The sequence below is a fragment of the Crinia signifera genome, chromosome 5 (assembly GCF_055691185.1).
Source record: "Crinia signifera chromosome 5, ASM5569118v1, whole genome shotgun sequence".
Taxonomy (NCBI): domain Eukaryota; kingdom Metazoa; phylum Chordata; class Amphibia; order Anura; family Myobatrachidae; genus Crinia; species Crinia signifera.
The window spans coordinates 8,776,862-8,921,040 of NC_139221.1; the positions used below are offsets into that span (position 1 = coordinate 8,776,862).

The 144,179-nt window shown below is 47.2% G+C and overlaps 1 protein-coding gene across 1 annotated transcript; it reads right to left on the reverse strand.

Annotated features, from left to right (window-relative positions):
* Positions 1–19,912: 19,912 nt before the first annotated feature.
* On the reverse strand, positions 19,913–98,669 carry LOC146079932 (uncharacterized). Its single transcript, XM_083186662.1, has 5 exons — positions 98,633–98,669; positions 66,194–66,300; positions 48,868–49,205; positions 41,596–41,658; positions 19,913–20,115 (listed from the first exon to the last, which is right to left on the reverse strand). The coding sequence occupies exons 3-5, from the start codon at positions 49,186–49,188 to the stop codon at positions 20,041–20,043; spliced, it is 459 nt and encodes a 152-aa protein (XP_083042788.1). The 5' UTR covers positions 49,189–49,205; positions 66,194–66,300; positions 98,633–98,669; the 3' UTR covers positions 19,913–20,040.
* Between the last annotated feature and the right edge of the window lie 45,510 nt (positions 98,670–144,179).

Here is a 144,179-nt window from a genome sequence, read left to right on the forward strand (position 1 = left end):
GTTATGCCCCATCCCCCACTGTGTGCCTCAGTAACCTCCCTATCCCCCACTGTGTACCTCAGTTATCCCCCACTGTGGACCTCAGTAATCCCCCTCCCCCACTGTGGACCTCAGTAATCCCCCTCCCCCACTGTGTACCTCAGTAATCCTCCATCCCCCACTGTGTACCTCAGTTATGCCCCATCCCCCACTGTGTACCTCAGTAACCTCCCTATCCCCCACTGTGTACCTCAGTTATGCCCCATCCCCCACTGTGTACCTCAGTAACCTCCCTATCCCCCACTGTGTACCTCAGTTATCCCCCATCCCCCACTGTGTACCTCAGTAATCCCCCTCCCCCACTGTGAACCTCAGTAATCCCCCTACCCCACTGTGTACCTCAGTAATCCCCCTCCCCCACTGTGTACCTCAGTAATCCTCCCTCCCCCACTGTGTACCTCAGTAATCCTCCCTCCCCCACTGTGTACCTCAGTAATCCCCCTCCCCCACTGTGTACCTCAGTAATCCTCCCTCCCCCACTGTGTACCTCAGTTATCCCCCATCCCCCACTGTGTACCTCAGTAACCCCCCTACCCCACTGTGTACCTCAGTAATCCTCCCTCCCCCACTGTGTACCTCAGTAATCCTCCCTCCGCCACTGTATACCTCAGTAAGATTAAGCAAGGGCTGTATAGGCATGAGGGCATATAATAGCCTTGCAATTTTGTGATTGGTATAATAAAGTTAGTTGAAATGTTTCTTACGCCATAGAGTCCAGTGTTGTAGGTGTAGCCAATCAGGTGTAGAAGGGGTGGTAGCTTATGCATGGGGTATTTAAGGAGTAGTCAGGTGATCCTTCTTCCTCTTTGAGTCTGGATTCCCACCCTCCCTCCCTTGCTTTCTTCAATCACCACCCGGCCATTCGACCTTCACACAATTTGGCTTCACAAATATCAATTTATAATTGGCGGGAGGGCGCTCTCGATCAGCGGTCAAGTTTGAGGTGCAGGAGGTCACTGTGCAGTATTGCCACCCTCTGTTGGGACGGCTGGTGAGTCCTGCCCCCGAGGGGGGACGATGGCCACTTCCTTGAACTGTCCTCACCATGCAATAGGAGGGGCGGTAAGACCGTCACAGTGTGGGCTGTGCCTTGAATTCAATGGGAGCGGTTCATCGCCCTGGTTACAAGTTGAGGCGTTGTAGTCAACGTCATTGTCAATGTTTGTGACTTAGCTTGTCTCCTGGCCATCCCTTTCAATAGGGTCATACCAACAATAAATACTGTTGACCTTTTAAACTTATGCAGTGGTTGTCCGTGTGGTTATTTCAGGTTAACGTGTCCGAGTGATTTATTTCTAGGGGTAATAAATGTTAAGTCAAGGTAAAGGTCAGTCACAATAATTCAATAGGTGCTTTATCCCCCTATCCCCCACTGTGTTCCTCATTAATCCCCTATCCCCCACTGTGTACCTCAGTAATCCCCCTATCCCCCACTGTGTACCTCAGTAATCCCCCTATCCCCCACTATGTACCTCAGTAACCCCCTATCCCCCTCTCCCACTGTGTACCTCAGAAATTACCCTATGCCCCTATTCCCCACTGTGTACCTCAGTAATCCACTTATCCCCCACTGTGTACCTCATTAATCCCCTATCCCCCACTGTGTACCTCAGTAATCCCCCTATCCCCCACTATGTACCTCAGTAACCCCCTATCCCCCTCTCCCACTGTGTACCTCAGAAATTACCCTATGCCCCCATTCCCCACTGTGTACCTCAGTAATCCATTTATCCCCCACTGTGTACCTCAATAATCCCCCTATCCCCCACTGTGTACCTCAGTAACCCCCCTTTCCCCCACTGTGTACCTCAGTAATCCCTCTATCCCCCACTGTGAACCCCAGTAACCCCCCTCCCACTGTGTACTTAAATAACCCCCTATCCCGCACTGTGTACCTCAGTAATCCCCCTATCCCCCACTGTGTACCTCAGTAACCCCCCTATACCCCTCTCCCACTGTATACCTCAGTATTCCCCCTATCCCCCACTTTGTACCTCAGTAACCCCCCTATCCCCCACTGTGTACCTCAGTAATAACCCATCCCCCTCTCCCACTGTGTACCTCAGTAATCCCCCTATCCCCCATTGTGTACCCTAGTAATCCCCCAATCCCCCAGTGTGTACCTCAGTAACCCATCTATCCCTTACTGTGTACCTCAGTAATCCCCCTACCCCCATTGTGTACCTCAGTAACCCCCCTATCCCTCACTGTGTACCTCAGGAATCCCCCTATCCCCCTCTGTGTACCTCAGAAATCCCCCTATCCCCCACTGTGCACCTCAGTAACCACCCTATCCCCCACTGTATACCTCAGTGATCCCCCTATCCCCACTGTGTACCTTAGTATTCCCCCTATCCCCCACTGTGTACCTTAGTAATCCCCCTATCCCCCACTATGTACCTTAGTAATCCCCCTATCCCCCACTCTGCACCTCAGTAACCCCCCTATCCCCAACTGTGTACCTCAGTAAATCCCTACCCCCCATTGTGTACCCCAGTACCCCCCTATCCCCCACTGTGCACCTCAGAAATCCCCCTCTCCCACTGCGTACCTCAATAACGCCCTATCCCCCACTGTGTACCTCAGAAATCCCCCTATACCCCACTGTGTACCTCAGTAACCCCCTATCCCCCACTGTGTACCTCAGTAATCCCCCTATCCCCCTATCGCCCTATCCCCCACTGTGTACCTCAGTAGTCCCCCTATCCCCCACTGTGTACCTTAGTAACCCCCCTATCCCCCTCTCCCACTGTGTACTTCAGTTACCCCCCTATCCCCCACTGTGTACCTCAGTAACCCCTCTTTCCCCAACTGTGTACCTCAGTAATCCCCCTAACCCCCCCTGTGTACCTCAGTAACCCCCCTATCCCCCACTGTGTACCTCAGGAATCCCCCTATCCTCCTCTGTGTACCTCAGTAAACCCCATTTCCTCCTATCCCCCACTGTGTACCTCAGTAATCCCCCTACCCCACTGTGTACCTCCATAATCCCCCTATCCCCCACTGTGTACCTCAGTAACCACCCTATCCCCCTCTCCCAATGTGTACCTCATTAATCCCCCTATCCCCCACTGTGTACCTCAGTAACCCCCCTATCCCCCTCTGTGTACCTCAGGAATCCCCCTTTCCTGCTATCCCCCCACTGTTTACCTCAGTAATCCCCCTATCCCCCACTATGTACCTCAATAATCCCCCTATCCCCCACTGTGTACCTCAGTAACCCCACTATCCCCCACTGTATACCTCAATAATCCCTCTATCTCCACTGTGTACCTTAGTATTCCCCCTATCCCCCACTGTGTACCTCAGTAATCCCCCTATCCTCCACTGTGTACCTCAGTAATCCCCCTATCCCCCACTCTGCACCTCAGTAACCCCCCTATCCCCCACTGTGTACCTCAGTAATTCCCCTCTCCCCCTCTCCCACTGTGTACCTCAGTAATCCTCCTATCCCCCACTGTGTACCTCAGTAATCCCCCTATCCCCCACTATGTACCTCAATAATCCCCCTATCCCCCACTGTGTACCTCAGTAACCACCCTATCCCCCTCTCCCAATGTGTACCTCAGTAATCCCCCTATCCCCCACTGTGTACCTCAGTAATCCCCCTATCCCCCACTGTGCACCTCAGTAACCCCCCTCTCACTGTGTACTTAACTAACCCCCTATCCCCCCCTGTGTACCTCAGTAACCCCCCTATCCCCCACTGTGTACCTCAGGAATCCCCCTATCCCCCTCTGTGTACCTCAGTAAACCCCCTTTCCTCCTATCCCCCCACTGTGTACCTCAGTAATCCCCCTACCCCACTGTGTACCTCCATAATCCCCCTATCCCCCACTGTGTACCTCAGTAACCACCCTATCCCCCTCTCCCAATGTGTACCTCATTAATCCCCCTATCCCCCACTGTGTACCTCAGTAACCCCCCTATCCCCCTCTGTGTACCTCAGGAATCCCCCTTTCCTGCTATCCCCCCACTGTTTACCTCAGTAATCCCCCTATCCCCCACTATGTACCTCAATAATCCCCCTATCCCCCACTGTGTACCTCAGTAACCCCCCTATCCCCCACTGTATACCTCAATAATCCCTCTATCTCCACTGTGTACCTTAGTATTCCCCCTATCCCCCACTGTGTACCTCAGTAATCCCCCTATCCTCCACTGTGTACCTCAGTAATCCCCCTATCCCCCACTCTGCACCTCAGTAACCCCCCTATCCCCCACTGTGTACCTCAGTAATTCCCCTCTCCCCCTCTCCCACTGTGTACCTCAGTAATCCTCCTATCCCCCACTGTGTACCTCAGTAATCCCCCTATCCCCCACTATGTACCTCAATAATCCCCCTATCCCCCACTGTGTACCTCAGTAACCACCCTCTCCCCCTCTCCCAATGTGTACCTCAGTAATCCCCCTATCCCCCACTGTGTACCTCAGTAATCCCCCTATCCCCCACTGTGCACCTCAGTAACCCCCCTCTCACTGTGTACTTAAATAACCCCCTATCCCGCACTGTGTACCTCAGTAATCCCCCTATCCCCCACTGTGTACCTCAGTAACCCCCCTATACCCCTCTCCCACTGTATACCTCAGTATTCCCCCTATCCCCCACTTTGTACCTCAGTAACCCCCCTATCCCCCACTGTGTACCTCAGTAGTCCCCCTATCCCCCACTGTGTACCTCAGTAACCCCCCTATCCCCCTCTCCCACTGTGTACCTCAGTTACCCCCCTATCTCCCACTGTGTACCTCAGTAACCCCTCTATCCCCAACTGTGTACCTCAGTAATCCCCCTATCCCCCACTGTGTACCTAAGTAACCCCCCTATCCCCCACTGTGTACCTCAGGAATCCCCCTCTGTGTACCTCAGTAATCCCCCTTTCCTCCTATCCCCCCACTGTGTACCTCAGTAATCCCCCTACCCCCACTGTGTACCTCCGTAATCCCCCTATCCCCCACTGTGTACCTCAGTAACCACCCTATCCCCCTCTCCCAATGTGTACCTCAGTAATCCCCCTATCCCCCACTGTGTACCTCAGTAACCCCCCTATCCCCCACTGTGTACCTCAGTAATCCCCCTTTCCTCCTATCCCCCACTGTGTACCTCAGTAATCCCCCTATCCCCCACTATGTACCTCAATAATCCCCCTATCCCCCACTGTGTACCTCAGTAACCACCCTATCCCCCTCTCCCAATGTGTACCTCAGTAATCCCCTATCCCCCACTGTGTACCTCAGTAATCCCCCTATCCCCCACTGTGCACTTCAGTAACCCCCCTCCCACTGTGTACCTAAATAACCCCCTATACCGCACTGTGTACCTCAGTAATCCCCCTATCCCCCCCTGTGTACCTCAGTAACCCCCCTATACCCCTCTTCCACTGTATACCTCAGTATTCCCCCTATCCCCCACTTTGTACCTCAGTAACCCCCCTATCCCCCACTGTGTACCTCAGTAATCCCCCATCCCCCTCTCCCACTGTGTACCTCAGTAATCCCCCTATCCCCCACCGTGTACTATAGTAATCCCCCTATCCCCCAGTGTGTACCTCAGTAACCCCTCTATCCCTTACTGTGTACCTCAGTAATCCCCCTACCCCCCATTGTGTACCTTAGTAACCCCCCTATCCCTCACTGTGTACCTCAGGAATCCCCCTATCCCCCTCTGTGTACATCAGTAATCCCCCTCTCCCAATGTGTACATCAGTAATCCCCCTATCCCCCACTGTGTACCTCAGTAATCCCCCTATCCCCCACTGTGTACCTCAGTAATCCCCCTATCCCCCAATGTGTTCCTCAGTAATTCCCCATACCCACTGTGTACCTCAGTAATACCCCTATCCCCCACTGTGTACCTCAGTAATCTCCCTATCCCCCACTGTATACCTCAGTAACCCCCCTATCCCCCTCTCCCACTGTGTACCTCAGTAATCCCCCTCTCCCACTGTGTACCTCCGTAATCCCACTGTCCCCCACTGTGTACCTCAGTAACCACCCTATTCCTAACTGTGTACCTCAGTAATCCCCTATCCCCAACTGTGTACCTCAGTTATTCCCCTATCCCCCACTGTATACCTCAGTAACCCCCCTATCCCACACTGTGTACCTCAGTAATCCCCCTATCCCACACGGTGTACCTCAGTAATCCCCATATCCCCCCCTGTGTACCTCAGTAACCCCCATCTCCCCCACTGTGTACCTCAGTAACCCCCTATCCCCCACTGTGTACCTTAGAAATCCCCCTCCCACTGTGTACTTAAATAACCCCCTATCCCGCACTGTGTACCTCAGTAATCCCCCTATCCCCCACCGTGTACCTCAGAACCCCCCTATACCCCTCTCCCACTGTATACCTCAGTATTCCCCCTATTCCCCACTTTGTACCTCAGTAATCCCCCTATTCCCCACTGTGTACCTCAGTAATCCCCCATCCCCCTCTCCCACTGTGTACCTCAGTAATCCCCCTATCCCCCACTGTGTACCTCAGTAACCCCCTATCCCCCACTGTGTACCTCAGTAATCCCCATCTTCCTCTCCCACTGTGTACCTCAGTAATCCCCCTATCCCCCACTGTGTACCTCAGTAACCCCCCTATCCCCCACTGTGTACCTCAGTAATCCCTCTATCCCCCACTGTGTACCTCAGTAACCCAATATCCCCACTGTGTACCTCAGAAATCACCCTCTCCCACTGTGTACCACAGTAACCCCCCTATCCCCCACTGTGTACCTCAGAAATCCCGCTCTCCCACTTTGTACCTCAGTAACCCCCTATCCCCCACTGTGTTCCTCAGTAATCCCCCTATCCCCAACTGTGTACCTCAATAACCCCCCTATCCCTCAATGTGTACCTCAGTAACCCCCCTATCCCCCACTTTGTACCTCAGATATCCCTCCTCTCCCACTGTGTTCCTCAGTAGCTCCCCTATCCACTGCCATGTACCCCAGATATCCCTCCTCTTCCACTGTGTACCTCAGGAATCCCCCTGTACCCCACTATGTACCTCAGTAGCCCCCTATCCCCCACTCTGTACCTCAGTAACCCCCCTATCCCCCACTGTGTTTCTCAGTAGCTCCCCTTAGCCCCCAACATGTACCTCAGATATCCCTCCTCTTCCACTGTGTACCTCAGTTGCCACCCCTATCCTCCACTGTGTACCTCAGAAATTCCTCCTCTCCCACTGTGTACCTCAGTAGCCCCCCTATCCCCCACTGTGTACGTCAGAAATCCCTCCTCTCCCACTGTGTACCTCAGTAGCTCCCCCTATACCCCACTGTGTACCTCAGTAACCCTCTGCTATGCCCCACTGTGTACCTCATATTCTCCCTCCATGCCGTAGTGGATGGTAGGATATGAAATATCGCCTGTCGGCACATGTCGGCTCAAAATTTTGTAAAAAAATGCAAGTTGACCTTTTCCATTTGACCTTTTGGCTGTTGACCTTTGGACCCTGTCCACCAATAGTTGTCAATCTACCATGATACCAGCATGAATGGCATAACACTATGCAAAATGGCAAGCAGTATAAAAGTATGAAATAAATGGTTCGATAAGAAATATCGGCTGACATTTAATAGAATGCGATTTTATCACACTTTTTTAAAATCGCTTTTTTGCCGAACTATGAGCACCGTGGCTGGTCAGCCTTGGACGGGGTACCTGGAAGAGTGGGGACCCCTCCAATAAAAGGGTCCCCCCTGCCAGGCTTCACCCGTCCAGGACTGAAGCCCGTGGCTGTCACCGCGTCCGTGGCCAGTGGACGCCGGCCTCACATACCTAACATTGCTTTATGCAGGAGAACTATAAGTACCAGCAGACCTCCCCCGCATGCTGGGACTTGGAGAACCATAGGTCCCAGGCTGACCAGCCACGGTGCTCATGGTTCAGCCGGGGGACCTTATATAAAAAGTGTCCCCTGGCTGTGGCATGACACTGCAGGCTGTTGGAGCCCGGTGCTGGTTTCAAAATACGGGGGGACCCCCAGATTTTTTGTCCCCCGTATTTTTGGAACCAGGACCGGTCCAAGAGTCCGGGGCTGGTTTCAGAAATACGGGGGACCCCTACACTTTTTGTCCCCAGTATTTTTGGAACCAGGTCCGGCTCATTGATTATGCTCAGGAGGGGGGACCTCACGCCAATTATAAAAAAACAAAAAACACTTTAGCACATTTTTTAACACAGGACCATGCCCAGATCTCAATGATCTGTGCAGGGTTCTGGCCAATTCGCATATCAGAACCTGATCTAAATGTTTGGCTATTTTTAGACACATTTTCCTCGAATTTGCATCTCATTAAATATGCGAATTGTATACTTTTCAATGGGAAAACATCTGGATGCAACCCTGTCTATCACACTGACCTAATCCCTCACCATGCAGCATGAGTATTATCACACTGACGCGCTCCCTTACCCCTCAGCCTGCACTCTATCACACTGATGCTCTCTATTACCCCTCAGCCTGCGCTCTATCACACTGACGCTCTCCCTTACCCCTCAGCCTGCACTCTATCACACTGACGCTCTCCATTACCCCTCAGCCTGCACTCCATCACACTGACGCTCTCCCTTACCCCTCAGCCTGCACTCTATTACACTGATGCGCTCCCTTACCCCTCAGCCTGCACTCTATGGTGGCGGCGTGGGTTTTCTCCTCTCAGCCTCATGCACTCACAGTGTCATTCACCCTGAACCCTCTCTCCTTTTCTCCTCCTTTGAGTCTCACTCTATCCGTCTATACTACCCCTACCACCTCCGTGTTGCTGCAATCTACCGCCCCCCTGGCCCTATCTCCCAATTTCTTGACAACTTCGCCGCCTGGCGACTTCGTCGCCGCCGCCTGGCTCCCACACTTCCTCTCCTCTGACCTGCCATCTGTCATTCTTGGTGACTTTAACATCCCCTTGGATAACCCCGCTGATCCTGGCACCTCCAAACTCCTCTCTCTCTGCTCCTCTCTTGGCCTATCTCAGTGGACTACCTCTCCCACCCACATCCAAGGACACTCCCTTGATCTCGTCTTCTCTCGCTCTTGTTCCCTTACTGACTACACTATCTCGGCTTTTCCTCTTTCTGACCATCACCTCATCTCCTTCTCCCTCACTGCTTCCCCCTCTCCCACTCCCCCTCCCAAGCGGATTGTCTCACGGCATAACGTCAACACACTTGATCTTGCTGCCTTCTCAAACACGCTGTGTCCTCTTCTCGCCCCAATCACCGCCATGTCCTGCCCGAACCTCGCCGCCTCCCTCTATAATGACACCCTATCTTCGGCATTGAACTCTGCCTGCCCTACATCCTCTATCCCCCTTCGATGCTCCAACCCCCAACCGTGGCACTCGCCTATCACCCGATTCCTTAAAATGTGCTCTTGCACTGCTGAGCGCTTCTGGAAGAAATCACGCTCCCTCGCGGATTATCTCCATTTCAAATTCATTCTTTCCTCCTTCAGCTCTGCCCTTGCTCTGGCCAAGGAATCCTACTTTAAGTCCCTCATCCTTTCCCAATCATCCAATCCCCGCAGGCTCTTCGCCACCTTCAACTCCTTGCTCTCCACCCCTCCTCCAGCTCTTCCGTCCTCCATCGTAGCCGCTGATTTTGCTATCTACTTTTCAACCAAAATCTCCTCTCTCAGGACTGCCATCACTGCTGCCATGACCTCACCCTCTCCCTCCTCCCCTCCTACATCCCCACTCCCCTCCTTCCAACCCCTGTCCTCATTTTACCCCACCACTGCTGCTGAAGTCCACTCTATCCTTCAATCCGCTTCTCCCTCCACCTGCCCGCTCGATCCTATCCCCTCCAATATTATCCGTCGTCTCAGTCCGTCAGTCTGCTCTCACCTGGCTCACCTCTTTAATCTTTCCCTATCCTCTGGGATCTTCCCTTCCTCCTTCAAACACGCTCTTGTCTCCCCAATTCTCAAAAAAACAAATCTGGACCCCAACTCTCCATCCAACTACAGGCCCATCTCCCTCCTCCCTTTTGCCTCCAAGCTCCTAGAACGTCTGACCTATAATCGTCTCCTAAGCCACCTTACTGCTAACTCCATTCTCGACGCCCTCTAATCCGGGTTCCGCCCTTTACATTTCACTGAAACTGCACTGACCAAAGTCACTAACGATCTAATATCGGCTAAATCCAAAGGCCTCTTCTCTATCCTCATCCAGCTTGATCTGTCGGCTGCCTTTGACACTGTTGACCACCCTCTCCTGCTCAACACCCTCCGCTCCTTTGGCATCACTGGCACGGTATTCTCCTGGTTCACCTCATACCTCTCCGATCGCTCCTTCTCCGTCTCCACTCCGAGCTCCTCCTCTCCTACTACCCCGCAGCCAGTCGTTGTTCCCCAAGAGTCTGTCCTTGGCCCTCTCCTCTTCTCTCTCTACACCACCTCTCTGGGCACTCTCATCAGCTCCTATGGTTTTCATTACCACCTTTATGCTGATGATACCCTAATCTATCTCTCTTCCCCCGACCTATCCCCATCACTCCTGTCCAAGGTCTCTGAATGCCTCACGGCCATCTCAGCCTGGATGACCCAACGGTTCCTGAAGCTAAACATGGCTAAAACTGAACTTCTAATCTTCCATCCCCCGAACATCCCCTCTTCTCCCACTATCTCCATCAGTATTGGTGAAACCGAGATCACCTCCACCGACCAAACGCGCTGCCTCGGTGTCATCATTGACTCCTCAATCTCTTTCACCCCCCACATTCGTGCTCTCTCACAGTCTTGCCGCTTTCACCTACGCAACATCTCACGCATCAGACCATTCCTCTCCACTGACGCGACCAAAATTCTCATTCACTCTCTTGTCATCTCCCGCCTTGACTACTGCAACATCCTTCTCTCTGGGCTACCTCTCACCCGCCTCGCACCTCTCCAATCCATTCTTAACGCTGCTGCTAGGCTCATCTTCCTCTCCCGCCGCTCTACCTCCGCCTCCCCCCTCTGTCTATCTCTTCACTGGCTCCCCATTCCTTTCCGAGTTCTCTTTAAACTCCTCACCACCACCTACAAGGCTCTCTCCTCCTCCACCGCTCCTTACCTCTCTTCACTGATCTCTATCCACACTCCCTCCCGTCCTCTTCGCTCCATCACTGACCGCCGACTGACCTCTCACCTAATCACCTCCTCCCACTCCCGTGTCCAAGACTTCTCTCGCGCTGCCCCCCTGCACTGGAACAACCTCCCGCCACCCATCATGCTTTCTGATTCCCTTACCTCCTTCAAGCGCTCCCTCAAAACCCACTTTTTTCGACTAGCCTATCCCTCCTCCTAACCTCTTTTGATCCTCTTATCCTGCCTCCGTTCCCCTCCGTTCCTACTTATCCTATTGTTTTTCGTTCGTCCACCCACCTATTTTTAGTATGTTAACTCTTATGAGTAGGGCCCTCCTTCCTCACGTACTCACCCTACCTCTTTACCTCACCTGTGCTCCTGTCCTGTTCTTCTCTTCCTCTACTTCATCTTCAGTCTCCTCGACAATTTTGACACCTACTTCTGAACTGATGCTGATTTTAGTTCTACCAGCTATACCCCTATTTATACTGTATTTTTCAACACACCCTGTACGTTACCTCGTCATTTTTTTTGTTTGCTATGTACGGCGCTGCGGACACTTTGCGGCGCTATATAAATAAACGTACTACTACTACTACTACTATCACACTGACACTCTCCCATACCCCTCAACCTGCACTCTATCACACTGACACTCTCCCTTACCCCTCAGCATGCGCTCTATCACACTGACGAGCTCCATTACCCCTCAGCCTGCACTCCATCACACTGACGCTCTCCCATACCCCTCAACCTGCACTCTATCACACTGACACTCTCCCATACCCCTCAAGCTGCACTCTATCACACTGACACTCTCCCTTACCCCTCAGCCTGCGCTCTATCACACTGACGCGCTCCCTTACCCCTCAGCCTGCGCTCTATCACACTGACGCTCTCCTTTACCCCTCAGCCTGCACTCCATCACACTGACGCTCTCCCTTAACCCTCAGCCTGCACTCTATTGCACTGATGCGCTCCCTTACCCCTCAGCCTGCGCTCTATCACACTGACGCTCTCCCTTACCCCTCGCCTGCACTCTATTACACTGACGTGCTCCCTTACCCCTCAGCCTGTGCTCTATCACAGTGACGCTCTCCCTTACCCCTCAGCCTGCACTCTATCACACTGACACTCTCCCTTACCCCTCAGCATGCGCTCTATCACACTGACGCGCTCCCTTACCCCTCAGCCTGCACTCCATCACACTGACGCTCTCCCATACCACTCAACCTGCACTCTATCACACTGACACTCTCCCTTACCCCTCAGCCTGCACTCTATTACACTGATGCGCTCCCTTACCCCTCAGCCTGCACTCTATCACACTGACACTCTCCCTTACCCCTCAGCCTGCACTCTATCACACTGACACTCTCCCATACCCCTCAACCTGCACTCTATCACACTGATGCTCTCCCTTACCCCTCAGCCTGCGCTCTATCACACTGACGCGCTCCCTTACCCCTCAGCCTGCGCTCTATCACACTGACGCTCTCCTTTACCCATCAGCCTGCACTCCATCACACTGATGCTCTCCCTTACCCCTCAGCCTGCACTCTATCACACTGATGCACTCCCTTACCCCTCAGCCTGCGCTCTATCACACTGACGCTCTCCATTACCCCTCAGCCTGCACTCTATTACACTGACACTCTCCCTTACCCCTCAGCCTGCGCTCTATCACACTGACGCGCTCCCTTACCCCTCAGCCTGCACTCTATTACACTGATGCGCTCCCTTACCCCTCAGCCTGCGCTCTATTACACTGACGCTCTCCCTTACCCCTCAGCATGCGCTCTATCACACTGACGCGCTCCCTTACCCCTCAGCCTGCACTCTATTACACTGATGCGCTCCCTTACCCCTCAGCCTGCGCTCTATCACACTGATGCTCTCCCTTACCCCTCAGCCTGCACTCTATCACACTGACACTCTCCCTTACCCCTCAGCATGCGCTCTATCACACTGACACGCTCCCTTACCCCTCAGCCTGCACTCCATCACACTGACACTCTCCCATACCCCTCAACCTGCACTCTATCACACTGACACTCTCCCTTACCCCTCAGCCTGCACTCTATCACACTGACGCTCTCCCTTACCCCTCAGCATGCACTCTATCACACTGACACTCTCCCTTACCCCTCAGCATGCGCTGTATCACACTGACGCGCTCCTTTACCCCTCAGCCTGCAAACCATCCCACTGACGCTCTCCCATACCCCTCAACCTGCACTCTATCACACTGACACTCTCCCATACCCCTCAACCTGCACTCTATCACACTGATGCTCTCCCTTACCCCTCAGCCTGCGCTCTATCACACTGACGCGCTCCCTTACCCCTCAGCATGCGCTCTATCACACTGATGCTCTCCTTTACCCCTCAGCCTGCACTCCATCACACTGACGCTCTCCCTTACCCCTTAGCCTGCACTCTATCACACTGATGCACTCCCTTACCCCTCAGCCTGCGCTCTATCACACTGACGCTCTCCCTTACCCCTCGCCTGCACTCTATTACACTGACACGCTCCCTTACCCATCAGCCTGCGCTCTATCACACTGACGCTCTCCCTTACCCCTCAGCCTGCACTCTATTACACTGATGCGCTCCCTTACCCTTCAGCCTGCACTCTATCACACTGACACTCTCCCTTACCCCTCAGCCTGCTCTCTATCACACTGACACTCTCCCTTAACCCTCAGCATGCGCTTTATCACACTGACGCGCTCCCTTACCACGCAGCCTGCGCTCTATCACACTGACACTCTCCCTTACCCCTCAGCCTGCACTCTATTACACTGATGCGCTCCCTTACCCTTCAGCCTGCACTCTATCACACTGACACTCTCCCTTACCCTTCAGCCTGCACTCTATCACACTGACACTCTCCCTTACCCCTCAGCCTGCGCTCTATCACACTGACGCGCTCCCTTACCCTTCAGCCTGCACTCTATCACACTGACGCTCTCCCATACCCCTCAACCTGCACTCTATCACACTGACACTCTCCCTTACCCCTCAGCCTGCACTCTATTACACTGATGCGCTCCCTTACCCTTCAGCCTGCACTCTATCACACTGACACTCTCCCTTACCCCTCAGCCTGCGCTCTATCACACTGACACGCTCCCTTACCCCTCAGCCTGCACTCTATCACACTGACACTCTCCCTTACCCCTCAGCCTGCGCTCTATCACACTGACGCTCTCCTTTACCCCTCAGCCTGCACTCCATCACACTGACGCTCTCCCTTACCCCTCAGCCTGCAATCTATTACACTGATGCGCTCCCTTACCCCTCAGCCTGCACTCTATCACACTGATGCTCTCCCTTACCCCTCAGCCTGCACTCTATTACACTGATGCGCTCCCTTACCCCTCAGCCTGCACTCTATCACACTGACGCTCTCCCTTACCCCTCGCCTGCACTCTATTACACTGACGCACTCCCTTACCCCTCAGCCTGCACTCTATCACACTGACACTCTCCCTTACCCCTCAGCATGCACTTTATCACACTGACGCTCTCCCTTACCCCTCGCCTGCACTCTATTACACTGACGCGCTCCCTTACCCCTCAGCCTGCGCTCTATCACACTGACGCTCTCCCTTACCCCTCAGCCTGCACTCTATCACACTGACACTCTCCCTTACCCCTCAGCATGCGCTCTATCACACTGACGCGCTCCCTTACCCCTCAGCCTGCACACCATCACACTGACGCTCTCCCATACCCCTCAACCTGCACTCTATCACACTGACACTCTCCCTTACCCCTCAGCCTGCACTCTATTACACTGATGCGCTCCCTTACCCCTCAGCCTGCACTCTATCACACTGACACTCTCCCTTACCCCTCAGCCTGCACTCTATCACACTGACACTCTCCCATACCCCTCAACCTGCACTCTATCACACTGATGCTCTCCCTTACCCCTCAGCCTGCGCTCTATCACACTGACGCGCTCCCTTACCCCTCAGCCTGCGCTCTATCACACTGACGCTCTCCTTTACCCATCAGCCTGCACTCCATCACACTGATGCTCTCCCTTACCCCTCAGCCTGCACTCTATCACACTGATGCACTCCCTTACCCCTCAGCCTGCGCTCTATCACACTGACGCTCTCCATTACCCCATCAGCCTGCACTCTATTACACTGACACTCTCCCTTACCCCTCAGCATGCGCTCTATCACACTGACGCGCTCCCTTACCCCTCAGCCTGCACTCTATTACACTGATGCGCTCCCTTACCCCTCAGCCTGCGCTCTATTACACTGACGCTCTCCCTTACCCCTCAGCATGCGCTCTATCACACTGACGCGCTCCCTTACCCCTCAGCCTGCACTCTATTACACTGATGCGCTCCCTTACCCTTCAGCCTGCACTCTATCACACTGACACTCTCCCTTACCCCTCAGCCTGCGCTCTATCACACTGACGCGCTCCCTTACCCTTCAGCCTGCACTCTATCACACTGACGCTCTCCCATACCCCTCAACCTGCACTCTATCACACTGACACTCTCCCTTACCCCTCAGCCTGCACTCTATTACACTGATGCGCTCCCTTACCCTTCAGCCTGCACTCTATCACACTGACACTCTCCCTTACCCCTCAGCCTGCGCTCTATCACACTGACACGCTCCCTTACCCCTCAGCCTGCACTCTATCACACTGACACTCTCCCTTACCCCTCAGCCTGCGCTCTATCACACTGACGCTCTCCTTTACCCCTCAGCCTGCACTCCATCACACTGACGCTCTCCCTTACCCCTCAGCCTGCAATCTATTACACTGATGCGCTCCCTTACCCCTCAGCCTGCACTCTATCACACTGATGCTCTCCCTTACCCCTCAGCCTGCACTCTATTACACTGATGCGCTCCCTTACCCCTCAGCCTGCACTCTATCACACAGATGCTCTCCCTCACCCCTCGCCTGCACTCTATTACACTGACGCACTCCCTTACCCCTCAGCCTGCGCTCTATCACACTGACGCTCTCCCTTACCCCTCAGCCTGCACTCTATCACACTGACACTCTCCCTTACCCCTCAGCATGCACTTTATCACACTGACACGCTCCCTTACCCCTCAGCCTGCACTCCATCACACTGACGCTCTCCCATACCCCTCAACCTGCACTCTATCACACTGACGCTCTCCCTTACCCCTCAGCCTGCACTCTATCACACTGACACTCTCCCATACCCCTCAGCCTGCGCTCTATCACACTGACGCTCTCCTTTACCCCTCAGCCTGCACTCCATCACACTGACGCTCTCCCTTACCCCTCAGCCTGCGCTCTATCGCACTGACACTCTCCCTTACCCCTCAGCCTGCGCTCTATCACACTGACGCTCTCCCTCACCCCTCAGCCGGCACTCTATCACACTGACACTCTCCCTCACCCCTCAGCCTGTGCTCTATCACACTGATGCTCTCCCTTATCCCTCAGCCTGCGCTCTATCACAATGACGCTCTCCCTTACCCCTCAGCCTGCGCTCTATCACACTGACCTAATCCCTCACCATGCAGCCTGAGCATTATCACACTGATGCAATCCCTCACCGTGTAGCCTGCACTCTATTACACTGACGCGCTCCCTTACCCCTCAGCCTGCGCTCTATCACACTGACGTGCTTCCTTATCCCTCAGCCTGCGCTCTGTCACACTGATGCTTTTCCTTACCCCTCAGCCTGTGCTCTATCACACTGACGCACTCCCTCACCATGTAGCCTGTGCTCTGCTTTGGGCAACATCAGATCGGCAGGCACTAGGAATGCAACCCCCCCCTTCCTCCTACTACATTGACCCGATAACCAGCCTTCTCCCCCCTGCCACCAGCTGATTACACTCACATCTGCCCGCCCAGTGATCTGTCCTAAGTACATAGGGTACTTGTGTAATATCTGGGCGACCAATTTTTGATTGGGTCGGAAAAATTCACGTTCATCGCATCGCAACCAAATTGCATGCAATGTGATTGACGCAATTTTTCATAGGATTCAATTGTAAAATGGTCCTGTTCATTTCCCCACTATCCAAGTGGGCATAGATCTGATTTTATATAGTGGAATACATTTTAAGTAATCCGCGTCCCCTCTCGGGGTTCGCTGCGCTCACCACGCTTTGGGTTCGGTGGTTCACTGCGCTCGCCACGCTATATAAAATCAACTCTATGCCCACTTGGATAGTGGGGAAATGAACAGGACCATTTTAACATTGAATCCTATGGAAAATCGCGGTCAATCACATCTGATTGTATGCCTTAAGTTAAGGCATACAATCAATCGCATTGGGTGCCCAGATATTACACAATACCGTACATCGCATCCAGCCCACACAATACACAGACTGGCTCTCCACTGAAAATTATGTGGCTGGCTGCCAGCAGGATGCTTCATTAGTCCTGACAGCCGCGGCTCCCCTGTGACCCAGGGAGCCGCGGCGCACAGTTTGGGAACCACTGCCGTAACCATTAAAAGAAGACAAGGACACAAGTGCTGGTGATTCAAAATAATGTCAAATTTAATGACTGACAAGTTGACTATTTGATCTGACTATAATTTGTGGAGGCACTAAAGAACAGTCAGGGGTAACATAACCACACACACATAGCAAACAGTCACTGGTGATCAACACCAACTGGCAACCTACCCGCGCAGGTGGTGTAACCCATCTCCCATCCAGGACGATGGGTTTAATGCCATATAACAATGGCCCTTATTCTGGTTGGTGCGGCCGGAGCCGCACACGGTGCTCCGGCCGCACAAACCAAGCCCCGCCCACGAGACGGATCGCCACGGCCGTCCGTACACGGACGGCTGGCGATCCGCATAAAAATGGTGGAGGCGTACGCCTCCACCATGGTGGGAGCTGCCCCCTGCATTCGATGGTCGTCGACCATCGAAGGCAGGTCCGCACGCCCCAGCAGCTCCCGCAAGCTGAGACCACACGGACAATTGTCCGTGTGGTAGCTTGTATGGGGGCTGAGAGCTGACATCCGGCGACGTCAGCTTTCCGCCCCCATGAGTTGCGTCATGCCCTCATTACCATGCATACGCCCCGCGTTTGCATGGGAACGCCCATGAAACGCGGGGCGTACACATAGGGAAATGAGGGTATGAAGCCCCTCACGCCCCTATACGCCCCCTTTGCGGCGGACGAAATACGTCTGCGGCGAAGGGGGCTGCACATGCGCAGATTGACCTCTGCGCATGTGCAGAGTAAAAACATCGGCGGTACGGCCGCACGCGGGCCGTACCGTCCGAATCTGAATAAGGGCCAATGTCGGGAGAGCGCACCCAGTAGCTACTGTACTTAACTAAATATATATATATATATAAACAAGTGACCATTCACAGGAGCGAGCAAAGACTGTAGCTGTTGGAATTGGAACTTACCAGCAGCCATTACAAGTGCAATATCCTCCCTCAGCTTGTCCAGTCTCTCACAAGGCAAATGACAGCAACACACCCCGGTGTCTATTTCGGTATCTCTTAGAAGGAGCCAAGTTTCCCCGTGCCGATCTATACTGATCATAAAAACCTTATGTATCTCCAGTCCGCACGGTGTTTAAATCCTCTCCAGGCTCGATGCATTCTTGTTGCTTGGGTGCCGCCATGACACCTGTTCACCTTATCTCTGGACCAAGGTGCTTGTCTCCAGTGTCAGAGTTCCTAGGCTCCAGGCTATCCTGTATTCCAGTGTAATCACCACCGGTTACCTGCTGCTGCGGCTCCAGTATTGCTGCTGATTAACCCACCACCTGCTAGTTCGTCTCCTGCTTATTTCATCCCAGCATTTGTGTCGCATCCAGCCATCACTAGCAGAGGTCACTGCTGGCTCCCAGGCCAACTACTTGCTACTGTGATAAGTCAATGACTGCCACCGTCTGTGTCCTGATAGTCAACAATCAACACGCCTCCTAAGCCATCGACAATCATCACCAGCTCCTAAACCATTGACTAGCATCTCCAGCTCCCAGGCCGTCGATATCCCTCTCCAGCTCCCAGGCTGGCCACACTCATCTCCAGCTCCCAGGCCTCCATCAACCAATCCCGGCTTTCAGGTCGATGCCTCCTGTCATCATCGGCTTACAGGCCAATGACCACTAACCCTCTCAGTTTCCAGAATAACAATCATTGATCTCTAAGACTTTCTCAAGACTTCCAGTATACATTCCCCAGAGTTCTGTGTCACCAGTCAGCTAGTACCAGAGGACCCGGGAAGTTGTGCCGCGACCTGACCGTAAGGTACAACTAAGTCCAAAGCTCCTTGTGGGCCTCCCTGGTGAAAACCCCTGTTCCTGGTCTCCGCCAACCCTCAGGTTCAGCTGTCCCCTAGTGTCCCAGTGCATGTGCTCACGATACATCAAACGACCTTGTTTCCTATTCCACCAAGGTCAAAGCCGGAAACACAGAAAACCGCGGTGATGATTGAAGCCTAGGAACAGAGTATTGTGTTTTCCCATGTTTTTGGTGTCAATATCGGGACCTGCGAAGGTGGACCCCCAATAAGTGTAGGAAAAATATGAAAGAGCTTCAAAAGTGAAGAAATAAAAATCATGAGAAACTCGACCTTTTCATGTTGACATTTTGCTTGTGTCGATGTTGACCTAGCGAATATAAACCTTTTTCAGTGTTGACCGAGGGTATGTCAACCTTTTGTGGTCACCCTATTAACTACCGGACACCTTACCGCCCCCGCAGCGCCCTCTGCTGTCAGCAGTAAACAGAATGATCACTGATAGGAACGGCAAGGTCCCACCACCTCATATACAGAAATACAAGTCATAGAAGGCGGAATCATTTTATTGCTGTAGGCATCATGTTATCTCAGTAATCCAAGCGTTATTATGGAATATATCGCAGTATAGGGCGCAATGGTGGAGCTGCGGCATCTCCCGACACTTCTGTGACATCACTAGCGCTTGTCTACGTTGGGATGATGACTAATGTGGCCTCCGAAGCCAGGAGACCCTCCATCTGCATCAGAGATCTATAAGAGGAAACAGGTTATCAGCTGCGTTATACCCCCACAGTCAGCCTGATACACATAGCGGCGTGCACAATACAGAGACACCGCTACTACTGTGATCACACACACACACTGTCAGTCTGATACACATAGAGGAGTACGCCATACAGAAACACCGCTACTACTGTGATCACACACACACACTATCAGCCTGATACACATAGCGGAGTGCGCCATACAGAGACACCGCTACTACTGTGATCACACACACACACTGTCAGCCTGATACACATAGCGGAGTGCGCCATACAGAAACACCGCTACTACTGTGATCACACACACACTGTCAGCCTTATACACATAGCGGAGTGCGCCATACAGAAACACCGCTACTACTGTGATCACACACACACTATCAGCCTGATACACATAGCGGAGTGCGCCATACAGAAACACCGCTACTATTGTGATCACACACACACTGTCAGCCTGGTACACATAGCGGAGTGCACAATACAGAAACGCCGCTACTACTGTGATCACAGACACACTATCAGCCTGATACACATAGCGGAGTGCGCCATACAGAAACACCGCTACTACTGTGATCACACACACACTGTCAGCCTGATACACATAGCGGAGTGCGCCATACAGAAACACCGTTACTACTGTGATCACACACTGTCAGTCTGGTACACATAGCGGAGTGCGCCACACAGAAACACTGCTACTACTGTGATCACACACACACAATCAGCCTGGTACACATAGCGGTGTGCGCCATACAGAAACACCGCTACTACTGTGATCACACACACACTATCAGCCTGATACACATAGCGGAGTGCGCCATACAGAGACACCGCTACTACTGTAATCACACACACACACACTGTCAGCCTGATACACATAGCGGAGTGCGCCATACAGAGACACCGCTACTACTGTGATCACACACACACTATCAGCCTGGTACACATAGCGGTGTGCGCCATACAGAAACACTGCTACTACTGTGATCACACACACACACACACACTGTCAGCCTGATACACATAGCGGAGTGCGCCATACAGAAACACCGCTACTACTGTGATCACACACACACACACTATCAGCCTGATACACATAGCGGAGTGCGCCATACAGAAACACCGCTACTACTGTGATCACACACACACACTATCAGCCTGATACACATAGCGGTGTGCCCCATACAGAAACACTGCTACGGCTGTGATCACACACACACACTCTCAGCCTGATACACATAGCGGAGTGCGCCATACAGAAACACCACTACTACTGTGATCACACACACACTGTCAGCCTGATACACATAGCAGAGTGCGCCATACAGAAACACTGCTACTACTGTGATCACACACACACACTGTCAGCCTGATACACATAGCGGAGTGCGCCATACAGAAACACCGCTACTACTGTGATCACACACACTGTCAGCCTGATACACATAGCAGAGTGCGCCATACAGAAACACCACTACTACTGTGATCACACACACTATCAGCCTGATACACATAGCGGAGTGCACAATACAGAAACACCGCTACTACTGTGATCACACACACTGTCAGCCTGATACACATAGCGGAGTGCGCCATACAGAAACACCGCTACTACTGTGATCACACACACACACAGTCAGCCTGATACACATAGCGGGGTGCGCCATACAGAGACACTGCTACTACTGTGATCACACACACACACTGTCAGCCTGATACACATAGCGGAGTGCGCCATACAGAAACACCACTACTACTGTGATCACACACTATCAGCCTGATACACATAGCGGAGTGCGCCATACAGAGACACCGCTACTACTGTGATCACACACACACACTGTCAGCCTGGTACACATAGCGGTGTGCGCCATACAGAAACACCGCTACTACTGTGATCACACACACACACTATCAGCCTGGTACACATAGCGGAGTACGCCATACAGAAACACCGCTACTACTGTGATCACACACAGACACACAGTCAGCCTGATACACATAGCGGGGTGCGCCATACAGAGACACCGCTACTACTGTGATCACACACACACACTGTCAGCCTGATACACATAGCGGAGTGCGCCATACAGAGACACCGCTACTACTGTGATCACACACACACTGTCAGCCTGATACACATAGCAGAGTGCGCCATACAGAAACACCGCTACTACTGTGATCACACACTATCAGCCTGATACACATAGCGGAGTGCGCCATACAGAGACACCGCTACTACTGTGATCACACACACACACTGTCAGCCTGGTACACATAGCGGTGTGCGCCATACAGAAACACCGCTACTACTGTGATCACTCACACACACACTGTCAGCCTGATACACATAGCGTGGTGCGCCATACAGAAACACCGCTACTACTGTGATCACACACACACACTGTCAGCCTGATACACATAGCGGACTGCGCCATACAGAAACACCGCTACTACTGTGATCACACACTATCAGCCTGATACACATAGCGGAGTGCACAATACAGAAACACCACTACTACTGTGATCACACACACACACTATCAGCCTGATACACATAGCGGAGTGCGCCATACAGAAACACCGCTACTACTGTGATCACACACACACACACTGTCAGCCTGGTACACATAGCAGAGTGCGCCATACAGAAACACTGCTACTACTGTGATCACACACACACACACTATCAGCCTGATACACATAGCAGAGTGCACCATACAGAAACACCGCTACTACTGTGATCACACACACACACTATCAGCCTGATACACATAGCGGAGTGCACCATACAGAAACACCGCTACTACTGTGATCACACACACACACTGTCAGCCTGATACAGATAGCTGAGTGCACCATATAGAGACACCGCTACTACTGTGATCACACACACACACTGTCAGCCTGGTACACATAGCGGAGTGCGCCATACAGAGACACACCGCTACTACTGTGATCACACACACACACACACTGTCAGCCTGATACACATAGCAGAGTGCACCATACAGAAACACCGCTACTACTGTGATCACACACACACACACACTGTCAGCCTGATACACATAGCGGAGTGCGCCATACAGAAACACAGCTACTACTGTGATCACACACACACACTATCAGCCTGATACACATAGCGGAGTGCATCATACAGAAACACCGCTACTACTGTGATCACCCACACACTATCAGCCTGATACACATAGCGGCGTGCACAATACAGAGACACCGCTACTACTGTGATCACACACACACACTATCAGCCTGATACACATAGCGGAGTGCATCATACAGAAACACCGCTACTACTGTGATCACACACACACACTATCAGCCTGATACACATAGCGGAGTGCGCCATACAGAAACACCGCTACTACTGTGATCACACACACACACACACACTATCAGCCTGATACACATAGCAGAGTGCACCATACAGAAACACCACTACTACTGTGATCACACACACACTATCAGCCTGATACACATAGCGGAGTGCACCATACAGAAACACCGCTACTACTGTGATCACACACACACACTATCAGCCTGGTACACATAGCGGAGTACGCCATACAGAAACACCGCTACTACTGTGATCACACACAGACACACAGTCAGCATGATACACATAGCGGGGTGCGCCATACAGAGACACCGCTACTACTGTGATCACACACACACACTGTCAGCCTGATACACATAGCGGAGTGCGCCATACAGAGACACCGCTACTACTGTGATCACACACACACACACACTATCAGCCTGATACACATAGCGGAGTGCGCCATACAGAAACACCGCTACTACTGTGATCACACACACAAACTATCAGCCTGATACACATAGCGGAGTGCCCCATACAGAAACACCGTTACTACTGTGATCACACACACTGTCAGCCTGGTACACATAGCGGAGTGCGCCATACAGAAACACTGCTACTACTGTGATCACACACACACTATCAGCCTGATTCACATAGTGGAGTGCGCCATACAGAAACACCGCTACTACTGTGATCCCACACACACACTATCAGCCTGATACACATAGCGGAGTGCACCATACAGAAACACCACTACTACTGTGATCACACACACACACTGTCAGCCTGATACACATAGCGGAGTGCGCCATACAGAAACACAGCTACTACTGTGATCACACACACACTGTCAGCCTAACACACATAGCGGAGTGCGCCATACAGAGACACCGCTACTACTGTGATCACACACACACTATCAGCCTGATACACATAGCGGAGTGTGCCATACAGAAACACCGCTTCTACTGTGATCACACACACTGTCAGCCTGATACACATAGCGGAGTGCGCCATACAGAGACACCGCTACTACTGTGATCACACACACACACACACTGTCAGCCTGGTACACATAGCGGAGTGCACCACACAGAAACACCGCTACTACTGTGATCACACACACTGTCAGCCTGGTACACATAGCGGAGTGCGCCATACAGAAACACCACTACTACTGTGATCACACACACACACTGTAAGCCTGATACACATAGCGGAGTCCGCCATACAGAGACACCGCTACTACTGTGATCACACACACACACTGTCAGCCTGGTACACATAGCGGAGTGCACCACACAGAAACACCGCTACTACTGTGATCACACACACTGTCAGCCTGGTACACATAGCGGAGTGCGCCATACAGAGACACCGCTACTACTGTGATCACACACACACTATCAGCCTGATACACATAGCGGAGTGCGCCATACAGAAACACCGCTACTACTGTGATCACACACACACACACTGTCAGCCTGGTACACATAGCGGAGTGCACCATACAGAAACACCGCTACTACTGTGATCACACACACACACTGTCAGCCTGATACACATAGCGGAGTGCGCCATACAGAAACACTGCTACTACTGTGATCACACACACACACTATCAGCCTAATACACATAGCGGAGTGCGCCATACAGAGACACCGCTACTACTGTGATCACACACACACACACTGTCAGCCTGGTACACATAGCGGAGTGCGCCATACAGAGACACCGCTACTACTGTGATCACACACACACTGTCAGCCTGGTACACATAGCGGGGTGCGCCATACAGAAACACCGCTACTACTGTGATCACACACACACTATCAGCCTGATACACATAGCGGAGTGTGCCATACAGAAACACCGCTTCTACTGTGATCACACACACTGTCAGCCTGATACACATAGCGGAGTGCGCCACACAGAGACACCGCTACTACTGTGATCACACACACACACTGTCAGCCTGGTACACATAGCGGAGTGCACCACACAGAAACACCGCTACTACTGTGATCACACACACTGTCAGTCTGGTACACATAGCGGAGTGCGCCATACAGAAACACCACTACTACTGTGATCACACACACACACTGTCAGCCTGATACACATAGCGGAGTCCGCCATACAGAGACACCGCTACTACTGTGATCACACACACACACTGTCAGCCTGGTACACATAGCGGAGTGCACCACACAGAATCACCGCTACTACTGTGATCACACACACTGTCAGCCTGGTACACATAGCAGAGTGCGCCATACAGAGACACCGCTACTACTGTGATCACACACACACTATCAGCCTAATACACACAGCGGAGTGCGCCATACAGAAACACCGCTACTACTGTGATCACACACACACACACTGTCAGCCTGGTACACATAGCGGTGTGCGCCATACAGAGACACCACTACTACTGTGATCACACACACACTGTCAGCCTGGTACACATAGCGGGGTGCGCCATACAGAAACACCGCTACTACTGTGATCACACACACACTATCAGCCTGATACACATAGCGGAGTGCGCCATACAGAAACACCGCTACTACTGTGATCACACACACACACTGTCAGCCTGATACACATAGCGGAGTGCGCCATACAGAAACACTGCTACTACTGTGATCACACACACTATCAGCCTGATACACATAGCGGAGTGCGCCACACAGAAACACCGCTACTACTGTGATCACACACACACACTGTCAGCCTGATACACATAGCGGTGTGCGCCATACAGAAACACCGCTACTACTGTGATCACACACACTGTCAGCCTGATACACATAGCGGAGTGCGCCATACAGAAACACCGCTACTACTGTGATCACACACACTGTCAGCCTGATACACATAGCGGAGTGCGCCATACAGAAACACCGCTACTACTGTGATCACACACACACGCTGTCAGCCTGATACACATAGCGGGGTGCGCCATACAGAGACACCGCTACTACTGTGATCACACACACACTATCAGCCTGGTACACATAGCGGTGTGCGCCATACAGAAACATTGCTACTACTGTGATCACACACACACACTGTCAGCCTGGTACAGATAGCGGAGTGCGCCATACAGAAACACCGCTACTACTGTGATCACACACACACACTATCAGCCTGATACACATAGCGGAGTGCGCCATACTGAAACACCGCTACTACTGTGATCACACACACACACTATCAGCCTGATACACATAGCAGAGTGCGCCATACAGAAAAACCGCTACTACTGTGATCACACACACACACACTATCAGCCTGATACACACAGCGGAGTGCGCCATACAGAGACACCGCTACTACTGTGATCACACACACACTATCAGCCTGATACACATAGCGGAGTGCGCCATACAGAAACACCGCTACTACTGTGATCACACACACACTATCAGCCTGATACACATAGCGGAGTGCGCCATACAGAAACACCGCTACTACTGTGATCACACACACACACACTGTCAGCCTGATACACATAGCGGGGTGCGCCATACAGAGACACCGCTACTACTGTAATCACACACTATCAGCCTGATACACATAGCGGAGTGCACCATACAGAAACACCGCTACTACTGTGATCACACACACACACTGTCAGCCTGATACACATAGCGGAGTGCGCCATACAGAAACACCGCTACTACTGTGATCACACACACACTATCAGCCTGGTACACATAGCGGGGTGCGCCATACAGAAACACCGCTACTACTGTGATCACACACACTGTCAGCCTGATACACATAGCGGTGTGCACCATACAGAAACACCGTTACTACTGTGATCACACACACACACTGTCAGCCTGATACACATAGCGGAGTGCGCCATACAGAAACACCGCTACTACTGTGATCACACACACACTATCAGCCTGATACACATAGCGGAGTGCGCCATACAGAAACACCGCTACTACTGTGATCACACACACACACTGTCAGCCTGATACACATAGCGGAGTGCGCCATACAGAAACACCGCTACTACTGTGATCACACACACACACACTATCAGCCTGATACACATAGCGGAGTGCACCATACAGAAACACCGCTACTACTGTGATCACACACACACACTGTCAGCCTGATACACATAGCGTAGTGCGCCATACAGAAACACCGCTACTACTGTGATCACACACACACACTGTCAGCCTGATACACATAGCGGTGTGCACCATACAGAAACACTGTTACTACTGTGATCACACACACACACTGTCAGCCTGATACACATAGCGGAGTGCGCCATACAGAAACACCGCTACTACTGTGATCACACACACACTATCAGCCTGATACACATAGCGGAGTGCGCCATACAGAATCACCGCTACTACTGTGATTACACACACACACTATCAGCCTGATACACATAGCGGAGTGCACCATACAGAGACACCGCTACTACTGTGATCACACACACTATCAGCCTGGTACACATAGCGAAGTGCACCATACAGAGACACCGCTACTACTGTGATCACACACACACACTATCAGCCTGATACACATAGCGGAGTGCGCCATACAGAGACACCGCTACTACTGTGATCACACACACACTATCAGCCTGGTACACATAGCAGAGTGCACCACACAGAAACACCGCTACTACTGTGATCACACACACACTATCAGCCTGATACACATAGCGGAGTGCACCACACAGAAACACTGCTACTACTGTGATCACACACACACACACTGTCAGCCTGATACACATAGCGGAGTGCGCCATACAGAAACACCGCTACTACTGTGATCACACACATACACTATGAGCCTGGTACACATAGCGGTGTGCACCATACAGAAACACCGCTACTACTGTGATCACACACACACACTGTCAGCCTGATACACATAGCGGAGTGCGCCATACAGAAACACTGCTACTACTGTGATCACACACATACACTATGAGCCTGGTACACATACCGGTGTGCGCCATACAGAAACACCGCTACTACTGTGATCACACACACACACTGTCAGCCTGGTACACATAGCGGTGTGCGCCATACAGAAACACCGCTACTACTGTGATCACACACACACACTGTCAGCCTGATACACATAGCGGAGTGCGCCATACAGAAACCCCGCTACTACTGTGATCACACACACACTGTCAGCCTGATACACATAGCGGAGTGCTCCATACAGAAACACCGCTACTACTGTGATCACACACACACACACACTGTCAGCCTGATACACATAGCGGAGTGCGCCATACAGAAACACCGCTACTACTGTGATCACACACACACACTGTCAGCCTGATACACATAGCGGAGTGCGCCATACAGAAACACCGCTACTACTGTGATCACACACACACACTGTCAGCCTGGTACACATAGCAGCGGGTAAGCGGCAGTCAGGAACCTAATGTGCCCTCCAAGGACTGAGAGCGGCATCAGGCAGTCAACTAAAGGTGGTCTGATGCCAGCTAGCGTACTATGCACAGAACATGTCCTGTACCTGCACAAAGTACTGAAAACATGTACTTTGCAGCAATGGTCTCATGCGCACCTGAATGACCCCCAAATGTGTGGTATTATGGTGATGTTGGGGCAAAGTAACAGCAAACAGCTGTTTTGCACTTTATCTCTATCCCTCTTTTCCTCCCTCCAAGGTTTAGAACATATGCCCTCTATGTGTGTTATTATTATTACTGTATGAGACATGCAAGAAGTACAACCCTAGAGATAAAGCGTAAGACATGACCCGGAGACCGCCAGCTCTGAGCTGGTACCATTGTGAATGCTCCCCAGTGAGGAACCCCCTAAAATGTGCTCCCCCCCCCCCCCCATCAGTGGTATAGCAGATCCATAATATTTAGGTAAATAATGTCTAGGTCAACCCCAAAAGGGCAGGGAGGGGATGGTAGATGGTATGCAGGCAGGGGATGGTAGATGGTATGCAGGCAAGGGATGGTAGATGGTATGCAGGCAGGAGGTGGTAGATGGTATGCAGGCAAGGGATGGTAGATGGTATGCAGGCAGGAGATGGTAGATGGTATGCAGGCAGGGGATGGTAGATGGTATGCAGGCAGGGGGTGGTAGATGGTACGTATGCAGGAGATGGTAGATGGTATGCAGACTGGGGATGGTAGATGGTATGCAGGCAGGGGATGGTAGATGGTATGCAGGCAGGGGATGGTAGATGGTATGCAGGCAGGGTGTGGTAGATGGTACGCAGGCAGGGTGTGGTAGATGGTACGCATGCAGGAGATGGTAGATGGTATGCAGACTGGGGATGGTAGATGGTATGCAGGCAGGGGATGGTAGATGGTAAGCAGGCAGGGGATGGTAGATGGTACGCAGGCAGGGTGTGGTAGATGGTACGCATGCAGGAGATGGTAGATGGTATGCAGACTGGGGATGGTAGATTGTATGCAGGCTGGGGATGGTAGATGGTATGCAGGCAGGGTGTGGTAGATGGTATGGCATGTTAGATGGTATGCAGGCAGGGGTTGGTAGATGGTATGCAGGCTGGGGATGGTAGATGGTATGCAGGCTGGGGATGGTAGATGGTATGCAGGCAGGGTGTGGTAGATGGTATGGCATGGTAGATGGTATGCAGGCAGGGGTTGGTAGATGGTATGCAGGCAGGGGATGGTAGATGGTATGCAGGCTGGGGATGGTATGCAGGCTGGGGATGGTAGATGGTATGCAGGCAGGGGATGGTAGATGGTATGCAGGCTGAGGGTGGTAGATGGTATGCAGGCAGGGGATGGTAGATGGTATGCAGGCTGGGGGTGGTAGATGGTATGCAGGCAGGGGATGGTAGATGGTATGCAGGCAGAGGGTGGTAGATGGTATGCAGGCAGGGCATGGTATATGGTATGCAGGCTGGGGATGGTAGATGGTATGCAGGCTGGGGATGGTAGATGGTATGCAGGCTGGGGATGGTAGATGGTATGCAGGCTGGGGATGGTAGATGGTATGCTGACTGGGGATGGTAGATGGTATGCAGGCAGGGGATGGTATGCAGGCAGGGGATAGTAGATGGTATGCAGGCTGGGGATGGTAGATGGTATGCAGGCTGGGGATGGTAGATGGTATGCAGGCAGGGGATGGTAGATGGTATGCAGGCTGGGGGTGGTAGATGGTATGCAGGCAGGGGATGGTAGATGGTATGCAGGCTGGGGGTGGTAGATGGTATGCAGGCAGGGGATGGTAGATGGTATGCAGGCAGAGGGTGGTAGATGGTATGCAGGCAGGGCATGGTATATGGTATGCAGGCTGGGGATGGTAGATGGTATGCAGGCTGGGGATGGTAGATGGTATGCAGGCTGGGGATGGTAGATGGTATGCAGGCTGGGGATGGTAGATGGTATGCAGGCTGGGGATGGTAGATGGTATGCAGGCTGGGGATGGTAGATGGTATGCAGGCAGGGGATGGTATGCAGGCAGGGGATGGTAGATGGTATGCAGGCTGGGGATGGTAGATGGTATGTAGGCAGGGGATGGTAGATGGTATGCAGGCAGGGCATGGTAGATGGTATGCAGGCAGGGGATGTTATGCAGGCAGGGGATGGTAGATGGTGTCAATACCTAATTTCTCCCAGCATATAATTTCCATAATCATAATTATAATCCTGCCCACTAAATTAATATAGTCAGGGATAAATAATCTTTTATCCCATAAATGTCATGTTTGGACTCTACAGGTGCAAAACTACACTAGCTATCAGATGACAGTTATTAGAATTCCATATCATATTGCACCCACATGTTATTACAAATCATAAGCTCCCACTATATTAAGATACAGCAAACAGAGGGGCGTGTCTGTAGGCTAATGAAAGGAGGTGAATGAATGGTTCTCTGGAAAGCACCTGAGCCAGTCATCGGATACTGTAAACAAAAGCTAGTGATACCAGGGGAAGACAATAGGATCAACCCCTCCCCCTAGAAAGTTCTCTTGGGAAGTAAAAAATACAGTTTTAAGTTAGTTGTTTTTGGAACCTGACCCAGTCAAGATGCAGTGCAACAGTCCTGGAGAAAGATTGGATAAGATTGGACACATGGCTTTGAGTAATGTATAAACCTGTAGGACCGACATATTGTGTACTAGGACCCCGGTTATGGTATATGGATTATGCTAGAGAGTTTAAAAGTAGTTAACTTCCATTCTTAGTCTGTCTTCAGATATAAACATGTGCATAGGCCCAGCGTATCCTGTGGTTTGGACAAAGAAAGCTTCTGTCGGTAGTTAAGAATGATCTGTGTGAATGATGTATAGCTAGCCTGTAGTTCATGGATTGTATTGTGGTTCACAATAGCTATATAGTAGCCCAGCAGTCGGTAGATTATATATGGGTATGTGTAGCTGTTATGATTTGTGAGCAAGGATATGCTTAAATTGGTAGATATAGCCATGCACGTTTACATGTGGATAAAGTGAGGTATAAGCCTGCTGCTGCCATGTGGAAAAGCAGAGGCCTAGTTCCTGGATCGTTTGTATGCAAGGAGTGTAAATAGCTTGCTTTTCTCTGCTATGTGTCTGGATAGTTAAACTAGCCACTGTATGTCCAAGGAATTGGTTGCAAAGGAGTTCTGTAGTATATGGTATGGACTCTTTGTATGAAAGTGAGTGTGTTGTTCTCAAAGGGATTCTTGGTATTTGAATGCATGTGTTAGGCTATGCAAGAACAGAGGGCGAGTGCTTTGTGTGGTGTCCAGTAAGAGTGTCTGGATAGACTATCTGATGGAGCCTACGTATATGTAAGAAATGTTGATAGCATGATGCTCGGATGGTGTGTGTGTAACGGCATGGGATGTGAGTATGATATAGCAAGGCCATAGATTGTATGTGCCAGTTAGGTGTTCTGTACAGAGAAGTACATTGTAGCTTAAATGATATTCAATTGTGTATGCTGCAGGTAAAGTGTGTTTGCTGGATGTGCAAATTATAGTCAGGACGGTGAGTATCGCATGATGCAGGTTAAAGATTAAATTTGGAGTAAATGTGGTGGATAGAAATTAAGGAAAGTACAGGCAGTTTATGTGTGATTGCCAGGCAGCTGTTTGTGCCTGTAGATCGATAAGGTTCCTTTGTGTGCCATGCGGTGGTATCTAAAATGGCGGACACAAAGACTTGGTATCACAAAATGGCTGCTTCTTCATAGCCACGCCCCCTCCCAGCACTGTAATTCACATACACATTATATAACACTGAGGTTAGTTTTATTTAAGGATGCTGGAATAAATAATCGTTATCATGTATAAATACCTGTATTGTTATATTTTGTAATCCATGATACAGTTTCATCAGTTTACACTTATAAATAATATTCATTGATTATAAATCTGGACATTCAATTATTGGTTGCGTGCGAAATGAATAAATTAGATAGACTTTGCATATATAAATAAATGTACTTCCATAGATGGGGGCTCGTCCGGGATATTATATACTTAAAGATATGCAATATTATGCAGATTTGAGCCGATCAGCAAGGGAGGGATCACATATAAAATAGAAATAATTATTTTAAATTTTTCGGTTTTGTTTTGGGCTTTTCTAATGCTGATAGTCCAGGCCTGCATATGCATAATCTGTAAGATACTAATTTTGGACTTTGGGACAAAAGGAAAAACATTTATTTATATTTAAATATCAAGATGCAATTCTATAAGTAAATATGTTTTAATAATTTGTTTTTTTCTCATGTGATGGTATCTCCTTTTGATGTTTATCTTTTAAATAATAGTCAGATATGATTGGCAAGGGCTGTTTCAGGTTGAATTGTTTGTTTTTAATTTGAACTGTTTTATAAGCAGTGCAAATTTTAAATAAATGCACATTTTTTATAATTGCAGCAGAAGCGGATTATAAGGGAATAATGTATAGCCATAAATTGCAGGTATTTTACTGCAGACCATCTCAACCTGAGAAAGCCATATGTATAATTGTATGTTACAAAGAACTCTGGGTAAAAATGCTATTTCTACTAAATAAATTTATTTTATTTTTAGTATACCTTTCAACATATGGTAATGAGAATAGTAGGCAAGGTGGCTAAGAGTGTTTAATGGTGAACTTTCATTCCCATAAATTGATAGGATTGAGTCATAAGTATTTTAACTTTAGAAAGATAAAAGCAGAGAGAGATAAAATACCAGTTGAGAGAAAAATCAAGTATAGTTAAAAATCAACAAATTCCAAGCAGTATGAAATTTGAATGTTACTCTAAAGTGTTACATTTGAAACTGAAAGTAATTGTTATCAAACATGATATATAACATTTTTTTCTTTTTTATTCCAGGCCAAAAAGACAGAAAAAGTTTTTTTTTATTTTTAAAAAGGGCCAGCCAGTGGGTATTTAGATGTAAATTAAGGTGTTGAGACAATAGATTGAACCTGGAAACTTAGACAAAGAACTTCTCTTAGAAAGGGGGCATTTGAATAGGATTGATTTATTTGTTTTTTTTCTCTCAGCAGCAACTGTAGTATTGAATAGGCTCAATAGACAGAATATATCTTTTTGTAACTGTTATGATCTGTTACCCCAAATGCATAAGTGCATGAAAATTGGTAAGAGGTATTGTACTGTGTGGAGTTTGTACCTGTTAAGAGTAAAATTGCATTTGTTTTCCCATGTGAATATGAGATATCTACAGTATTGTAAGAGGTGTTAAATTCATAGTGCCATATCCGTGCTAACCACAAATGTTATAGAAAGAGTGTACTGTTTGGATTTCTTGAAGAATTAAGTTAAATACAAGTGCAAATAGGTTTGCAAAGTATACAAAAGAAGGCGGGACTCGGACACATGGGTGTCAACGTCTGCCGCTCAGTGAGACACTGTTTGCGTGACGGACACATGTGCGGGCACATGTGATTGCCTAGGTACGCTGTACAGGTAAATGCCCAAGGATGAGTAGTGATACTTAATTGAGTGATAATTATAAATTCATACATATTGAGTAAGACTCCTGTTGAGTTACAAACAGGATCCTTTTATTATTGTTCAAAATTCAAGAAATTCAAATAGTATTGATTAAATTCCCATTGATAGTCAAGGGAACACTCGTGTGACATCCAGTAAGAGAGCTAACAGCCTAGGAAGATTTTCTGTACAGAAATATTTCAAGTTTAAGCATAAGACCGTAAGATGTATAGCGCCCAGTGTGAAAAATAACTGAGGCGGACGGGTGTGGGACGGACACGACCCAAGCGCAGTGTAGTCCAGTGTAGGACAGGTCCAGTTAGGACAGGGTGTACGTGCCGACGTACACATAGGAACTGCCCCTTCAGTGGAATTGATTCCGCTAGGAGGGTACAAGAAGATATATCGGAACGCACTTGTTTCCGATTAGCTACTTTAGAAAATCCAGTTTCTGGGGGCACAGGAAAACCAGTTTGTTGTGCCCTGGAGAAATTAGGCCGCACCTTGTAGGTCAACTAGACGTGTGCGGCTAGTTGAGAGCATTGGTGATTGAGTAACATTACCTCGCATTGTGGGCTCTTCGCTTGATTGCGTTGAAGTGTCGCTGTGTGGAGAAGTGAGTGGTTGGGGAGCTCTCAGATAAGTAATAACCCACCGATTATCTATTAAGCTGTGAACGTTTATTTCTGTAATTATGGGTAATAACGGGTCACGCTGTGATAACGTGCATGTTAGGGAGGAAGCAAGCCAGCCAAAAGGAATGGCTGCTTTTATTAAGTGCTGTGGGCACGGTGAACGAGCAGTTGTTTGCCAAATGAAAAAGGAATACACAGGCAGCAAGTTTAGAATTTCCCAGTGTTGATAGCTTCGAACCGGATGAATTACACAATAAGAATTGAAAACAATGTCTGCTCTCATCAACGCGAGGTAAGAGGAGGCATAGTGTTTGTTTAAAATTGTGGTATAGGAAATGGCAATAGGAAAAGTGATGACACAGATGCAATTAGACTGTTAATGCGGAATTGCAATACTCCCCCCCATTCATATATATAATGGGACCAATTATTCAAAAGTGTCTGATGTAATTGTGAAACTGACTAACCTATACCCTGTGTCAACTCCTTGTTAAGGATTAGTAAGTGTTGACGCAATATTCAAGACAGCTGTCATCTCCGAGACGAGAGAAGTCAAATATAAGGCGGAGTCGAACAGCCAGAGAAGATGCTGTTTTTCCCCAAGTGGTAAGAGACGGTACAGTCGAGCTGGAGAAGTAGGTATACTGGTTTCACACTGACTCAGGTAATAAGTATTAAGGTAACAAGATAAATTGAGAATGCCAAATTGTATTTGAAGTTAATTACATCCCCAGGTTAATAACTGCTGTAGGTATAGAGAAGCAGAGATGTCGCACAAGAAGAACGAGAACCAGCAAGACTCCCAAAACTTTCTTTCCCCCCTTTCAGCAAGTAGATTAAAGATTTAAGAATAGAACACAATATTACAGCGAACACATGAAGGTTTAGACTATGGTAAGACATACAGGTATAGAACACGAGGAAAGGTAGAGAACAAGATAACATGTTCTACTCAAAAGAGTACTGCATACGATCCGCCCTCGGTACCAGGGTAATGACGTATAAGGAAATTTGATTTTGAAACATGCTTGTTCATTACATGACATATAGTTCCCATGACACATATGTATGTAAACACATAGATATAGGGAAGTGGTTAAAGGTTAATAGCCACCTAGTGGTGACTTGTATGTGATGTAACTGTCAGTCCAGGTTCTTAGGAATCAGGTAAGGAGAAATGGAAGTTAATGGATAGTTTATACGTACTCTCTTTTGTTTGTTTGATTGTCATTGTTTGTTTTGAATGGTTCTCAGAATCAGACATATGTCATGTAAGGTGTCTAACGATTTGTTTTTCTGTTTGTTGTTTAGTTAAGCCAGAAAGAGCTGTGATTGGACCCGGTCAAATGTGACACATTGAATTTGGAAACCACTATTGCTCCTAACTGCATGGAGAGCGTATGGACCTAACATTAAAAAAGTTTCATCCCCTAGACAACGAGATATATTACAGTGTTTTTAAATGAGATTTAAAAATCTCAAGATATTGATAGTGTTAGGTCCAGATGTCAAGTAACTGATAGTCCCTAGTGATTAGACAGAGAAGAGGAAAATGAGAGATTGAATATTCTGAATATCTCAGATTTCCTCTAGTCACATTTTTCCGAAGAAGAACACAGATTATCTGGCTCAGAAAACTGTATTTGTAATATATGGAGTGGTATAGAGGTTAAATTGAAAGAGGTTTGGTAGTACAGGGTAGAAATACCCTTAAATAAATTAGAGCGCCACCTAGTGTCAAAAGACAGTAAGGCGAGGGTTAAACTATAGCACTCTAGAGTGTAGAAGCTTCGCAGATGTGGGAGGCGGGATGTTTTTCTAACACTTGGGAAGTTCTTTCTGTTTATGTCTCTGCAGGGAAACAAGTCGACGACAGAACTATCGGAAGTCTACAAGTGGATCGGATGAAATACAAGAAGCCAAGGATGGTAGGGAAAATAGGTGGAAATGCAAAAATATTGATACTTCTTTTTCCTACAGATGCAATGGAGAGGGAGAGACGAGCCCAGCAGTAGACAGATGATGGTCCTCGAGATGACGACTTGGATACCGACAGATGACTAGACAGGAACCCAGCTAGAAAGCCCCAAGAGCCGACGAAATACACAAGCCGACCAAGAGAATGATGACCCCTAGACGACCCCACGTCATGATGAGCAGAAGACCCACTAGAGACTTTTTTTCTTTGGCCCATAGTTTTAATGTCAAGAGACACTAGGAATGACCCAAAAAGGCGTAGAAGGTTTTTTACCCTGGGACCCTATTCAGGTTTTTTAATCCCCTACTGCCCAAGGAGAAATGACTGTTCTCCACTCTTTCAGGAAATCTTTATAATACTCTGTTAAATTGTTTTTTTGTTATGTTGTTCATCCATGTTTACCCAGCATCCTTTGTAGGACATATGAAGGTTGTACAACCCTGTACACCCTGCGGTAGGTTACACAACACCTATGCAGGAACACTACACCCACCTAAACAGCTACACATACACTCCCCAAATGTATCATTCAGTCGTGGGTGTCTGGGCTGTGGCCCTACAACTATTGTGAGGTCATGGTCTGGACATGCCGGCGTTAAGTAAATGCACTCCCCCATTTATTATTAATCTCGGATTAAGCCATTGCGCAAAAATGATACATCCCCTTCTTTCTTTATACATACACATAAGTTCCACCCTTTAAAAATCTTTTTTTTATCAATGAAAAATATTTTTATGAAAAATATTGAAATTTTATGAATTATGAAAATTAATGCGGAAATTATGCATTATTAATGTGACAGTTATTATAATCTGTCAAATGGGCGACTGTCAATACCTAATTTCTCCCAGCATATAATTTCCATAATCATAATTATAATCCTGCCCACTAAATTAATATAGTCAGGGATAAATAATCTTTTATCCCATAAATGTCATGTTTGGACTCTACAGGTGCAAAACTACACTAGCTATCAGATGACAGTTATTAGAATTCCATATCATATTGCACCCACATGTTATTACAAATCATAAGCTCCCACTATATTAAGATACAGCAAACAGAGGGGCGTGTCTGTAGGCTAATGAAAGGAGGTGAATGAATGGTTCTCTGGAAAGCACCTGAGCCAGTCATCGGATACTGTAAACAAAAGCTAGTGATACCAGGGGAAGACAATAGGATCAACCCCTCCCCCTAGAAAGTTCTCTTGGGAAGTAAAAAATACAGTTTTAAGTTAGTTGTTTTTGGAACCTGACCCAGTCAAGATGCAGTGCAACAGTCCTGGAGAAAGATTGGATAAGATTGGACACATGGCTTTGAGTAATGTATAAACCTGTAGGACCGACATATTGTGTACTAGGACCCCGGTTATGGTATATGGATTATGCTAGAGAGTTTAAAAGTAGTTAACTTCCATTCTTAGTCTGTCTTCAGATATAAACATGTGCATAGGCCCAGCGTATCCTGTGGTTTGGACAAAGAAAGCTTCTGTCGGTAGTTAAGAATGATCTGTGTGAATGATGTATAGCTAGCCTGTAGTTCATGGATTGTATTGTGGTTCACAATAGCTATATAGTAGCCCAGCAGTCGGTAGATTATATATGGGTATGTGTAGCTGTTATGATTTGTGAGCAAGGATATGCTTAAATTGGTAGATATAGCCATGCACGTTTACATGTGGATAAAGTGAGGTATAAGCCTGCTGCTGCCATGTGGAAAAGCAGAGGCCTAGTTCCTGGATCGTTTGTATGCAAGGAGTGTAAATAGCTTGCTTTTCTCTGCTATGTGTCTGGATAGTTAAACTAGCCACTGTATGTCCAAGGAATTGGTTGCAAAGGAGTTCTGTAGTATATGGTATGGACTCTTTGTATGAAAGTGAGTGTGTTGTTCTCAAAGGGATTCTTGGTATTTGAATGCATGTGTTAGGCTATGCAAGAACAGAGGGCGAGTGCTTTGTGTGGTGTCCAGTAAGAGTGTCTGGATAGACTATCTGATGGAGCCTACGTATATGTAAGAAATGTTGATAGCATGATGCTCGGATGGTGTGTGTGTAACGGCATGGGATGTGAGTATGATATAGCAAGGCCATAGATTGTATGTGCCAGTTAGGTGTTCTGTACAGAGAAGTACATTGTAGCTTAAATGATATTCAATTGTGTATGCTGCAGGTAAAGTGTGTTTGCTGGATGTGCAAATTATAGTCAGGACGGTGAGTATCGCATGATGCAGGTTAAAGATTAAATTTGGAGTAAATGTGGTGGATAGAAATTAAGGAAAGTACAGGCAGTTTATGTGTGATTGCCAGGCAGCTGTTTGTGCCTGTAGATCGATAAGGTTCCTTTGTGTGCCATGCGGTGGTATCTAAAATGGCGGACACAAAGACTTGGTATCACAAAATGGCTGCTTCTTCATAGCCACGCCCCCTCCCAGCACTGTAATTCACATACACATTATATAACACTGAGGTTAGTTTTATTTAAGGATGCTGGAATAAATAATCGTTATCATGTATAAATACCTGTATTGTTATATTTTGTAATCCATGATACAGTTTCATCAGTTTACACTTATAAATAATATTCATTGATTATAAATCTGGACATTCAATTATTGGTTGCGTGCGAAATGAATAAATTAGATAGACTTTGCATATATAAATAAATGTACTTCCATAATGGTATGCAGGCTGGGGATGGTAGATGGTATGCAGGCAGGGGATGGTAGATGGTATGCATCTCCTCCTGCATGTGCATTTCTTAACGTCTTCATATTCGAAACTGCTGCAAGCTTGTTATTATATTATCCAAGCTGAATCAGGCCCATAGTATCATGTACACACTGAACAATGGGCCTGATTCTGGTTACCTTGCAAAATAAAATTCTCACTCTAATGGACAAAACCATGTGCACTGCATGTGGGGCAGATGTAACAGGTGCAGAGAGAGTTAGATTTGGGTGGGGTTTGTACTTCAAACTGTTATCTATATTGCAGTGCAAATATAAAGCAGCCAGTATTAACTCTGCACAGAAACAAAATATCACCCAAATGTAACTCTCTCTGCACCTGTTACATCTGCCCCACCTGCCGTGCAGCATAGTTTTGTCCATTAGAGAGAGAATTTACTTTTGAGAGTGAACCAGAATCAGTTATATATTTATCACTAGGGACAAGTATGCTAAGTGCACCCCGTTTAATTGTCTGCACTGTCATCAAAGAGGCTAGATCTGCTTTACAAAGAATGGGGCTAATTCATACCATGTACACGGGCAGCATTCAGGTACGTCATCGGCCAACTAAAGTGAAATCTCACCTTGCAAATCAATGTGCTTACTATGCCGGGAGGATATTTCCAAACCCACTGTAACAGGCTCACCAATGAATGGTTCTAGGCATGTTACAAGCCTTCAGTAGAAGCCGGACCTCTCATTCATCCAATGCTGCTGATTTTGGTAAGTAGGGATCTGTTTCCATGTTGTAGTGGTAATGATATGGTCCAGCGCACAAGAGGTATGGGGGTATATTCAATTAGTGTCACATCCATTCTGACATTCTGTTGTCGGAATGGATCGGACAAGCCCTATTCAATTGAGAGGCCAAACCTGACTTTCGGATTTGGCCGCTGTTTCTTTTCACCCAGCTGGTGATAAGAGGCTGGCGGATGGTGCAAGGTAAGCTGCTGCTGCTCACCTGGTGCAGCCTCAATCCAACTTTTTTTAAAGTTGAATTGAGATTGTCGGAATTGCCATGATTCCGACAAAAGCACATGGATTGATGGCTATTCCGTCGATCCACCTGGTTTCTGTGGAATTGAATAGGTCGGAACCCCTTCCAACCTTAATCAGCTGGAAACTGACGTCTTTCCATCAAGACGCAGGTTTGACTGCCCCATAGTTATTACTATCCACATGTGGGCCAGAGGCAGCCTGAGGGCAAACATTCCCCAGTCCACATGTACAAACTTATCCTGAACCACTGAATGTGATCCCTCTGGATATACTGTGATGGTGCTCACTGCTGGCTCCACCTGTATGAGTGTTCCCCACTGATTTCTATATGCATTCATGAGTGGGGAATACTTGGGAGTATAGAACAGGGAAATCTAATCAGTGTCCCAACTGAGGGAAGGCATTCACAATACAAGCACCTACAATGTTTGGGTGCCGGACGGGGTCCCGACAGTTGGGATCCCGACAGTCATTTAACCGACGTCGGGATCCCGACTGATAAAACACAGACGGATGGGATCCCGACGGCCACCAGCTATTCTCCCTCATGGGGGTCCACAACCCCCATAGAGGGAGAATAGAATAGGTGGCGAGCGTAGCGAGCCTGCAAGGGGCTTTGTTGCGCTCGCCATGCTGTCTGAGTCCAGCCAGTCGGGATCCTGATGTTGGGCTAATGACTGTCGGGATCCAACTGCCGGAACCCTATACCACACCCCATTGTTTGTGTACATAAGATCCAGAATTGTATTTCCCCTTCGTGTTACAAGTAGTCCATCCGCCCAGCTGGTCAAACACCCTGGAACTGCCATTGTTAGTGTCTTACCTCGGAGCACTTTATATCGTCTCTGCCCGTCTTGGCCAAGCGGACCGTGCAACCTTTCTCCTGCTGCAGAACATAATACAGTGACATTAGCAAAGTGACTTCTTACGTTTTCAAAAACAAAACGTTCTATTTACAGCTGATATTAGCGACCTGCTTCCGATAACTGTCCCGGATTGGCTGCTCATGGCAGAAGATAAATACCACCTCTTATATACTGCGACATAATACTCACCCCATATATTTGGAAATTACATAGTACTAGCTTCTTTTTGGCGGTTTTGGGGCACACGGTCTCCTTGATCACGACTCCCAATGTTAGGTAATCTTTGTCCTCTGTGGGGTTTTTAGCATCAAACGGGTAGGCACAGGTGAGGATTTGGCACAGACTTAGACAGTGACATCACGGCTTGGGTCCAAAACAGGGCTTGCCTGAGTTTTATTGCAGCACTCAGAGCAAGAAACTAACAACAGCCTTTACACTTCAGGCAAAACAGAAAACAAAAACCTGCTCGTCTGAGCTCTAACTAAACAGAATAAACGTCCCTCTCTATACCAGGGCCACACTATGTGACACTGGACACACACAGCAGATATAGATCAAGTAATGCAGTACTTACAGCCTTGTCTCTCTCTAGCAGCAGCTTACTGCCTCCAACACCCAGGGAGAGAGAGAGCTCTAAGGAGAGGGCTGACTCCTTTTTAAAGAATCAGGTGTTCTCCTGATTACCAGCCCAGGACAGAACACCCTTTGTAAGCCGGAGCTTACCACACAGATTGAAATAGCCTGCAGTCTATATGCCATAAGACAGGATTCTAGGGGAAAAGTACCTGCCGTCTATGACTTTCCCTGCCACTGTCTTACATACCCTCCCCCTCTGTTCGAACCTGTGGGGTCGGACACTGTCTGCCAACTGGCAGTATGTTCGGGACAGGGCATCGGCATTACCCTGAAGCCTTCCTGCTCTGTGTTCCACTGTAAATTTGAAATTTTGCAAATTGAGAAACCATCTCATGACCCTTGCATTTCTCTCTTTGGCTTGGTACATCCATGTAAGTGGGGAGTGGTCAGTGATTAATCTAAAGGAGCGTCCTAAGAGATAGTACTTTAGGGATTCAAGGGCCCACTTGATTGCTAAGCACTCCCGCTCGACTATACTGTAGTTTCTCTCCGTAGGTGTGAGCTTCCTGCTCAAATATGTTACCGGGTGTTCCTCTCCACCAACTTCTTGGGAGAGGACAGCACCTAGTCCCACATCAGAAGCATCAGTCTGTACGACAAACTCTTTTTTAAAATCTGGAGTGATCAGGACTGGTTGATTACAAAGGGCCACTTTTAATTCTTGGAATGCCCTTTCAGCCTCTGGGTTCCAGCTGACCATAACTGCCCTACCTCCTTTGGTAAGATCGGTTAGGGGCGCTGCCATGGTTGCAAACTGGGGAATGAACCTACGGTAATACCCCAGAATTCCCAAAAAAGCCCTGACTTGTTTTTTTGTCGAAGGACGAGGCCAGTCTTGGATAGCCTCCACTTTATTTATTTGTGGCTTTATTATACCTCTCCCGATAACATACCCCAGGTCTAACATTTTCTGGACCCCCCCAGATATGGCCTGTCTACGCGCTTCTGGTACTCTATAGGGTTTTAAGCGTACCCGAACTCCAGGTTCGGTGACAATGTCATGTTTTATGGCTGTGGTGCGCCCTGGAAGTTCTGAGAACACATCATAATTCCTTTGTACTAACTCTTTAGTTTCCTGCTTCTGGGATTTGGACAGGGTCTCTGACACCCGCACCTCTGGGCTATCACTAGAGGGGGCACTTACAGCTGTCAGAGTCTCTCTGTCTTTCCAGGGTTTAATTAAGTTCACATGGTACAACTGTTCTGGCTTCCGTTTACCTGGTTGATACACTTTATAATTTACACTTCCCACTTTTTTATCTACCCGATACAGTAGATCCCGGTTAACGGCCATATATGGGAACTCTTTGTCAGCATTGGGGTATTGGGGCTCACCATTTATGACTTTAGGATTTTCCCTAGCTCTTAATAAGGTGGGATCTCTAAGTTGAGCAGTCCCAAAATTATCACGTGACATCTCTAGCTCAGGCATGTCACACGCTTCTTCCTGCTCCTCAGCTTCACCTGCAAGAACAGCTAGGGGAAAACTGTCAGATTCAATAGTGGTCACCCCTACCGTTTGAACCTCAGTATCCTGATCAAAAGGCTCAGGACTAATCACAGGGCACACATTCTCATTATTAACATCATTTCTAGTGCAGTGTACATTCTTTTTCCACAAGTCCCAGAACAATGGGAAGTCTCTTCCCAGGATCACACTATGCATCAGGGTCTCTACCACGCCCACTTCATGGGACACAGTTCCACAAGTACTCTTTAGCTGGACTAAAGCTGTGGGATACTCCTTGGTGTCCCCATGTATGCACAAGACCCCTATGTAACGTCCTGTGAGTGTCCCAGGGTCTACCAAGCTGGCATGGATGAGAGTAACTAAACTCCCAGAGTCCAGTAGAGCCCTCCCGGGATAACCATCCACCTTTACATGACATATTTGCTGTCCAGTTTCTGACACAGTCTCAGCAGAGAAAACAGAACGTGCATATAAAGAGCTTCGCCAGGCTGTATCACACTCCATTGGCTCAGAAGTAAGGGGGCAATTGGCAGCAATATGCCCAGGTCCATGACAACGCCAACACTGTATGCGGCCCCAGTCTTTTTTCGACCCAGGTTTGGACCCTACTGTCCCTTGGGAACGCCTCTCCACTGTTTGTTCCCCATCTAGGCCACCTCCCTTTACAACATTATTCACCCCTCTAGTAAACGGAACAGTCTTACCAGATGATCCGGCCGCTTTGCTGTTCTTGAGGGTGGAATGTCCAGGAGGCACTTCTTGGAGTAGATTTTCAGTAGCTCTGTACCTCTCAACCAAGTTGACAAGCCCCTCGGCATCATTAGGGTCGCCCTGACCGACCCAGCGCTGAACCTTTGGAGGTAAGGAACAACGATACTTGTCCAGCACGACTCTCTCCACGATCTGCGCTGGTGTAGACTCCTCTGGCTGTAGCCATTTCCTTACCAGGTGGACCAGGTCATACATTTGGGACCGCGCAGGTAACTGTTCAGAAAAAGTCCAGTTATGCACCTTCCGGGCACGCACACTCATGTTTACGCCTAAGCGAGCAAGGATCTCTCCCTTGAGTTTCGCGTAGTCGTTAGCATCCTGCTCACTCAGATCAAAATACGCCTTTTGTGGTTCTCCAGTTAGAAAAGGCGCTACAACACCTGCCCATTGATCCACGGGAAACTGTTCACGCTCTGCTACACGTTCAAACACTGCAAGATAGGCCTCTACATCATCCGTGAGAGTCATCTTTTGCAGAGATTTCTGTACTGCAGCCCGTGTGGTTGGAAGCAAGGGTTGGGGTGTTTGCACACTCTGCGCCACACTCTTAGCCACATTCTGTATTTGCTCTTGTAATTGCAGATTAGTTTGCTGCTGTTCCTTTAAGGCTAGTCTGTTGGATTCAAGCAGCAAAACATTGGTTTCAGCCTGGGCACGCATGGCCTCCTCATGCACCTTTTGCTGACATGCGTTTGCCTGCACCAAGTGTTTTAAAAGGTCCTCCATTTTAACAGTCTCCTGTTGCAGTGTTACAGCAGCCTTTAGCCAGGACATGCAAGTATCAGTGCACTCCAGACACTCACTTGTGGCTGGTTGCCTTTAGCAACAACTTCCAGCTTGCTGTAGCAAAAGTCCTATAGTTCGATGTATGTCTCTTTAAGTGAGATGCTTGCTCGCATTCTCCACCATATGTGGGGTTTTTAGCATCAAACGGGTAGGCACAGGTGAGGATTTGGCACAGACTTAGACAGTGACATCACGGCTTGGGTCCAAAACAGGGCTTGCCTGAGTTTTATTGCAGCACTCAGAGCAAGAAACTAACAACAGCCTTTACACTTCAGGCAAAACAGAAAACAAAAACCTGCTCGTCTGAGCTCTAACTAAACAGAATAAACGTCCCTCTCTATACCAGGGCCACACTATGTGACACTGGACACACACAGCAGATATAGATCAAGTAATGCAGTACTTACAGCCTTGTCTCTCTCTAGCAGCAGCTTACTGCCTCCAACACCCAGGGAGAGAGAGAGCTCTAAGGAGAGGGCTGACTCCTTTTTAAAGAATCAGGTGTTCTCCTGATTACCAGCCCAGGACAGAACACCCTTTGTAAGCCGGAGCTTACCACACAGATTGAAATAGCCTGCAGTCTATATGCCATAAGACAGGATTCTAGGGGAAAAGTACCTGCCGTCTATGACTTTCCCTGCCACTGTCTTACACCTCCTAAAAATAGATGATTGGTACATGTAAGACCCTGCACCCACACATGCGGCCCCATGTGACCCCATACCCCCTCGGCGTGTTAGGGACTGGTGTTACTGCATATAGAATAAGCACCACGGAAGCCTGCAGTGTTCTGTATATAACACTAGGAAATCCAACGTCAGAGTATAACATAGCTCCCAACTTTCCAGCAGAGGCAGGAGGGACGTCCACATGTGCTGAAAATTTTGGAGGCGGGACCTATACTCTCCCACGTCCCTGTTTTCGCCGCTGTGGGGCATGAATAGAAGCACAGCGTCTATTGACGGGCAACAGTGGGGACTACCAACTGCACCCCCACACCAAGGACACTGCCGGCCCCTGGTGGTATGCAGGAACATCCCCAGAAGCCATGAAGTTCCCCCAGAAGTTACATAAACCTCAATATAATATGCTACAGATTATTTCTATGTGACTTCTGTATTCTAGTGTATTTAGCAATTAAAAAAAAGACAAATTAAATACAGAATTGACCAAACTTTACACTCCAGGCTTTAAGGATGTCTATGCTTTAACACAGATGACTCAGTGGGCGGTATTCAATGACCTGAATCGTTGGTCACAGCGATTCAGATTTTACATTCGCCAGGCATTCACCGGTTTTTTACGTCGATTCGCCAAGCTTCGGGAGTCGCCGGGACTAGCTGTGTCACCCTATTCAACGTGGCTGAGAATCGCCGCCCCCAACGGCGATTCTCAGCCAATCTGGCGTTTCCCTAAACAGCTTCAGTACTGTAAGAAATCGCAGTGAAATGCAAGAAAAATGCAAATTACCCTGAAAAAACGAGTCCAATACAGCAGACTGCAAAAGCTGTGTAATCTCCTCAAAGGCCAAACGAAGGAGTGAGGTGGGGAGGAGCATCATGGGTAAGTGAGGTGCACCATGGGTAAGAACAGTGCGTTGTGGGAGAAAAAAAAAATACCAGAAAAAATTAAATATATATTTGTATAGCACTTCTACGACCATCACATCACAAAAGGGCAGCAAATAATAATACATTACACTTGCAGAGTTAAATTGAACACTTAAAACCAATTATTTCACAGGTTCCGATAAAAGTTCACCACAAAAAGATGACGAGGGACACTCGGTGAGGAACGGCGATATGAAACAAGAAATAAGAATCGCCAACTTCTCATTGAATACACTTTTGGCGATTCCCGTCGACTACCGGCGAATCCCCATGAAAATCCCTATACACAAAAACCGGCGATTTGTAGAGAATAACATTTGGCGATTGGTGCTTCATTCACCGGTCGTCATCGGCGAATAGAAGACGTTGAATAGGGTGATTCGCTTTTTCAGCTCAAAAAATCGCCGGCACACACGAAAAAAACACAGAATCGCCATAAAACTTGGCGATTCTGCCTCATTGAATACCGCCCAGTGCCTCAATTCATTTCATTTAAACATTTGGACTCAGGCATAGATATCCCTAAAGCCTGGACTGTGAGGCAGAGTTTTAGGAACCCCATTAGCCTCTATGTGATGGGACATGGTGATTTTACATAGTTACATAGTAGATAAGGCTGAATAAAGACTTGCGTCCATCGAGTTCAACCTAGGTTTATAATAGCTTATCCCTTGTAAAAGACAGAATATGATTCTTATTAGTACCCTTGGATGCTTTTATCCAATAAATTGCTTGTCCAACCTTATTTTGAACGTATTTAGTGTGTCTGCCGACACCACTTCTCCAGGAAGAGAGTTCCACAGTTTGACTGCTCTGACCGTAAAGACCTTTTTTTTGGAATTGCTAAGTACAGTATACAATTAATTCAAATGGTTATATATTATTTGTTAGAGTGTAGTAATTTACATTATTATTCAAACATAGATATTGCCTTTGTTTGTGTGAATACTGGGTGAAAACAGAATTTTTGCATTTATCTATAGCTGCAGGTCGCTCAGCTTCCCGCTGTATTGTTAGAGATAAGAAGTGCTGCGATTCCTGTGTATCAAATCCATCCCTTATGTTTTATTCATTAGGGATTCAATGGTTTCTATTATACACTGTGTAGCAATGATATCTTTGTTAGTCAGAGTGTCTGCGTTTGTCTGACACCATGTGCAACTTCAGGTATGCTGGATTCTTAGTCTCCTCTCAGCGTGTGTCATTACTGCTGTGTGCTACGGAGACAGACAGTACCATTTGTGCACTGTTCAGGGGTACATATATACATTTTAATCAATGTAACATTTTATCAGAGCATTCCCATGGTGAGCGCCAATGCGCATTTCATGGGATGTTCCGGCTTCTTCAGGGCAAAAAAAAACCCGGAACTTCTGGCACACAGCCCAGACCGAGAAAAGAACACAGTATCAAAAGCTTCTTACCTATAACTACAAAGAAACATAGTAATATCAATTGACAAACAAAAAGTCAATGAGGAAGGGTGTTACCACTACCCAGGCTATTTAGTGCTGCTGCATTTGCTGCTCTCCCATATGAAATAGAGATGGTACTGTTTGCTGGATAGGTTGGAAATATCTGTAGCCGAAACCTGATAGGCCTAGATATTCAGGCAGGGGTCTGGTATCCCCAGTCTGACATTGAATAGATGTGGACAAACAGCTGTTTCGCGGATGTCCCGCTTCCTCAGTGTCCTAAAAGCAGTCTGGCTGAGGCTAGTGATATTGAGCTGACCAATGAGAGAAGGGTCAGTCACTGATGATGTCACAGTGTTGGTAATCAGGTTTGATGGGGGCATTGTATGAACATCAGGATGGCATTTCTGTCAGTTTCCAAATCGCACATCATAGAGAATGAAACAACTTATTAAATCTCCCACCAGGTTCGTAACATATGTGATGTAATATATTACTAGAGTTTTACCACCCAAGACACCAATTGCCCCCCTACTGTACCTCCAGGAGCTTATAAGGGACATCATTCAGGGGTCTGTAGAGATATTCAACATTTTCCTCCCGGTTGAAGCGTTTCACAGCCTCTATTACCCGCGTTTCATACTGGACGCCGAGTCCCGGAGACTGACAGAGACAGCTGTCTAATGTGACTGCAGAGAGCAGGAGCAGAGACATCCACCAGCTCCTCATCGTGTGCGGGTAGTAGAGGACTCCTCCGGTGCCCGGCTCTGGTGCCCACCTCTGTTCCTTCTGCAGCTTCCTCCTTCTCTGAGACCACACTTGCAGGATGTGATGTGTTGTCATGTTCAGGAAATTCTCCATTACTTCCACTTTTTTTACTGGAAACAGAAACTTAATTTGAACTCCTTTGTTGTGGCAGGGTGGGCTCATCCCCCAGATATACAGGTACACTGGGGAGAGGCTGTGTCACAAAAATAAAATGTTATTAATTCTGCCCAACCACCCTAAGGACCTATGGGGACTCCTGCCAGCTAGGCATGTAAAATACCATCGTTCCCCAATCTCAGCACCTAGAAATATGGAAGCACAGGGCCATCTTATCCTCATTATGGGCCCCCGGGCAAAGCAGTAAACGGGGCCCCTACAGACATGAGCCAGGAGCCATAGGATACGATGCAGGGCGGCTGGTCAGACAGCATAACCGAGCGCAGCATCATCACAGTCAGGATCACATTTCCTGCCGCCAGCGATTGGTTAGTGCTGTCTGTAGGGTTGCCACCTCATTCAACACTGATATATTTCTCTCTCTAGAGGCTCAGAGAGAAAATGGGGCCTAGCCTATCCCCTGGGCTTCAACGAGCATGTCCCCAGTGGTCACTAAGTTTCTACAGAAGTGGTGACTGGGTCTTGGGGTGGGGTCATGGGAGGCGGGCAGTGTCAGTGAGGCACCCACATACTGCTGCTGTCACCTGTCACCCATATACACCTGTCACCCTGCACCCATGTGCAGCTGTCACCTGTCACCCTGCACCCATAAACCACTATCACCCTGCACACATATACAGTTGCTGTCACCCTGCACCCACATACTGATGCTGTCACCTGTCACCCTGCACCCACATACTTATACTGTCACCATGCACCCATATACCGCTGTCACCCTGTCCCCTGTAACCCTGCATCCACATACTGCTGCTGTCACCCTGCACCCATATACAGTTGCTGTCACCCTGCACCCACATACTGATGCTGTCACCTGTCACCCTGCACCCACATACTTATACTGTCACCATGCACCCATATACCGCTGTCACCCTGTCCCCTGTAACCCTGCATCCACATACTGCTGCTGTCACCCTGCACCCACATACTGATGCTGTCACCCTGTACCCACATACTGATGCTGTCACCTGTTACCCTGCACCCACATACTTATGCTGTCACCATGCACCCATATACCGCTGTCACCCTGTCCCCTGTAACCCTGCATCCACATACTGCTGCTGTCACCCTGCACCCACATACTGATGCTGTCACCCTGCACCCACATACTGATGCTGTCACCCTGCACCCACATACTGATGCTGTCACCCTGCACCCACATACTGATGCTGTCACCCTGCACCCACATACTTATGCTGTCACTATGCACACATATACCGCTGTCACCCTGTCCCCTGTAACCCTGCATCCACATACTGCTGCTGTCACCCTGCACCCACATACTGATGCTGTCACCCTGCACCCACATACTGATGCTGTCACCCTGCACCCACATACTTATGCTGTCACTATGCACCCATATACCGTTGTCACCCTGTCCCCTGTAACCCTGCATCCACATACTGCTGCTGTCACCCTGCACCCACATACTGCTGCTGTCACCCTGCATCCACATACTGCTGCTGTCACCCTGCATCCACATACTTATGCTGTCACTATGCACCCATATACCGTTGTCACCCTGTCCCCTGTAACCCTGCATCCACATACAGTTGCTGTCACCCTGCACCCACATACTGATGCTGTCACCTGTCACCCTGCACCCACATACTTATGCTGTCACCATGCACCCATATACCGCTGTCACCCTGTCCCCTGTAACCCTGCACCCACATACTGCTGCTGTCACCCTGCACCCACATACTGATGCTGTCACCCTGCATCCACATACTGCTGCTGTCACCCTGCACCCACATACTGATGCTGTCACCTGTCACCCTGCACCCACATACTTATGCTGTCACCATGCACCCATATACCGTTGTCACCCTGTCCCCTGTAACCCTGCATCCACATACTGCTGCTGTCACCCTGCACCCACATACTGATGCTGTCACCTGTCACCCTGCACCCACATACTTATGCTGTCACCATGCACCCATATACCGTTGTCACCCTGTCCCCTGTAACCCTGCACCCACATACTGCTGCTGTCACCCTGCACCCATATACAGTTGCTGTCACCCTGCATCCACATACTGCTGCTGTCACCCTGCACCCACATACTGATGCTGTCACCCTGCACCCACATACTGATGCTGTCACCCTGCATCCACATACTGCTGCTGTCACCCTGCACCCACATACTGATGCTGTCACCCTGCACCCACATACTGATGCTGTCACCTGTTACCCTGCATCCACATACTTATGCTGTCACCATGCACCCATATACCGCTGTCACCCTGTCCCCTGTAACCCTGCATCCACATACTGCTGCTGTCACCCTGCACCCACATACTGATGCTGTCACCTGTCACCCTGTACCTACATACTGATGTCACCATGCACCCATATACCGCTGTCACCCGGTCCCCTGTAACCCTGCATCCACATACTGCTGCTGTCACCCTGCATCCACATACTTATGCTGTCACCATGCACCCATATACCGTTGTCACCCTGTCCCCTGTAACCCTGCATCCACATACTGCTGCTGTCACCTTTCACCCTGCACCCACATAATGATGCGTTCACCTGTCACACTGTACCTACATACTGATGTCACCTGTAACCCTGTGTTGAGTTTTAGGAATCATATATCTCTCTTATCCCAATAATAGTTATTGAGATTGAAATATTATATAAAATATATTTATTATATCTGGTATTGATATCTCTTATATATTTGGCTACATCTGTCACTCAAAGTGTGTCTGAAGCTGTAACGCTGGGTGGAGCCTCTGACTCACATGACTGACTCACATGACAGAGAACCAGCCCAGTGAGCCCACAGACAGTGCCAAACACCCTCTGCCTCTCCATGTTACACAGCAAAGACACAGCTACTCACCAGACACACCAGGTGAGCGCCCCACACCGCCATACCTCCCAACATGACCCTCTCCAGGAGGGACAGAATGCTCTGTTTGTGGACTTCCATCTTAATTTATGATTGTCATCACCTGTTTTAAACAGGGTAATTGATAAGAAAGGTGTTTAAGCACAGGTGATGGTAATCCATAAATTAAGAAGAAAGTCCAGAAACAGAGCAATGTGTCCCTCCTGGAGAGGGTCATGTTGGGTATGCACCTCCCTCCACCCCCCCCCCCCATTCACGGCATCCCCACGATTAAATGGCACATGCAAAACACTGACATGGCTATGGTCGACAATAAAAAAGGTTGACAAGATTTATTTTTCACTTTTTCAATGTTTTCATATTCATTCTCATGTGTCGACATGGACACGAATGAAGTGCCACACTTATGTCAACATTTACATGTGTTGACCTTTCTGTGATTTTTTCTTGTGGTGATTCGCGGCACCCCCCGCGACCCCCCTCCCGCGATTTGCAGCACACCCCCCGCAATTCGCGGCACCCCCGGTGACTCCCGCAATTCGCGGCCCCACACCGTTACACCCCCCCTCCTGTGATTCGCGGCACCCCGCGACCCCCCCTCCCGCGATTTGCGCCAACCCCCCCGGGCCCCCCCTCGCGAGGTTCACGGTGCCCCCCACGACCCCCCCAACCGCGATTCCCCACCCCTGACCCCCCCTCCTGTCATTGCAGCAACCCCCCACCCCCGTGGTCCACCCTCCCGCGATTCACTGCAACCCCCCGCGCCCCCCCTCCCACGATTCGCGGCACCCACACCCCCCCGCGACCCCCCCTCCCGCAATTCACGGCATCCACCCACGACCCTTCCTCCCGTGATTCGCGGACACCCCTCACCTCCTCCCCCCCCCAACCCCCGCGCGCGATTCAAAGCAACCCCAGGATTAAATGGCACATGCACGGCTATGGTCGACAATAAAAAAGGTTGACATGAGTTTTTGAAGATTTATTTTTCTTTTTTGGAATGTTTTCATATTCATTCTCATGTGTCGACATGGACACCGATGAAGTGCCACACTTATGTCAACATTTACATGTGTTGAACTTTCTGTGTTGATTTTTTCGTGTAGCAATTTTTTTCCAGAGACAACTATGAACTATGTGCACGTCAACCTACACATCATCAACCAATTCTTTGTATAATATATAACACCTGTTCTGTTTTACTGTAGGTGTTTTAAGTCAGATCTTTTACTGCTACTATTACTGTTTATGTAAATGCATTCTGAATGACAGCAACATCCTACCATCCTTCTACAAGAATATATAACCAACTAGGTGATTCATCGCGCCCCGTGCCCCCCCCCCTCCTGAAATTCACAGACCCCCCGCGCACCCCCCCTCCCGCGATTCGCAACCCCCCTTGCGCAATTCACGCCCCCTCCCACGCTTTGCGGACCCCCGCCCTCTCCCGCGATTCGCCAACACCTGCGCCCCCTCCCTCCCTTGATTCACGGCACCCCCGCGCCCCTCCCGCAATTCACGGCACCCCTTAGCCCCTCTTTAGTGCCCCGTATACTCACACACCCCTATCACTACCCAGCTTCCTGCTCTCCTGAACCGTAACTTCCACCACTGGGGAGTCGCTGACGCTGTTTTGCCCACATGACCCTATCATGCCTCATAGCCCAGCCTCCTGCTCTCATGCACCCGAACTCCCACCCAGTAGGTGGAGACACTGACTAAGGGCCACCATCCTGTACTCCTGTAGTGCCACGCTGGACCCTCACCCACTGGCAGAAGCTGCACAGTATCTCCCACCCTCCTCTTTAGTCCCCCTTATGCCCACACACCCCTATTACTACCCAGCCTCCTGTTTTCCTGTGTCGTGACCTCCGCCAGTGGGGAGCCGCTGACTCAGAAACACCCTACTATACTATTGCACACACACCTAAAAATCATGCACACACAGCCCCCCCCCCACACCCACAAATGTCACTGTACCATCCACACTATCAATGTACAACCGCTTTTTAATTAAACAAAACAATACACACCCCCTTCCACATCATATGCTCTCTATGTAACACATTTCACCTATAACTCAAGTTGCAATACAGGCATCTTACATACAATTCTAACCATCTTTCTCATATACAAATGTTCACAAATTAAGGGGGCGCAGCCCCTTACGCCAGTGTGAAGAGCGCCCGTAGGGCGCGATGAATCACCTAGTAAATGATATACTTACCAGTTACATGGATATAGTGATCAGCGGCTCCCTGTGACCCATCTCACTCCTGTTCTACATCTTGGTTCTGTCCTGCGTCTCAGTGACTGGGGTTGTGTGTCTGTGAGTGTCTGAGTGTGTGTCTGTGAGTGTCTGAGTGTGTGTCTGTGAGTGTCTGAGTGTGTGTCTGTGAGTGTCTGAGTGTGTGTCTGTGAGTGTCTGAGTGTGTGTCTGTCTAGCTGATATCTTACATTCTTTTATTCTAAACTTTCATATGGAAAATATTGGTTCCCAGGGGTGAAGGTGTCATAAGATCTGGCCTTCCTTTTGTTTTTTCCCTTTGAAGTACACCAGTTGTATCCTGTCCTGCAGCATAACTGGACAATAGCTCGTTTGCATTTGCTAAACATATACAGTCTGTGCTAAATAGTATCTGCTTAATACCCTTTTGTCTTATAGTTCTATTTCTTCCTTTCCGTAAGTCAGTACCATGCGTTCCACAGTGCATTGCCATACCTCCCAACTGTCACGATTACAGCGGGACAGTCACGATTTTCGGGTCCTGTCCCGCTGTCCCACCCACGGCAGGCATTGTCCCGCTGCGGGGGGTGGCAGTTGGGAGACCCCCCAATCTAATAGAATAGACGCTGTGGGCATGCGCAAAGCGTCTATTCTCGTATGAAAATGAGGTTGCGGCTAATTAGCATAAGCTGCACCCTCATTTGCATACGCCACGCCCCCTTTTCGGGCACTCGCGCAAGTGTCCCTATTTCCCCAACACAGAAGTTGGGAGGTATGCATTGCAGCAGCAGAAGACAGCAACCCGTGCGGACAGTGCACACAGGCTGCTACCTGGCACTCCACAGGTGGACCTGCCACAACCCTGTCTGGCACTAGGATGCAGCGCTGTCAGGCAGTAGTGGGACCAAGAGCTTAAAGGAGGAGGGTGCATGATGTGCCTCCCACTCCAGTGACTCCATTTTTTAAGGATATATACTCTACCTACAGAAATCATTTATGTTTGTTTTGGGGGGGGCTGGGGGGAGGGGTATGGATTGTATGGTCGACCTAAAGATTGTCGACAGTCATAAGGTCGACATACTGCAAGGTCGACAGGTGTCTAGGTCGACATGGGATAAGATCGACAGGTCATCAGGTCGACACAAGCATTAGGTCGACATGGTCTAGGTCGACAGTCAAAAGGTCAACATGGGGTTTTTCACTGTTTTTTTTTTTACCCGAATGTCGACATAGTTTTAAGTGTCCATGCACTCGGCACACTATTTTATTCTCCCACAATGCCCCAGTGCAGTGATGGCTAACCTTGACACTCCAGCTGTTGTTGAACTACACATCCCAGCATGCCCTGCATCAGTTTTAGCATGGCCAAATAGTAAAACTGTAGCAGGGCATGCTGGGATGTGTAGTTCAATAACAGCTGGAGTGTCAAGGTTAGCCATCACTGCCCTAGTGGATATTAGGGCATGAAATACCGCCTGTTGGTATATGTCGGCTCATTAAACAGTGAAAAATCCTATGCCGACCTAATGCTTGTGTCGACCTAATGACTTGTTGACCTTGTCCCATGTGGACCTTGCAGTATGTCGACCTAGTGGTGTCGCCCTAATGACTGTCGACCATCTTTAGGTCGACCAACTGAATGCTGCTGCAGGGGCAGAGGACTGGGGGGAGCACATGGGAGATGCTGCACTTTTATACCGCTATGTGCGCTTCATCACTGAATATAACTTTTTGACAAAATATTTTGCTAAATAAACCAACCAACATTTTTCAATGCTAACTTTTCATGTCTTTTAATTTTTATTTAAATCATTGAGGGAAGGTTGGCTGGCAGTTTATCAGTCCTAAAATTGACATTTTTAATGTCATCCATAGGGAAAAGCAGGGCTGACCCAGGTTCAGTGTAAATGGTGCAGACCCAGGTCCGACCCAGGTTGAAGTGCTGTGTAAATGGGGTATGAAGCAGGGTCCAACCCTGGAAACTTCCGTGTTCAAAGACCAGGGTCCGACCAGGGATTTTGGTGTAAAAGGGGTATTATTTGCATCCTGGGGTGTAAAGTACATTATGTTGTTTATACTTGGTTAATAAGGATGTATACAACTGAGGGAATCAACACATCTCTGTCTGCCGATTAGCATGCCCTAGACATATTGGGGGAAATTTACTAAGATGATTTAGTAGAAAAAAATCGTATTTTCCTAGGAAAATACAAATTTTTTGGGTGTATTCGTATTTTTGGCATTTACTATGCCACAAATACAAATTTTCGTATTCATATTGATGGGACATTCATATTTGTATTTACAAATACGAATGTCTACACCATTGATAGAATACGACAGGAATCACCATTCAAAAGAATGGTGGTTCCTGATTTACTAAGCAGCCGTATTGAAAATTCGGCTGCTAATTGCTGTGAAACAGCCACGAATATACGGCAGGAAAATACACCTTATTTTCCTGTCGTATTTGGCTTTAGCCTGCACGGATCAGTCAAATCTGTGCAGGCTTTAGTGTAAAAAAGATAAAAATAAATAAATAAATTTAAAAAATCAGCGTGGGGTCTCCCCCACAGCTGAAACCAGCACAAGGCTAAAAGAGCCGGGGCCTGTAATAAAAAAACAGGGAACCCGATAAATAGGGGTTCCCCAATTTTTTACAACCAGCCCCAGGCTCCAGGTCCGGGGCTGGTTCCCAAAATACGGGGGACAAAATGACTAGGGGTCCCCCGTATTTTAAGAACCAGCCCCAGGCCAAACCAGCCAGCAGGGTATTGTCACAGCCGGGGGACACTTATTATATAAGGTCCCGCGGCCAAAACATTCATCCCTACTGACCAGTCAGCCTGGCCAGGGGCCTTGGGGGAGTGGTGACCCCCCCAATAAAGGGGCCCCCCCCCCTCCAGGACTTACCTGACCAGGCTGAAGCCTGGTGCTGTCCCCAGTGGCCCTGTGCGGTGGCCACTGGGCTGATTGAAGTGTAAAAAAATAGATGAAAAACTATTGTTTAAAACTGTGGAACTATGAGTCCCAGCAAGCCTGCCCAGCAAGCTGGGACTTGGAGAACCACAAGTCCCAGCCTGCGGGGCATTAAAGGGCCCGCTGGCACTTGTAGTTCCACAGTAATAAAAATAGTAAAATAAATACACACTGACACAATGAAAATAAAACTTTAATTCATCCAAAGCCCATACATACTGATACTTACCTATCTTGAGCTCGTAGGTAGCCCTCTGTCCTGGTGTCCGGTGTCCTGTGTCATCCTCCAGGTCCATGTCAGTGGTCCGTGTCGTCCTCCTGGTCCATGTCGGTTTCCGGGGTCCGAAGTAATCCATGGTGGAGCTGTGGAAGGAAATCCTACTCACCTGGTCCTGTGCTGACGATGTCTTGTCTTGATCCGCCGTAGTCCAGGTATTCTTCAAGCTGTCGCCGGTCCCCGCACTCTCCGCATCGGACTGAGGAGAGACGCAGAAATGTTTCATCTTCTGCGCCTCTTCTCAGAATTATTTCTATTGGCCGCCTAGTGGCCAATCAGGAGCCAAGAAAGTCGGCTCCTGAAATACCCTTTTCAGGTATTCCCAACCAGTCCCGGAGCATGCTATTTCGGCGCTCATGAGATCCCGCTGTCGGATCTTGCGAGATCCGGACACTATCACTATATAAGGACGGCCTGGCGGGCGCCATATTCACTCCAGTCTAGGAGATTGAACAGTGTGCATGTGTCTGGCAGTCTTCCCTGGCACCCGCCCACGTGCTTACTCTCCCGCCCCGCTGCAAGCCTACAACCTGCGTGGTGTAGTGGTTTAAACATTTAACTACTTTGCTACTGATTCTAACTACTGCACTGCTGATGTTAGTGTAGTGTGGTGTGGTGTGCACTGACAGAGTCTGTGCTGTATATTATTTATCCCTGTAGTCTGTGCCTCATATAGATTGATTTACCTGTCCTCCAGTCCCCAGCACCAACTAGGTGGCACGTACACAATCACTCAGTGTATTGTACAGTACACTTCTTCTGTAGTTCAGTCCTGTGGCACTACTAGCACTAGTATAACAGAGTCTGTGCCTGTGATATTTTGTAGTAAATTTATCCTGTAATCTGTGCCTGTACCTCATAGATTAATATTTAACAATCCCATTAAATAATTTTTTTTGTGTCTGCTGCTCTGCTGCTGTGTGACTGTAAGCTGGTAGGGTACTACAAGTCTCACGTCACCTGTGTGCACGCCGGTGCTGCAAAATAATCGGTGCTGCAAATAATCAAGGCACCGATCCCAGCGCTGCCAGCACGGAGGGCGGCGAATCGGCGGTGGACGGAGCGGGGTTTTGAATTTGGTGCCAATTCGGCTGCCAATTCAAAATGCAGCTCGTGGCAGTTTGCATATCCCGCCGTTCGGGAGACAATCACGGCTCTCGAATCAGCGGCCAACAGGAACCGGCCGCGGCGAGCCAATCAGTGCTCGCCGCACCATCCTCGGCCCTACCCCGACGTCTGACATAGACGCCGCCGGGAAGTGAAGAAGGAGGAGGGACCCACGCCGGTAGAGCGCAGGAGCGCCCTGGCTGAAGAGAGAAGACACTGGGCGAAGGAGACAGCGACAGCGGAGAGAAGAGCTCCGGCGGCCGCTGAAGAGGCCAGAAGTTGCCGGGATCAAGCAAGAATATCTCCGGCGCCTTCTGCAGGAAGAGGAAAAGCGGTGCCACCGCTGGCCTAGACCACCGGGTGATCGGGCACTAGGCCCGTGGGTATAGTCAGGCCAATCCGGGCTGTGGGCATTATAGTTGGGCCCTCTTGGCCCGGGGGCATATGATTGTTGGGCCCTCCTGGCTCTTTGATCATTGGGTTGGGTCCTCCTGGCCCAAGGCCTTTTCCCCCCAAATTCGGCCATTAGGCCCATGGCCCCATAACCGGGCATAAGGCCCGAGGCCCCCATAGGTCGGGGGCTAATAGATTCAGGCACTAGGCCTGTGCCCCCAGCCAGGCACTAGGCCTGTGGCCCCTGACAGGCACTAGGCCTGAGAAGTGTTGTGGTGTAAGTGACTTTGGCATAAGGCCAAGGTCACTTTGGTATAGGCCGGCGCTAGGCCTGTGAATGTTGTCCTGGCCCCTGGGTCTGTGCCAAAGGTGATTTTCATCCTCCTTAGGGGATCCGGTCCCAGGGAACAGTGGGCTCCACGGCGGCTCTTCCCAGGGCCCGGACCTAGTAAAGAAAGGGGGAACGGCTGTTCCCTTCACATCACCGTGAACGGCTGTTCGTGAGTAGGGCCGGGTCTAGGTAAGGGGAGGTTGATAAGTAAACTTCCATTGTATTCTCTGTCCCTATTGTTGCTGTTTGTGTGTTTTTGACATGTTATTGTTTTGCATATTAGTAAATTGTTTGAGGGACCAGATACCTGAGGCTTAATGTAATGTTGTTATGTGAGCGTAGGGCAGTTAGTCTTGTGCTAGGAAAGTGTTAGGATAGGGAGGTTGTGTTTCCCATATAGGTGCGGGAGAACGGCCGTCAAGGTGACAGGAGCCTGGGAGTGAGTATACTCCATGTTTGTCTGTCTCCCCTTCCCTTACGTACCGGCTTAGGGATTGTACACGGACATGTGAGTCAGAGGGGTGTTGTGTGCAGTGCATGCAGAGTCAGACTGCAGAGGGGTTTGGCACAGGTGCCGGACGGGGTCCCGACAGTCAGGATCCCGACAGGCATTTACCCGACGTCGGGATCTGGACTGTCAAAACACAGACAGTCGGGTTCCCGACGGCCACCTACTATTTTCCCTTGTGGGGGTCCACAACCCCCATAGAAGGAGAATAGAATAGGTGGCTCGCTTAGCTTAGCTTAGCGAGCCACCGTGCCTGCAGCGTGGCCCGCAAGGGGCTTAGTTGCGCTCACTTTGCAGTCTGGGTCCGGCCAGTCGGGATCCCGACGCCGGGCTAATGACTGTCGGGATCCCGACTGTCAGACCCCTGTACCACACCCTTTGGCACTGGGGTGTTTAACATAACTTGAACATGTCTTGTACTTGTCATCATCAATCACTCAGAGTCATTAGTGTGCAGAGGGGTGTTGTGTGCAGTGCAGACAGAGGGGTGTTGTGCAGTGCAGACAGAGGGGTGTTGTGTGCAGTGCAGACAGAGGGGTGTTGTGCAGTGCAGACAGAGGGGTGTTGTGTGCAGTGCATGCAGACTGCAGAGGGGTTTGGCACTGGGGTGTTTAACATAACTTGAACATGTCTTGTACTTGTCATCATCAATCACTCAGAGTCATTAGTGTGCAGAGGGGTGTTGTGTGCAGTGCAGACAGAGGGGTGTTGTGCAGTGCAGACAGAGGGGTGTTGTGTGCAGTGCAGACAGAGGGGTGTTGTGCAGTGCAGACAGAGGGGTGTTGTGTGCAGTGCATGCAGACTGCAGAGGGGTTTGGCACTGGGGTGTTTAACTTGAACTTGTACTTGTTATCATCAATCACTCAGTCATTATTAGATTAGTGTGCAGAGGGGTGTTGTGCAGAATGCAGAGGGGTGCTGTGCAGTGCAGACTGAGGGGTGTTGTGAACTTGTGCAGTGCAGACTATACACCATATATACTGTCAGAAGAAGCAGAACAAGTTCAGTGTGTGATAAATCTGCCTCCACGTCCACGCAGTGTTATCCAAGGGCCGTCCATAAAAAAGAAATACAATATAAAAATAAATTTTGTTGTTCTTTATTTTTTTGCTGTATACTGCACCCCAATAGTATACACCACAAGATGCGTGTGTGATTGTTCTGCGTCCAAGCAGCATTATACAAGTTGCGCATTAAAAACAAATTAAATTTCAAAAATCCTAATCAATTTTTCTCGTCTTTAATTATTCATTCTTTGTGTGTAGTGCACCCATAGTATACTGTCAGAAGGTGGGTGTGTGATTGTTCAGCCTCCAAGCAGCGTTATACAAGCTGCGCATTAAAAACAAATTTAATTAAAAAATCCTAATTGATTTTTCTCGTCTTTCTTTATTAATTCTTTGTGTGTACCCAGAAAGTATATACTGTCATAATTTGGGTGTGGGATTGTTGGGCCTCCAAGCAGCGTTATACAAGCTGCGCATTAAAAACAAATTTAATTTAAAAAATCCTAATCGATTTTTCTTGTGTTTCTTTATTGAGCTCTATCCTAAAAAAAATATACATTTTGCTCTTATTTAAATTTAATAAAAAAATGGAGAACAAACAGCTTGGGCGAAATGTAATAGGGTGCGTTTTTTTTTTTTTTGCGATTTTTCCAGCAAAATATGCCGTTTTCGGCCATTTTCCGAAAATCGCATATTTTATAGGGTGCGATTTGCGGGAAAAATCGCATTTTTTAAAGGTGCTTCAAGGACTTTGCCCGGCGCTGAGATGTTTCCTCTTCGCCGTCTGTGAACAGAATGATTTCTCGGCCAATCAGGAGCCGAGAAAGTCGGCTCCTGATTGGCCAGAAATCATTCTGAATACAGACGCCGACGGAGTAACATCTCAGCGCATCCAGAGCAGAGATGTTACTCCGTCGGCGTCTGTATTCAGAATGATTTCTGGCCAATCAGGAGCCGAGTTTCTCAGCTCCTGATTGGCCGAGAAATCATTCTGTTCACAGACGGCGAAGAGGAAACATCTCAGCGTGGGCAAAGTCCTTGAAGCCGGGTACCAGTCGGGAGCAGCGCTGTCACCGGAGGTCGCCGCCGGGGAGCAGGTGAGTAGGATTTGCCTCCTTAGGTACCCCTCTGGACTACCACGGATCCCGGACCCCGGATTCTTCACGCCAGGAGCCCCGGAACCCCAGGACCAGCCCCGGAACCAGGACCAAGGCCCCGGAACCGGACTCTTCTGCCCTGGAGCCCCGGAGCCCGGACCCAGGATCCAGGGACCGACCTACGGGCTCAAGGTAGGTAAGTATCAGTGTGTGTGTGTTTTGTGTGTATTAAAGTTTTATTTTACAGGGTGTCAGTGTGATTTTGTGCACTATTTTTTTCACTGCAGAACTACAAGTGCCAGCGGGCCCTTTAATGCCCCGCATGCTGGGACTTGTGGTTCCCCAAGTCCCAGCATGCGGGGTAGGCTTGCTGGGACTCATAGTTCGCCAGTAAAGAACAATAGTTTTTATCCTTTTTTTTTACACAAGTCATCAGCCCGATGCCCACCGCCCAGGGGCATCGGGGACAGCCCCGGACTATCAGCATGGGCTGGTAAGTCCTGGAGGGGGGGACCCCTTCATTGGGGGGGTCCCCACTTCCCCAGGACCCCTGCCCATGCTGACCAGTTAATGCTTTGGCCGGGGGGACTTGTATAAAAAGTCTCCCCCCGGCTGTGGCATTACCCTGCTGGCTGGTTGTGTCCGGTGCTGGTTCTTAAAATACGGGGGACCCCTAGTCATTTTGTCCCCCGTATTTTGGGAACCAGCGCCGGACCTTGAGCCTGGTGCTGGTTTTATAAAATCCAGGGAACCCCAACTTGATTGTTCCTTTGATTTTATAATACCAGCACCGGCTTTTTGAGCCCGGGGCTGGTTATGCTTAGGGGGGGGACCGCACGCCTTTTTTTTTCTTTTTTTTTTTTACAACCAAAATCGCATATATGAAAATGCGCACATTTTCAGGACTGAAAATGCGCACATTTTCATGACTAAAAATCGACCTAAATCACGGCAAATCGCATTTTTTGCCGCTAATTCGCATCTCATTACATATGCGAATTAGCATCTAAAAATGCGATTTTTAAAGGTGCGATTTCTGGCGAGTTTGGAACTCGTCCAAAAATCGCACCCTATTACATTTCGCCCCTTGTATCAAATACTCCTGCACTAGCTGATGCCATCATTCATGGTGACAAATATGGTACTAGTAGTAGTAGTAGAACGTTTATTTATAAGGCGCCGCAAAGTTTCCGCAGCGCCGTACATAGCAAACAAAAAACAAATTACAAGGTAACGTACATGGTGTTTCGAAAAATACAGTATAAATAGGGGTATAGCTGGTAGAACTAAAATCAGCATCAGTTCAGAAGTAGGTGTCAAAATTGTCGAGGAGACTGAAGATGAAGTAGAGGAAGAGAAGAACAGGAAAGGAGCACAGGTGAGGTAAAGAGGTAGGGTGAGTACGTGAGGAAGGAGGGGACGCGTATACCTGTGAAGTTATGCGCGGCCCCTCGCGGGGCTCGCTGCGCTCGCCACGCTTCGGGCTCGTGGCTCGCCACACTTTATATTCTCAACTCCACGCCGACGTGGATAGTAGGGGTATGAAAAGGTCGGTGGACGCGTACTGCCGTCCCTCGCGGGCTCGCTACACTCGCCACGCTTCGGGTTGGCGTCAATCGTGGGGTGCCGTTCACAATGGGGGCATTTGAGCCATCAGGGGGGTTAAAATTGTGGTCTGGGGACAATTTTACATTTTGTATCCAATGCAAAATAGGGTCCCAGGGACCCTATTCACATTTGAATCAATGTAAAAATCGGGTCCATCGCGTCGGTCGCATCGCATGCGATTTGGTCGCATGCGATGCAATCGACGCAATTTTTCCGACCCGATCAAAATTGGTGTGGCCGTTCTAGGAAACAAGTACCAATACGTCCCTTATAGCCACTCTGTGGGTCCTAGGTAGGGCTCTATCATTCAACCAAATAGTGTCTATGATGTGTAGATCCAGAACAACGACTGATCTTCGTGTTCCAGTGAAGATGATAAATATTACTCAGTACATAAATAAAAAAATGTGTAAAACTTCCAGTGCAAATAACTCACAAATTGTGTATACAATAAGTGAATAAACCAAAATTTATATTCCTAGAGGAGGGACGAGGAATCACACAGAGGTTTCTTTGTTTATTCTTAAGAAGCAGTCTTGGTATGGAAAAAAGAGATACCCGACTAACAATGCATGTGGTTATAGCAAACACTTAATGGTTTCTTGAAACCCAAGTATATCTTTACTAAAGTAAGTGACGTTTGTTTTGTTTTTTCCTCCTCCCCCTTTTTTACTCTTGTGTAATAAAAGTAAAATTTTAATTCACACATCTTTCATCCATTTCACCAATTACAAAAAAGTGTGCCCCAAAAACCCACAGTGTTCTGCCTTTGTTCTTTTTGGACAACCCCCCCCTAATGTAAGGTAATACAGAAGGTGGTTACTTAGAGCTTACCTCGCTTACCTCTACACGAGGGGTGTGGAAGCATATATTGGTTTCTTTTAGTCTCACTTATATAGGCATGGAGGTGCAATAAAAGGAGCGTACCCCACTCACAATGGATGCAGTTTTGTCCACACATTTAGCCTTTTTTTTACTCTATGGATCTCTAACCCTGTAGATAGCAGTATCAACGCAATGATTAAAAGCTGCGTACTATTACTCATACATAATTGGCAGGTATAAAGCTCATCAAAGATTATTTTTCTCCACTCTGGGGGTGTCACCCACAAATATATGACGTCTCCAATTCAAATAAAAATGACTTTAAAATATAAAAAGGAGAAATAGGAAAAACTTCTCAAAAAGAAGCTCCTACAGCCATAGGGAAGTACAATGAATAACATCCAAATTATTAAAAAGACACACAAAAGTCCAGTAAAATACAATAAAAAAAGAAACATTTATTTTTTATTTTTAAACCTTTATACATACGAAGAGTGTCTGGGGGGAGGGGGATATGGCAGCTTACACGCTGGATATGCCAACACGTTTCGGTTTATGACCTTCCTCTAGGCATCTGATCTACTTTTTACACAGAGAAGCGTTGCACGGATCTGACTGATAGGACTGATCTGACTGATCTGACTGATAGGACTGATCTGACTGATCCGTGCAGGCAGTGCCAGATTAAGGTCTAAATGGGCCTGGACCTGAAAATGATCAAGGGCCTATTATGCGCAATAATAGGGGTTGTGGCCAGCACCTAATAATGTGGGGGGCGTGACCAGTGTTCTGGTTGGGTGGTCTGCTCATGGGTGTGTCTCTATTTGTGTAAATACTTTCAACTAATTATATATGCCTGGAAAAGGTGCACCCGCAGGATGCCGATGTCCTAAGATACTTAGGGGGTGAGTCATAAAAAAATACTGATAGCCGAAACTTGGTAGACAACATTTCAGCACCTTTTATATGGTTACCTAAGTTTACCACAACATATACCCCTTATACAAATCAACACAATATTAACCCCCTTATACTGTACTTGCCTCTAATACCCGTTCTCACTGCAGGCAAATTCCCAGGTCTAGCATGTCGACCCGGAAATTTGCCTTTTAACACAGTTTTTTTTTTGCAGTGTGAACGGGTTGCATACCCGGATCTCATACACGGGTAAAACCCTTCTTTTTACCCCTGTTTGAGATCCGGGTATGCAGACACGGGTTGACCCATTCTCACTGCATAAAGACCCGTTTTAAAAAGCAAATTACCGGGTAGAACTTCTTCACCCGGGAATTTGCCTTGCAGTGAGAACGGGGGTCCGTCCCTGCAGTCCCTGGCATTTTGATGCCGGGTAAAAGCAGTGTATTTCTCATTCGCAGTGAGAACACGGTATTACACATTATGCCACATGGAATGAGCCAAAATTCACACTATGGCACACAGATTGAGTCAAAATGCACATTATGCCACACAGATTAAGGCAAAATTCACATTTGGCCACATGGATTGAGCCAACATACACACTATACCAAACAGATTGAGCAATAATGCACAATATGCTCCATAAACACTTTTGCGCGCATTAACAATTGACACCATAATGCCCGTTACATGTTAAGCCACACACCATAATGTCCATTACGTATTATGCCAAACACCATAATGCCTATTAAAAATTATGTTACATACTGTAAGTGCTGCTTACCTACATGCTCATTGCCTGGGGTTCCATGCTCATTGCCTGGGGTTCCATGCTCATTTCTATGTGGGATTACATGCTCATTGCCAAGGGGGAATACATGCTCACAGTAACTGGGGGACAAAGAACAAATTCTTGAAGAACAAGAAAAAAAGGAATGTCACTATGGGGTTTATTCTAGTTCATTCTTTCTGACAAAATCCTTCATAGATGGACAAAACCATGTGCACTGCAGGGGGGCAGATGTAACATGTGCAGAGAGAGAATTAGATTTGGGTGAGTTATTTTGTTTCTGTGCAGGGAAAATACTGACTGCATGATTTTACACTTCAATATAGATCTCACTTTGAAGAAAAACCCCACCCAAATCTAATTCTCTCTGCACATCTCAGTTACATCTGCCCCACCCGCAGTGCACATGGTTTTGTCCATCTAAGAAGGATTTTGTCAGAAAGAATGGACTAGAATAACCCCCTATGTGATGCACCAAAAAAGGAGAATTTAAAATATAACCTTTATTTATTATATCATAAGAACTTTAGCGAAAATTTAAAAAGACACAATACAGACATATAACATAGACATAAAAAAGGATAAAAATATACTTCAGTCCGTGGGGTCCCACTTCCTACTGTATTTACAATAAATATTTATTTTTCACAGTATTCGTGTTTTGTGCATTTATTTTATCTGTAAATCGATCTGGTTGCTCCAAATAGTACCAATCAATCATGATGAGGTGCATATACTTTCTAGCGGTAACACTGAGTATGCCCTTTACTGAATAGAACCGTTTAGATATATCATGTGGGAATAGCCATCATTTCATGGATCCACACATTATAGCGGTTAATCTATAATCAGTAGAGTACAAATGCTCCCTGTTAATGGGGTACAAGGCCCGTTAGTGCTTGGAGCCCTATCCGGGGCTGAGCTGTGTAAATCACTATTAGTCTAGATAGGCAAATCACAGTAGGCGGTAAGCTAAGTGCTGTTAGCCCGGTCTGTCAGCCGGGACAGCGGGATTCGCAGTTTGCAATCTGATGCACTGCGCCCGCTAGTCACGTCGGCCTGCTGTGACGTGACCGGCTCTCTGTACAGCGTGCGGTTAGAGACAGATAAGCCTTACACGGCGCCGGAGTCAGGTATGGTACTCCGCGCCTACTCGCCACAACAAGTGCTAATGCATGCTACCGCCAATACCGCTAAGGAAATAAAAACAGATCAAAATGCAATCATGAGGGAGAGGGGAAGTGGGAGCACACCACGGAGTGTACGGTCGGCGTACGCTTCGCTAGTGAGCTTCGTCAGGACCCTGACCCGCCCTCCCATTGGGGCACAGTCTCTGTGCAGACAAAACCGGGGCCAAGCATTGTCCATAGCACTATAGAAGTACCCGCGGCGTCCCTGATATACTGCAAGCTGGCCCAGCATCGCTAGTTTATTATATAATGCAGATGCTTTACAATATTTAATCATGAAGCATTAATACAAACTAAAAAATATTTATCTGCAAAAACCATCTGTACATCTATACACAATGTCACATACACGACAAGATACCGCAATATCATAACATAGATATCAAAGTATATATAGTATATAGTGGGCCCCATACTGCTTATATAATGTGCATGTCTAACCAACTGTACCATGATACATAGGATGTCCTGCGCTATTATATCATTGTCTTATGGTGTAAAAAAGGGATAAGATACAATTGTCTCTTCATGAGTCACCCAACCGGAAATAAGATGGTCACACCACTAGATACAGATGGAGCCGCTGGCATTCAGGCAGGGGATGGCAGAAGATTCGCCAGCCGCCATCCCCCACCAGCCGGTGGAAGTGCGCGAATGAGATGCTGAAATGAATCTGGGACGCGCATGCGTGTGGGACGTTCACATGACCCAGTCAGATGGAGCGCTGGTGCGCAAGCGGTGGGCGGTCTGGCGAGCCCCAGAGCTGAGCAAGAGGTGCTCCATCTGTATGTAGATGGCCAAATCACCAGATAGCTGGTCGCACCACTAGATATGCAGCTGGTCACACCACTAGACACGTAGCTGGTCACACCACTAGACACGTAGCTGGTCACACCACTAGATATGTATCTGGTCACACCACTAGATATGTAGCTGGTCACATCACTAGATATGTATCTGGTCACACCACTAGATATGTATCTGGTCACACCACTAGATATGTAGCTGGTCACATCACTAGATATGTGGCTGGTCACACCACTAGATATGTAGCTGGTCACACCACTAAATATGTAGCTGGTCACACCACTAGATATGTAGCTGGTCACACCACTAGATATGTAGCTGGTCACACCACTAGATATGTGGCTGGTCACACCACTAGATATGTAGCTGTCACACCACTAGATATGTAGCTGGTCGCACCACTAGATATGCAGCTGGTCACACCACTAGATATGTAGCTGGTCACATCACTAGATATGTGGCTGGTCACACCACTAGATATGTAGCTGGTCACACCACTAGATATGTAGCTGGTCACACCACTAGATATGTAGCTGGTCACACCACTAGATATGTATCTGGTCACACCACTAGATATGTAGCTGGTCACACCACTAGATATGTACCTGGTCACACCACTAGATATGTAGCTGTCACACCACTAGATATGTAGCTGGTCGCACCACTAGATATGCAGCTGGTCGCACCACTAGATATGTAGCTGATCACACCACTAGATATGTATCTGGTCATACCACTAGATATGCAGCTGGTCGCACCACTAGATATGCAGCTGGTCGCACCACTAGATATGTAGCTGGTCACACCACTAGATATGTAGCTGGTCACACCACTAGATATGTAGCTGGTCACACCACTAGATATGTAGCTGGTCACACCACTAGATATGTATCTGGTCACACCACTAGATATGTGGCTGGTCACACCACTAGATATGTGGCTGGTCACACCACTAGATATGTAGCTGGTCACACCACTAGATATGTAGCTGGTCACACCACTAGATATGTAGCTGGTCACACCACTAGATATGTATCTGGTCACACCACTAGATATGTAGCTGGTCACACCACTAGATATGTAGCTGGTCACACCACTAGATATGTGGCTGGTCACACCACTAGATATGTAGCTGGTCACACCACTAGATATGTAGCTGGTCACACCACTAGATATGTAGCTGGTCACACCACTAGATATGTGGCTGGTCACACCACTAGATATGTATCTGGTCACACCACTAGATATGTAGCTGGTCGCACCACTAGATATGCAGCTGGTCACACCACTAGATATGTAGCTGTCACACCACTAGATATGTAGCTGGTCGCACCACTAGATATGCAGCTGGTCGCACCACTAGATATGTAGCTGATCACACCACTAGATATGTAGCTGGTCATACCACTAGATATGCAGCTGGGAACACCACTAGATATGCAGCTGGTGGCACCACTAGATATGTAGCTGGTCACACCACTAGATATGTAGCTGGTCACACCACTAGATATGTAGCTGGTCACACCACTAGATATGTGGCTGGTCACACCACTAGATATGTATCTGGTCACACCACTAGATATGTGGCTGGTCACACCACTAGATATGTGGCTGGTCACACCACTAGATATGTAGCTGGTCACACCACTAGATATGTAGCTGGTCACACCACTAGATATGTAGCTGGTCACACCACTAGATATGTAGCTGATCACACCACTAGATATGCAGCTGGTCACACCACTAGATATGTAGCTGGCCACACCACTAGATATGTAGCTGGTCACACCACTAGATATGTAGCTGGTCACACCACTAGATATGTAGCTGGTCACACCACTAGATATGCGGCTGGTCACACCACTAGATATGCAGCTGGTCACACCACTAGACACGTAGCTGGTCACACCACTAGATATGTATCTGGTCACATCACTAGATATGTAGCTGGTCAAACCACTAGATATGTAGCTGGTAACACCACTAGATATGTAGCTGGTCACACCACTAGATATGTAGCTGGTCACACCACTAGATATGTAGCTGGTCACACCACTAGATATGTAGCTGGTCACACCACTAGATATGTAGCTGGTCACACCACTAGATATGTAGCTGGTCACACCACTAGACATGCAGCTGGTCACACCACTAGACACGTAGCTGGTCACACCACTAGATATGTATCTGGTCACACCACTAGACATGTAGCTGATCACACCACTAGATATGTAGCTGGGCACACCACTAGATATGCAGCTGGTCACACCACTAGATATGTATCTGGTCACACCACTAGATATGTAGCTGGTCACACCACTATATATGTATCTGGTCGCACCACTAGATATGTAGCTGGTCACACCACTAGATATGTAGCTGGTCACACCACTAGACATGTAGCTGGTCACACCACTAGATATGTAGCTGGTCACACCACTAGATATGTATCTGGTCACACCACTAGATATGTAGCTGGTCACACCACTAGATATGTATCTGGTCACACCACTAGATATGTAGCTGGTCACACCACTAGACATGTAGCTGATCACACCACTAGATATGTAGCTGGGCACACCACTAGACATGCAGCTGGTCACACCACTAGACACGTAGCTGGTCACACCACTAGATATGTATCTGGTCACACCACTAGATATGTAGCTGGGCACACCACTAGATATGCAGCTGGTCACACCACTAGATATGTATCTGGTCACACCACTAGATATGTAGCTGGTCGCACCACTATATATGTATCTGGTCGCACCACTAGATATGTAGCTGGTCACACCACTAGATATGTAGCTGGTCACACCACTAGACATGTAGCTGGTCACACCACTAGATATGTAGCTGGTCACACCACTAGATATGTATCTGGTCACACCACTAGATATGTAGCTGGTCACACCACTAGATATGTATCTGGTCACACCACTAGATATGTAGCTGGTCACACCACTAGACATGTAGCTGATCACACCACTAGATATGTAGCTGGGCACACCACTAGATATGCAACTGGTCGCACCACTAGATATGTGGCTGGTCACACCACTAGACATGTAGCAGGTCACACCACTAGACACGTAGCTGGTCACACCACTAGATATGTATCTGGTCACACCACTAGATATGTAGCTGGTCACACCACTAGACATGTAGCTGATCACACCACTAGATATGTAGCTGGGCACACCACTAGATATGCAACTGGTCGCACCACTAGATATGTGGCTGGTCACACTACTAGATATGTAGCAGGTCACACCACTAGACACGTAGCTGGTCACACCACTAGATATGTATCTGGTCACACCACTAGATATGTAGCTGGTCACACCACTAGACATGTAGCTGATCACACCACTAGATATGTAGCTGGGCACACCACTAGATATGCAACTGGTCACACCACTAGATATGCAGCTGGTCAAACCACTAGATATGTAGCTGGTCACACCACTAGATATGTATCTGGTCACACCACTAGATATGTATCTGGCCACACCACTAGATATGTAGCTGGTCACACCACTAGATATGTAGCTGGTCACACCACTAGATATGTAGCTGGTCACACCACTAGATATGTAGCTGGTCACACCACTAGATATGTATCTGGTCACACCACTAGATATGTATCTGGTCACACCACTATAGATATGTAGCTGGTCACACCACTAGATATGGAGCTGGTCACACCACGAGATATGCATCTGGTCACACCACTAGATATGTATCTGGTCACACCACTAGATATGTAGCTGGTCACACCACTAGATATGTATCTGGTCACACCACTAGATATGTATCTGGTCACACCACTATAGATATGTAGCTGGTCACACCACTAGATATGTATCTGGTCACACCACTAGATATGTATCTGGTCACACCACTAGATATGTATCTGGTCTCACCACTAGATATGTAGCTGGTCACACCACTAGATATGTAGCTGGTCACACCACTAGATATGTAGCTGGTCACACCACTAGATATTTAGCTGGTCACACCACTAGATATGTAGCTGATCACATCACTAGATATGTAGCTGGTCACACCACTAGATATGTAGCTGGCCACACCACCAGATATGTAGCTGGTCACACCACCAGATATGTATCTGGTCACACCACTTGATATGTATCTGGTCACACCACTAGATATGTAGCTGGTCACATCACTAGATATGTAGCTGGTCACATCACTAGATATGTAGCTGGTCACACCACTAGATATGTAGCTGGTCACACCTCTAGGTATGTAGCTGGTCACACCACTAGATATGTAGCTGGTCGCACCACTAGATATGAAGCTGGTCGCACCACTAGATATGAAGCTGGTCACACCACTAGATATGTAGCTGGTCACACCACTAGATATGTAGTTGGTCACACCGCTAGATATGTAGATGGCCACACCGCTAGATATGCAGCTGGTCACACCGCTAGATATGTATCTGGTCACACCACTAGATATGTATCTGGCCACACCACTAGATATGCAGCTGGTCACACCACTAGATATGTATCTGGTCACACCACTAGATATGTATTTGGTCACACCACTAGATATGCATCTGGCATCACCACTAGTTATGTAGCTGGTCACACCACTAGATATGTAGCTGGTCACACCACTAGATATGTAGCTGGCCACTTCACTAGATATGTAGCTGGTCACATCACTAGATATGTAGCTGATCACACCACTAGATATGCAGCTGGTCACACCACTAGATATGTATCTGGTCACACCACTAGATATGTAGCTGGTCACACCACTAGATATGCATCTGGCATCACCACTAGTTATGTAGCTGGTCACACCACTAGATATGTAGCTGGTCACACCACTAGATATGTAGCTGGCCACTTCACTAGATATGTAGCTGGTCACACCACTAGATATGTATCTGGTCACACCACTAGATATGTAGCTGGTCACACCACTAGACATGTAGCTGGTCACACCACTAGATATGTAGCTGGTCACATCACGAGATATGTAGCTGGTCACACCACTAGATATGCATCTGGCATCACCACTAGTTATGTAGCTGGTCACACCACTAGATATGTAGCTGGTCACACCACTAGATATGTAGCTGGCCACTTCACTAGATATGTAGCTGGCCACACCACTAGATATGTAGCTGGTCACACCACTAGATATGTAGCTGGTCACATCACTAGATATGTAGCTGGTCACATCACTAGATATGTAGCTGGTCACACCACTAGATATGTAGCTGATCACACCACTAGATATGCAGCTGATCACACCACTAGATATGTATCTGGTCACACCACTAGATATGCAGCTGGTCACACCACTAGATATGTAGCTGGTCACACCACTAGATATGCATCTGGCATCACCACTAGTTATGTAGCTGGTCACACCACTAGATATGTAGCTGGTCACACCACTAGATATGTAGCTGGCCACTTCACTAGATATGTAGCTGGTCGCACTACTAGATATGTAGCTGATCACACCACTAGATATGCAGCTGGTCACACCACTAGATATGTATCTGGTCACACCACTAGATATGTAGCTGGTCACACCACTAGAAATGTATCTGGTCACACCACTAGACATGTAGCTGGTCACACCACTAGATATGTAGCTGGTCACACCACTAGATATGTAGCTGGTCACACCACTAGATATGTAGCTGGTCACACCACTAGATATGTAGCTGATCACACCACTAGATATGTAGCTGGGCACACCACTAGATATGCAGCTGGTCACACCACTAGATATGTAGCTGGTCACATCACTAGATATGTAGCTGGTCACACCACTAGATATGTAGCTGATCACACCACTAGATATGCAGCTGATCACACCACTAGATATGTATCTGGTCACACCACTAGATATGCAGCTGATCACACCACTAGATATGTAGCTGGTCACACCACTAGATATGCATCTGGCATCACCACTAGTTATGTAGCTGGTCACACCACTAGATATGTAGCTGGTCACACCACTAGATATGTAGCTGGCCACTTCACTAGATATGTAGCTGGTCGCACTACTAGATATGTAGCTGATCGCACCACTAGATATGCAGCTGGTCACACCACTAGATATGTATCTGGTCACACCACTAGATATGTAGCTGGTCACACCACTAGAAATGTAGCTGGTCACACCACTAGACATGTAGCTGGTCACACCACTAGATATGTAGCTGGTCACACCACTAGATATGTAGCTGGTCACACCACTAGATATGTAGCTGGTCACACCACTAGATATGAAGCTGGTCACACCACTAGATATGCAGCTGGTCACACCACTAGATATGTAGCTGGTCACACCACTAGATATGTAGTTGGTCACACCGCTAGATATGTAGATGGCCACACCGCTAGATATGCAGCTGGTCACACCGCTAGATATGCAGCTGGTCACACCGCTAGATATGTATCTGGCCACACCGCTAGATATGTATCTGGCCACACCGCTAGATATGCAGCTGGTCACACCACTAGATATGTATCTGGTCACACCACTAGATATGCATCTGGCATCACCACTAGTTATGTAGCTGGTCACACCACTAGATATGTAGCTGGTCACACCACTAGATATGTAGCTGGCCACTTCACTAGATATGTAGCTGGTCACATCACTAGATATGCAGCTGATCACACCACTAGATATGCAGCTGGTCACACCACTAGATATGTATCTGGTCACACCACTAGATATGTAGCTGGTCACACCACTAGATATGCATCTGGCATCACCACTAGTTATGCATCTGGCATCACCACTAGATATGTAGCTGGTCACACCACTAGATATGTAGCTGGCCACTTCACTAGATATGTAGCTGGCCACTTCACTAGATATGTAGCTGGTCACACCACTAGATATGTATCTGGTCACACCACTAGATATGTAGCTGGTCACACCACTAGATATGTAGCTGGTCACATCACGAGATATGTAGCTGGTCACATCACGAGATATGTAGCTGGTCACATCACTAGATATGTAGCTGGTCACACCACTAGATATGCAGCTGATCACACCACTAGACATGTAGCTGGTCACACCACTAGATATGTAGCTGGTCACATCACTAGATATGTAGCTGGTCACACCACTAGATATGTAGCTGGTCACACCACTAGATATGTAGCTGGTCACACCACTAGATATGTAGCTGGACACCACTAGATATGCATCTGGCATCACCACTAGTTATGTAGCTGGTCACACCACTAGATATGTAGCTGGTCACACCACTAGATATGTAGCTGGCCACTTCACTAGATATGTAGCTGGCCACACCACTAGATATGTAGCTGGTCACACCACTAGATATGTAGCTGGTCACATCACTAGATATGCAGCTGGTCACATCACTAGATATGCAGCTGGTCACACCACTAGATATGTAGCTGATCACACCACTAGATATGCAGCTGATCACACCACTAGATATGTGGCTGGTCACACCACTAGATATGTATCTGGCCACACCACTAGATATGTAGCTGGTCACACCACTAGATATGTAGCTGGCCACTTCACTAGATATGTAGCTGGTCACACCACTAGATATGTATCTGGTCACACCACTAGATATGTAGCTGGTCACACCACTAGATATGTAGCTGGTCACACCACTAGATATGTAGCTGGTCACATCACGAGATATGCAGCTGATCACATCACTAGATATGTAGCTGGTCACACCACTAGATATGCAGCTCATCACACCACTAGACATGTAGCTGGTCACACCACTAGATATGTAGCTGGTCACATCACTAGATATGTAGCTGGTCACACCACTAGATATGTAGCTGGTCACACCACTAGGTATTCAGCTGGTCACACCGCTAGATATGTAGCTGATCACACCACTAGATATGTAGTTGGTCACACCACTAGATATGCAGCTGGTCACACCACTAGATATGTAGCTGGTCACACCACTAGATATGCAGCTGGTCACACCACTAGATATGTAGCTGGTCACACCACTAGATATGCAGCTGGTCTCACCACTAGGTATGCAGCTGGTCACACCACTAGGTATGCAGCTGGTCACACCACTAGATATGTAGCTGGTCACATCACTAGATATGTAGCTGGTCACACCACTAGATATGTAGCTGGCCACACCACTAGATATGTAGCTGGTCTCACCACTAGATATGTAGCTGGTCGCACCACTAGATATGAAGATGGTCACACCACTAGATATGCAGCTGGTCACACCACTAGATATGTATCTGGTCACACCACTAGATATGTATCTGGTCACACCACTAGACATGTAGCTGGTCACACCACTAGATATGTAGCTGGCCACACCGCTAGATCTGTAGCTGGTCACACCGCTAGATCTGTAGCTGGTCACACCGCTAGATCTGTAGCTGCCTACACCACTAGACATGTAGCTGCCCACACCACTAGATATGCAGCTGGCCACACCATTAGATATGTAGCTGGTCACACCACTAGATATGTAGCTGGTCACACCACTAGATATGTAGCTGGTCACACCACTAGATATGCAGCTGGTCACACCACTAGATATGTATCTGGTCACACCACTAGATATGTATCTGGCCACACCACTAGATATGTAGCTGGTCACACCACTAGATATGTAGCTGGTCACACCACTAGATATGTAGCTGGTCACACCACTAGATATGCAGCTGGTCACACCACTAGATATGTATTTGGTCACACCACTAGATATGTATCTGGTCACACCACTAGATATGTAGCTGGTCACACCACTAGATATGTAGCTGGTCACACCACTAGATATGTAGCTGGTCACACCACTAGATATGCAGCTGGTCACACCACTAGATATGTATTTGGTCACACCACTAGATATGTATCTGGTCACACCACTAGATATGTAGCTGGTCACACCACTAGATATGTAGCTGGTCACACCACTAGATATGTAGCTGGCCACTTCACTAGATATGTAGCTGGTCACATCACTAGATATGTAGCTGATCACACCACTAGATATGCAGCTGGTCACACCACTAGATATGTATCTGGTCACACCACTAGATATGTAGCTGGTCACACCACTAGATATGTAGCTGGTCACACCACTAGATATGTAGCTGGTCACACCACTAGATATGTAGCTGGTCACACCACTAGATATGCATCTGGCATCACCACTAGTTATGTAGCTGGTCACACCACTAGATATGTAGCTGGTCACACCACTAGATATGTATCTGGTCACACCACTAGATAGGTAGCTGGTTACACCACTAGACATGTAGCTGGTCACACCACTAGATATGTAGCTGGTCACATCACGAGATATGTAGCTGGTCACATCACTAGATATGTAGCTGGTCACACCACTAGATATGCAGCTGATCACACCACTAGACATGTAGCTGGTCACACCACTAGATTTGTAGCTGGTCACATCACTAGATATGTAGCTGGTCACACCACTAGATATGTAGCTGGTCACACCACTAGGTATGCAGCTGGTCACACCACTAGATATGCAGCTGATCACACCACTAGATATGTAGCTGGTCGCACCACTAGATATGAAGCTGGTCACACCACTAGATATGCAGCTGGTCACACCACTAGATATGTATCTGGTAACACCACTAGATATGTAGCTGGTCATACCACTAGATATGTATCTGGTCACACCACTAGATATGTATCTGGTCACACCACTAGACATGTAGCTGGTCACACCACTAGATATGTAGCTGGCCAAACCGCTAGATCTGTAGCTGGTCACACCGCTAGATCTGTAGCTGCCTACACCACTAGATATGTATCTGGTCACACCACTAGACATGTAGCTGCCCACACCACTAGATATGCAGCTGGCCACACCATTAGATATGTAGCTGGTCACACCACTAGATATGTAGCTGGTCACACCACTAGATATGTGTGGTGCCCCAGAACCCCTTCAGGGTCACCGCAGGGTTAATAGTAACCCACACAGCAGTGCAGGACACAGGGGGTTAATATTTCCCCAGGACTTTTCGCGCCAAGCGACTGGCAGCAGAGGTAGGGCGTGGGGATTGGCTGATCCCAGGAGGCGGAGGAAGGAAGACGGGGACAGAGGAGAGCAGCAGCGTGACCCCCGCTGACCTGCAGGGAGGAGACGGCGCAAAGGGAATTACAGCAGCCCTAGTGAACGGGCACCTGAGCCGCAACACCCGGCAGTGTGACCCCCGCCGACCCCAAGAGGAGAGAGAAGGGAGCCGCGACGCGCCTCCTTACCAGCAGACGCCAGCGCACAAGGAGGTAGATCCCGGCAGCAGCAGCCGAGCGGTAGCCACGGCGGGTGACGGACAGCTCCGTTCACCACGTGCGGCTGAGGAGAGGGAGGCTGTCGTGTGCCACGCTGCGGGAGCCAGCGGACGCCAGGGGACAGTGACAGACGGCAAGGGGGACAGGAGGATCACTGAGTGCGGCAACGCTGCGGCTGCAGCGCCCGCACTAGTGAGTGTCCCCAAGGAATGGAGGTGTCCAGAGCAAGTCGGAGGTCGTGACGGGCAGGAGCCTGCAGCAGTAACCAGTACCCAGGTATCGACTCCTTGCCCCACGTACAGCCTTTTCCCCACTCTTACACTCCTAGTGGTAATGCCTCCCTAACGCATCTCAGGACCCCCAGCGTTCAACCCCCCTGTGAACCCGGCTATCATTTGCCACAGGGAGACCTACTCAGGGACTCCGGGTACATTGCATGCCCCATTGCCATCCCTTTATATAGAAACCCCTTCCGTCTGTGAGGAAACAGCGCCACCTGTTGGTGAAAACAAGGAACTTAAGCTCCTGGACCAGAAAGTGTGATTGTCATTGGGGGACTTGTTCAATTGATCCCTAGGCCCCAAGCCTGTACCCCAAGGGGACCGCCGGGACCTTATACCTTAAAGAAGAAGCCCTGTGCACAGGTAGCCTGGGACTGAGTTACACAGATGGTGACGTCACCTCGGGTGGTTGGTAAAGAGGGTACCCTGGTGCACCAGTTAGTTAGATTTTTGCCTACCGATATGATTGTTGTTATGATATTTATGTACGGTCTGATATATGTTTACACGTTGAACGTAGCCTTCAGTGTTAACGGTACCGTGTCGACGTATTAATCCAGTAGTAACGTCAAAGCGGGGGTGTTTGACACCGACCGCCGTCACGGTACTTCGAACACGTGAAGCCTGTAGACCCGAGTGGGTACGTACGCACTACTATTGTTTCATTGTGATCACCAATTGTATTCAGGAAAAGTGTTTCGTAATTACCTGTTGTTCATTCCCGTTGCCTTAACCTGCAGTCGCTGCTCAGCCGTGAGGGTCAGTGGGCAATGGTTGCATCGTATTTATAATAAATTCGAGTTGTACCGCAGAACGTGTCCTCTTCATTGAAGTGTCCCTCTCCTATCCACGGGGAATCCGAAGAACCTGAAGTGCCCTAAAGAAGCAAGGTAAGGGGAGAGTCCTCCCTGCGCACCCCGGCCACCACATATGTAGCTGGTCACACCACTAGATATGTAGCTGGTCACACCACTAGATATGTAGGAAAAAAATCAAGGTGTTATGTATTGGACAGTAATTTAAACAGTGGCAAATACTGTGAGATAGTCTAAAGACTTAGAAATAGGAAACAGTAATAACTGTAAGAGCCTTTGGACTCAGGTTTGCCTGAGTAGTGTCTATGACTGAAGTGTAAGCGGTAGAAGCTGGAATCAGTGATAACTGAAGAATGGATGTCATCACGGGTGTCCGATGGAGACCATCAATGGATGATGAAAAGGTAAGTATCTTGGAAGATTTTTGCAGATAAGAGTATGTACTTTATACTTGGATTACCAATACCACAGGCACTGAGTGGGGTACACCTGGTGTTGATGGGTACTAGATACCAATGGTGGTTGAAATCAGCATGGACTCTCTGGAGGTGACTGGGAAGAGATGGTAGTATAGAAGAACAGCACTTTAAAATCAGCAGATTCAAACAGTAGCAGGTAATCAATGAAATCAATGCTAGAGCACGATGTTAGAGTGTGGCACTAGAGAGCGATGCCTTTGAAGCTAGCAGTCGATGGTATGGAGCTGTGGAGACATGCAGCTTACTCTAGGAACATCATTGTACTGGTGATTTCCTAGGGCTCATCCCACTATACTTATAGGGAGAGCTGCACGGAGATTGGCTGGAGTCTGTGATTTCAGTAACAAGAAGTCTGATTGGCTGGAAGTGATCATGTTACTGAATTCAAGATGGCCGCACCCATAACATGGTATGGATGGAACTTTGGTTTGTATGCAGCTTGGCTGCAGCCAGCAGTAATGGCAGAGGATAGCACTGAGTATCACAGGGCGAGGAGGCCACTGCAGATTCAGGAGAGAGCGGTACAGTATGGTAGTGAGTGCTACAGTATGCAGCACTGACTCGCTGTGTCATTGTGAGCAATCGGTGAGAAGGCTTCTTCCTAAAAATTTGGAAAACTTGATGTTTATAGAAAGAATTACAAATTCTATGAGAAATACCATTCCGGCCAATTTCATCAAAATACAGAACCTTCAGTAATGGTAGATTCCAGAGGGAATGAGCAAACATTGGGCCTACTTCAGCATGATTGTTGATCTTAGAAACAGCAGTTGACTGTAAGCAGAAAGCCATTGTCCAGACACAAAAAACAAACACCCAATCGAATACACCGCAAATCACAGATTCATTCCAAAATTCCAAAACATTGAAGGAAACGTTCCATCTGAGCAAATGTGAGTAGGTCTGAGGCTGCCACTGGTATGCGACTGAGACAGGTTGGAAGTGGTTAGTGCTGACATCGTGCCCAACCCAAAAATGCCTGGGCACGCCTATGTTTTTTAAAACTGTCAATCAAATTGTGACTACTAAGTGATTGGAATTTTTTATTGCAAAATGCATATGTGCATGTACAATGCGACCGATGCGCAGACACAGTCGTTCAAATTGTGATTTCACCAATTAGTAATCCATGCTAAATTAGGCCCCTTGTGTGAACACTGATAAGGGTGAAAAGGAGAATAATATCATTATTAGGAGAATAAGATGATTAAAAACACTGTTAGATGCCTTATGACCATTGGTAGCGTGTGTTGTGGAGGCACATACAAACCAAGCACTTCAGTGTTAGGTCCTGTTACTGAAGTGCTTGGTTTGTTAAGTTGTGCTTGACCTTTTTAAGATACAAAATAAGGTGGATGAGATTGCCTAAGGACAATTCAATCTTCCACCTCTTTTTTCTTGGATGTCCTGTTTCTCTTCTGTTCCCAATCATAATTCATTCTGTCTTGTACTGTATGTGCTTGGCTGGCAGTGTACAATACATTAATTAGAAATAAATGTAACTGTAAAATAAAGTTGTTGTTTTTTTTTTTTTTTCGGGGGGTGGGAACAGTTGACTGTCTTTATTGCATAGACAAATATTTGTACTGGTTATTGCTACTTACTACATTACTAGTTTGCAACACATTTTGGATGGAGGAATTTGAATGGGCAGTACATGCATGGATGTGATGCGGTTAAGCGTACATACATGTCCCTGCATCCCGTCACAATCTCGTTGTGTCTATGTCAGCCGATCTGTAAATAAAATGTTTAAAACTGAAAGAACATTTCAGAGTTGTGTATTCTGATATCCAAATAATTTCTGCGCCACAAAATCAACTTCACACAATAATTGCGATATCTTGTAAACTGTTTTTGTGGCAGTAAATTTATTCTATAACAACGAAGTAATGGTTATTTGTATCTGTATATTTTTGTGCAACAGGAATTTTTATTACATCTTATAAGTGTGGTTTGAGATTGCGATAAAAAAGCAGAAGTAATGAAGAAATCCTGTTTCCACGCAAAACACGACTTACAAGATGTTGTCATCAAAGAAGAGGAAGCTGTAGGAGAGATAAAGTAGGAGGGAGAGGCCAGAGGATGAATCTAATGAGATCCGTCAGTTCAGCCATTCTACGCGTAGTGCCATTAATTCCTTCTTAAAAGCGCTAAGTGAAAGTAATAATTATTAGCAAATTTTATGTGTAGGCAGCACAAATTGTCCGCAATATTGGACCTGATTGTGTTGTGGTTACTTCAATGGAGTCACAACTGGGCTATTGCAGACACACTGTGCATTGTGGACATAGGGGCATATTTATCATGATCGCATTTACAATGCGATCTGGGCGGAATATTACCGCCCAGAATCGCATTGTAAAATGCAATCAGATCACTGTGATGTTAAAAAAGCCTGTGTGGGGGTTCCAATGTGCCAGGCGTAATCTCCTTTTAATGTACAAGGCACAGTAATGAGCCACGGTAATGTGCCAGGTACAGCCCCTTACACACTGCACCAGGTACAGCCCCCCTACATACTGCTCCAGTTACAGCCCCCCTACACACTGCACCAGGTACAGCCCCCCTACACACTGCACAAGGTACAGCCCCCCTCCACACTGCACCAGGTACAGCCCCCCCTACACACTGCACCAGGTACAGCCCCCCTCCACACTGCACCAGGTACAGGCCCCCCTAAACACTGCACCAGGTACAGCCCCCCTAAACACTTTCACCAGGTACAGCCCCCCTACACACTGCACCAGGTACAGCCCCCCCCTACACACTGCGCCAGGTACAGCCCTCCTACACACTGCGCCAGGTACAGCCCCCCTACACACTGCGCCAGGTACAGCCCCCCCTACACACTGCGCCAGGTACAGCCCTCTTACACACTGCACCAGGTACAGCCCTCCTACACACTGCAACAGGTACAGCCCCCCTACACACTGCTCCAGGTACAGCCCTCCTACACACTGCACCAGGTACAGCCCTCCTACACACTGCACCAGGTACAGCCCCCCTACACACTGCTCCAGGTACAGCCCCCTACACACTGCGCCAGGTACAGCCCCCCTACACACTGCGCCATGTACAGCCCCCGTACACACTGTGCCAGGTACAGCCCTCCTACACACTGCTCCAGGTACAGCCCCCCTACACACTGCGCCAGGTACAGCCTCCCTACACACTGCGCCAGGTACAGCCCCCTACACACTGCACCAGGTACAGTCCCCCTACACACTGCGCCAGGTACAGTCCCCCTACACACTGCGCCAGGTACAGTCCCCCTACACACTGCGTCAGGTACAGCCCCCCTACACACTGCACCAGGTACAGCCCCCTACACACTGCACCAGGTACAGCCCCCTACACACTGCGCCAGGTACAGCCCCCTACACACTGCGTCATGTACAGCCCCCTACACACTGCCACAGGTAGAGCCCCCCTACACACTGCACCAGGTACAGCCCCCTTACACACTGCACCAGGTACAGCCCCCCTACACACTGCACCGGGTACAGCCCCCCTACACACTGCTCCAGGTACAGCCCCCCTACACACTGCACCAGGTACAGCCCCCTACACACTGCTCCAGGTACAGCCCCCTATACACTGCACCAGGTACAGTCCCCTACACACTCTGCCAGTTACAGCCCCCTACACACTGCTCCAGGTACAGTCCCCTAAACACTCTGCCAGGTACAGCACCCTACACACTGCGCCATTTAGAGCCCCCTACACACTGCACCAGGTACAGCTAATGATTTTCCTATTTTCGCAGCTAAAAGTAAAGCCCCACGACACTGGGCGACTTTGAGCTGAAAACCGCTGACTGTGTACAGGCTCGCGAGGAGTGGTAAGTGGATATTTAGGTCAAAGTCAAGCTACCTGGCAAGACAGAGCCTTATATAAAAGTGATGGCCTGCACCCATCTTCAAGGGGAACGAGAATATTAAGTAAGAAGTTTGAAAGCTTCATAAGCAACTATTTAAACTAGCAGAGGGGGGCAGTGAACCAAATAAGAATGAAGAAATCTGCTCCCCCAACCTAGAGGTATTGTCTCTGCAGGCAAATGGAACAGGAAGCCTATCCACTGCAACAGAAGATAATGCCGATCAAAACCGAATAGATATAGTCAGAAAGATGAACATAGCTAGCAGCAGGAGAAGCACAAACACAAGTTTAAGAGCTATGTGTGCAAATGCTAGGAGCTTAGGAAATAAAATCCCAGAACTAATTGCAATAATGACAAGGGATGAACTGGATATTGTGGCTATGACAGAGACATGGTGCAATGAAAATCATGACTGGGACATAGCTATACCAGGATATACTTTATTTAGGAAGGACAGAATGGGAAAAATTGGAGGAGGGGTTGCAATATATGTGAAAAAATATATAAAGACTACCTTAATACAAAGTATTGAAGAAAAAACTGAGGCCCTTTGGGTGACCATAGAAACTGGGGAGAAGGCGATTCTTCGTATAGGGGTGATCTACAGACCACCAGGTCAGGAAGAGGAACTAGACAAGAGCCTATTGCAGGACATCAATAAAATGGCATTAAAAGGAGAGGTGATAATCATGGGAGACTTTAATCTACTTGATGTAAACTGGGAGCTGCCTGTTGCAAGTTCCACCAGAAGTAGGGACATGCTGAATTCCTTGCAAGGAGCATCCCTCCAGCAATTGGTGAGGGAGCCCACTCGTAAGGATGCAATATTACTTAGACTTAATACTTACAAATGGTGACAGAATATCTGACATAAATGTGGGTGAAAATCTGGGATCCAGTGACCATCAAGCAATATGGTTCAAAATAAAGACAGAGACTGACTTATCGCACACAAAAACAAAGGTGTTAGATTTTAGGAAGGCTGATTTTGTAGAGATGGGAAACTCTGTAAGGGATTCTCTGGCATAGTGGAAGAACTTGGAAGGAGTGCAGGATAAGTGGGAAAAATTAAAAAGTGCGGTACTCTTTACCTAGAAGGGCGCCCATCGTGGCCATCTCAGGCATTGATTGCACTAAAAAATCGGGTGCGATGCGACCGACGCGATGCCCGCGATTTCCCATAGGGAACAATGTTAAATGGGCCACAGATGCCAAATAGGCACCCTGAAGTGTGAAATGGCCACCCCAATTGTTAACGCCACCCCACGATCAACGTGAACCCGAAGCGTGGCGAGCGCAGCGAGCCCGCGAGGGGCGGCGGTACGCGTCCTACGATTTTTTCATACTTCCACTATCCACGTCAGCGTGGAGTTGAGAACAGAAAGTGTGGCGAGCGCAGCGAGCCACCGAGCCCGAAGCGTGGCGAGCGCAGCGAGCCCCGCGAGGGGACGCGGATACCTTCACAGGTATCCGCGTCCCCTCGCGGGGCTCGCTGCGCTCGCCACGCTTCGGGCTCGGTGGCTCGCTGCGCTCGCCACACTTTCTATTCTCAACTCCACACCGACATGGATAGTGCAGGTATGAAAAGGTCATAGGACGCGTACCGCCGCCGCTTGCCACGCTTCGGGTTCACGTTGATCGTGGGGTGGCGTTAACAATTGTGGGGGCCATTTCACACTTCAGGGTGCCTATTTGGCCTCTGTGGGCCATTTAACATTGTTTGTTATGGAAAAATCGGGTCAATTGAGGCATTGAACAGGAAAATCGGGTCAATTGAGACATTTAACATTGTTCCCTATGGGAAATCGCGGGCATCGCGTCGGTCGCATCGCACCCGATTTTTTAGTGCATTCAATGCCCGCGATTTTTTACTAACGATGCCCACGATCAAAATCGTGGGCGCCGTTCTAAGTAAAGAGTACCAAAAGTGCAATTCTAAAAGCAACAGAACTTTGTGTCAAAAGAGTTAGGAAAAACACAAGAAAAAAGAAAGCCATTGTGGTTTGCAAAAGAAGTAGCAAGTATTGTGAAAGCAAAAAGTTGGCCTTTAAGAAATTTAAGCAGACGCAGAAGAATGAGGACATAGAGGTGTATCTTGTTAGACAGAAGGAGGCTAAGAAGGTAATCAGATGTGCAAAAGTACAGGCTGAAGAGAAAATGGCCCCGTCAGTGGGTAAAGGGGGGAAAACTTTTTTTAGGTACAGTATATAAGTGAAAGGAGAAAAACAAAAAGTGGAATAATTAGACTGAAGACAAAGAGTGGAAGTTTTCTTGAGGGGGACAATGTAATAGCAGATAATATTAATAATTATTTCTGCTCAGTATTCACTGCTGAAAGAGAGGGGAAGGGGCCACAGTTAAGTTGCAAGTATAGTCAGAAAACTGAGGGAGAGACAAGCACATTTACAGAGGAGAAAGTCCTCACAGAACTCTCAAAACTGAAAGTGGATAAATCAATGGGGCCAGATGGGATACATCCAAGGATACTAAAAGAGCTTAAAGGGGAGCTGGTAAAACCAATAACAGAATTATTCAACCAGTCACTAGCTACTGGAGTAATCCCAGAGGACTGGAAAACAGCGAATGTAGTCCCACTGCACAAAAGTGGAAGCAAGGAAGAGTTAAGCAACTATCGACCAGTGAGCCTTACATCAGTAGTAGAGAAATTGATGGAAACACTCTTAAAACAAAGAGTTGTAGAATATCTCAAAATCAGCAATTTACAGGATCCAAAACAGCATGGGTTTACTGGGGGAAGATCATGTCAAACAAATCTTATTGACTTTTTTGACTGGGTGACTAAAGTAATAGATCAAGGTGGGGCTGTAGATGTAGCTTATCTAGACTTTAGTAAAGCTTTTGACACTGTCCCACATCGCAGAAAACTTGAAAGCTTGGGGTTGGATTCTAAGATAGTTGAATGGATAAGAGCATGGTTGCAGGACAGAAAAGAGAGAGTTGTAGTAAACGGAGTACAGTCAAAGGAGGGAAAGGTTACAAGTGGAGTACCCCAGGGATCTGTACTTGGACCGGTGCTTTTTAATATCTTTATTGGTGATATTGCAAATGGAATTGATGGTAAAATGTGCCTGTTTGCAGATGACACAAAGTTATGCAACAGGGTAGACACACCAGGAGAGCTAAAACAAATGATTGAGGATGTCACGGACCCACCGGTCGCCTGCTCCGATACGTCAATCTGAGCAGCGCCGGCCGTGACTGGGGTTCACTCAGGACACTCGGGTCCTTTCCTTGAGGTACACTGCCACCAGCCAAAACCTGATTTTAGCGCCTGAAACTGCGCAAGGGGCGGCTTGGCTCGCCCCTGACCACACAATACAAGATAACAATGGTAACGTTTTCCAGCCTTTCTCTTCTGAGGCTAATGAGACTTAGGAACACAGAACCAGAACTGGGAATATGTATTATTTATTCCTAGAAATACTACAGAGCTTTAAACAAAATGGTTACAAGACATTACAATGATTTTAAAAGTACACACAACGATTAAATGCAAGTTCAGAGATAAAATAAAAAGGGGAAAAAATGACAGAACCTATCTTACACTTAAATACAGATCCTGACGTGGGGGGGTTCTCCACAAGAAATCTCTCGTCGCCTACAGCCTGTTTGCTAGACCCCCAGGTAGTGACACTGACTATAGGGAGAAAGGTCTTAGTTATACCTTGCAGACTCCCTCCTCCCTCCCACCCTTGGGATTCCACTCTTTCCATGCTGAAGGAGTGTGGAAGGTCCCTGGCAATGTATCTTTGACAGTCTGCTGTTTTCAAAGTGATTGATCCTCCTTCCTTGCATAGCAGACCCACTGATAAGAGATGTGAAGGAAGGGGACAAACTCTAACCTCTTCTCCTGGACCATGGTTTATGAGGGGCTCAGATCTTATCTTACATCCTAACTCCGGAGGAGTCCACAGATGTCACACTGAGGGAATACAGGCCTCAAACTCAAACCAGGGTCACCTACAGTTTACATACAAGACATGTCCTGATTCCAATACTCACAGGAGACATAACTATTACACCAATATCAGACATACATTGACCGGACAGATAATCATAACAGGAGGCATACGTTAATTTGATCGATCACCTGATCTGATCGTTACACCTCCCCCTTTTAAAATGGCGCACAGAGGCGGTGACCCACGTCACCGTCTCATCAGTGCGCTATTAACTACATCACCTGGATGGGTAGCAGTGGTCTCTGTGCTGAGACAGACTGCCACTGATTCTGCGGGATCTGTACTAGCACTGCACTATACTTGACATCTGTCATGGCACCACCTGACGCCATAGCCGTGGCTAGGGTGGGCAATGGGCATAGTCCCTGTCCCTCTCGCAGGAGATGGCAAACTAAAAGCACACAGGTGTCCTCGAACCCATAGTCTGTGAGCACACTGATATAGTGGGAGCTGTGTCCATCCCGGCTGATATTGACACAGCCCACCACAGCTGTGCGTCGGACTCCTGGACACGGATTCTCCCCTGCAGCTGGCAGTTTGGCCTTGCTCACTGAGATCAGTACCAGACCATTCCGCCACACCCCAAATGGCCATCCCGCCGGGACTCGTAACTCAGCGCGTTTAACTATACCACAGGTGTGGGGCATTCTCCCAGCACTATATACAGACTTAAAAATGTCTTCCCAGCACCTCTCCTGAGCTGACTGACCCCCCCTCCCCTTCACTGGGGGGAAGGTCCACTCACTCAACACCTCACACCTCATCCTTTTGTGAGGAGATTCGCTCTCTGTGTCTGTGTGTGTGAATTGTGAAGGGGGGCACGTTTCTGCAAGGGGGAATACCAGCAGGTCATTGTCCCCTGTCTTGGGAACATCCAAGCTCAGCCTTTCTGAGGTTAATGGAGCTGAGTTTACCTGTGCTTCACGGGCCCTCCCACCCTTCTGGTTACACACAGCAGCTTCCCTACTAGCCACTGGCTCTATTCCTGAAACAACCCTCTCACTGTACCCAGGGGTATCTTTCCCACTTCCCAGGTATGGGGCAGCCTGTACAGGGTTGGGTCTCAGCTCTGCGTGGAAAGCCAAGCTTTCCATGGCAGTCCAGGACACCTTCCTGAGCCTGACCTTCCCTCCCAGACCCGCAGGTTCTGTGGCTGTGGTGGTGCCACTGAGGTTCTCAGGAGAGGCATCCGTTATCCAGTGATGGAAAAATGCACTCTCTGGAGGATCCTCAGTGTCTGGAGGGAACCCCTGCTGTGTTCCTGTATCTGTGTTTGTGTGGCTACAGTAAGGAGGGGGGTTTGGGGGGAAAGCTGCAGTAAGGGACACTCTCTCCCTATCTGACAGGTCTACAGTGCACACAGGACCCACCGGGTCACTTATTATACCTGGTACCACATTTCCCACAGTAGCGCAAGACATCACATTATCAACAGTAACATCAATATCATAACCTGGGGAGACATCCTGCAATACCTGCAAATTAGCCTGTGCATCTTCCACAACACATGGGGCCCATCCTGCTGGCTTACAATTGCACCGTGGCAAAAACGCTATATCTGGATCCCATTGTCTCTGAGCAGGAATGGGGTTATCTGAGCATGTTGTCACCAGTGACTTCTTGGCAGGTACATGCGCTGCCTGCAACCAACTCAGATCTGTCCCATTTGTGCAGTTAGCGTCCCCGGGCACCATGTCACAACCAGACATCACTGGAGGAACAGGGTTAACGTCTAGCACAGCAACCTTAATGACATCACCATCAGCACTCCTACCACTGATGAGTGAGGGTGTCTCATTCCCAATTAGCTTAGGGCATTCATTTAACCCCACAAACTGGCAAGGATTACCCACTATACCCGTCTCTAACTCACCCTCCACCTCCACCGAAGGTACGGCACTATCACCGATCATCCCAGGGGCTGCACACAAAATAACAACATTGCAATGTTCAGCATGGTTACATACTACCTGAGATGCATCATATGGTTCAGAAGGGTTAGCGACATTGACAGATATGTGTGGAGTTAATAAAAGTCCCACATCAGTAGTCCCACACATACTTGTGTGCATACAGTCAGAAAGTCCCATTCCTATTTCCGACACAGTCTCTTCCCTGCATACTTTCACTATGCAGTCAGCCGCTTCCGGCAACAAATCTGGAGCAACGGGTGGGAACATGCTGCTCACATCTTCCAGCAGTTTAAACTGGGCCTTGTGATGTGAGGTCTCCTGAGCAGGTTCCATGACTGCTGTAGTAGGCAGAGGCACCTTGCCCTGGTGGGGCACCCCTGGTGAGAGCAAGCTGCTGACATCCTCAGCTTCTGCTTCTCTCAACCGTTTAAACTGGAACTTTGCTTTCAGAGCTGGTAACAGCAGCTGTTCTAGGCGACGCCACTCCACACCTATCCGGCGGCACTGATCTCCCCAAAATGGGGTATCCAGCTTTCTCCAAGCATCGACCTCCTGCTGCGCAAATTTGTAACATTGTCCCAGTTCTCTCAGCAGCACCCAAGGAGACGCGGATGGACCCCAGAAACGAAATGCTGCACGATACTGGCTGAAGGCATTGCACTCATCGTCCCTGGCCTGGGTGAGCTGCGTGATCATCTCCCCACGAGTATGGTTGTGGCAGGAGATACCTTGCAGCTGGCATTCTTCCGTTAGTTCCTCTGTGCTCAGTAGGGTAAACATATCATCATCCTCCACTGGGTCAATATACCCACTGGGCTCTTCTGGTGCTGTAGGGGATTGGTACTCTGCAGTCTCCCTGACTGCCACACATCCTACAGTCTCCCTGGTGCTAGCAGAGATGTCACCTCTCTGAGCATCGGTTGTAGTGTCCAGGGCCAGCTCATTACTCACAACCAAGCTGACACTCACTTGGCTTCCTCTGTCTGCTTCCAAGACAGGGAACTGTGCATGACGCGGTCCGGTGAAATTCGCGTCAGCAGTGATTTGGGACCTCTGTCCCTTGTTAGGCTCCCCATGATTGATAACAGAGTCCACATCATGATCCAACACATTATTTACTTCCGCAGACAGTAAAAGTTCAGTACGAAGCCCATCTCCTGCTAACTCAGTAGCCACGGCAGATAAAGTCTCACGTAAAGGTTCGCCATCATGATGCTCTGTATCATTCTCCACTGGTTCACCAACAGCGATCAGGCCTCTGAGCCTCCCCAGCACCAACTGGTGCTCACGCTCAGCCTGACGCTCTGCAGCCTCAGCCTCTCGTCTGGCTTTGCGCTCCGCAGCCTCTCTGTCCACCGTGGCTTTGCGCTCCGCAGCCTCTCTGTCGACAATGCCTTGGCAGAACTGCACCAGCTGCAAAGCGAATACGGGGTTCACATTCTTAATTTGCCTGATAACAGCTAGAAGGTCGCTCTGCAGTGTAGACTTGCTGGGTCCAGCAGAAGTGTTTGACCCTGGCGCGGAATCGTTGGTAAGGTCCAGTGCTGACTGAGCCCCTGGGGTAGGATTGTCCATGGACTGGTTTCCTCCAGCAGCTAGAGTCCGATCGGCATCCACTAGTGCCTGAATCAAACGTTTTCTACTCTGGCCAGACCAAGGGATATTCCTCTGCATACACACGACCGCCAGGTCATCTCTCCTCATCTGCTGGTAATCAGCCATCCTGAGTCTCACACTTGTCAAATAAAATGATAGGAAAGAAAAACAAGAGAAGGGAGGGAACAGAAATTGCATCCACTGTGTGACTTTTAAAACTATAGTAAAGCTCTGAGTTCTGATTCTGGTGATGTGGGTATTTCTCACAAAATTCTACCCACACTCACTTAAGTTCTTAATGAGAAAAATGAATTCTCCACCCCACCGCTTGCCACCAAATGTCACGGACCCACCGGTCGCCTGCTCCGATACGTCAATCTGAGCAGCGCCGGCCGTGACTGGGGTTCACTCAGGACACTCGGGTCCTTTCCTTGAGGTACACTGCCACCAGCCAAAACCTGATTTTAGCGCCTGAAACTGCGCAAGGGGCGGCTTGGCTCGCCCCTGACCACACAATACAAGATAACAATGGTAACGTTTTCCAGCCTTTCTCTTCTGAGGCTAATGAGACTTAGGAACACAGAACCAGAACTGGGAATATGTATTATTTATTCCTAGAAATACTACAGAGCTTTAAACAAAATGGTTACAAGACATTACAATGATTTTAAAAGTACACACAACGATTAAATGCAAGTTCAGAGATAAAATAAAAAGGGGAAAAAATGACAGAACCTATCTTACACTTAAATACAGATCCTGACGTGGGGGGGTTCTCCACAAGAAATCTCTCGTCGCCTACAGCCTGTTTGCTAGACCCCCAGGTAGTGACACTGACTATAGGGAGAAAGGTCTTAGTTATACCTTGCAGACTCCCTCCTCCCTCCCACCCTTGGGATTCCACTCTTTCCATGCTGAAGGAGTGTGGAAGGTCCCTGGCAATGTATCTTTGACAGTCTGCTGTTTTCAAAGTGATTGATCCTCCTTCCTTGCATAGCAGACCCACTGATAAGAGATGTGAAGGAAGGGGACAAACTCTAACCTCTTCTCCTGGACCATGGTTTATGAGGGGCTCAGATCTTATCTTACATCCTAACTCCGGAGGAGTCCACAGATGTCACACTGAGGGAATACAGGCCTCAAATTCAAACCAGGGTCACCTACAGTTTACATACAAGACATGTCCTGATTCCAATACTCACAGGAGACATAACTATTACACCAATATCAGACATACATTGACCGGACAGATAATCATAACAGGAGGCATACGTTAATTTGATCGATCACCTGATCTGATCGTTACAGAGGATTTAGGCAGATTAGAGAAATGGTCAAGAGAATGGCAACTACAGTTTAATGCCAAAAAATGCAAAATCATGCACTTGGGTCTCAGAAATTCAAAGACTCAATATAGTATAAATGGCACTATAATGGAAACTACTGAGGAAGAGAGGGATCTAGGTGTCACTATTTCAGGGGACTTAAAAGCAGGTAGGCAATGTAACAAAGCAATGAAGAAGGCAAGTCAGATGCTTGGTTGCATAGGGAGAGGTATCAGCAGTAGAAAGAAAGAAGTAATAATGCCACTGTATAGGTTATTGGTACGACCTCACCTAGAGTATTGTGTTCAGTTCTGGAGGCCATATCTCCAGAAGGATATAAATATATTAGAGACTGTACAAAGAAGAGCAACTAAAATGGTGCATGGCCTACATCACAAAACGTACCAGGAAAGACTAAAAGATCTTAATATGTATACTTTAGAGCAGAGAAGGGAAAGGGGGGACATGATAGAAACTTTCAAATATATCAAGGGCTTTAACAAGGTACAGGTGGGAGACATTCTTCACAGGACGAGGAGCAACTGAACACAAGGACATGCACTGACACTAGAGGGAGGAAGGTACAGGTGGGAGACATTCTTCACAGGACGAGGAGCAACTGAACACGAGGACATGCACTGAAACTAGAGGGAGGAAGATTCAGGGGAAATGTGAGGAAGAATTTTTTCACAGAAAGAGTAGTAGATAAGTGGAATAGCCTCCCAACAGAGGTGGGATACAGTAGTACAATTTAAACATGCTTGAGATAAGCATATTGATATCCTTAAAAAAAAATAAGGATCAAATATGGTTTGAGGTAACATGTTTAAAAAAAGGGGCAGACTAGATGGGCCAAGTGGTTCTTATCTGCCGTCAAATTCTATGTTTCTATGTTTAAGCAATATCTCTGGCCCGGACGCTCATCCTGCATCCTGCTATGGAAAGTCAACCACCCGGGGCAAAAATCGCAAAAACGGGAAGAAAACGCTCAGGGGGAAATTTACTATTCCAAATACGCCTAAAAAAATTTTGTATTCGTATTCATGGTACATTCGTATTTGTATATACGAATACGAATATATATGCCATCGAAAGAATCTGAATAGGAATCATCATTCAATAGAATGGTGTTACAAATTTACTAAGTGGCCGTATTGAAAATACGGCCACTAATTAGTGGGATACGGGCGCTAATTGCCGGCCAAATACGCCTGGAAAATACACTTCATTTTCCACGTGAATTTGGCTTTAGCCTGCACGGATCAGTCAGATCCGTGCAGGCTGCAGTGTGAAATAAAAGAGAAAATTAAATACTGTAAATAATAATAAAAAATGGCGTTGGGTCCCCCCCCCCCTCCCACGGCCATAACCAGCCCCAGGCTCAAAGAGCATACCAGTGATACCTCCAGCTGTGCACCACTGGTGTACCACCTCTAGGGCCCCCCACCATCGTCGCACCCCCCCCTCCTGTCGTCGTCCCCCATCACCTCTGCTCCATCGATCATATGCTGGAGCTCCGCCTCTGCTGCCAGCTGCCATTCACAGTACGTATTAAGGCGTCAGGCTCTGGGATGTTCGGGGTGGCTCGGGATCAGGTGCCCGAGTAATTCCGAGCTGCCGCAAATATACAAATGCTGGAGCGGAGGTGAGGGGGGCAGACTACGTTCTGTGGTGGGTTTTGCTAGGGCAGAACAAATCTGCTCTGGTAGGTTTGTTCTGCCCCAGCAAAACCCACCACTAAAGGGGTTAATGGGCTTTCAGGGACTCTTCATTCCACAGCAGAACCAATATTTAAATGAATACACAAACACACCAGAATTTTAAAACTTTAATGCACACGGAGCCCTTTCATACATACTTACCTATCTTGATAGTAGTTCTGTCCCCTTCTTCAGTAGAAATCCAATATGGGAGTACATGTGGAAGGAAACCATACTTACATCCTCCTAGGTGTGGATTGCATCCTCTTTGGTCCATGAAAGCATCCAGGAGACTTGCCAAAAAAACAACCCAGTACGAACTCCGGAGGAGACACAGGGTTCCTGTGTTTGCATCCTGCAGTTCCTCCCCCTGAATAGCAATATTGGTCACCTAGCAGCCAATCAGGAGTCTCTAGGCCGCTAGGGGGTCAATAGTGCTCTTCGGGGGAAGAGACGCAGGATTTAACCACAGGCATCCTGCTTCTCCTCTGGAGTTCGTACTTGTATTCTTAGTAAATTTCCCACTCAGTGTGTATTAGGGGTGTGCATTGGACATTTTTGTGTTTTGGTTTTGGATCTGTACAGATGGAGCACCTCTCGCTATTGCAGGGGATGGCGGAAGATTCGCCAGCCGCCATCCCCCGCAAGCCGCCGTAAGGGGACGTGCGCGCACGAGATGCGCGCGCGTCGCCTTACAACGGGGCTCCCCCCAGGTCCCCGCCGCCTCGCCGAGAGTTGCCCCGGGTCCCCGCCGCCTTGACGCCCCCCCTCCCCCTAACCCTGTCCGTCTACCTGAAGCGGAGATGGACAGGGTTCCCATGCCCCTGCCGATGGGAAACTGAGATGCGCGTGCGTGTGCGACACACGCGCATCTGTCAGATGGAGCGCCTTTCCGCCGGCAATCACCAGCGCACAGATTCTGGCGCTGGTGGAGCAATAGTGAGAGGCACTCCATCTGTATCTCCCATTGTGTTTTGGATCTGGATTGGTTTTGGCAATACCACTCTTTTGTGTTTTGGATCTGTATTTTTTTAAACATAAAAAACAGCTGAAATCACAGAATTTGAGTTTTTTTTATTACTCCTACACTATTATTAACCTCAATAACATTATTTTCACTCACTTCCAGTCTATCCTGAACACCTCACAATATTATTTTTAGGCCATAGTTCTCCCTTTGTAGTGTGCCCCATAGTTCCCTCATGGTAGTGTGCCCCAGAGTTCCCCCTTTGTAGTGTGCCCCATAGTTCCCCCTTTGTAATGTGCCCCATAGTTCCCTCATGGTAGTGTGCCCCAGAGTTCCCCCTTTGTAGTGTGCCCCATAGTTCCCCCTTGGTAGCGTGCCCCATAGTTCCCTCGTGGTAGTGTGCCCCATAGTTCCCCCTTGGTAGCGTGCCCCATAGTTCCCTCGTGGTAGTGTGCCCCATAGTTCCCCCTTGGTAGCGTGCCCCATAGTTCCCTCGTGGTAGTGTGCCCCATAGTTCCCCCTTGGTAGTGTGCCCCATAGTTCCCTCATGGTAGTGTGCCCCAGGGTTACCCCATAGTACTAACCACAATAATGCCTCTTGAATAATAAATATGTCTCCCCATTGCAGCCCTCACTTAGCAGGCACGACCGTGCGGTGTGAAATCAACTGTGCAATGAAGATGGCGCAGGAACCAGGACTTACAGTATATAGAGTCCTGGTCTCGTGAGAATCCGACAGCGGGAAGATGAAGTTGGGCCTCATTTTCGACACGGAAAAATGGCGGGACGAAAGAAAGCTACTCGGATGCGTCTCGGAAAGAGATTTTCCCCATCATCGGTCAGCATACACGCTGTGCCCCATAGTTCCCTCATGGTAGTGTGCCCCAGAGTTCCCCCTTTGTAGTGTGCCCCATAGTTCCCCCTTTGGAATGTGCCCCATAGTTCCCTCATGGTAGTGTGCCCCAGAGTTCCCCCTTTGTAGTGTGCCCCATAGTTCCCTTGTGGTAGCGTGCCCCATAGTTCCCTCATGGTAGTGTGCCCCATAGTTCCCCCTTGGTAGTGTGCCCCATAGTTCCCTTGTGGTAGTGTGCCCCAGGGTTACCCCATAGTACTAACCACAATAATGCCTCTTGAATAATAAATATGTCCCCCCATTGCAGCCCTCATGCAGCAGGCACGACCGTGCGGTGTGAAATCAACTGTGCAATGAAGATGGCGCAGGAACCAGGACTTACAGTATATAGAGTCCTGGTCTCGTGAGAATCCAACAGCGGGAAGATGAAGTTGGGCCTCATTTTCGACTCGGAAAAATGGCGGGACGAAAGAAAGCTACTCGGATGCGTCTCGGAATGCGATTTTCCCCATCATCGGTCAGCATACACGCTGGGCAAAATCTCCCTGTGTGTATGGACCTTAAGCCAGGACTTACGTTTCTCCTGGCCGGTCTTCTGAGAATTGGACGCGTACGCTGACATCATGTGTCGTCATCTGCCTGCCATGCAGGGCAGGCGACAGGGGGGTCAAGGGGGACAAGTGTGACGGGCCCCAGCGATCATAAGGGCCCCAGAGCCTCCATGCCCCAACACGCCCACAGCCTGTGCTAGCTGGCCTGTCAATGACCCTCACAGCCCGGCTGTCTACTGTGCACCATCTATGTATGGCTGAGTCTGACTGACTCACTGTGTGCCACTGCTGTCTACTGTGTGTGAGCCCTGCTGCTCGGCGCTCAGCCATCTACTCTGTGTGTGCGCATATGGCTTGGGGCCACCGGCGCACAGACGTACCCACTGCTGGCACTGGGGCTTCAGTCTCTGGCTCCTGTACTTGGCATTATTTTGTAAAAGTGACAGGCCAGCAGTAGCCAGGAGCCAGCAGGAAGCAGCAGCCAGGAGCCAGCAGGAAGCAGCAGCGAGGAGCCAGCAGGAAGCAGCAGCCAGGAGCCAACAGGAAGCAGCAGCGAGGAGCCAGCAGGAAGCAGCAGCGAGGAGCCAGCAGGAAGCAGCAGCCAGGAGCCAGGCCAGCAGGACTGAGAACGAGAGATGTCCACACCTGAAAACAGGATCTGGAGCAGCGAAAGGTTGAATGAGGCTCATCCAGAAGAGGGTTGTGTGGATTTGGGATTAGGTGGGGGGGCCCCAGAAATATCATTGTACAGGGCCCCAAGATTTCTGTTGCCGGCCCTGCCGCCATGAGCAGGAAGGCGCATACCTGCACTCGAAGGTGTTGGCCCAGTGATTCTATAGGCGCACCCATGAAACACCAAGTGTCCACCCTGGAGTGCCCCCTGCCTGTCAATCAGGCAGCAAGCACCCCGGTGATTAAAAATTTAGCTGAAGGCGCTCGTTTTAGGGTGTTGCACATGCACATCGGGGACTGAGCCAAATTCTGACCTGTGAATCAGCCCTTTCGTGTGTTTTCATTGCCCCTCTGACGAAGACTTATGGAACCTGAATCTAGAAGAGAGATTATGACCACCAAGTAAATGGGAACATTCATTTCAGACCAGAAATCAGATTGTGCAATAATAGCTGGAAGTAATGGGACGTTTCATGATCTCGACATGAGAAAAACATCCTGCTGAACCTTAGAGGAGGAAGCTGGAGATATCTGGTAACCTCACAACAAGAGGAAGCTGGAGAAGATACTGTACAAAAGGTGGACACCAGAGCTGGGGGCCGGAGGAGTTCTCTTCTACAGAACACGATGAGCAGCTGGTGGCTGTCTCTGCTCGTACTCTCGGCAGTCACATTAGACAGCTGTCTGTCACAGTCTCCGCGGCGCAGCACCCAGGATGAAGTGCAGATAATAGAGGCCGTGAAACACTTTAACCAGAAGGAAAATGTCCCGTATCTATACAGACCCCTGGATGGCGTCCTCCCTACACTCCTGGAGGTACAGTATGGCTTATCTCTTGGGTTCTACATTACTTTGTATAAGACTAATTACACACCTTGTGGTTACAGCCCTATTAACCTACCATTATAGGACAGGTCAGTATGATTTTAAATACAGTAATAGTAAGCACGCTTGAAGCAAATGCTTCGCAAGCTAGTAGATGTAGTTTCACTTGCTGCCAACAGATGGCAATGTTTCAGAGCCACACAGACACTAGACACAGGGTTTGTACAAAAAGTAATGAGACCAAATTCGGGCTCCTTCACTCACCTGCTCCCAGCTCCTTCTTTCTTCCTGCTCTTCTCCTTTGCCGCTGCTGCTGATTTTTCTGCTGCTCAATACTGCCCTCCAGTGGCCGGCGCCCTAGGCAAATGCCTAATGCTGCCTAGTGGTGGCGCCGGCTCTGTGGGGGGGGGGGGCAGTGACATGGCATTCAGTGGTCGTGGTCCAGACAATGCAGGTGGTGAATGACATTACATTCTGCAAGACAGAAAATGGTGGTCCTGCGCCTGCAGACAGGCTGCGCATGCAGGAGACTTTCACAGAAATGAGAACGCATTGCACTTCTGCAATGAATTCTCATGTATTCATTATGCAATATTCCAGTTTGTACAAATTTTAGAATTTAAGTTTCTGTGATTTATTTGGGTGGAGCTAAAAAAAAAAATGTATAATGTTTTTTGTTTACTTTAAATCACATAAAGAATAGGTGGACTTACAATAACACGTTTGATAAATTCACATGGTATTTTTAATTCTCATCAGATTTTCTTTTTTCACAATGCAATATCTGTGATTTGGTTGGTCAGATACAGAGCCGTATGGTGTACTGCCAATCTGGCGATCACAGTCACAGCAATTTCACATCTTCAAATACTGTATGATTATTTTTGCATTCCAATAGCTCCAGACGTTACACTGAATAAAATGTTCTGTTTTAGGAATCAGAGATTTCTCGGACGTTGAGTTTTAGTATTAAAGAGACTGTCTGCCCCAAAGGTGCAAAAAGGGAATTAGCAAAATGTACTCATCAAAGACGTGGGGTGAGTATCACTTATTTTTTAATTAACATTTTTTTATATAGCGCAGCATATTCTGTTGCGCTTTACAATAGGAGGCAGTGATACAATAAACAGGGTATTTACAGACAGTCAGAGGTAGGAGGGCCCTGCTCGCAAGCTTACAATCTATATGGAAATAGCAGGGCCGGTGCAAGGCACAGGAGCGCCCCAGGCGAGTCGGGGTGGGGGCGCCCCGGTGCCGGGGGAGGGGTACCTGTCCTGCGGCGCTGTCCGGTGCCGGGGGAGGGGGGTACCTGTCCTGCGGCGCTGTGTATTTAAAGCTGGCGGCGGAGGCAGCGAGGGGTCCCTGCAGTCAATTAGAAATAACGAGCGCTATCCGCCGGGCTATGCGGAAGCGCTTCTGTTGTGAAAACACTGGCCGCACGCTGATTGGCTGAGATCAGCGTGCGCCGTGCTGCCAGTGTTTTCACAACAGAAGCGCTTCCGCATAGCTCGGCGGATAGCGCTCGTTATTTCTAATTGACTGCAGGGACCCCTCGCTGCCTCCGCCGCCAGCTTTAAATACACAGCGCCGCAGGACAGGTACCCCCGCGGCACGGGGGGGGGGGGGGGGGGGCAAAATGCCGCCCTCCAGTGGCCGGCGCCCTAGGCAAATGCCTAGATTTGCCTAGTGGTGGCGCCGGCCCTGGGAAATAGACATTAATTCCACCAGAATGTAAAGGTTCCTGGTGTGCTGTAAGATACGGTGACACAGACAGAAGTTTGGCCAGTGGTCAGGTGTATGGAAAATGTGAAAAAGAAAGAGAGTGGATATGTGTGGACTGTACAGTGTGGATATGATTGGATAGGAGAGGATATGTGTGGTCTGTACAGTGGGGATGTGATTGGATAGGACAGAGGATATGTGTGGTCTGTACAGTGGGGATGTGATTGGATAGGACAGAGGATATGTGTGGCCTGTACAGTGGGGGTGTGATTGGATAGGAGAGGATATGTGTGGTCTGTACAGTGGGGATGTGATTGGATAGGGCAGAGGATATGTGTGGCCTGTACAGTGGGGATGTGATTGGATAGGACAGAGGATATGTGTGGCCTGTACAGTGGGGATGTGATTGGATAGGACAGAGGATATGTGTGGTCTGTACAGTGGGGATGTGATTGGATAGGACAGAGGATATATGTGGTCTGTACAGTGGGGATGTGATTGGATAGTAGAGGATATGTGTGGACTGTACAGTGGGGATGTGATTGGATAGGAGAGGATATGTGTGGCCTGTACAGTGGGGATGTGATTGGATAGGACAGAGGATATGTGTGGTATGTACAGTGGGGATGTTATTGGATAGGAGAGGATATGTGTGGTCTGTACAGTGGGGATGTGATTGGATAGGAGAGGATATGTGTGGACTGTACAGTGGGGATGTGATTGGATAGGACAGAGGATATGTGTGGACTGTACAGTGTGGATATGATTGGATAGGACAGAGGATATGTGTGACCTGTACAGTGGGGATGTGATTGGATAGGAGAGGATATGTGTGGTCTGTACAGTGGGGATGTAATTGGATAGGAGAGGATATGTGTGGTCTGTACAGTGGGGATGTGATTGGATAGGACAGAGGATATGTGTGGACTGTACAGTGTGGATATGATTGGATAGTAGAGGATATGTGTGGTCTGTACAGTGGGGATGTGATTGGATAGGACAGAGGATATGTGTGGTCTGTACAGTGGGGATGTGATTGGATAGGACAGAGGATGTGTGTGGCCTGTACATTGGGGATGTGATTGGATAGGACAGAGGATATGTGTGACCTGTACAGTGGGGATGTGATTGGATAGGAGAGGATATGTGTGACCTGTACAGTGGGAATGTGATTGGATAGGAGAGGATATGTGTGGCCTGTACAGTGTGGATGTGATTGGATAGGAGAGGATATGTGTGGACTGTACAGTGTGGATGTGATTGGATAGGACAGAGGATGTGTGTGGCCTGTACAGCGGGGATGTGATTGGATAGGAGAGGATATGTGTGGACTGTACAGTGGGGATGTGATTGGATAGGACAGAGGATATGTGTGGTCTGTACAGTGGGGATGTGATTGGATAGGAGAGGATATGTATGGTCTGCACAGTGGGGATGTGATTGGACAGGAGAGGATATGTGTGGCCTGTACAGTGGGAATGTGATTGGATAGGACAGAGGATATGTGTGGTCTGTACAGTGGGGATGTGATTGGATAGGAGAGGCTATGTGTGGTCTGTACCAGTGGCGTAGCTTTGTTTGGGGCGCCCCCCCTCTCCCCACCCGTCTGTCCGCCCGGCCGTGCCCCCGTGCCTCCTCCCCCCATTGCCGCATGCTTACCTGTCCGCGTGTCCTGGCTCCCCTCCTGGCTTCAATTAATTCTATGCAGACGGACCACGATAAAATGGCCGCCCCATACCGCAGACAGTTTCAGAGAACAGTCTGCTTTATGGGGCTGCCATTTTATCGTGGTCCATCTCCATAGCATTGATTGAAGCCAGGAGGGGAGCCGGGACGCGCGGACAGGTAAGCCTGCGGGGGATGGGGGGCGGGGGGATTACTATAGCACCGCAGCCCCCCCGGCGCCCCCATATGCACAGCTCCCCCCCCCCGTGACCACGGGGGCTGCGGTGCTATAGTTACGCCACTAGTCTGTACAGTGGGGATGTGATTAGATAAGATCGGTATATGAAGGTTAAGTGGCTGGTTCTCGAATCTGATGAGCTGCCTGAAGAGATGAGTTTTCAGAGAACGCTTGGGGGTTTGGAGACTGGAGGAGAGTCTTATTGTGCTTGGGAGGGCATTCCACAGAGTGGGTGCAGCCCAAAGAAAGTCCTGCAATCGGGAATGGGAGCGAGAAATGAGTGTGGATGAGAGACGCAGATCTTGGGAGGAGCGTAGAGGTCGTGTTGGAAGATACTTTGAGATAAGAGAAGATATGTATGTTGGTGTAGTTTGGATTATGGCTTTGTGTATGAGTAAAATAATTTTGTATTGAGTACAGTAGAATACAGGTAACCAATGAAGTGACTGACAGAGTATCTTTGCAGACGATGAACGTCTGGCTAGGAAGATTAGCCTCGCAGCTGCATTCATGATGGACTGTAGTGGTGAGAGTCTGTATTGGGGAAGGCCAATAAGGAGACTATTGCTATAATCAATGCGTGAGATGATGAGAGCATGGATTAGTATTAGCAGTGTCTTGTGTAAGGTAAGGGCGAATTTTAAATATGTTTTTAGGTGCATGTGGCATGATTTCGAGACAGATTGAATGTGGGATACAAAGGAAAGTTCAGAGTCAAGGATAACACTTAGGCAGCGAGCTTGAGAGGTAGGAGTGATTGTCATCTTCTCAACAGCAATAGAGATATCAGGTTGGTAACTACTATTTATTGGCGGAAATATAATTAATCCTGTTTTAGAAATGTTCAGTTTGAGGTGGCGAGATGACATCCAGGATGAAATAGCAGATAGGCATTCAGAGACACGGCCCAATACAGATGGGGACAGGCCAGGGGAGGATAGGTAGAGCTGAGTATCATCAGCATACAAATGATACTGAAATCCGTAAGAGCTGATTAGTTTGCTAAGAAATGAGGTGTAGGAAAAGGTAGAGCCAGAGAAACAATCACTGAAAGAGCAATCAGATAGGTAGGATGAGAACAACGAGAGGGCTGTATCATTAAGACCTAGGGATTGTATTGTTTGTATGAGAAGTGTGTGGTCAACAGTGTCAAAAGCAGCAGAGAGATCTGGAAGAATTAGTAGTGACTAGTGACCTTTAGACTTAGCAGTGACCAGATCATTCACCACTTTAGTCAGTGCTGTCTCTGTGGAGTGTTGGGAATGAAAGCCTGACTGAAGGGGGTCCAATAAGTTGTGCGAGTTAAGAAAGTGTGTGAGGCGAGTCCATGGGCGCGTCCTTGGCTGAGAATGGGGCGTGCAAGCATCTTGACGTGCACTTACCCCATTCAGCGGATGGCGGATGGTGGTCAGTACACCGGGAGATTCTCAGATGAGAGCATCTCCATCTGTAATACAATACGATAGACCCTCAATTAGTATAAAAACACTCCTACAGTTTATCTACAGTAGCACCCACCCAAACATGCTCACTTACTGACAAAGCTCCGCCCCATTGCCTGTAAGCCCCACCCATAACAGGGTCTGGAAATTAGAACTACTATATGCAGCACTAAATCAGGGCATTATACATTTAACCAATGATGGAGCTGCTGTCACTGCAGGGGGTGTGGCCTTGTAGTGGCGGACAACTTACGGATGGGCCGATATACCCACACATGCTGTAATCCCGCACATTCCCATGCACCAACCCTACAACAGCACTGTGTGGTCTGTCATATGGGATTGAACCCTCCCTCAAATTTTGACAATACCCTGTTTCTCCCCCAATGCATCATTGGTTGTTTATTTATATGTTTTTTGACCAGGTATCCAGGTAAGGTGTATTTGTGGGGGTAAGTGATGTTATCTGTCATTCATTGTGCATTACTGGATTTTGCAGAAGACACAGGACTGCACGGTTGTGATTACCCGGCAGGTTGCGGGAGACATAACATGCAAGGTGAGAGATTCTATGGGGGGGGTATCATAAAATATTGATAGTATATTGAAATATTCACCTGACCGACGCAGCGTAGATGAGAGCACATAATGTATCAATACAGATAAACCTGATATACTGCATAAATATAAATATTTAATGTTAATGGCAGGATATCCTGTGTGCACCACTTTAACAGTCTCCGACTAGCTGCTCCAATCATAGTAGCTGCCGGACTCTCTACTGCCTCACAGGCTGCTGCATAGCAAAAAATCCAGGATATATTATACATTCAGTGGCGCTTAGAGAAGGAACCAGGACTCACTACCCCTTCTCCTGTTATATGGATCTGGGCAGAAAGAGAGAGATGACAGGCTGCCGCTGCAGCACAGCCTTTCTCCCAAGCCCATGCTGCTCAGTGCTGTCTGCTGAGCTAGAAAGAGAGGCAGATGCATCTGCAGCACAGCCTCTCTCCCCAGCCCATGCTGCTCAGTGCTATCTGCTGAGCTAGAGAGAGAGGCAGCTGCATCTTCAGCACAGCCTCTCTCCCCAGCGCGTGCCGGTCAGTGCTGTCTGCTGAGTTAGAGAGAGAGGCAGCTGCATCTTCAGCACAGCCTCTCTCCCCAGCCCATGCTGCTCAACACTGTCTGCTGAGCTAGAGAGAGAGGCAGCTGAATCTGCAGCACAGCCTCTCTCCCCAGCCCATGCTGCTCAGTGCTGAGCTGGAGAGAGAGGCAGCTGCAGCAGCAGCCTGTGCTCTCCCTCTGCTGTTGGTGTGTATTCCCACCGCTACCCCCAATGGTGTCCGCCCACGCAAACAAACCTATTTTTTTGCACAGGGACATGGCCACGCCCTCCAGTGACCACGCCCCTTTCCAGTTTACTGGGGACTTTCCGACCTGTCAACACCATTGTATATATTAAATGCTGTTGTACCCTCTGTCCACTTAACCACCGACATGTGGACAAGTGGTACAGGAAAATAAAGGACTACATGACTGTGACGCTACCAACAGCAGCAGCAGCATCTCACTAACACCAACTCATTCCTAGGCAGGCTATCCTGGGAATGACCAGTTTCAATAAGATGAGAAAGCTGAGAGAACCTGAGGGACATCATTGCACAATGGCTTATCCCACTTGGACTCTCCTGGGGATATGTGATATTTATTTATTTATTTATATTCATTACCAGTTATTTATAGAATGCATACATATTCCACAGCGCTGTACAAAGAGAATTTGTACGTTCACATAAGTCTCTGCCCCAGTGGAGCTTAGTATCCATATTCCCTTACCACATGTAATGGTACGTAAACACATTCATTGTAGGAAGAATGGGCCTGATTCTGATTGGCTTCCAAAATTAAACTCCTTCTTTAATGGACAGAACCATGTGCACTGCAGGTGGGGCAGATGTAACATATGCAGACATAATTACATTTGGGTGGGTTGTGTTCAAACTGAAATCTAAACTGCACTGTTAAAATAAAGCAGCCAGTATTTACCCAGTACAGAAACCAAATTACTCACCCAAATGCAGGGCCAGAATAAGTGCCCCTGTGCCCCCTCTATCTAGGGGCCCCCTGTGGTTGGCATGTATTTAAACAATGTAGTGCATTACTGGGAGTTGACCCATTAAACTTTGCACAAGAGGTCAGAGGCTGAGCGGCTTGTGCTGAGCTCTGCCTGGTGGAGCTCATCATATGCTTCTCAGGCCCATGGAGGACAGCAGCAGCAGCGGCGGCCTCATCATGGGAGGGTTTTTAATTAGAGGCAGCTCTGAGGCTGTCAGGGCTCCTACAGAGTAAGGTACAGAGGGACAAACACAGGCTTTTCATGTAGTAATATATATATATATATATATATATATATATATATATATATATATATATATATATATATATATATATATATATATATATATATATATATATATATATATATATATATATATATATATATATATGTTTATATTAATCCCCACCCCCTGCAGTTACCCATTGACCAAGTTTATACTGCCTTTACTCTGTGTTTTGACAGTGTAATATTCTCCAGTGCAGTTTGCGTCCAGTAATGACAAGTGGGAGGGGCCCCACCGAAGGCTTAATACAGCTCTGCCCAAATGTAACTCTCTTTGCATATGTTACGTCTGCCCCATCCTGCAGTACAGCACGGTTTTGTCCATTAGAGAAGGAGTTTGCTTTTGCAAACCAACCAGAATCACCCCAATGTTTGTTGGAAGTCAATAAACTGCCCAGTTTTGGATTGTGGGAGGAAACCCACAAAAGCATGATGGGAATTGAACCCATGACCTAATTTGTGGGGCCAGATTTGAGGCACAGGACTTTTATTATGTGTTCGGCCGAGCGGGCAGCGAGGAGTTACGAGCGGCACTGCCACTGACATGAATCACAGTCCCGGATGCTAACTGGCGCAGGCTGAGCTGAGTCACTGCCTCCCTATTGGCTGCTTTGTATAGAATGGGCATGCATGGGCGGGGACAGCTGAGCTGAGCCAATGCCTCCCTATTGGCTGGTGTGTATAGAATGGGACTGCAGGGGCAGGGACAGCTGAGCTGAGCCACTGTCTCCCTATTGGCTGCTGTGTATAGAATGGGCATGCAGGTGCGGGGACAGCTGAGCTGAGCCACTGTCTCCCTATTGGCTGCTGTGTATAGAATGGGCATGCAGGGGCGGGGACAGCTGAGCTGTGCCACTGCCTCCCTATTGGCTGCTGTGTAGAGAATGGGCATGCAAGTGCGGGGACAGCTGAGCTGAGCCACTGCCTCCCTATTGGCTGCTGTGTATAGAATGGGCATGCAGGGGCGGGGACAGCTGAGCTGAGCCACTGTCTCCCTATTGGCTGCTGTGTATAGAATGGGCATGCAGGGGTGGTGACAGCTGAGCTGAACCACTGCCTCCCTATTGGCTGCTGTGTATAGAATGGGCATGCAGGGGCGGGGACAGCTGAGACAAGCCACTGCCTCCCTATTGGCTGCTGTGTATAGAATGGGCATGCAGGGGCGGGGACAGCTGAGCTGAGCCACTGCCTCTCTATTGGCTGCTGTGTATAGAATGGGCATGCAGGGGCGGGGACAGCTGAGACAAGCCACTGCCTCCCTATTGGCTGCTGTGTATAGAATGGGCATGCAGGGGCGGGGACAGCTGAGTTGAGCCACTGCCTCCCTATTGGCTGCTGTGTAGAGAATGGGCATGCAGGGGCAGGGACAGCTGAGCTGAGCCACTGCCTCCCTATTGGCTGCTGTGTATAGAATGGGCATGCAGGGGCAGGGACAGCTGAGACAAGCCACTATCTCCTTATTGGCTGCTGTGTATAGAATGGGCATGCAGGGGCGGGGACAGCTGAGCTGAGCCACTGTCTCCCTATTGGCTGCTGTGTATAGAATGGGCATGCAGGGGCGGGGACAGCTGAGACAAGCCACTGTCTCCCTATTGGCTGCTGTGTATAGAATGGGCATGCAGGGGCAGGGACAGCTGAGCTGAGCCACTGTCTCCCTATTGGCTGCTGTGTATAGAATGGGCATGCAGGGGCGGGGACAGCTGAGACAAGCCACTGCCTCCCTATTGGCTGCTGTGTATAGAATGGGACTGCAGGGGCGGGGACAGCTGAGCTGAGCTCAGTGTGTTGTTCCTCCCTCCCTCTGGGTCCAGTCCAGACTAATGCGTGAGTTAGAACTTATAACTTAATAATGAATATGTTATAATAGGGGAGGGGGGTGGGGTTGTGCCTAGGGGTGGCCTGACCCCTAATTCCGGTGATGCTAATTCACCTTCTTGATTTCAGTTTTAAATCTGTATTTTTTTTTTAAATAAAAATTGCTAAAATCACATCATTTGCCCCCCCCCCCCCCTTTTCTTTTCAACTTGTCTATAAGTGATTTGTATTGCAGCAATGTGTACAGGAATAACTTGTATTGCAGCAATGTGTATAGGAATAACTTGTATTGCAGCAATGTGTATAGGAATAACTTGTATTGCAGCAATGTGTACAGGAATAACTTGTATTGCAGCAATGTGTATAGAATAACTTGTATTGCAGCAATGTGTATAGGAATAACTTGTATTGCAGAAATGTGTATAGGAATAACTTGTATTGCAGCAATGTGTATAGGAATAACTTGTATTGCAGCAATGTGTATAGGAATAACTTGTATTGCAGCAATGTGTATAGGAATAACTTGTATTGCAGCAATGTGTATAGCAATAACTTGTATTGCAGCAATGTGTATAGGAATAACTTGTATTGCAGCAATGTGTACAGGAATAACTTGTATTGCAGCAATGTTTACAGGAATAACTTGTATTGCAGCTATGTGTATAGTAATAACTTGTATTGCAGCAATGTGTATAGTAATAACTTGTATTGCAGCAATGTGTATAGGAATAACTTGTATTGCAGCAATGTGTACAGGAATAACTTGTATTGCAGCAATGTGTATAGGAATAACTTGTATTGCAGCAATGTGTACAGGAATAACTTGTATTGCAGCAATGTGTACAGGAATAACTTGTATTGCAGCAATGTGTATAGGAATAACTTGTATTGCAGCAATGTGTATAGGAATAACTTGTATTGCAGAAATGTGTATAGGAATAACTTGTATTGCAGCAATGTGTATAGGATTAACTTGTATTGCAGCCATGTGTATAGGAATAACTTGTATTGCAGAAATGTGTATAGGAATAACTTGTATTGCAGCAATGTGTACAGGAATAACTTGTATTGCAGCAATGTGTATAGGAATAACTTGTATTGCAGCCATGTGTACAGGAATAACTTGTATTGCAGAAATGTGTATAGGAATAACTTGTATTGCAGCAATGTGTATAGGAATAACTTGTATTGCAGAAATGTGTATAGGAATAACTTGTATTGCAGCAATGTGTATAGGAATAACTTGTATTGCAGCAATGTGTATAGCAATAACTTGTATTGCAGCAATGTGTACAGGAATAACTTGTATTGCAGCAATGTGTACAGGAATAACTTGTATTGCAGCTATGTGTATAGTAATAACTTGTATTGCAGCAATGTGTACAGGAATAACTTGTATTGCAGCAATGTGTACAGGAATAACTTGTATTGCAGCTACTGTATGTGTACAGTAATAACTTGTATTGCAGCAATGTGTATAGTAATAACTTGTATTGCAGCAATGTGTATAGGAATAACTTGTATTGCAGCAATGTGTATAGGAATAACTTGTATTGCAGCAATGTGTACAGGAATAACTTGTATTGCAGCAATGTGTATAGGAATAACTTGTATTGCAGCAATGTGTATAGGAATAACTTGTATTGCAGCAATGTGTATAGGAATAACTTGTATTGCAGCAATGTGTATAGGAATGTGCGTATTCTCCCTTACAATCTCTTCATTGTCTCTTTCAGTTATCGGTAGCCGGCCATTATAGTTTGATTGGAAGGCCCGGCAGAGAAGACATCATATCAACCATCTAGCTGGACGTGTTGGGGATCAGGATTGCAGTATTTACCCTGTTACCCTGGGGTGCCGGATCTGCACCCTCACTATGAACACCACTACATAGTGAGGAGAACCTGAGACCCCCGTGCACCACTAACAAGCAGCCCCATAGGATAAGAGTGCCCCCTTTATGTCTTAGTACCCTGTGACGGCTAGGGTGGCACATTTGTCACTACAGTCATCCCCAATCTTGTTACCTACTCCCCCAGCCAATGCCTAAGACCTGGTGCTATAGAGAATGTTGCCAGTGGCCTCTAATTTAATGCGGGTGTGCAGTTGTCTCAGATCCCCAAGCTCCCATTGGGGCACATTCTCTTCTGTGCAGACAAACCCGGGGCCAGGCATTGTCCATAGCACCATAGAAGCAAACGCGGCGTCCCTGATATACTGCAAGCCGGCCTAGCAGCGCTAGTTTATTATATAATACAGATGCTATAAAATATGTAATCATGAAGCATTAATACCAAATAAAATATATATCTGCAAAAACCATCTCTACATCTATACACAATGTCACATACACGAGAAGATACCGCAATATCATAACATAGATATCAAAGTATATATAGTATATAGTGGGCCCCATACTGCTTTTATAATGTGCATGTCTATCCAACTGTACCATGATACATAAGATGTCCTGCGCTATTATATCATTGTCCTATGATGTAATAAAGAACTAAGATACAATTGTCTCTTCATGTATTACACAACCGGAAATAATATGGCCACACCACTAGATATGTAGCTGATCACACCACTAGATATGTAGTTGGTCACACCACTAGATATGTAGCTGGTCACACCACTAGATATGTAGCTGATCACACCACTAGATATGTAGCTGGTCACACCACTAGATATGTAGCTGGTCACACCACTAGATATGTAGCTGATCACACCACTAGATATGTAGTTGGTCACACCACTAGATATGTAGCTGGTCACACCACTAGATATGTAGCTGATCACAACACTAGATATGTAGCTGATCACACGACTAGATATGCAGCTGGTCACACCACTAGATATGTAACTGGTTACACCACTAGATATGTAGCTGATCACACCAATAGATATGTAGCTGGTCACACCACTAGATATGTAGCTGGTCACACCGCCAGATATGTAGCTGGTCACACCACTAGTTATATGTAGCTGGTCACACCACTAGATATGTAGCTGGTCACACCACTAGATATGTAGCTGGTCACACCACTAGATATGTAGTTGGTCACACCACTAGATATGTAGCTGGTCACACCACTAGATATGTAGTTGGTCACACCACTAGATATGTAGCTGGTCACACCACTAGTTATATGTAGCTGGTCACACCACTAGATATGTAGCTGGTCACACCACTAGATATGTAGCTGGTCACACCACTAGATATGTAGTTGGTCACACCACTAGATATGTAGCTGGTCACACCACTAGATATGTAGCTGGCATCACCACTAGATATGTAGCTGGTCACACCACTAGTTATATGTAGCTGGTCACACCACTAGATATGTAGCTGGTCACACCACTAGATATGTAGCTGGTCACACCACTAGATATGTAGTTGGTCACACCACTATATATGTAGCTGGTCACACCACTAGATATGTAGCTGGTCACATCACTAGATATGTAGCTGGTCACACCACTAGATATGTAGCTGGTCACACCACTAGATATGTAGCTGATCACACCACTAGATATGTAGCTGGTCACACCACTAGATATGTAGCTGGCCGCACCACTAGATATGTATCTGGTCACACCACTAGATATGTAGCTGATCACACCACTAGATAGCTGGCCCCACCACTAGATATGTAGCTCGTCACACCACTAGATAGCTGGCCCCACCACTAGATATGTAGCTGGTCACACCACTAGATATGTAGCTGGTCACACCACTAGATATGTAGCTGGTCACACCACTAGATATGTAGATGGTCACACCGCCAGATATGTAGCTGGTCACCCCACTAGATATGTAGCTGGTCACATCACTAGATATGTAGCTGGTCACATCACTAGATATGTAGCTGGTTAAATCACTAGATATGTAGCTGGTCAAACCACTAGATATGTAGCTGGCCACACTACTAGATATGTAGCTGGCCACATCACTAGATACGTAGCTGGTCACACCACTAGATATGTAGCTGGTCACACCACTAGATACGTAGCTGGTCACACCACTAGATATGTAGCTGGTCAAACCACTAGATATGTAGCTGGCCACACTACTAGATATGTAGCTGGTCACACCACTAGATATGTAGCTGGTCACACCACTAGATATGTAGCTGGTCACACCACTAGATATGTAGATGGTCACACCACTAGATATGTAGCTGGCCACACTACTAGATATGTAGCTGGCCACACCACTAGATACGTAGCTGGTCACACCACTAGATATGTAGCTGGTCACACCACTAGATATGTAGCTGGTCACACCACTAGATATGTAGCTGGTCACACCACTAGATAGCTGGTCACACCACTAGATATGTAGCTGGTCACACCACTAGATATGTAGCTGGCCACACTACTAGATATGCAGCTGGTCACACCACTAGATATGTAGCTGGCATCACCACTAGATATGTAGCTGGTCACACCACTAGATATGTATCTGGTCACACCACTAGATATGCAGCTGGTCACACCACTAGATATGTAGCTGGTCGCACCACTAGATATGTAGCTGTCACACCACTAGATATGTAGCTGGTCACACCACTAGATATGTAGCTGGCATCACCACTAGATATGTAGCTGGTCACACCACTAGATATGTATCTGGTCACACCACTAGATATGCAGCTGGTCACACCACTAGATATGTAGCTGGTCGCACCACTAGATATGTAGCTGTCACACCACTAGATATGTAGCTGGTCACACCACTAGATATGTAGCTGGTCACACCACTAGATATGTAGCTGGTCACACCACTAGATATGTAGCTGGTCACACCACTAGATATCTGTAGCTGGTCACACCACTAGATACGTAGCTGGCAACACTACTAGATATGTAGCTGGCCACGCCACTAGATACGTAGCTGGTCACACCACTAGATATGTAGCTGGTCACACCACTAGATATGTAGATGGTCACACCACTATATATGTAGCTGGTCACACCACTAGATATGTACAGTAGCTGGTCACACCACTAGATATGTAGCTGGTCACACCACTAGATATGTAGCTGGTCACACCACTAGATATGTAGCTGGCCACACTACTAGATATGTAGCTGGCCACACCACTAGATACGTAGCTGGTCACACCACTAGATACGTAGCTGGTCACACCACTAGATATGTAGATGGTCACACCACTAGATATGTAGCTGGTCACACCACTAGATATGTAGCTGGTCACACCACTAGATATGTAGATGGTCACACCACTAGATATGTAGCTGGTCACACCACTAGATATGTAGCTGGTCACGCCACTAGATATGTAGCTGGTCACGCCACTAGATATGTAGCTGGTCACGCCACTAGATATGTAGCTGGTCACGACACTAGATATGTAGCTGGCCACGCCACTAGATATGTAGCTGGTCACACCACTAGATATGTAGCTGGTCACGACACTAGATATGTAGCTGGTCACGACACTAGATACTGTATGTAGCTGGGGGGGGGGGGTGGTCACGAGAATGACCAAAAAGGGAACATGCAAACGGGTTTTTGGGGCACACTTGATGATAATGTAGTATATGTGAAGAGATGATATGTGGGTGAAATAAGACTTAACTTTTATTATGGAATAACTCTAAAACAAGGTGATATTTCAATTTGATGCAAATAATGCACAAAACAAGACAATATGTATTCAATAGAATGGATGTGGAAATATCATAAAATATAAGGTTGTTAACCTGTCAAAAAAGAAGAAAGAGGGTCCTTGATATAATTTGTAAGAGTGGGCGCAATGTTTAAGATGAAAATACAAATATACCTGTAACAAAAAGTCCCTGTTGTTAAACAGAAGTTTGTTCAATTAATATCAATAAATGGAATTTATACAGGGTACAGGTATGTAATAGTGGATGCTTGACACACTAAATACAGGATTTAGGAGATATATATAAATGAACCTGTCTCCGTCTTATAATTAAAAAAAGAGATTAATACCCTTCAATGGGAGGTAATAATGGGGGGTCACTACCGGACAGTGAGAAGTAATAGTGAAGATTAAAGAATGTGAAAAAAGCCTATAGAGAGATTAGTAAGATTGAGCTGAGTCCAGAAGGTGATCTCCTGCCTGCAACTTGATTACAACACCCGGTATTCCCAAAGAGTCTTCCCAAAGGTACTAGCCGGGCCCATCACTGCTTAGCTGCTGAAATCGGAATGGGTTCAGGCGATCCAGTGAGGTATGATAGTAATATTGTTGGCATGCGAAAGGGATACCTGCATTTGAGGCTCAAACAGCAGAAGCACCTTTTTTCATTTGAGCCTCAAATGCAGGTATCCCTTTCGCATGCCAACAATATTACTATCATACCTCACTGGATCGCCTGAACCCATTCCGATTTCAGCAGCTAAGCAGTGATGGGCCCGGCTAGTACCTTTGGGAAGACTCTTTGGGAATACCGGGTGTTGTAATCAAGTTGCAGGCAGGAGATCATCTTCTGGACTCAGCTCAATCTTACTAATCTCTCTATAGCTTCGGCTTTTTTCACATTCTTTAATCTTCACTATTACTTCTCACTGTCCGGTAGTGACCCCCCATTATTACCTCCCATTGAAGGGTATTAATCTCTTTTTTTAATTATAAGACGGAGACAGGTTCATTTATATATATCTCCTAAATCCTGTATTTAGTGTGTCAAGCATCCACTATTACATACCTGTACCCTGTATAAATTCCATTTATTGATATTAATTGAACAAACTTCTGTTTAACAACAGGGACTTTTTGTTACAGGTATATTTGTATTTTCATCTTAAACATTGCGCCCACTCTTACAAATTATATCAAGGACCCTCTTTCTTCTTTTTTGACAGGTTAACAACCTTATATTTTATGATATTTCCACATCCATTCTATTGAATACATATTGTCTTGTTTTGTGCATTATTTGCATCAAATTGAAATATCACCTTGTTTTAGAGTTATTCCATAATAAAAGTTAAGTCTTATTTCACCCACATATCATCTCTTCACATATACTACATTATCATCAAGTGTGCCCCAAAAACCCGTTTGCATGTTCCCTTTTTGGTCATTCTCGTGACCACCCCCCCTCTCGTTGCCTTACAGTTTAAATACTGAACATCTTTGGGAGCACCACCAGCCAAACACTGCCATTATATATCCAAAAAAGAGCAGTAACTACGCTGGTTCTCTATATCTAATACCACTATACAATTGTTACTCAATGTATATTTCAAACCAGTGCCAATCCTTCTTTCAAAATTCACGTAGTTCCAAACTGAGTTCTTTCTCAGGTTCTTGGATTTGAGCACGGTACTCGATCTATTTTGTATCTCTGACCTCTTTTATTACTCCACAAGACACCAACTTCGAGGTGGTAGTACAGCCGACTTCACCTTGTGATTACAATTACACCTTACTATGTCCACATTCAACTTACGAAGCGAATTAACAAGTCGACACAGAATAAATGACTTCAATACTATTTTCCCAACTCAATCAACGTCGACTGAGACCGACCAAACGTGGGATGACGATTTGGCCAGTCTGAAGAGATTACTCCAGAAACAAATACGCACAAACTGGGACCTCTCCAGTCTGGAGAATTACTATAAGCAAAAAATCACGCCACGAGGCCTTAGACCGAAAACTTTCCCGGCCTTCGATCTGGCCACTGACACTCTCAAGAAAGAGTGGGAGACGAGTCTCCTGAAATGCTCTCAGGAGCTGATGTCCATTTTGATTCGTCATAACAACCTGATCCTAGAAGAATGTTCCAAAAACATTGAGGAATTAGGCAAAAAATTAGAGAAATGGGAGCAAGATACACAATTCCAAGCTAACTTCGATAAAAATAAGAAAGAACTAGACCATTATGAGACAATTATCATAGACCGCAAAAAAACTAAGTTTCTCAGAGATCAAAGAGATTTTGCGACTGGAAAAATATTCAACTGGACACGTTTTCAAAGAGCCCCAAGGAAAAATTACAACCAAGATAGAAGAGGTACACCATCTCCTTCAGAGTCTGAGTACTCGAGCGCTGACGAACTGAGTGACAACTCATACGACAGCTCACACACCAACAATCAGCAACATTTTTTAGATTTTGGAGGGGGAAGGGGTTCCCATCGAGGGGGAGGAAGACAAGAAGGTCCAAGAAGAAATCGAAGAAGGGACTGGACACAATGGGAGCCGCGACAACCGAGTCGGCAGTCTCAGAGGAAGAAACCCAATTAGTTCCACCAACCTCCGGCCTCCAAATCATTAATCTGTCCTCTCACATTCTGACCACTGATCAACAAAATGTTCTTCACAAAGGTCTCTCTTTCTCACCCACCGGCAAGTTTGATAGATTCCGATGGGAAACTAGTATACAGTTATTCAGTCGCAAACTTCTTCTCACCAAATTCCATGCCTCTCGCAAAGAGTCCATAGATTCTGAACGGACCCCAGAATGGTCACCACGTGAATTGCAGGCTATTGAGGAGCTTGAAGAACTGGAAAGTCCGGAAGAACCCAACAACAGCAGACCCATATGCAAGAAGCGCTCGACATTCTTCCCGCAAGACACCATCTGTCCAGAAGTACGAGTCTTCACCAACCTGGTTGCCAAGGACCTGGACCAACTATACCTTAGGAAAAAAATGAACAAATTCCTACCAAAAGGTAACTTGAGCAAACAGGAAGCAAAAGCACTCAGAGAAATCAAAGAACTAACGGATATTGTTGTCAAACCATCTGACAAAGGTGGAAACATAGTCATATGGCCTGTCCAGATGTACCTGAAAGAGGCACACCAACAACTCAACGACACATCGTGTTATACTAAATCTATGTTCGACCCCACCTCGAATTTCCTACTTGGATATAACAAAATTATTGGCAGGGCAGTTGCTAATGGAGTCATTACCAAATCAGAGCACAAGTATTTAGAGAACCCCACACCAAGGGTAGCGACATTCTATTTACTTCCCAAGGTCCACAAGTGCTTGGAAGAGCCACCCGGAAGACCTATTGTATCTGGAAATGGCTCCTTAATTGAGAATGCTTGCACCTTCCTGGACATCCATCTCCGTCACCATGTGGTTGGTTTACCATCATACACCAAGGATACCACTGATGTCCTCCAGAAACTTCACGACATACAATTAGACGATGACCATCTTCTCGTGTCATTAGACGTAGAGTCACTCTACAATTGTATTAAGCATGACCTTGGCATCCGAGCAGTGAGATATTTCATGCAAATGGAGGGCATCACCCCCTTTCATGAATTTCTATTGGAGCTCCTGGACTTCTCACTCCGGAAAAATTACTTCATTTTCGAGAATTATTACTACGTCCAAGGAAGGGGTACTGCGATGGGAGCGGCTTGTGCTCCCACGTACGCAAACCTCTTCCTTGGATGGTGGGAGAGGGAAGTTGTCTTCCAAAATGACCCTGATACTGAATGTATCCAAAGCTGGATGAGATACATTGATGACATCCTTGTTATCTGGAAAGGGTCCAAACTCCACCTTACCCAATTCATCGAGCGATTAAACACCAACGACCTGAATTTGAAGTTTACTTTCGAATGCGACAGTAACAGTATCAACTTCCTAGACCTGAGAATTTACAGGGATACTAACAACATGCTCTCCACGGAACTGTATCGTAAGTCCACCTCCACGAATAGCCTGCTTCACAGTACCAGCTCACACTTCCCTCCGACCATTGACAACCTTCCAAAAGGCGAGTTCTTAAGACTCCGACGCAATTGCTCTGATGATCAGGTATTCAAGGACAAGTGTGAAGATCTATCGCAGAGACTCCACGAACGTGGTTACTCTAAAAGACTCATCAAGAGATCAAAGAAAGCCATACTATCTACCTCCCGCGAGAAGATCCTGTTCAAAAGCCCCAAAGACACCACGTCCAATACGATCCGACTGGTAGGAAACTTCTGTCCGGAATGGAAATCAATTAAAAATATTATCCAACGACATTGGCCCATTCTTCTGTCCGATCCCGATCTCGCCGCTAATCTGAACACACGAGTGGACATGAGCTGGCGCAGGGCACCTAACTTGAAGGATAATTTGGTGCATAGCCACTACACCGCAAACCAACCGAAGAAACCGCTGATCACAGGGACCTATCCATGTGGTAATTGCAAAGCATGTGGACATGTCAACAATATCAAAACCGTTGATGATAAATTCGGAACACCGATTCTGATCAGGGAACACTTTAATTGTAAGACTCCCAACGTCATTTATTGTATCACATGCCCATGCCATTTGAGATACATAGGTATGACCTCCAGGCCTCTCAAACAGAGGATTCTGGAACACCTAGGCAACATCAGAAATGCCGTTAGCGATCAATCCAAAATGAAAACTCTAACATCGGTGGCACGACATTTTCTGAAAAAACATGCCTCTAATACCAAAGATCTCAAATTCTGCGGTTTGGAACAATTGCATCTTGGACGAAGAGGAGGAGATACCAACCAAGCACTCCTCCGTAAAGAAAGCTGGTGGATCTTCCACTTGGGATCTCTCACTCCCAAAGGCCTCAACGAAGGCATCAATTATAGTGCTTTCTTGTAATCCTTGTTTCCTCTAACGTGTTTTTCTCCTATCCCCACTCCCCCAGCCATGTTGCATTCATAGTGTTGCTCCCTCTTTTTTCGGGACCACTCTTATGCTATTCGGACCCTTTTTTCTTACTTCGTGACCAGTATATATACATTCATAGAATATTTTCTTCTCTCTATTTTGCTTTGCATGTACCATCATTCGATAGTATCTACACCCATACCTTTTTCCCATCTATTACGACGTAAGGGACACTATATAAGGGAGACTATCACATTCATCTTATGATTAAAATTTATGTTGTATCCATAGTGTTGCTCCCTCCTTTTTCGGGACCACTCTCATTATAGTTTTCCTTACCTCGTGATCAATTTACACACATTTATACATTATTTTCTTTTTGCTTGTACTACTATTCCCAGTATCTATACCCATACTTCCTTCCCATTTACTATGATATAAGGGACATTATACAAGGGTGACTACCATATTCCTCTAATTAATAAAATATCTGCTACTTTTTTACAGTATGGATTATACAATATATAATAAGTTTATGCAGGACCACTATTTATTTTATTTTATATTATAAATAGGTGATCAACAAGTTCAATCTGAACCATCACATATCCATTCAAATATTTCAATAGTCTGTCCAGTAATTTTTACAGGACTACCACTATAAAAAAAAAAAAAAAAAAAAAAAAAAATTTTATGTAAACATTTATTAAGAGCTTTCTAGTTAATTTATTCATTCTTTCATCATTAGCCCTTGTAATGGCTAACAATCATTCTATACACATGTTTTGGTTTTATTTTATTATCATTAATAATAATAAAAAAAAAATTCTGCAATTTATAGAATTCTGATATAATGATCATGCTCTTTATTTATTAACTAACTATCACAGCATTACTCCAGCAAGACTCCAGCAAGACATTTAGCACCCTGCTCTGAATCCCCGCGTTCACCAGCTTACCATGCTTAAACCCTTTAGTACCATTCGGGCACAGTGCAACACTGCGTCCCCTGTATAAACGCCCCCCTTTTTTCCCCTTTTTTATTTTTTTTTTTTTTTCCCCTTCTCATTGGTTTCCAATTCACTCCACGGCCAAACCCATTTTTTCATCCCAAATGTCACTCACCCCTTTACCCGCCCCCTGGCTCCAATTGGACAGAGCCACGCACTTATACCGGCTGTTCTGCTTCCCTGTCAGCGTCCTTTGAGAAAGCCACAGGCGAAACACGTGTGAGGATATGCCTCTGACACACCCCCAGCCTCCGTCTTCCACGCCGGTCACTACCTGACATCATCAGCGGCTCCCGTCATCTGGCGCCGGGTGCCGCATCTTCTAAGCTAAGTACCGTCTCTCCCCTCACTCTCCGTGGGGAGTTGGCTGCCTTAGCCTTCCCTCATTGTTTCTCCCCCAGACGAATCAGCAATACCGTATACGTTATAGACGGCCTCCGTGACTCTATTCCGGGAACCGTCACACAGGGTGTCTATTACTGTAGTCATCTTGCAAATATACCAGCGGCTGTGTCTATTACTTTAGTCATCTTGCAAATGTACCAGCGGCTGCTCTTATTAATAGTACACCTGACCATCTTCGCCTGCAACTACAGGCAGTAATACTTGATCGCAGCAATTACCTTAAACAGATGGTAATTTTACCTCATATTATTCTGTCTTTGGTTATGAAACTCCATGCGCATAACATTATTTGAACCAATGTATGAAACTTTGAGTGAAAAAACTATCACAAGATACTTTGTATAATATACTGCTACATTACTCTACTTTGTGCACAATACTACTACCAATATAAGATTGAATTCTCTTTACCAGCAGTAACTGTATAGTAACATGAGACCAGCACTGTGAATATTAACAGTTCCTGATCTCAATTGCATGCATATTTGATTGTTATTGGCACTTAAATATAGTAACCATCCCCCATTTTCCCCTCCCTATACTCTGTGGACATTGACACAGAACCCACAACCCAGTCTGTCCAATTATCTGCTTTCCTAAATACACAGCAGAAAACAATCGCTCTAATTGTGTAGCATACAGACTGGGCAATCCAGCAATAAACTTCCTCAAGGTGACACAATAGCTCCGGTCAGAAATTCCCACTTACTGACATCTATGGGGACTAAGATGCACCATTAATGAGGACACAAAACCAAAAAACTTTTTATTAACTAATCCCTGCTACTTTTGGCAAACCTCATTCTATTCCCAGCAACAACATTACCAGCAACAACATCATTGGTTGTGCTGTCCCCGATATATAATTTTTTCTTCTTTTTCTGGGACTGGATCAGCAATCCCTGACTCTCTCATTCATCATTGGACACCCAAAGGTGGATGATGGACAGCAGAGGTTAAGGACCGCACCATTGACACCAGCCCATCTTCTTTTTTGCTGATATCTTTTTACTTCAGTGCTCTCTCATCAGTGGTGCCGCAGCCATCCCCCCTGCAATGCAGGTGAGCACCAGGGTGGACCACCAACGGCGCCTCTGACAGCAGAAGCACCTTTTTTCATTTGAGCCTCAAATGCAGGTATCCCTTTCGCATGCCAACAATATTACTATCATACCTCACTGGATCGCCTGAACCCATTCCGATTTCAGCAGCTAAGCAGTGATGGGCCCGGCTAGTACCTTTGGGAAGACTCTTTGGGAATACCGGGTGTTGTAATCAAGTTGCAGGCAGGAGATCACCTTCTGGACTCAGCTCAATCTTACTAATCTCTCTATAGCTTCGGCTTTTTTCACATTCTTTAATCTTCACTATTACTTCTCACTGTCCGGTAGTGACCCCCCATTATTACCTCCCATTGAAGGGTATTAATCTCTTTTTTTAATTATAAGACGGAGACAGGTTCATTTATATATATCTCCTAAATCCTGTATTTAGTGTGTCAAGCATCCACTATTACATACCTGTACCCTGTATAAATTCCATTTATTGATATTAATTGAACAAACTTCTGTTTAACAACAGGGACTTTTTGTTACAGGTATATTTGTATTTTCATCTTAAACATTGCGCCCACTCTTACAAATTATATCAAGGACCCTCTTTCTTCTTTTTTGACAGGTTAACAACCTTATATTTTATGATATTTCCACATCCATTCTATTGAATACATATTGTCTTGTTTTGTGCATTATTTGCATCAAATTGAAATATCACCTTGTTTTAGAGTTATTCCATAATAAAAGTTAAGTCTTATTTCACCCACATATCATCTCTTCACATATACTACATTATCATCAAGTGTGCCCCAAAAACCCGTTTGCATGTTCCCTTTTTGGTCATTCTCGTGACCACCCCCCCTCTCGTTGCCTTACAGTTTAAATACTGAACATCTTTGGGAGCACCACCAGCCAAACACTGCCATTATATATCCAAAAAAGAGCAGTAACTACGCTGGTTCTCTATATCTAATACCACTATACAATTGTTACTCAATGTATATTTCAAACCAGTGCCAATCCTTCTTTCAAAATTCACTGTATGTAGCTGGCCACGCCACTAGATATGTAGCTGGCCACGCCACTAGATATGTAGCTGGTCAAGCCACTAGACATGTAGCTGGTCACACCACTAGATATGTAGCTGGTCACTCCACTAGATATGTAGCTGGTCACACCACTAGATATGTAGCTGGTCACACCACTAGATATGTAGCTGGTCACATCACTAGATATGTAGCTGGCCACACCACTAGATATGTAGCTGGTCACACCACTAGATATGTGGCTGGTCACACCACTAGATATGTAGCTGGTCACACCACTAGATATGTAGCTGGTCACATGACTAGATATGTAGCTTGCCACACCACTAGATATGTAGCTGGCCACACCACTAGATATGTAGCTGGCCACACCACTAGATATGTAGCTGGCCACACCACTAGATATGTAGCTGGCCACACCACTAGATATGTAGCTGGCCACACCACTAGATAGCTGGTCACACCACTAGATAGCTGGCCATACCACTAGATATGTAGCTTGTCACACCACTAGATATGTATCTGGCCACACCACTAGATATGTAGCTGTAGACACCACTAGATATGTAGCTGGCCACACCACTAGATAGCCAGTCACACCACTAGATAGCTGGCCATACAACTAGATATGTAGCTTGTCACACCACTAGATATGTAGCTGGCCACACCACTAGATAGCTGGTCACACCACTAGATAGCCGGTCACACCACTAGATAGCCGGTCACACCACTAGATAGCCGGCCAGACCACTAGATATGTAGCTGGCCACACCACTAGATATGTAGCATGCCACATCACTAGATAAGTAGCTGGCCACACCACTAGATACCTAGTCACAGCACTAGATAGCTGTCCACACTACTAGATAGCTGGCCACACCACTAGATAGCTGCCCACACCACTTGATAGCTGACCACACCATTAGATACCTATCCACACCACTAGATGGCCGGTCACACCACCGGATAGCTGACCACACCACTAGATGGCTGGCCACAGCACTAGATAGCTGGTCACACCACTAGATACCTGTTCACACCACTAGATGGCTGGCCACACCACTAGATAGCTGGTCACACCACTAGATGCCTGTTCACACCACTAGATGGCTGGCTACACCACTAGATAGCCGGCTACACCACTAGATGGGTGGCCACACCACTAGATACTACAGTCCCATTTCTCAACTTCCATGCACCTCCAAACTACTTGAAAGACTTACCTGTACTCGCCTCACACACTTTCTTAACTCGCACAACTTAATGGACCGTCATCAGTCAGGCTTTCGTGCCCAACACTCCACAGAGACAGCACTGACTAAAGTTGTAAATGATCTGGTCACAGCTACAGTAAGTCTAAAGGCCACTACTCACTACTAATTCTTCTAGATCTCTCTGCTGCTTTTGACACTGTTGACCACACACTTCTCGTACAAACACTACAATCCATAGGTCTTAAAGACACAGCCCTCTCTTGGTTCTCATCCTACCTATCTAACCGCTCCTTTAGTGTTCGTTTCTCTGATTCTACCTCCTCTTCGCTACCTCTTTCAGTTGGAGTACCTCAGGGTTCAGTTTTAGGTCCCCTGCTTTTCTCAATCTATACCTCATCTCTTGGCAAACTAATCAGCTCCTTTGGATTTCAGTATCATCTGTATGTGGATGATACTCAGCTCTACCTATCCTCCCCGGACCTGTCCCCATCTGTATTGAGCCGTGTCTCTGAATGCGTTTCTGCTGTTTCATCCTGGATGTCATCTCGCCACTTCAAACGTAATATCTCAAAAACAGAATTAATTATATTTCTGCCAATAAATAGTAGTTACCAACCTGATATCTCTATCGCTGTTGAGAAGATGACAATCACTCCTACCTCTCAAGCTCGCTGCCTAGGTGTTATCCTTGACTCAGAACTTTCCTTTGTACCCCACATTCAATCTGTCTCAAAATCATGCCACATGCACCTAAAAAACATATTTAAAATTCGCCCTTACCTTACACAGGACACTGCAAAAACTCTAATCCATGCTCTCATCATCTCACGCATTGATTATTGCAATAGTCTCCTTATTGGCCTTCCCCAATACAGACTCTCACCACTACAGTCCATCATGAATGCAGCTGCGAGGCTAATCTTCCTAGCCAGACGTTCATCGTCTGCAAAGCTACTCTGTCAGTCACTTCATTGGTTACCTGTATTCTACCGTATTCAATACAAAATTCTTTAACTTACACACAAAGCCATAAACCAAACTACACCAACATACATATTATCTCTTATCTCAATGTATCATCCAACACGACCTCTACGCTCCTCACAAGATCTGCGTCTCTCATCACACCACTAGATGGCCGGTCACACCACTTGATAGCTGGCCACACCACTAGATACCTGGTCACACCACTGGATGGCCGGTCACACCACTGGATAGCTGGCCACACTGCTGGATGAAGGTTGGCACATGATAGGTCGACATGAGTTTTCACATTTAATTTGTTGTCAATATCAATGACTGAGCATATGTGCCCCCAGATAGTGTACCGCGTCCCCTTGCCATGCTTTCAGCCCGAGATTATTTCCCAAACATTTGGGCCCAAACATGAAGAAATAAAATTGTTACATTGTTGCCACTGTATAAAAGGTGCCCATACACCTGCCCTTTTTGGGCCAATTTCACCCTATCCCAAAAGATCGGACCAAGAAAATCACACAGGCCCCGTGAGCACAGAGCGCATCTGGTTAGTGGTGACGCACTGTGTCTCCCTGCGTGGTGGCCCCTCTGGTCATGCGCGTGATCTTGCTACTCATGGAGGATCTCGTGTGCAGCTCCAGGGATAGCACCCAGCACAGCACTGTCCCTGCTGTGCAGATAGGGCTACACCACGCGGCAACTGTTGAAATCGATAAATGCAGGAAAAGTTGGTGGTGATTTTCGGTCATAGATTGCCCTGCATATTAGCATGCTATCTTTTATATACAGTAGAAGCGCTGGTTTAGACAGGGGTGCATAGTACAGGGGTGGGGTCCTGGGGTGCACACCAATTGAGAGGTGCGACCCTGCGGAGACCTTTCAGTAGAACTGCATACAAAGTCAAAGGTGCAGGTGCACAAATTAAACTCCCAATTTCAAAATTTTTGCAATAAAATTTTGCATTTTTAGCGAGGTTCTTCGCTTAGTTATGGCCATAAGTAACGGCTTGCCCACCGCGACCAGGTGACCTCATTAGTCGGGCAAGTCCCTAACATTTTGGTAGGTACAAATCTAGGGCTCAGGGCACCCCAAAATGGTGCAGCTGAGTGACCCCAGGGCAACACAAGACTGAAAAAAATATATAGTGAAACAAAGTGAGGATAGGTTAGTGAGAGAGGCTGCTAAAAGATAGCAGGGGTAAGTAAGTGAGAGGTAAAAAAATGAGAGATAAAGTAGTGAGAGGTGAAGTAGTGAGAGGTAAAGGTTAGAAATGAATTACATTGAAATAAAACACACAATAGGGATGAAAGTGAAAATGAAAATAAGTGTTAATTTGTGTTGCTCCTGAGGCCAAACAGCCACACCAGTCCAGGGGGGCCCACAACCCAGAAATGCACCCCCCCATCTGATAATCCATTAAACATTTGTGCAGGTCTCACCTTGCTCTGCATGCAGTCTAAGAAATGTCAGGAACCTAATTAAAACCAATATATAGGACAGGTGGGCGTGGGTGCTACCACCAGGCGCAGAAGGGGTCTCTGGCCTTCTAATGTGTATGGAAATACACGGCATTAGATATACAGGGGTGGGGTCCTGGGGTGCACACCAATTGAGAGGTGCGACCCTGCGGAGACCTTTCAGTAGAACTGCATACAAAGTCAAAGGTGCAGGTGCACAAATTAAACTCCCAATTTCAAAATTTTTGCAATAAAATTTTGCATTTTTAGCGAGGTTCTTCGCTTAGTTATGGCCATAAGTAACGGCTTGCCCACCGCGACCAGGTGACCTCATTAGTCGGGCAAGTCCCTAACATTTTGGTAGGTACAAATCTAGGGCTCAGGGCACCCCAAAATGGTGCAGCTGAGTGACCCCAGGGCAACACAAGACTGAAAAAAATATATAGTGAAACAAAGTGAGGATAGGTTAGTGAGAGAGGCTGCTAAAAGATAGCAGGGGTAAGTAAGTGAGAGGTAAAAAAATGAGAGATAAAGTAGTGAGAGGTGAAGTAGTGAGAGGTAAAGGTTAGAAATGAATTACATTGAAATAAAACACACAATAGGGATGAAAGTGAAAATGAAAATAAGTGTTAATTTGTGTTGCTCCTGAGGCCAAACAGCCACACCAGTCCAGGGGGGCCCACAACCCAGAAATGCACCCCCCCATCTGATAATCCATTAAACATTTGTGCAGGTCTCACCTTGCTCTGCATGCAGTCTAAGAAATGTCAGGAACCTAATTAAAACCAATATATAGGACAGGTGGGCGTGGGTGCTACCACCAGGCGCAGAAGGGGTCTCTGGCCTTCTAATGTGTATGGAAATACACGGCATTAGATATACAGGGGTGGGGTCCTGGGGTGCACACCAATTGAGAGGTGCGACCCTGCGGAGACCTTTCAGTAGAACTGCATACAAAGTCAAAGGTGCAGGTGCACAAATTAAACTCCCAATTTCAAAATTTTTGCAATAAAATTTTGCATTTTTAGCGAGGTTCTTCGCTTAGTTATGGCCATAAGTAACGGCTTGCCCACCGCGACCAGGTGACCTCATTAGTCGGGCAAGTCCCTAACATTTTGGTAGGTACAAATCTAGGGCTCAGGGCACCCCAAAATGGTGCAGCTGAGTGACCCCAGGGCAACACAAGACTGAAAAAAATATATAGTGAAACAAAGTGAGGATAGGTTAGTGAGAGAGGCTGCTAAAAGATAGCAGGGGTAAGTAAGTGAGAGGTAAAAAAATGAGAGATAAAGTAGTGAGAGGTGAAGTAGTGAGAGGTAAAGGTTAGAAATGAATTACATTGAAATAAAACACACAATAGGGATGAAAGTGAAAATGAAAATAAGTGTTAATTTGTGTTGCTCCTGAGGCCAAACAGCCACACCAGTCCAGGGGGGCCCACAACCCAGAAATGCACCCCCCCATCTGATAATCCATTAAACATTTGTGCAGGTCTCACCTTGCTCTGCATGCAGTCTAAGAAATGTCAGGAACCTAATTAAAACCAATATATAGGACAGGTGGGCGTGGGTGCTACCACCAGGCGCAGAAGGGGTCTCTGGCCTTCTAATGTGTATGGAAATACACGGCATTAGATATACAGGGGTGGGGTCCTGGGGTGCACACCAATTGAGAGGTGCGACCCTGCGGAGACCTTTCAGTAGAACTGCATACAAAGTCAAAGGTGCAGGTGCACAAATTAAACTCCCAATTTCAAAATTTTTGCAATAAAATTTTGCATTTTTAGCGAGGTTCTTCGCTTAGTTATGGCCATAAGTAACGGCTTGCCCACCGCGACCAGGTGACCTCATTAGTCGGGCAAGTCCCTAACATTTTGGTAGGTACAAATCTAGGGCTCAGGGCACCCCAAAATGGTGCAGCTGAGTGACCCCAGGGCAACACAAGACTGAAAAAAATATATAGTGAAACAAAGTGAGGATAGGTTAGTGAGAGAGGCTGCTAAAAGATAGCAGGGGTAAGTAAGTGAGAGGTAAAAAAATGAGAGATAAAGTAGTGAGAGGTGAAGTAGTGAGAGGTAAAGGTTAGAAATGAATTACATTGAAATAAAACACACAATAGGGATGAAAGTGAAAATGAAAATAAGTGTTAATTTGTGTTGCTCCTGAGGCCAAACAGCCACACCAGTCCAGGGGGGCCCACAACCCAGAAATGCACCCCCCCATCTGATAATCCATTAAACATTTGTGCAGGTCTCACCTTGCTCTGCATGCAGTCTAAGAAATGTCAGGAACCTAATTAAAACCAATATATAGGACAGGTGGGCGTGGGTGCTACCACCAGGCGCAGAAGGGGTCTCTGGCCTTCTAATGTGTATGGAAATACACGGCATTAGATATACAGGGGTGGGGTCCTGGGGTGCACACCAATTGAGAGGTGCGACCCTGCGGAGACCTTTCAGTAGAACTGCATACAAAGTCAAAGGTGCAGGTGCACAAATTAAACTCCCAATTTCAAAATTTTTGCAATAAAATTTTGCATTTTTAGCGAGGTTCTTCGCTTAGTTATGGCCATAAGTAACGGCTTGCCCACCGCGACCAGGTGACCTCATTAGTCGGGCAAGTCCCTAACATTTTGGTAGGTACAAATCTAGGGCTCAGGGCACCCCAAAATGGTGCAGCTGAGTGACCCCAGGGCAACACAAGACTGAAAAAAATATATAGTGAAACAAAGTGAGGATAGGTTAGTGAGAGAGGCTGCTAAAAGATAGCAGGGGTAAGTAAGTGAGAGGTAAAAAAATGAGAGATAAAGTAGTGAGAGGTGAAGTAGTGAGAGGTAAAGGTTAGAAATGAATTACATTGAAATAAAACACACAATAGGGATGAAAGTGAAAATGAAAATAAGTGTTAATTTGTGTTGCTCCTGAGGCCAAACAGCCACACCAGTCCAGGGGGGCCCACAACCCAGAAATGCACCCCCCCATCTGATAATCCATTAAACATTTGTGCAGGTCTCACCTTGCTCTGCATGCAGTCTAAGAAATGTCAGGAACCTAATTAAAACCAATATATAGGACAGGTGGGCGTGGGTGCTACCACCAGGCGCAGAAGGGGTCTCTGGCCTTCTAATGTGTATGGAAATACACGGCATTAGATATACAGGGGTGGGGTCCTGGGGTGCACACCAATTGAGAGGTGCGACCCTGCGGAGACCTTTCAGTAGAACTGCATACAAAGTCAAAGGTGCAGGTGCACAAATTAAACTCCCAATTTCAAAATTTTTGCAATAAAATTTTGCATTTTTAGCGAGGTTCTTCGCTTAGTTATGGCCATAAGTAACGGCTTGCCCACCGCGACCAGGTGACCTCATTAGTCGGGCAAGTCCCTAACATTTTGGTAGGTACAAATCTAGGGCTCAGGGCACCCCAAAATGGTGCAGCTGAGTGACCCCAGGGCAACACAAGACTGAAAAAAATATATAGTGAAACAAAGTGAGGATAGGTTAGTGAGAGAGGCTGCTAAAAGATAGCAGGGGTAAGTAAGTGAGAGGTAAAAAAATGAGAGATAAAGTAGTGAGAGGTGAAGTAGTGAGAGGTAAAGGTTAGAAATGAATTACATTGAAATAAAACACACAATAGGGATGAAAGTGAAAATGAAAATAAGTGTTAATTTGTGTTGCTCCTGAGGCCAAACAGCCACACCAGTCCAGGGGGGCCCACAACCCAGAAATGCACCCCCCCATCTGATAATCCATTAAACATTTGTGCAGGTCTCACCTTGCTCTGCATGCAGTCTAAGAAATGTCAGGAACCTAATTAAAACCAATATATAGGACAGGTGGGCGTGGGTGCTACCACCAGGCGCAGAAGGGGTCTCTGGCCTTCTAATGTGTATGGAAATACACGGCATTAGATATACAGGGGTGGGGTCCTGGGGTGCACACCAATTGAGAGGTGCGACCCTGCGGAGACCTTTCAGTAGAACTGCATACAAAGTCAAAGGTGCAGGTGCACAAATTAAACTCCCAATTTCAAAATTTTTGCAATAAAATTTTGCATTTTTAGCGAGGTTCTTCGCTTAGTTATGGCCATAAGTAACGGCTTGCCCACCGCGACCAGGTGACCTCATTAGTCGGGCAAGTCCCTAACATTTTGGTAGGTACAAATCTAGGGCTCAGGGCACCCCAAAATGGTGCAGCTGAGTGACCCCAGGGCAACACAAGACTGAAAAAAATATATAGTGAAACAAAGTGAGGATAGGTTAGTGAGAGAGGCTGCTAAAAGATAGCAGGGGTAAGTAAGTGAGAGGTAAAAAAATGAGAGATAAAGTAGTGAGAGGTGAAGTAGTGAGAGGTAAAGGTTAGAAATGAATTACATTGAAATAAAACACACAATAGGGATGAAAGTGAAAATGAAAATAAGTGTTAATTTGTGTTGCTCCTGAGGCCAAACAGCCACACCAGTCCAGGGGGGCCCACAACCCAGAAATGCACCCCCCCATCTGATAATCCATTAAACATTTGTGCAGGTCTCACCTTGCTCTGCATGCAGTCTAAGAAATGTCAGGAACCTAATTAAAACCAATATATAGGACAGGTGGGCGTGGGTGCTACCACCAGGCGCAGAAGGGGTCTCTGGCCTTCTAATGTGTATGGAAATACACGGCATTAGATATACAGGGGTGGGGTCCTGGGGTGCACACCAATTGAGAGGTGCGACCCTGCGGAGACCTTTCAGTAGAACTGCATACAAAGTCAAAGGTGCAGGTGCACAAATTAAACTCCCAATTTCAAAATTTTTGCAATAAAATTTTGCATTTTTAGCGAGGTTCTTCGCTTAGTTATGGCCATAAGTAACGGCTTGCCCACCGCGACCAGGTGACCTCATTAGTCGGGCAAGTCCCTAACATTTTGGTAGGTACAAATCTAGGGCTCAGGGCACCCCAAAATGGTGCAGCTGAGTGACCCCAGGGCAACACAAGACTGAAAAAAATATATAGTGAAACAAAGTGAGGATAGGTTAGTGAGAGAGGCTGCTAAAAGATAGCAGGGGTAAGTAAGTGAGAGGTAAAAAAATGAGAGATAAAGTAGTGAGAGGTGAAGTAGTGAGAGGTAAAGGTTAGAAATGAATTACATTGAAATAAAACACACAATAGGGATGAAAGTGAAAATGAAAATAAGTGTTAATTTGTGTTGCTCCTGAGGCCAAACAGCCACACCAGTCCAGGGGGGCCCACAACCCAGAAATGCACCCCCCCATCTGATAATCCATTAAACATTTGTGCAGGTCTCACCTTGCTCTGCATGCAGTCTAAGAAATGTCAGGAACCTAATTAAAACCAATATATAGGACAGGTGGGCGTGGGTGCTACCACCAGGCGCAGAAGGGGTCTCTGGCCTTCTAATGTGTATGGAAATACACGGCATTAGATATACAGGGGTGGGGTCCTGGGGTGCACACCAATTGAGAGGTGCGACCCTGCGGAGACCTTTCAGTAGAACTGCATACAAAGTCAAAGGTGCAGGTGCACAAATTAAACTCCCAATTTCAAAATTTTTGCAATAAAATTTTGCATTTTTAGCGAGGTTCTTCGCTTAGTTATGGCCATAAGTAACGGCTTGCCCACCGCGACCAGGTGACCTCATTAGTCGGGCAAGTCCCTAACATTTTGGTAGGTACAAATCTAGGGCTCAGGGCACCCCAAAATGGTGCAGCTGAGTGACCCCAGGGCAACACAAGACTGAAAAAAATATATAGTGAAACAAAGTGAGGATAGGTTAGTGAGAGAGGCTGCTAAAAGATAGCAGGGGTAAGTAAGTGAGAGGTAAAAAAATGAGAGATAAAGTAGTGAGAGGTGAAGTAGTGAGAGGTAAAGGTTAGAAATGAATTACATTGAAATAAAACACACAATAGGGATGAAAGTGAAAATGAAAATAAGTGTTAATTTGTGTTGCTCCTGAGGCCAAACAGCCACACCAGTCCAGGGGGGCCCACAACCCAGAAATGCACCCCCCCATCTGATAATCCATTAAACATTTGTGCAGGTCTCACCTTGCTCTGCATGCAGTCTAAGAAATGTCAGGAACCTAATTAAAACCAATATATAGGACAGGTGGGCGTGGGTGCTACCACCAGGCGCAGAAGGGGTCTCTGGCCTTCTAATGTGTATGGAAATACACGGCATTAGATATACAGGGGTGGGGTCCTGGGGTGCACACCAATTGAGAGGTGCGACCCTGCGGAGACCTTTCAGTAGAACTGCATACAAAGTCAAAGGTGCAGGTGCACAAATTAAACTCCCAATTTCAAAATGTTTGCAATAAAATTTTGCATTTTTAGCGAGGTTCTTCGCTTAGTTATGGCCATAAGTAACGGCTTGCCCACCGCGACCAGGTGACCTCATTAGTCGGGCAAGTCCCTAACATTTTGGTAGGTACAAATCTAGGGCTCAGGGCACCCCAAAATGGTGCAGCTGAGTGACCCCAGGGCAACACAAGACTGAAAAAAATATATAGTGAAACAAAGTGAGGATAGGTTAGTGAGAGAGGCTGCTAAAAGATAGCAGGGGTAAGTAAGTGAGAGGTAAAAAAATGAGAGATAAAGTAGTGAGAGGTGAAGTAGTGAGAGGTAAAGGTTAGAAATGAATTACATTGAAATAAAACACACAATAGGGATGAAAGTGAAAATGAAAATAAGTGTTAATTTGTGTTGCTCCTGAGGCCAAACAGCCACACCAGTCCAGGGGGGCCCACAACCCAGAAATGCACCCCCCCATCTGATAATCCATTAAACATTTGTGCAGGTCTCACCTTGCTCTGCATGCAGTCTAAGAAATGTCAGGAACCTAATTAAAACCAATATATAGGACAGGTGGGCGTGGGTGCTACCACCAGGCGCAGAAGGGGTCTCTGGCCTTCTAATGTGTATGGAAATACACGGCATTAGATATACAGGGGTGGGGTCCTGGGGTGCACACCAATTGAGAGGTGCGACCCTGCGGAGACCTTTCAGTAGAACTGCATACAAAGTCAAAGGTGCAGGTGCACAAATTAAACTCCCAATTTCAAAATTTTTGCAATAAAATTTTGCATTTTTAGCGAGGTTCTTCGCTTAGTTATGGCCATAAGTAACGGCTTGCCCACCGCGACCAGGTGACCTCATTAGTCGGGCAAGTCCCTAACATTTTGGTAGGTACAAATCTAGGGCTCAGGGCACCCCAAAATGGTGCAGCTGAGTGACCCCAGGGCAACACAAGACTGAAAAAAATATATAGTGAAACAAAGTGAGGATAGGTTAGTGAGAGAGGCTGCTAAAAGATAGCAGGGATAAGTGAGAGGTAAAAAAATGAGAGATAAAGTAGTGAGAGGTGAAGTAGTGAGAGGTAAAGGTTAGAAATGAATTACATTGAAATAAAACACACAATAGGGATGAAAGTGAAAATGAAAATAAGTGTTAATTTGTGTTGCTCCTGTAATTCATTTCTAACCTTTACCTCTCACTACTTCACCTCTCATTACTTTATCTCTCATTTTTTTACCTCTCACTTACTTACCCCTGCTATCTTTTAGCAGCCTCTCTCACTAACCTATCCTCACTTTGTTTCACTATATATTTTTTTCAGTCTTGTGTTGCCCTGGGGTCACTCAGCTGCACCATTTTGGGGTGCCCTGAGCCCTAGATTTGTACCTACCAAAATGTTAGGGACTTGCCCGACTAATGAGGTCACCTGGTCGCGGTGGGCAAGCCGTTACTTATGGCCATAACTAAGCGAAGAACCTCGCTAAAAATGCAAAATTTTATTGCAAAAATTTTGAAATTGGGAGTTTAATTTGTGCACCTGCACCTTTGACTTTGTATGCAGTTCTACTGAAAGGTCTCCGCAGGGTCGCACCTCTCAATTGGTGTGCACCCAAGGACCCCACCCCTGTATATCTAATGCCGTGTATTTCCATACACATTAGAAGGCCAGAGACCCCTTCTGCGCCTGGTGGTAGCACCCACGCCCACCTGTCCTATATATTGGTTTTAATTAGGTTCCTGACATTTCTTAGACTGCATGCAGAGCAAGGTGAGACCTGCACAAATGTTTAATGGATTATCAGATGGGGGGGTGCATTTCTGGGTTGTGGGCCCCCCTGGACTGGTGTGGCTGTTTGGCCTCAGGAGCAACACAAATTAACACTTATTTTCATTTTCACTTTCATCCCTATTGTGTGTTTTATTTCAATGTAATTCATTTCTAACCTTTACCTCTCACTACTTCACCTCTCACTACTTTATCTCTCATTTTTTTACCTCTCACTTACTTACCCCTGCTATCTTTTAGCAGCCTCTCTCACTAACCTATCCTCACTTTGTTTCACTATATATTTTTTTCAGTCTTGTGTTGCCCTGGGGTCACTCAGCTGCACCATTTTGGGGTGCCCTGAGCCCTAGATTTGTACCTACCAAAATGTTAGGGACTTGCCCGACTAATGAGGTCACCTGGTCGCGGTGGGCAAGCCGTTACTTATGGCCATAACTAAGCGAAGAACCTCGCTAAAAATGCAAAATTTTATTGCAAAAATTTTGAAATTGGGAGTTTAATTTGTGCACCTGCACCTTTGACTTTGTATGCAGTTCTACTGAAAGGTCTCCGCAGGGTCGCACCTCTCAATTGGTGTGCACCCCAGGACCCCACCCCTGTATATCTAATGCCGTGTATTTCCATACACATTAGAAGGCCAGAGACCCCTTCTGCGCCTGGTGGTAGCACCCACGCCCACCTGTCCTATATATTGGTTTTAATTAGGTTCCTGACATTTCTTAGACTGCATGCAGAGCAAGGTGAGACCTGCACAAATGTTTAATGGATTATCAGATGGGGGGGTGCATTTCTGGGTTGTGGGCCCCCCTGGACTGGTGTGGCTGTTTGGCCTCAGGAGCAACACAAATTAACACTTATTTTCATTTTCACTTTCATCCCTATTGTGTGTTTTATTTCAATGTAATTCATTTCTAACCTTTACCTCTCACTACTTCACCTCTCACTACTTTATCTCTCATTTTTTTACCTCTCACTTACTTACCCCTGCTATCTTTTAGCAGCCTCTCTCACTAACCTATCCTCACTTTGTTTCACTATATATTTTTTTCAGTCTTGTGTTGCCCTGGGGTCACTCAGCTGCACCATTTTGGGGTGCCCTGAGCCCTAGATTTGTACCTACCAAAATGTTAGGGACTTGCCCGACTAATGAGGTCACCTGGTCGCGGTGGGCAAGCCGTTACTTATGGCCATAACTAAGCGAAGAACCTCGCTAAAAATGCAAAATTTTATTGCAAAAATTTTGAAATTGGGAGTTTAATTTGTGCACCTGCACCTTTGACTTTGTATGCAGTTCTACTGAAAGGTCTCCGCAGGGTCGCACCTCTCAATTGGTGTGCACCCCAGGACCCCACCCCTGTATATCTAATGCCGTGTATTTCCATACACATTAGAAGGCCAGAGACCCCTTCTGCGCCTGGTGGTAGCACCCACGCCCACCTGTCCTATATATTGGTTTTAATTAGGTTCCTGACATTTCTTAGACTGCATGCAGAGCAAGGTGAGACCTGCACAAATGTTTAATGGATTATCAGATGGGGGGGTGCATTTCTGGGTTGTGGGCCCCCCTGGACTGGTGTGGCTGTTTGGCCTCAGGAGCAACACAAATTAACACTTATTTTCATTTTCACTTTCATCCCTATTGTGTGTTTTATTTCAATGTAATTCATTTCTAACCTTTACCTCTCACTACTTCACCTCTCACTACTTTATCTCTCATTTTTTTACCTCTCACTTACTTACCCCTGCTATCTTTTAGCAGCCTCTCTCACTAACCTATCCTCACTTTGTTTCACTATATATTTTTTTCAGTCTTGTGTTGCCCTGGGGTCACTCAGCTGCACCATTTTGGGGTGCCCTGAGCCCTAGATTTGTACCTACCAAAATGTTAGGGACTTGCCCGACTAATGAGGTCACCTGGTCGCGGTGGGCAAGCCGTTACTTATGGCCATAACTAAGCGAAGAACCTCGCTAAAAATGCAAAATTTTATTGCAAAAATTTTGAAATTGGGAGTTTAATTTGTGCACCTGCACCTTTGACTTTGTATGCAGTTCTACTGAAAGGTCTCCGCAGGGTCGCACCTCTCAATTGGTGTGCACCCCAGGACCCCACCCCTGTATATCTAATGCCGTGTATTTCCATACACATTAGAAGGCCAGAGACCCCTTCTGCGCCTGGTGGTAGCACCCACGCCCACCTGTCCTATATATTGGTTTTAATTAGGTTCCTGACATTTCTTAGACTGCATGCAGAGCAAGGTGAGACCTGCACAAATGTTTAATGGATTATCAGATGGGGGGGTGCATTTCTGGGTTGTGGGCCCCCCTGGACTGGTGTGGCTGTTTGGCCTCAGGAGCAACACAAATTAACACTTATTTTCATTTTCACTTTCATCCCTATTGTGTGTTTTATTTCAATGTAATTCATTTCTAACCTTTACCTCTCACTACTTCACCTCTCACTACTTTATCTCTCATTTTTTTACCTCTCACTTACTTACCCCTGCTATCTTTTAGCAGCCTCTCTCACTAACCTATCCTCACTTTGTTTCACTATATATTTTTTTCAGTCTTGTGTTGCCCTGGGGTCACTCAGCTGCACCATTTTGGGGTGCCCTGAGCCCTAGATTTGTACCTACCAAAATGTTAGGGACTTGCCCGACTAATGAGGTCACCTGGTCGCGGTGGGCAAGCCGTTACTTATGGCCATAACTAAGCGAAGAACCTCGCTAAAAATGCAAAATTTTATTGCAAAAATTTTGAAATTGGGAGTTTAATTTGTGCACCTGCACCTTTGACTTTGTATGCAGTTCTACTGAAAGGTCTCCGCAGGGTCGCACCTCTCAATTGGTGTGCACCCCAGGACCCCACCCCTGTATATCTAATGCCGTGTATTTCCATACACATTAGAAGGCCAGAGACCCCTTCTGCGCCTGGTGGTAGCACCCACGCCCACCTGTCCTATATATTGGTTTTAATTAGGTTCCTGACATTTCTTAGACTGCATGCAGAGCAAGGTGAGACCTGCACAAATGTTTAATGGATTATCAGATGGGGGGGTGCATTTCTGGGTTGTGGGCCCCCCTGGACTGGTGTGGCTGTTTGGCCTCAGGAGCAACACAAATTAACACTTATTTTCATTTTCACTTTCATCCCTATTGTGTGTTTTATTTCAATGTAATTCATTTCTAACCTTTACCTCTCACTACTTCACCTCTCACTACTTTATCTCTCATTTTTTTACCTCTCACTTACTTACCCCTGCTATCTTTTAGCAGCCTCTCTCACTAACCTATCCTCACTTTGTTTCACTATATATTTTTTTCAGTCTTGTGTTGCCCTGGGGTCACTCAGCTGCACCATTTTGGGGTGCCCTGAGCCCTAGATTTGTACCTACCAAAATGTTAGGGACTTGCCCGACTAATGAGGTCACCTGGTCGCGGTGGGCAAGCCGTTACTTATGGCCATAACTAAGCGAAGAACCTCGCTAAAAATGCAAAATTTTATTGCAAAAATTTTGAAATTGGGAGTTTAATTTGTGCACCTGCACCTTTGACTTTGTATGCAGTTCTACTGAAAGGTCTCCGCAGGGTCGCACCTCTCAATTGGTGTGCACCCCAGGACCCCACCCCTGTATATCTAATGCCGTGTATTTCCATACACATTAGAAGGCCAGAGACCCCTTCTGCGCCTGGTGGTAGCACCCACGCCCACCTGTCCTATATATTGGTTTTAATTAGGTTCCTGACATTTCTTAGACTGCATGCAGAGCAAGGTGAGACCTGCACAAATGTTTAATGGATTATCAGATGGGGGGGTGCATTTCTGGGTTGTGGGCCCCCCTGGACTGGTGTGGCTGTTTGGCCTCAGGAGCAACACAAATTAACACTTATTTTCATTTTCACTTTCATCCCTATTGTGTGTTTTATTTCAATGTAATTCATTTCTAACCTTTACCTCTCACTACTTCACCTCTCACTACTTTATCTCTCATTTTTTTACCTCTCACTTACTTACCCCTGCTATCTTTTAGCAGCCTCTCTCACTAACCTATCCTCACTTTGTTTCACTATATATTTTTTTCAGTCTTGTGTTGCCCTGGGGTCACTCAGCTGCACCATTTTGGGGTGCCCTGAGCCCTAGATTTGTACTTACCAAAATGTTAGGGACTTGCCCGACTAATGAGGTCACCTGGTCGCGGTGGGCAAGCCGTTACTTATGGCCATAACTAAGCGAAGAACCTCGCTAAAAATGCAAAATTTTATTGCAAAAATTTTGAAATTGGGAGTTTAATTTGTGCACCTGCACCTTTGACTTTGTATGCAGTTCTACTGAAAGGTCTCCGCAGGGTCGCACCTCTCAATTGGTGTGCACCCCAGGACCCCACCCCTGTATATCTAATGCCGTGTATTTCCATACACATTAGAAGGCCAGAGACCCCTTCTGCGCCTGGTGGTAGCACCCACGCCCACCTGTCCTATATATTGGTTTTAATTAGGTTCCTGACATTTCTTAGACTGCATGCAGAGCAAGGTGAGACCTGCACAAATGTTTAATGGATTATCAGATGGGGGGGTGCATTTCTGGGTTGTGGGCCCCCCTGGACTGGTGTGGCTGTTTGGCCTCAGGAGCAACACAAATTAACACTTATTTTCATTTTCACTTTCATCCCTATTGTGTGTTTTATTTCAATGTAATTCATTTCTAACCTTTACCTCTCACTACTTCACCTCTCACTACTTTATCTCTCATTTTTTTACCTCTCACTTACTTACCCCTGCTATCTTTTAGCAGCCTCTCTCACTAACCTATCCTCACTTTGTTTCACTATATATTTTTTTCAGTCTTGTGTTGCCCTGGGGTCACTCAGCTGCACCATTTTGGGGTGCCCTGAGCCCTAGATTTGTACCTACCAAAATGTTAGGGACTTGCCCGACTAATGAGGTCACCTGGTCGCGGTGGGCAAGCCGTTACTTATGGCCATAACTAAGCGAAGAACCTCGCTAAAAATGCAAAATTTTATTGCAAAAATTTTGAAATTGGGAGTTTAATTTGTGCACCTGCACCTTTGACTTTGTATGCAGTTCTACTGAAAGGTCTCCGCAGGGTCGCACCTCTCAATTGGTGTGCACCCCAGGACCCCACCCCTGTATATCTAATGCCGTGTATTTCCATACACATTAGAAGGCCAGAGACCCCTTCTGCGCCTGGTGGTAGCACCCACGCCCACCTGTCCTATATATTGGTTTTAATTAGGTTCCTGACATTTCTTAGACTGCATGCAGAGCAAGGTGAGACCTGCACAAATGTTTAATGGATTATCAGATGGGGGGGTGCATTTCTGGGTTGTGGGCCCCCCTGGACTGGTGTGGCTGTTTGGCCTCAGGAGCAACACAAATTAACACTTATTTTCATTTTCACTTTCATCCCTATTGTGTGTTTTATTTCAATGTAATTCATTTCTAACCTTTACCTCTCACTACTTCACCTCTCACTACTTTATCTCTCATTTTTTTACCTCTCACTTACTTACCCCTGCTATCTTTTAGCAGCCTCTCTCACTAACCTATCCTCACTTTGTTTCACTATATATTTTTTTCAGTCTTGTGTTGCCCTGGGGTCACTCAGCTGCACCATTTTGCGGTGCCCTGAGCCCTAGATTTGTACCTACCAAAATGTTAGGGACTTGCCCGACTAATGAGGTCACCTGGTCGCGGTGGGCAAGCCGTTACTTATGGCCATAACTAAGCGAAGAACCTCGCTAAAAATGCAAAATTTTATTGCAAAAATTTTGAAATTGGGAGTTTAATTTGTGCACCTGCACCTTTGACTTTGTATGCAGTTCTACTGAAAGGTCTCCGCAGGGTCGCACCTCTCAATTGGTGTGCACCCCAGGACCCCACCCCTGTATATCTAATGCCGTGTATTTCCATACACATTAGAAGGCCAGAGACCCCTTCTGCGCCTGGTGGTAGCACCCACGCCCACCTGTCCTATATATTGGTTTTAATTAGGTTCCTGACATTTCTTAGACTGCATGCAGAGCAAGGTGAGACCTGCACAAATGTTTAATGGATTATCAGATGGGGGGGTGCATTTCTGGGTTGTGGGCCCCCCTGGACTGGTGTGGCTGTTTGGCCTCAGGAGCAACACAAATTAACACTTATTTTCATTTTCACTTTCATCCCTATTGTGTGTTTTATTTCAATGTAATTCATTTCTAACCTTTACCTCTCACTACTTCACCTCTCACTACTTTATCTCTCATTTTTTTACCTCTCACTTACTTACCCCTGCTATCTTTTAGCAGCCTCTCTCACTAACCTATCCTCACTTTGTTTCACTATATATTTTTTTCAGTCTTGTGTTGCCCTGGGGTCACTCAGCTGCACCATTTTGGGGTGCCCTGAGCCCTAGATTTGTACCTACCAAAATGTTAGGGACTTGCCCGACTAATGAGGTCACCTGGTCGCGGTGGGCAAGCCGTTACTTATGGCCATAACTAAGCGAAGAACCTCGCTAAAAATGCAAAATTTTATTGCAAAAATTTTGAAATTGGGAGTTTAATTTGTGCACCTGCACCTTTGACTTTGTATGCAGTTCTACTGAAAGGTCTCCGCAGGGTCGCACCTCTCAATTGGTGTGCACCCCAGGACCCCACCCCTGTATATCTAATGCCGTGTATTTCCATACACATTAGAAGGCCAGAGACCCCTTCTGCGCCTGGTGGTAGCACCCACGCCCACCTGTCCTATATATTGGTTTTAATTAGGTTCCTGACATTTCTTAGACTGCATGCAGAGCAAGGTGAGACCTGCACAAATGTTTAATGGATTATCAGATGGGGGGGTGCATTTCTGGGTTGTGGGCCCCCCTGGACTGGTGTGGCTGTTTGGCCTCAGGAGCAACACAAATTAACACTTATTTTCATTTTCACTTTCATCCCTATTGTGTGTTTTATTTCAATGTAATTCATTTCTAACCTTTACCTCTCACTACTTCACCTCTCACTACTTTATCTCTCATTTTTTTACCTCTCACTTACTTACCCCTGCTATCTTTTAGCAGCCTCTCTCACTAACCTATCCTCACTTTGTTTCACTATATATTTTTTTCAGTCTTGTGTTGCCCTGGGGTCACTCAGCTGCACCATTTTGGGGTGCCCTGAGCCCTAGATTTGTACCTACCAAAATGTTAGGGACTTGCCCGACTAATGAGGTCACCTGGTCGCGGTGGGCAAGCCGTTACTTATGGCCATAACTAAGCGAAGAACCTCGCTAAAAATGCAAAATTTTATTGCAAAAATTTTGAAATTGGGAGTTTAATTTGTGCACCTGCACCTTTGACTAGGGGTGCATAGTACACCTATCATTTATTGCACACCAACCACATCATACATGGGGAGATACCATGGGGGAGGCCGTATTAAGCCCACTACAGGGCTGGTGTAAGTTTCCATGGTGCGAATGATTGTGTAGTCTAAAGATGCACCATGAGCTAATACAGCATCCACAGGCACCGGCAGTGGGCATCTCCGCCTTTGCACTATGATACACAAGAATGTACCCCAGGAAAGGGCTTTGTAGCATCCTTTGCATAAATTTTCAGATGGGCCGTATAACTTGGGTACTTGAGCCCAAGAGGTGGATGGGGACAGCTAGTGCCGGACCTCTACAGATTCTATACGGTCTGGCATGGACCATGGAATCTGCTAAAATTGCCCTCCACAAATGTCCCAAACCTTGGAGATGACAGATGCTAGAGGCCTTACGTCTACCATCTGTCAGGGGAGTGCAGCACATACAGCGCTACCTGGAAATATCAGATTATGGGAGCAGTAGCATGCTGTCAACATGTAACTCCCTGGCAATAAGCATGGATCTCCTTCGTAACAAGGTAGAAACCCCTGGAAATGAGCATGCAACCCCTGGCAACAAGCAAGAAACCCCTAGCAACAAGAATGTAACCTCTGGCTATGAGCATGTAACCCCTTGCAATTGTCAAGAAACCCCTGGCAACAAGCATCTAACACCTGGCAATGAGCATGTAATCCCTAGCAACCAACAAGAAACCCCTAGCAACAAGTATGTAACCTCTGGCTACGAGCATGTTACCCCCTGGCAACAAGCAAGAAATCCTTGGCAATGAGAAAGAAACCACTGGCAATAAGCATGTAACCCCCTGAAAATGATTACATAGCACCTAGCAATCTGCAAGAAACCCCTAGCAATGAGTATGTAAACTTTTTTGGCAAGGGGGTGCAAAATGTAGCCCATTATATAATGTACAAGGTTTTCCCCAGCTGACCCCTACGGGACTGCTTGCTTCAGTCAAGACCACAAGACTCTATACAAGCAATAGCAGGTTTTTGTGACCTGTATGTTTAGTAGGTTACCCCTGCCTATAATGGGATTAACAAACACTCCAGCATGGGAGAGTACACCAAATAGCAGTGTAAACTGGTTGGGTATGGGATACCGGTGCTTAGGATGCCGGCAGTCAGAAGACTAACTGTGACATCTTGATGCTGTGGATCCTCTTGTGTAAGTATCCTAACCCAGCTGCCAGTTGCAACACCGCTTGCCAGTGCGCGCTTCGCACAGCTTCATCAGTGCCTTCTGATCAGTGGCTAGTGCACGCTACTGACCTCTGTGCTGACCCTTACAGCACCTGAGCACAAGAACCTGTACACTACTGCAACAGCTAGAAAAAGCAATAGTGAAGCCTGGTGAACTGTCTCTCACGAAGCCACAGTGCCATTATTATAAGAGACAATTGCTCCCGGCATCCAATCCCTTTCTATTGCTGCAATAGTAAATTACTCTGCCATACCTTGCTAATACCTTTACATGTGAGAGTGGACATAGATAAGGTATAAGCCCAATCAATACTTACTGTATCAGTCTATTTAGAGTGAACTGTGTACTCATATAAGGCTCAAAGCACAGCTATAAAGAAGAAACCTCAATAAATTGAGTGATTGTTGAAATATTCCCTGAATGTCATTGTGACTGCCCATTTATTCCATATATCACATAGAAGGCACACATACACATCTAATGTATTCTAGCTGAGTACAGTATATAAAAAGCCACTCAAGTTTAAAGAGACAGCCCATATGATATAGTAATAATAGACACTTGGATGCCGATAAGCAGGTGTCACAATTAGACTTTCTAGACATTACAGATGGGGCAGGTCTCATCCTTTCTACCTATGGTGAGAGTTCCGCCAGCTGGCCATGGCGGTCCATGGCGCCCGCCATCGCAATACAATTGAAATGCTTGGTGATTCGCCGTGGCATCTCCGGATGAGTGCAATACCAGTGATCATCCACCAAATGTCACTTTCACGCAGGAACTACAGTAAATAATTTATTGTCCCTGGCAAGCCTAGTCAGCGCCTCTCTCACACCACCGGCACGAGCATGATCCCGTCCCTTTGGAGGAGATTGGATCATGCTGATGCGGGCGGAGAGGCACTGCATTTGTTTGACACGCAGGAGCGTCTCTGACGGACGCTCTTGCGACCCAGTTGCACAGACGTTCCAGTAATGGGACACTTTTGCGTCTGAGTTGTTATTACGGCAAGGTACTACAGTAAAGTACTTTACTACTATTGTGCTGTGTCCAGCAAGCTGTACTGTTCTATAGATAGTGTACACACTAATAAATAAAATTACATTCAATTGCGTACAGAATCATTACATTAAATTATACTGTACTGTATTGTACGTCTCATTGGTTTTGTTGAAAGGTGCTGGCCTTTGGCTAGTACAGTATTGTAGTTTTAACACACATAAAGAATTCCGGTTACCAATAAGGCTTTCCGGGCATCTAAATTTGCATGGACGCTTGAGCGTCTACACGGGTACTATACTGGAGCGGCACGGACGCTAATGCGTCTCAGTATATTGTTCTAAAGGTGGCCACATTTTGGTGTTATGACATTCACAGTAAGTTACTGATTCGTAAAGGGATCATTTTACTTTTACACACAGTACTGTTACAGTCATGTACAGTATACAGTGGTACTGTAGATTTAGTAAGCTCGTTGAAGTGATACAATGTCTGGTTTTTATCAGTGGTCAATCAGCTGCTACTGTATACTGTAGTACAGTACATTACTGTGCTGTACAGTACCTGTCATTTTTTCAAGCCAAGCATGTACAGTACAGTAAATTCACAGTTACTGTAGGAGCTGATTGGCTAGTGATAAACTACTGTACTCACTACTAAGTGGCGTGCGACGCTTGTTCCACACAGGACGCACGTGAGGGCGCCATCTTTATTGCTGAGATACTGCAGAAGACATACAGTAACTATGGCAGAACGCTCAGCAAGAAGAGCTCGGCCCTTCAGACGAGGAGAGCTCCTCATCCTGGTTGCTTGGCGGGACAGGCCCCTGGTCTCCAACCGAGAGGTTGTGGAGGCCTACCAGGAGGCAAGCCAAGCCATCAGGGTGCGCTTCCGGAGGGACAGGACAGTGAGGGCCCTCCAGCGCCGATGGCGTGACCTGGTCCGTCGGGACCCCCAACTGCTGGACTCCCTAAGGGAATGTAAGTACTGTACAGTATTGGGTGCTGTATTTTCTACTTGTTGCCATGGGGGATTTACTGTTTGTTTTTAATGTGCCGATTACTGTACACCATACTTGCCTACTTT

What these genes read in the sequence shown, in the direction of transcription:
- LOC146079932 (XM_083186662.1), bottom strand. Translation starts at nt 49,188, where the DNA reads ATGGAGAATTTCCTGAACATGACAACACATCACATCCTGCAAGTGTGG. An exon ending in TCCCTTATAAGCTCCTGGAG is followed by an intron (nt 41,659 to 48,867) that starts GTACAGTAGGGG and finishes TATGTTCTGCAG; the next exon opens with CAGGAGAAAGGTTGCACGGT. An exon ending in ACGATATAAAGTGCTCCGAG is followed by an intron (nt 20,116 to 41,595) that starts GTAAGACACTAA and finishes TTCCTCTTATAG; the next exon opens with ATCTCTGATGCAGATGGAGG.